This window comes from Diprion similis, chromosome 8 (genome assembly GCF_021155765.1).
Source record: "Diprion similis isolate iyDipSimi1 chromosome 8, iyDipSimi1.1, whole genome shotgun sequence".
In the NCBI taxonomy this organism is placed as follows: Eukaryota; Metazoa; Arthropoda; class Insecta; order Hymenoptera; family Diprionidae; genus Diprion; species Diprion similis.
In genome coordinates, this window is record NC_060112.1 from 11518542 (window position 1) to 11662720 (window position 144179).

The 144179-nt window shown below is 37.7% G+C and overlaps 10 protein-coding genes across 12 annotated transcripts; 4 read left to right on the top strand and 6 right to left on the bottom strand.

Annotated features, from left to right (window-relative positions):
* Window positions 1-30088: 30088 nt before the first annotated feature.
* LOC124409065 (vascular endothelial growth factor A-like) lies at window positions 30089-31978 on the bottom strand. Its single transcript, XM_046886458.1, is given in 5 exon segments — window positions 30089-30143; window positions 30293-30505; window positions 31101-31380; window positions 31773-31927; window positions 31929-31978. Coding segments are annotated over 4 exon segments (681 nt in total). The 3' UTR covers window positions 30089-30143; window positions 30293-30309.
* Window positions 31979-42847: 10869 nt separating this feature from the next.
* On the top strand, window positions 42848-55537 carry LOC124408889. Of its 2 annotated transcripts, XM_046886166.1 has the most exons (6): window positions 42848-43356; window positions 46540-46932; window positions 49480-49892; window positions 51699-53342; window positions 53962-54134; window positions 55120-55537. In XM_046886166.1, the coding sequence occupies exons 1-6, from the start codon at window positions 43207-43209 to the stop codon at window positions 55350-55352; spliced, it is 3006 nt and encodes a 1001-aa protein (XP_046742122.1). In that variant the 5' UTR covers window positions 42848-43206; the 3' UTR covers window positions 55353-55537. The 2 variants fall into 2 exon arrangements, with proteins under 2 accessions (XP_046742122.1, XP_046742123.1); XM_046886167.1 differs by lacking the exon at window positions 53962-54134 and having other exon boundaries at window positions 55120-55239.
* Window positions 55538-75367: 19830 nt separating this feature from the next.
* Window positions 75368-76301, bottom strand: LOC124409329 (CXXC motif containing zinc binding protein). Its single transcript, XM_046886881.1, has one exon. The coding sequence runs from the start codon at window positions 76010-76012 to the stop codon at window positions 75527-75529; it is 486 nt and encodes a 161-aa protein (XP_046742837.1). The 5' UTR covers window positions 76013-76301; the 3' UTR covers window positions 75368-75526.
* A 652-nt stretch (window positions 76302-76953) lies between these two features.
* LOC124408551 lies at window positions 76954-78847 on the top strand. Its single transcript, XM_046885549.1, has 2 exons — window positions 76954-77068; window positions 77463-78847. The coding sequence occupies exons 1-2, from the start codon at window positions 77029-77031 to the stop codon at window positions 77753-77755; spliced, it is 333 nt and encodes a 110-aa protein (XP_046741505.1). The 5' UTR covers window positions 76954-77028; the 3' UTR covers window positions 77756-78847.
* A 162-nt stretch (window positions 78848-79009) lies between these two features.
* On the bottom strand, window positions 79010-84740 carry LOC124408550 (vascular endothelial growth factor A-like). The gene is made up of 5 exons (XM_046885548.1): window positions 84633-84740; window positions 80370-80603; window positions 79839-80121; window positions 79199-79411; window positions 79010-79049 (listed from the first exon to the last, which is right to left on the bottom strand). The coding sequence occupies exons 2-5, from the start codon at window positions 80452-80454 to the stop codon at window positions 79037-79039; spliced, it is 594 nt and encodes a 197-aa protein (XP_046741504.1). The 5' UTR covers window positions 80455-80603; window positions 84633-84740; the 3' UTR covers window positions 79010-79036.
* On the top strand, window positions 81767-85283 carry LOC124408548 (dynein regulatory complex protein 9-like). Its single transcript, XM_046885545.1, has 7 exons — window positions 81767-81912; window positions 82000-82274; window positions 82346-82519; window positions 83072-83415; window positions 83489-83772; window positions 84652-84899; window positions 84969-85283. The coding sequence occupies exons 1-7, from the start codon at window positions 81897-81899 to the stop codon at window positions 85281-85283; spliced, it is 1656 nt and encodes a 551-aa protein (XP_046741501.1). The 5' UTR covers window positions 81767-81896.
* Window positions 85284-87058: 1775 nt separating this feature from the next.
* On the bottom strand, window positions 87059-90578 carry LOC124408549 (dnaJ homolog subfamily C member 3). The gene is made up of 6 exons (XM_046885547.1): window positions 90389-90578; window positions 90176-90286; window positions 89714-89913; window positions 88874-89199; window positions 88406-88749; window positions 87059-88318 (listed from the first exon to the last, which is right to left on the bottom strand). The coding sequence occupies exons 1-6, from the start codon at window positions 90435-90437 to the stop codon at window positions 87894-87896; spliced, it is 1455 nt and encodes a 484-aa protein (XP_046741503.1). The 5' UTR covers window positions 90438-90578; the 3' UTR covers window positions 87059-87893.
* Window positions 90579-92036: 1458 nt separating this feature from the next.
* LOC124409866 (ATP-dependent RNA helicase bel) lies at window positions 92037-102364 on the bottom strand. Its single transcript, XM_046887781.1, has 9 exons — window positions 102161-102364; window positions 100824-100905; window positions 99631-99982; window positions 99147-99381; window positions 98548-99026; window positions 97492-97796; window positions 97076-97375; window positions 96418-96693; window positions 92037-96183 (listed from the first exon to the last, which is right to left on the bottom strand). The coding sequence occupies exons 1-9, from the start codon at window positions 102203-102205 to the stop codon at window positions 96086-96088; spliced, it is 2172 nt and encodes a 723-aa protein (XP_046743737.1). The 5' UTR covers window positions 102206-102364; the 3' UTR covers window positions 92037-96085.
* A 1662-nt stretch (window positions 102365-104026) lies between these two features.
* LOC124408909 (60S ribosomal protein L8) lies at window positions 104027-107162 on the bottom strand. Its single transcript, XM_046886208.1, has 5 exons — window positions 107049-107162; window positions 106603-106750; window positions 105338-105479; window positions 104699-105012; window positions 104027-104295 (listed from the first exon to the last, which is right to left on the bottom strand). The coding sequence occupies exons 2-5, from the start codon at window positions 106738-106740 to the stop codon at window positions 104116-104118; spliced, it is 774 nt and encodes a 257-aa protein (XP_046742164.1). The 5' UTR covers window positions 106741-106750; window positions 107049-107162; the 3' UTR covers window positions 104027-104115.
* Window positions 107163-108130: 968 nt separating this feature from the next.
* Window positions 108131-116718, top strand: LOC124409360 (pyrethroid hydrolase Ces2a). 2 transcript variants are annotated; one of them, XM_046886936.1, is made up of 6 exons: window positions 108131-108682; window positions 111183-111468; window positions 111760-111945; window positions 112547-113314; window positions 115700-116003; window positions 116325-116718. In XM_046886936.1, the coding sequence occupies exons 1-6, from the start codon at window positions 108407-108409 to the stop codon at window positions 116716-116718; spliced, it is 2214 nt and encodes a 737-aa protein (XP_046742892.1). In that variant the 5' UTR covers window positions 108131-108406. The 2 variants fall into 2 exon arrangements, with proteins under 2 accessions (XP_046742892.1, XP_046742891.1); XM_046886935.1 differs by having other exon boundaries at window positions 108132-108682; window positions 115697-116003.
* Window positions 116719-144179: the final 27461 nt, after the last annotated feature.

Consider the following 144179-nt stretch of genomic DNA (forward strand, 5'->3'; position numbering starts at 1 on the left):
TAGGCAGCAATTCGAACTCGCCAATTTTACACCAGTTAGTCATCGAATTGAGGTCCGATGCCACAACACTGTTCCAAAACCGTGTATAATGGTTTATACTGTTCTGCACGGGTTTATTTTCGATCCAACTTATATTCGGAATCGGCCTGGATTGCAACACGTTGCACTAAATAACAACGCCACGAAATCTTAATTTGTGTAAAAATGATCCTCACTGTCTATACGCGATTAAATTTTGCGTGCTTGCAACACTGATACTCATTTTTCAAATTTTCTCCTCTCTTAATTTTTCCCCAGAGCTTTTTTCGCCTCCAGAAATGCATAGCACGAGGCCAGACATCGATGCATATACGATCAAAACCAGCTCGTCAATCTTTGAACGTGCATATGTATATATACCGTACGATCTTTGATCCAAACCGCGATGATCTGGTCTGGTTTCATTTATAGGGTATTTATAAAGTTGTAAATTTCTTATTTCTTGTTTCGTTACACGATGTTTTTCTCGAAACGCTTTTAGAACCGCGTGGCCATGTGTTCTATAATGTGCCTATTTTGATTTCATAATATATTCTAGAATGTGCAATATTACCATGTAATAACTCGATTAAAAATTCATCGATCCGAATAACTGTATTCCTCCGAAACTTACATTCAGCAGGAAAGATTGATTGGTCTCAGAAAAGTTTTCCCTTTTTTATTTACCACGATCAAAATGAATAAATATAGATTCTTGCACGATTGCTTGGCGATCATATCATTTTTCATTTCGTGCACATCGTGATCGCAGATAGTAATTTTTATAAAAACTAGAATGTAAACGATAATTTTCAGTTGGCAGTCAGAAAAATAGAGAAATATAATTTCATAAATTGGGAAAACGGAAGTTATTGAATGGATCTTTTTGATGCGAAGACACATAGTTTGATCGAAACACGGTTCATTTAATTCTAAGAAAGATATTTAGTTTATTTTTATAATGATAATGTTTCTTTCGTCATATTTAGTAGATTCGATAAATTTCTTCTCCATTGAGCTAGTCGGCTAAGGGAAGTGCGGTTTGCATCTGAACCAAATAAGGACTCTCGTCTGATTTCTCGGAAACTATATGTAGAACAAACGACAAGGGAAAAATAACCTCGAGATTACGCTTGACCGATTTTCATATCTGTGCGGTTTCAATCTGGCCTTTATGCGCACCCATTGAGTTTAAGATTCTAACTGATTATATAGTATAGAGTCAAGTTCTATGTAACATAGGTAGTAACCATACTAATTACTGTGCTAATTACTCATTTACGCCTGAGTAAATACGCATTCGCTTTCACCGATTTTTTTTTCATCTGTATGAGATTGCGCGGATTTAATCTAAATACCGCGTTTAAAATCGCTGCTTTAAAACAGATTTTTGAATTTGACAATGTGATCAGAAATTTTGTATCAAAAAAACTTTGCGTCTAAATTTTTCGGGCTTACATCGACTGCTGGATAAGCGACGAACCACAATATCTTCATTCACGTGGTAAGATTAAATATAGATTTCATCCTATATGTATATATACTGGATATATGCGTCAGAATCCTGCAGCGCGTTGGTTAAAATCAGCGGTTTAACGGCACGCGATATAATTTTAAATGACACTGTAAGATGCACACGGATTACTATCGAGCTTTCATCGTCGGTCGAAAATTCAAAGCAGGATGCTATTTATATGGATTAACTTACAACGAGATAAAAATCCGGACGTGAAGTTACGAACTGACCATATACATTCCCTAAGTATTTTAATTTTAAAAAGACAATATAGCTCTCGGTACGGAATGAAAATCAGTTTCGTAGCTGTAAACGGAAGATCTAATGCCCCTGAAATTTATGTAGATCAAGCTTGATCGAAGGCTGTAATCTTGGAATCCTGAAGAGTAAATAAAGAAACTTGGCTTTTATTATCAACGAAAAGCACGATTCTACTGATCTATATTCTTTTAATATTATAGACCTAAGAATAATTGAAAACATGAGTTTTGGATCAAGCTTGATCGATCGAGATTTCATATATAACATAAAATCTATCGAACGTTGTTGTTCTTTGTTTTTACAGCTATAATCTATCTGAATAATTACTCGTACCGCATTTCCTCCAATTTCAACAATACTTTTAACGCTTCAATCATTCCGACGATACCCTACATTCCACTAAAATTTCCAGGCAATTATTAAGAATGACATTTTTATCAATCCATGGATCTTGACCGAAATCTGGGCCTATTCCTATCGCAAATAATTTATCGACGTTTCGAACGCGAAACGTTTTTTCACCGCTGCTGATGCTCTGGTCCTTATCGGCTGATCTCATGGGTCCCATTATTTCATCTCCTCTTTCTTCCTTCCTTCGAAGATCCTTCGCCGATCCTGCCACCATTGAAGGCAGAGCAGACGTGGTTCTGGATTGCCATTAATTCGCTCTCGTGTTATATACATACCGGGACCATCTCTAGAAACTAAACAGGAACTGCGCATGCGCCAAATGATTCAATTTCATTGGTCAGCAAAATTGCCCCGCGGAGTAATTTTCGTCAGCTAACCAAGGCGACCAACGTACACGAAATGTGACAAGACTCTGAATATTTCGCGCGTAAAGTAGCGTATTGAGGTTATGTTGATATTTATTCCTACTTATCGTGAATTTTCTAAGAAAAGTGTCATTCAGCAATACCGTAGTTGATATTAGCAGATATTTAATCGACACAATAAAGGCGTCAATGGAGAAACAAATATCAAAAGCTACAGAAATTGGATCAGTTATTTATTGAAAGAAGAAAACTGAAATCAAATGTGGAACGTCATCAACGAGTGGGAGTCTAGACAAACTGAGGCAGGTAAGTAAAAATATTGTTTATTTCAAACAGATTCTTTATTTACATAAAATTAAGAATAAATGGATTGTTGAAACCCAGTAGAAGGTTGCTCCAGAGTAGATTTGTTACAGTGCAGTGCTCCGGAAGCCAGTAATCAGTGCCAATGAACATGAAATATCAAAATAAAATCAGTAACAAGGAATAAAAGAAATAGTGTATCTTGAAACACAAAGCTTAGGAGTACAAAAAGTAGCAATTCGTTTTTCTGTCGCAATTTATTGAAAATTAGTGGTATTCAAAACAATTAGAAGCGCTTGTCTGATGATAATATCTTTTAATATTTTCAGGTGGGAAACAAACATCATCGAAGCGAGACTAAAGTTGTCAGGCGTTGAAGCGTGTAAGTAAATTTCTGATACTATGATATTTGCATATTACAATATTTTCACATGTATTCAATGATAAAATTCGTTTGTTCTGACAGACTTGAAGTTTCAAGTTTGGATAATAGGATGAAAATCATACCTTACCTGATGGTCAAAACGTTTTGGTGGGTAGGACCCTAATTTCTCGATTGGTGCCACCGTTCCAACCATCGAACCTGGTTGTTCCGTTGTTCCATTAGACAACAGGTATCCGAAGGAATTTCTCCTGGTCATCGCCACCTTCTGAACATCAGTCGTGGCAAAATTGAAGAGCACGACACACTACAGATCATGGTGTTTGAATATTCCATCATTTTAGATCTATCGAGCCAATAGTAATAAGTTTGTTATTCAACAATTGCTGCTAACTAATTTTACAGAGCAATCATTCCGTGCACCATTGTAATCCAAGCAGTATTATTGGCCCGCATTATTTTTCAAATTTTATTTTCGGCAGTTTTGATATTTTATTTTTCACTCTCTTGGTATTCAATTCAGATGAATAGTGTTTCAAGTGTTAAATCAGATTCCAAGGATGAATTTTGATGTGTAAACTGAACCAATCTCAATCTAAAAATGTTGGATAACTTCAGTTGAAAATGTCTTTAAAGTCAATATTAATCGACAGTATCATCTGACTAGCTAGTTGCAGCTATCATCCGTGCTTGAGCCTCGTTCAACCCCAGCAAGGTCTAAGGAATGCATTCACTTACTAGTACACATTACAAATGATCACTTTGTCTACAATAGGACTTACTTGCTGGCTAACTTTTTTATGATGAATCTTTATCAGGGAGTCATCCGGTAACTTATTGAAAGCTTGAAACCAGATTCAATTTTATACTCTTACAATGGTCCTTCATTGAAACTGAGAGTTTGTGAATCTCCATTTATTACAATTAATTCTGCATCCCATGTTAACACTGTTCGAAACAAAAAATCTCATCCTAAGATTGGAAATGGAATCTGCAATGCAAAAGTTATCTAGTGGCACAAGTTAAAAACAAAGAACCTTATAACGGTTTCTGCGACAGAGGGATTCCTTCCGGATATTCATGTTACTGGATGATGTTCGGAGCACTATGAACAAGATATTGTATTGGATTTAGGTTTAAGTAAATATTTTCATGAACTTCAGTGAAAATTAGATATTCATTTGTTTCAAAGGAACAAGGGGTACAATGTTGAATCCGATAAGTCAATATTTTCATATGAATGTTCTGAACATTACTCTAAAACATGATTATCCTTAAAGTTAATTACTGAGGCACATTTTGAAAATGTTGATTTTTAACTTGTGTCACAGAATGTTTCTGAGTTTTACTCTTCGGATTAGATTTCTTTAGATTAGATTTGAAATTGAAAGAAACCGTAAGATCTACAACTTCCTTTTCCAACCAACAAAAGTGGCCGATGATCTCTGCATGTGTCACGAATTGAATGGGAAGAGAAGACATCAGCTAACAGCAGAGATGCTATTATTTTGGCTGTATTTTCTGTTGAAAGAAAAAAATTTCATTGTTATTCTTAATGTATGAAGTAATGAAAATGATTGAATAAATTGTCCCCACCTACCTGCTTCGTTTCTTCCAAGCACCCAACATTTGAACAGATTTCTTGTTTCAATCGAATAGGACGAATTTTCAAAGAGCATCAGCATTAAATTCCGACCGTTCTTTGAACAATCTATTTTCAATAACAAATGCTTCCCAAGTCTTCCCGAGTGACTATCTCAATGACTTGAGATTCTAACCTCAAAAATGCATGTGAACTACATCCCCGACAGAAACAGAGTTTGACAGCAGGGTCTCGGGGTGGCCAGACTGCACGGACGGCGGATTTAAATTCGCGCATGCGCAGTTCCTGTTTAGTTTCTAGAGATGGTCCCGGTATACCTATTAATGTAACGTAAATTTTATGCCGTAATGACCGGTGGAGTTTGACGATAAAACTTGCGGAATTATCACGCCGTTTCTATACCACATGAATCGATGTTCTTTAGCGATTTTAATGATAAACTTGAATAGATCCAGATTTAGACAATTTTCTTTAGACAACAAGCGTAAAAATTCAACTCTTGGTTACAACGATGTAATTTTTTTAATCTTATATCGCCAGTTTAAAATTTTATCGTTAGATAGATGATAATTTTTCTTCCTGTTTGTATTTTTTTTTTAACTTTTATGCCGAGGAATTTTGATTTGTATAAATTTTTATGGTACTCACGATTTTTTGAATGCATGTGGATGCATCAGACCAGAAATGAATGGATAAATTTACCACATAGAATTATATTCACGAAAATCGAACTCTGAAGCAAAATAAATATTCGTACCAATTCGTTCCAGACGATTTCCAGGCGGAAATAATATTAATTTACAATTTATGTGTGACATTTAAAGAATTGTAGAATAAATTACCTTGGATACTAAGTTCACGACGTGCATTCTACAAAAATTTGTAATAAGTAGAAGAAGAATGGATTCTTCTTTTTGAAATTTGTAAACCCGTTCCTTTGACGTCAATAACGAACGTTAAAGCAAAATTTGAAAAAAGTGTGAGAACGTTTTAAAGTTTGGAAAATTGTCGAGACTAAAAAAAAATGAACAATTTACATTCAAGCCATTTAAAGTTGCTTAAATTTTAGGCGAGATGTTCAATCACGGATTAAGTATAAAATTATTTCTTGAATCCGGAAAGTGACGTCAAAGCTAAAACGTTAATAATCGATTGGTCCTACAACTTGTTCTGCAAATGATTCGTCAACAAATTGAAAGAAAAAAATGTGAATTTGGCATCAATTAATTAGTTTGAAAATGATTTAAAATAAATTTTACAAAAATAACTGGCAACTGGTCCTAATTTAATATTCAACAAGAATCTGACGCGAATGTTTAATGGATCGGCTTTTCTTTCCCTTGTGAATTTACATCATGCATTGTCACGTTCTTTCGCAGGGGTGAAATTCTTTTGGTTATTTAATTTTTTTTTTTTTTTTTTTGTTTTATTCTTGCGAAATTCCCGTACGATTAATGGGAAGCTTTATATCCACCTGACGTTCGCGGGCATGAAATACATGAGGAAATTATTTACTTTATATTGTACATAGGTAAACGTATATCTTTCGCGAATTTACCCTATACAGGTAATAAAAATTCGGTGTGCGATAATAAATAACGGAGAAATTCGCTCTCCATTTCTTCCCTCGGGAGAATTAAAGCGAAAAAAAGAGAAGAGAGTGCCAACGATTAACCATTAACGCATTGTCGAAGTATGGAATAACTGGACCCACTAAGTTAAACATGAATCGACCGAATCACTCGAGGTGTTTCCCGGTTCCCGCAACTTTCAGACTCGTATTCCCGTCTTCCAGAAACCTGAGAAAACACAAAAGCAGCTCTTCCTTTCATCGCGCGACAACACGCGGAACGTGATCCTGACTCCCCTCGTACATACAAGAAAACGTGTCTCTCCTCCTGCAGGAACCCCCTATTTTTCACATCGGATTCCCGTGCCTTCGAGGGGACTCTGAGGAAACTCCAAGGAACGAGCTTGGAGTCTCGTGAATTATGGCGCTGATGACGTCATTCGACACGGACCACTCACAGCCGTATCCTAGAGAAATTTCTAGTGCTGGTTACTATACCTACCCTGCTTGAATATTTTCGTTTTTTACCGTGTTTGGAAAATTGCAACTCCTTCAAAAGTTATTTGGGGTCAAACATCAAGAAAGGACCTCAAATAACTTTTGAAGGAGTAGATTTATCGTAAAATGACAAGAGACCTTTTTTGTAGAACGTTCAATTTCATACAAAAACATGTTTATGAATTTTCTGTACGACGCGTCGTTATCTAGTTATAAAAATCGCAAGGAGCAAGAACCATTTTTGCCATGTTATTCTTATGGAAAGTAGAAAATCGCGATGAGGCACCTCTAACTATCAATATTAAAATCTGAAATTTTTATGCTATTTCTTTTTCGTCATCTTGAACAATATTTTCAGTATACCATTAAAAAAAAATAGTCCATTTTTTTTATACAGTCTAATATATATATCCTGACAAATATAGACACTGATAATTATTTCAATACAAAACAGTTACTTGTAATACATTTTCTTGTAATTTCGACTATATTCAAACCGTTGTTCTAACGATACACATTTTAACGATAGTCTTTATTAAATTTATTAGAAGATTATCGTATTTATCGTATTGTTATATATTCGTGAGCTACGAGAGTCTTTTTGAAAATATAAAAATGGAAAATACAGGTATTATTAAGAAAAAGTTTGAATATCGATGCTTCGTTTTAAATCACTTATAAGAATCGTTGAAATTGTTGTGGATTCGTTCCATTTTCACTTTACGATGTCTCATTTTACTGGGAAAGCTTTCGTCTAAAATTTTTCTGGAATACATTTTTTTTTATCCTGTTGGTATATCTCAATATTCAATTCTGACAATATATTAAATGGGTAAGTGAGAGAAAAAAAATTCCATTTAGGTCACTTATTGTAGAAAATATTCTTCCGCAAAAAAAATGAACCATCCTATAGAGTGAAATCAAAAAAATAAGTGCTAAAAATGATCAAAAATATTATTTTTCTTCACAATCAGTTTTGCATTTTGCTTCGAAAACTGTTATTTTATACCTAGAAACGCGTAAAGAATAAAATATTTCTATTTTGAGTCCCTTATTTAAAATCAATGTTGCATTCAATATCACAAGCAGTAAAATTTTGTCGCATATAGTTACGAAAAAATTCTGTTTAAATAGATATCGTTATACTAACTGCACAATCAGAAATTTCTCTCGCTGCAGTAAAACAAAAACAAATATAATTATCACCGATAATATATTTGTTTTTGTTTTTATATGATAATATATATGATATTCCGTACTTGAATTCACTTTGTCCGATGCATGTAGATTATAGAACGACATGTTTGCATGTCTGTGTCACATGTTTCGTGTTATGCAAAAATGTTATCGGCATCATATTGCAGGATGTCGTGACGCTGCACTCCAGCATATCAACGCGTGGAAGCCGGTGAATATTTTATAAATATTTGCGGATTGATAAAACGTTTCACTTCATCATCGGCGAAATGAAAGTTGAAATGTTGGAGGAGAAACTGTCACAGGCTCTGGATCCCCTCGTTTTTATGCACGACTTATACGTGAAAATATGCGGATGCAAATTATGCCGCACAACGATTCGCCACTGCAATCAGCTGTCAGATGCTACAACGTTCAGTCGCCGAGATTGACACGCTGGAGCAGATTTAAAAGAGGAGTAAAAATCTTTATGAGCTGATTTAAACCGCGGCAGTTGAATATCGGAGAAAATGTTTTGCGTGCAATTTTTATCACTGCAGTTATAGATATGCACATTCGTTACGGCTGAGAAATTCACTCGATCTACTTTGTGTTGACGTCAAGACGATCTTTTCCTTCTTTCATCCATATTTATAACGCAACGTTAAACGCCGCTGGCGACTGGAATTCTCCTCATTCGATAAAAGTGAAAATTAAAGTAAACGAAGCTTGGTCTGAGGAATTTTTTTCAAAAACTTATTGACGATTTATTTTTTCACGTAATTGCATAAAGGTCAGAACTTTCCATTTTTATGATAAACATTATCAGACTTTGATTCGACTTTCTGCATACTCGAAACATCTTCAAAAAAATATTCGACTATTGTAAAATAAGATTCAAAGCTTTTTAACGTTTGAAACAATCGTCGAGTGATTCGTCAGTGTTTCAAAATATGCGAAAGTTGAAACAGGCAAACTGCACAGCCTTAAAAGGTGCTTTTTTTCTGATCGATTATTTTCCCCAGACGGTAATTGCATCGTAAGTTACGTCTTGGTTATCGCCTTTTCGTGGCCGTTCGACCGGTGCAGAAGTGCACGCTGACAATCCCCATTCGCGAGGAAAAGCATTTCCGGATCGTAAACGCCATTGAAAATCGTATTTCAGATAATTTTCCCGCTGGGTACACTCGGCGAAATACGCTTGCTATGAAATTCGCATTTTATGGATGAATGTAACTTTCATCGCTAAATCGAATCAAGGTTTCTCTACACATCTTTTATATCACGTGTTTTTTCATAGTCCTGCAGTGCATATACATGTATTGACCGATTATAACGAACATTGTTAGATTCTAAGTCAAGTAATTTTTGTTTTAAAAATTTGAAAACCAGAATCGGACGAAAATTTATACTCAAAAGTTAAAACTAACTACTTCCGCTTTAGAAATAATTAGTCTTAAAATATTATTCTTGAATTATGCAGACACGTTTCGAAGCGATTGAAATATTTCATACACAAATCTCGAACCTCTGATGCATGGAAAGGGATTATTCTCGACTCATAAGCTGTCTGAGCTTTAACCTAGGCACAGAGCGGCGCATTTTGAGTGACATCTAACAGATGGTTTCACAAATATTTCAACACCTCACCGCTTGATGTTTATCCGGATATATGAATCTTGGCATCTAAGAATAACGCCCGCTAGCCGCCGGCGGAACTATATAATACGACTATCAAATTCGCGATAATTTTTTACTTCCTGGTGAAAAGAGTAGCCGCCTACAACAAGAAATTTGTAGCTGCTTCAATTTTTTATCCGCCACTTCTAGGCGCCCCGGTCAAAAGTTTTTTTAAGTAATATTGGCCTTGCAGCGAACTGACACCAATTATCCGGTGCAGCATCTCTCTGAGCTTGCATCTGGGACAATTTCAAGCCCAACGTCAGTTTTCAAAGGTTAAGCCGGTCTGACCCCTTAAGAATGACGTTGACTTGTTTAATTCGGTGGACTTAAAATCCTGCCTCAATCCTATAAAGAGGTCAACATTGTTTAGACAGTCGAATAATTTACTGTCAAATATCGTGATGACACCTTAGTTCGGTGGAGAGTTTAAGACCGACTTTAAATAATGCATCGGTGAAATTGGTGGACAGAAAATTCATTGAAATCTTGATGCCTTTCATTTTCATTGTGCATTAGCGCCTCTCAGTCGACAGTAGAATGAAATATGAGGATTCAATTCACTTAAGTTTGGAAAGGATTCGTCAAAGTCTCTCTCGGCACCGATTCCCGAGAAAAGCCCCAAATTCTGGATCCAACTAGTCAAAGAACCCGAAACTTGAGATCCAAATTCCATCAATTTGCATCGCGCTAACTCCCTCTTCTTCAGAGATTCGAAAAGGAGAAACTTTAGCAAAGTTTACTAGATCGATATCTTACGGCTGTTGTGAGTTACGGTTTTCTGCAAGAGGCTGTTCGCCGTGTTCTCCCTAAGGAAGGGATCGTCTAGTCTGCAGGGTTGTGGAAAATCCTGGTGAATTGAATTGGATTTAGAGAGTTAAGTCCACCGATTTCGGGGATTCGCTTGTCGTCTCAAATATTTATAAAATTCTTCTATTCCTCCCCGCGCTCTTCGTTCTCTCTGGGCCCTACGTCCCACGCTTAAAAAATATGACCCGTTGCGCATAAACTCCACATCATGGCCATAACCGTTCATTTTACCCCAAAAACACTTCGCGCTGTGTCCAAGTAGCGAGACGAATCTCGGGACTCGCGGCTGGAGAAGCAAAAATACGCTTATTTTTCCTCTCTCCTCGTAAATTATACTGTGACTTGATGTTCACTCATAATTTGATAAAAACGCACACAATTTGATGTCGAATTCTCGTTCTCACATCATATGTTATGGAGAGTTTGCCTTGCCACGAATGATGGTTAAGAAAAAAGTTGTGAATTCGTCCTCATTCCTTGCATCGAAAATGAATCTTTTAATCTCTTCATTCTCATTCTACTTATCAAATTAACGTTACGTTTATCCACCCTAATAAATGACGGCTTAAAAACCCATGAAGACGTAACTTATTCCTCGAAAAAATGTTTAAATCGTTATCATCATTGCAAGAATTGATGGGACTGTGCAGAACCGTAATCTCGTCTGAATTGGGGAATTATTTTGCATCGATCGATGACTAGGCGTGTAGAGCAGATGACGGGGGTAGAAGTTTTGAACGGGCAATTAGTCAGGGAAGCAATTTAACCTTTGACCCGTCGCGTCTTTCCACCCGCGAATTACTCGATCCTTGCTGCTCGAATGTGTAATGAATGACGAGCCAGAGGGAAAGTTCTCATCAAGCCTTACACAAAGTCTGACTTTTTACGATCGCATGACTTACATTATCGTGTACAATGTGGACGTAGATAGACACTCGCCTTGTAGTACCGACACACTTGTTATCACGTCAGGCTGCAGCTGCTTCCAACTCTGCAACTTGGCTCGTTAGCGAGTGTTGGACGTGGGCGAGCTTTCATCAATCAACCGTAGGAATTACTTTAATGCCAAAACACCGTCCCTGTCCGAAAAGTTTTTGAGCTCCTTTTGTTCTGGTGCTGCTGCAGCTCCCGCGTTTTTCAGCTTAGCCCAATTCTCGTTTTTGGAATTTATGGTTTTTCGCTTTTTTTTCGTCTACTTCATCATGTCTACCTTCGCGTATTTTTTCTTTTCTCTTTTTCTGCTTCTTTCCCTCGTTAACGAGGGAAATAAAACGAATCATCGTCTGTTTCTCAATAAATTAGATAACAATAACGAGATCCTCTGCACTGTTTGAATATTGTTACTAAGAAATTTTTGTCTCGTTAAATTCACTATCGGAACATTTTCTTCTATCAAGGCTTGATGTATTCGAGCTGATTATCACGAGTCAAAAAAAAAAAAAAAAAATTGTTTTGAGTTTATATTTGAATGAATAAATTTTGATTCTATACATCGAATACTAAGCAAAATCTTAATTTATTACTTATAAAGTTTAATTTTGTCTTTTTACTTTTTATAAATATTTTTCCTTTTATTAGTTATGTGAAAAAAAGTCAAAATTTGACACCTAGAACCCAAACTCAAAGTTCGTGATGACGCTTTTATAGCCACTGAAATTTGTATCATGGAGGACGAAAGTTACTCATCTGCTCGTTTAATCAGTCATATTTTTTGTCCATCTCCTCGCGACTTTAATTGAACGTGACGGACATTGTCGTAACAAAATCCGGGACTGTCAGGACCATAAAATTATACAATTTACATAATAACAGAATTTTCTGTCCCGTTGAATCGATCCAGTTATATCCCGCAGCTTTCGCTTCATACTATCCACACCTGTCGATATGAATTTTCTTTATCAAAATTCCCTCATTAACATGTTGACACTTTTTACATATTCATATAAGGAAAAGAAATTCCGTTACTTTCACTCTTAAGAAAACCCTTAAGAAAATAATGCCTAAAATCAGAATGAAATATTTGGAGTAATTATGATTTCCGAATGATTCATATTTCATAAAAAGTTCAGGTCGTTAATTTTGTACATCGTTATTTAAAAAATTTTAAGGTGCCCACTTATTGCCCCAACCTCCCATATATTGACGAAATTTTTACGCAACACGATCTCAAATATTTTCATTAAGTTTTATACTCAAGTACAATATCGAATTACTCTGAATGAAGAAGTCGGGAAACGAGCTTCACATTATCTGTTACAGAATTTGGAAATTCAGAATATTCTCAACTGATTGAAAAATTAAGTGAATCAATAAGATTTTCATGATTGTCAGATTAATTCATTATATTTTATACAATCAATTTCAAGCACTTTCTGTTTCACACGGTAAAAATATTCATTTCTTTGAAGCTGGTGGAAATTTGCTACTGAAAGATTATCCGACCGGATTGAATGTAGAATCAGGCAAAAAAAAAATCAGATTGACTTTTTTTATACCCTGACTTTGCGCTCTGATTAATTGGGGTTCCGGGACTAATTAATAGCTTGGGTATACGAATTCAATCGATATTCAATTCAACCTGTAGGTCCTTTTCCTTTTGGTGGTTTCGGTTGTGTTTTTTATTTTTCATTAGTTTGTGGACAATATTAGGGGTGCGATTTTTTTCAATTTGGAGCTTTGAAAGTCGTAAAAATATTTTCTTCCCGTACCGGAGGAAGATTTAATCCGAGGAAACACGGAGACAGTAAAAAATATGGTTGAAACTGTATTCCGTCATACAATTAGCAGAGCTTCGTATATTTCACCGATATTTTAGTCTACAATGTAATAAATTTGGTGCAATAAATTTTTTTCTTTACGCTTCTCTCTTCTTATTTATTCGTATCAAAGGCATGAAATTGATTGTTTTTCACGTCAGTTTTTAAAAAGACTTAAAACCGTGAACAAATAAAAGATTGAATTTTTATTCCTGTAATCCGAGATCGCACCGATATAACCAAAAAATTATTCTAAATCACCGTCAACAATCATTGTCAGAATTACATTCAATAAAATTATTCACGTTGCGTGATTTAGTAAAAAGTAAAAAAAATATTCATAGGATTTTCAGTTTTCCACGTGTCTATTACAAGCCTCAAGCTAAAATATGTTGGAGAAACATTTTTAGTTTTAATTTTTTTTTTTTTTTCTCGAAACCATTTTCGTCCGTCGGTAAATTAATATATTTCTATCGTAATATATTATCCGTACAATAAATGTGAAACGAAACACAATCTTGATTTTTCTTTCATCCTTTTGAAAGTTCGGTGAAAATTCTTCCATAAAATTATTATAATAATAACCTCGACTCGTATAAAAAAAATCAACAACGGTGAGACGTTGACGGTTTTTAATATCGTCGAAAAATTTGATGGTTATTTAAATCCTTGGACATGCGGAGTCTATCGTTTGTCGGGAATAGACTGAATGATCCTGTATACCCACCCAGGTCTGCCTGGGGTTGAGCTGACGAGTTGCCATGACGACCATCGTTGCCCCGCCATCGACAGAGATGCTCAACCCCGGAGGACTTCGATCGAAAATCGTCGACAGGCTGAATTAGGCCAACACAAATTGCACTTTTCTTCGGTAAAAAAAAGATTCTCGGTTCTTCTCCAATGATATCCGAACCGTTTCAACAACGCCAAAAAATTTGTACACCGAAAAATTTGACGCCCGGCGAAAATGAAAATACTTATCCGATTCACCACTGCTTTTGCCACCGATTCGTCTATAGTTTCATAGAGGACAGATAGATAGATATATGTATAGATAGATTGATAAATATATAGACAGATAGATACACCCTGGCGGACAACAGCTTTTTTCATCGAGGATCACAATTTCTGATTAAAACGGGAGATTTTCGACCACGATCGTCGATTATTTTGTCTTATTTCTGTTTTTCAATTCCGTTAATTTTTTATATCTTTTTTTTTTACAATCTTCTTTTATTCACTCGCGATAATTATATTACGTCAGTCTGCGCGGCTGAAAAGCATCTGAAACGGACAGTTTTCATTGTGTTATAAATATTCAATCGGGCATGATCGACGAAAGGCAATTCCATTGGCTCGGTGTCGTTTTATTTGCTAAGTTATTCCGCCCGTACAGCCGGTGCTTTTAAACAATAATTACTCATTCCCCTTCGATTGATTGGCTTTCGATAATTAGTCATTAACCCCCCCCCCAAGTTTCAGCAAATACAGACAGTGCTGATGACAGTCTGTTCGACAGGCGAATTTGGCAGGAATTTAGAAATTTACGAAGCTTCGATTTCATGGGAGATTCATTTCTATTGCATACTAAAATTATCCGTTTTTTTTTTTTTCCTTAAATTTTAAATCAAAGCGATCTGCCCGATTCGTGTAATTCTTAATTTACGGCGGCTAATTTGTTTACCTGCTGCTTTGATGGAAAAAAAAATGGTCCTGATCGATTTTCATTTTACTTTTCAATTTTAGCTCTATCAATTTTTTTTTTCATACGATACATTTTTTCACTTCACTTTATGCTTCGTTATTATATCCATCCTCAACAAGCACGCATATCTGACTCAAGAAATTCGGTGTGAGGCAGGTTTCGATTTGAATTTATTTGCATTTTAATGAAGCTTCGCGTAGTTGATCATAGTCGCGAATTTACGGTGAACAGTCGCATTTCACTCGGATTATATATACGTCAAGCGCATATCACATGTATATTTGAATAGATATATACGAATAACAGCACTCAGGAATTGTGGCAACTTGCATGAAAGCTTCAACGACTACGATATTTATGTTTCAGATGAAACCGTCGGAGCAACGGCGATGGCTAATGTGATTGTGTTCGGGGCTTCGATATGCGTAAGTGCAGTTGATGTATTTCGCTAAATATATACAATGTAAATTCAACACGTCGTGATCCGTTTACCAAATTTATTGCCATTTTTATTGCCGCTTGTATTTCAGGATTATCGCACGCGGCGCGCTTTGAATCATTTTCGCTTTTATCTCGACGATGTTTTAAGCGACGCGATTTGACGTGTTGCGAAAAAATTGTGATGACACATTTACAAAAATTTATTTATTTATATTATCAGAGAAATGCACCACTAATTAATTCAACGATTACGCGAATTATATTCGAATCGAACAAATTCTTTTCATAATAGTCTTTTTCTTTTCACTTACTGAGTAACTAATGATCACCTTTTTAATAATTTACACTTTTTTTCACCGACTTACGTATTTTGTCTATTACATAGTCTATTGAATAAAAACCAAATTCATTCGTTTCAAACAATTCAAATAATTTTCAATACTCCTTGTAATTCCTTTGATCTGTAGAAAGAAAACCTCGGAAAAAAATTGAAATAAATTTGATTCAAATGAATCGTTCCATGTAATTATTATCAATGAAATTCACTCCATCGTTTGTTATACCTATATTCTCAATTTGTATTTTTATAAACGAAAAATAATGAAAAGTATTTTTCAGGGCAATGAAAAACTGTATAAATAAAAACAATTATCGTAATACATCCCGCGCAATAATCCTAAGAGGAAATATTTGTCCTGATATCCCGCAAGGGTATATAATCCATGTTATTCCTTGCGGATAATACTTAATTTATTTTACTGCCCCTTCGCGGTACTTCAGCGCCTTCAATATAATCCAGGGTGGAGATTCGACTTTATACGCCGATCGGACTTGCACCACTCAAGATGATTGACGCTGTTTATCACCCCCTGGCGAATGCCTTTCAACCTGTGCTTGCACGGGGAATATACCCACAAGTTTTTGGTTCCAATTGACGGGTGCAGAGCGAGAAATGAAAAAAAAATATGGGACATCTTTGAGGGGTTGATCGGCCAGAAATTCATACTTTTTTTTATCAATTTCATTGTGAATTAGTAGTGCGTTGAGTGTTTTTCCAACTTTTTCATTCGTAAGTTCAGAAGATTTCTTTGACAATACAAGAATAGAAAGTAATGGGATTCTTATCAAAAGCTTCAATATCGATATTTTTTTTCGAGGTGCTTCAAAATGTCTTAAAATCTGGTAGATTTGAATGAACTCACAATACGACGATTCATTTCAATCGAAATAAAACCTTTCTACGAAGTTACTGAAACAGATTTTCTCCTATCTATTCAGTCACATTTCGATATTGACGTTTATTGATTGATTACCATTGATTACATATCGATGCAACGTTTTGAAATTATACATCTAACGACGCCATCGTGATGAAAAGAAGTGTTCCAAAGCGAATTTGTAGAATATAGGCTTAGGTATGATTAAAATTATTTCACATTATGCAATTCGAAATATTTCAATTAGTAATTTGATAAATATATTCAACGTACGATTACGATCTCGTGTGACAAAATTACGAAATAGTGATTTGTCAATTATTGACGAATCAAGTTTTCGAAATCGGGGTAAAAAGTCATGAAAAATTCAGACTCCGATCGTTTGTCCACCAGCTAGTGCTAATCCGCAATTGGTTTTGCGGACATACATTCCGCGTGCTTCGTATCCCACGGTACATCCGTAATCAATCCCCGAAGCCAATCAGACACCGCGTATATCGATCCATATTTCAATTAAGTACCCTCGTTCAGTTACAGGTTTAATGCTCGGAGTGTCGACGACACGAATCCTATACCGCACTCGAAATCTCTGTGGTGAAGGATTCGATTTCGATTCACCGTACAGACAATTGATGTTTTGTTAAATTTTTCGTCGAGAATTTGAAATTTAGCTAAATTCTAGACAAAATTGCTAGAGTAGCCAAAGTGTATATGATACTAATCGATGCAGACTCTTTAGATGTGTCAATTAGTTGAACTGTAATCACAAAGTCGTTAGGTACATGCCTGGAAAACCATGAAAGCTTATGTCATTTTTAGTAACTAGATAATTCAAGGAATTTTAATTTATTTCGTCACTCGATGTCGTTGATCTAACAATAAGTTCGTACGAATCCTGAATCAAACCTTTAGTATGTATAACTCGAAAATTATTCACTAACTTCACCCACATTTGTACCGTCAGATTTGGTGCATATTTAACTTAGAGTTAGAATAATATCATTTTTTGTTGTTATTAATGTCGGTTATTTCCATAAAACTGCGTATAATACACATTTCGAACGTTCAAAGTTCGCATGTTCATTTTTTTTTCTTTCTTTGACCCTTGAATTCTTCATCAATTACGTACATACATCACCTGCATCATTGTGAAATTTTTTAGTCTCACTCTCTAACCTTTCCCCGCCCTTTATCGTCAAGCCACCCTTTCGTGTATATGCGAAATGTAATTTTCAATGCTTATGGTAGTTACACGATACGTAGCTTCAGTCGACGTCTAACTTCTAATCTGTAGCTAAGCTGTGGCTATGAGATGGAAGGATTAAACTTTAGTTTCCTGCTTAAACCCGACTCCTCGCCATATTTATCCAGGTGTTATATGTACGCAAGCATGTACGTGCATATATATATATATATATATATATTACACACACACACACACACAAATACACGGTATAAAAGTTGATATCCACTTTCCTTCAGAAAGTTCATAACTCCCGCCTTCTTTTGTTACAACTTTATCGATGTAGTCGAAGCAGGCTTATCGTGACATCACAGATTAATTCGGAATTACTTGATGATTTCAAACACGAATCGCACTAAGGATTTATTCGATCGAAACCGTTTCAATATCCGTAGAAACTGTATTCCATATTCAAAGAAATGCCTGTGCGAGGTAAAATATTTTTGTCATCGCGTGATTAATTTTTTTTACTCTTAATTGTACAAAGATATTTACGAACCGGGTTATTCAATGTCTATCCGGATAATTTGCTCGAATGAAACTGCAGAGCGCATCCTGAAGTAAAAATGAACCAAGTCAAGTGCTTTTGAGAAAATGTATCATAGTGTCTAATACTCATGGTCTTCGTAAAAGGAATTGGTTTCTAGATTTAGTCTAATACATGTCACTAACGAATTTGAAAATGTTTTTATGTTAAAATTGTCGCTAGTTTATATAATTTCAGCGCTTTTGGTTGAATCGGAAAAAACACTGGTTAATTGCAACGTGGCGGTGAGAGAAAGAGGAGAGTAATAAAAATTGAAAGTTTTCATACCTCCGTTCACCTTTGTTCTCGCAAAATACTTTCATCCGTCTCTGCATACGCAGACGACCCCTTGGGTCATTGTTTTTGCCCCGTTTCGAAACCACGCGAGTATATAAATGAAAATGACGTCATTCTCCAAGCCTCGTATCTGCTCTTGCTATTGAGACGATGCAAAAGGGTTGCGGTTGGACTACAGTGATCCCGCAATGTGTCTGCAAGGATAATACGCCGAAGTCTGAAAGATTATCGTTGGCAGTTGTGTCCGCGGAATGAAAGACCGAAGGGTGAAAACGTGCGGAGACTCGGAAGTCCGTAATATCAACTCACTTCCCGTCTATGGACCAGTTTATGCGGGATACCCTAACACGAACCTTCTCCAGACATGCGAATGGCGGTGAGGCTCTACTTCAACTACCCATTAATTTCACTCAAGCCTCTCGAGAGATTGTTTCGAGAACAGAGATTAGACCGACTTCTGCAACCCCTTCAGAAGTTAAAACCCTTTTCTGACCTAAAAACCTCCCCGCATTCTACTCGGATCCGTATCGCGTGACTCGGTTAACATGCTCCAATTGTAACTGCAGCGACTATACGAAGCTGCTTTGAGATACAATCAGACGAGCTGTCATGCTGACCTTACTTGCTCGGTACGCGGCGAAACTTCGCATCGTAATTTGACACTCGGATGGTTCACGCTTTGATACCGTAATCAGTGGAACCTACATCCAACTGGCATCATCCGCATCTCCAGTTTTTAGTCCTAATCCATTGACCCGCGTTAGGTTTCTCCACGGTCCATGGCGTGTGACAGGGCAAAGAGCAAGTTATTCATCTGAAAACGAAAATCATACGGATAACCAGTTCCAGCAGGTTTCGGAGCCGTTATACAGGATGTCCCAGCCTCAAGTGCGCAAATTGATGGGGGTTATAGAAGAGGTCGAACTGAGTGAATTAACTCGAAGAACATGTCGTATCCGAAGTTGCGTTTGCGAGATACGACCAGTCAAAAAAATTCGACTAAGCGCCGGCATGCAGGCAACCGAGCACACTAACCGCCGGCATTTAGGCAACCATCTACGCATCAGGCAGCGGTTAACGGTCTTGTTGATGCGCGCTTGACATCAACGCGGAACATAACGCGTTCAAATTCATGAGTTTCATACAAAAACACTCCTGACATTGAATTTTGCGTGTACTTGGTTGCCTACATACCGGCGCTTAGCGGGTCTTTTTTTAACGGTCGTATTTCGCGAACGCGACTTCGAAAAGATGTTCGATGCGGTTTTTTCTTTGATTTGAAGAAAAAATAATAGCATTCGATTACTCTTCGCTACTTTGCGATTTTCTCAATTATACTCGTACTTTGATTATCGATGAAGGACCTTTGGAAAGTAACGATGAATATACTTTTCTGAAACGCCAATTTATCTTGTTAGTGAATGGATGCTGAAGCGAAAACATTCGTCCGTTTCTTCAAAACCCAGATGATTGCCACCGACGATAAAACGATAATAAATGGCGTCGGGTAGAATGTAATTTTTTTCACGCAGGCACGATTAGGGAGCAAAGCTAGCCATACGTATAGTGAGGTTGTTTCCGAGCCACAAACTCTCTCAGGGATTAGTATGGGTAGTCACGTCACAACCGGCGAGAGAGGTTTTTTTTGGAATTGACGCTGGCACGGTAATTTCAAAAAAAGAACACATCCATCTTGTTCAATTCCGAATCTCAGGCTGTAATAATTATTCAATTATGAAAGATAGATGTATTAAAATGAGCATTTACTTAACTTATTTCAAAGAATAAATCCATAAAGCAGTAGGTAAAATAAGGAAAAAAATTTCCTTAACATATTCCTTTGGATAATATTTGATTTTCGCGAAGAAAAAAAATGAGACAGCTCATTAACGTTTAATGGACTATCCAAAATTTTATGCCATTGACATTAAGTAACGAATAATCCACGCACGCACCTCCATCCGTACAACATTCACACCAACAAGTTAAAATACGCCAGTTTTTGTAATCTTATGAATTTGTTGTTCACTTGTTTCTTTAGAAGATCTTTGATCGTGGAGGTGTTAAGGGGGGACTACAGTAAAATTTTGATAATATTGAGTTTTTGATTTTTGAAACGACTAAAAAAGATGTGATCAAAAATTCCTCCCAACAAAAATTCGATTACGTTAGTATGTGTCTTGAAAAAAAATTTCAATCTCCTGCGATGAAAGTGTATACGCAAGGAACTTTTGGCAGAAAATTTCCAGCTTACCGCTCCGATTTGTACTTTTCGTTGAATGATGTAATTCAAGCCAATTTCGAAGGGTGATTATAATTGCAAAGTGACGTTGTGAAGTAGAATCCTGATGGAAAAACCCTACCGACATTTTGGAAACGTGACATATAGCATCTCGCACTTGGAATACTTTCAATAACAATTCCGAGTCAATTTTTCAGTCGACGAGTTCTTATTTTCTCATCTATATACGAACAGTAGTACGTTGATCAAAGATGGTTGTTTTCTTCAAAGTTCGCAGACCGGAAACGTATCGGTAAAATTAACTGTGACGGTGTATCGATGATTGAAAACGCAGAATTTCCATTTCCCGTGTTTTCGCGTGGGTATAACATATTATTCGCAATGAAATAGCAAGGTCGAAGCAGCTTATAACAAACACTCGGCAACTGGCTGTCGGCAATCTTCGACTCTTTTTCCGAGGGGGATCTATTGTCTCGGTCCGCGGTCGTAATATCAGGAGAAGAATCCCTTATACCGACTCTTTTCGTCCCTCGCATGGCGAATCCATACTAAGAGTTCTCACAAATTTCTTTTATTTTCTACTTCATCCACAGCTTCTCCACTCATCTTTTCATCTCGCTCTCTCTCTCTCTCTCTCTCTCTCTCTCTCTCTCTCTCTCTCTCTCTCTCTCTCTCTCTCTCTCCCTCTCTCTTCCTCTCTGTCGTACCTGTAACTTCTATCTCTAGTTATTTCACGATTGCTGGGCTCTGACAGAGACACCCGTTGCGGATATTCAACGGGATGTCGCGGGAAGATGGGATTTGCCAACGTCATCCCATCCCCTCGACGTTTTTTGCCCGTCGAAATTCCTTCCTACAAATACTTTGCCCGCCTGTCTTTCGTACGATGGCTGTAGAAATATATATTCTAGTTAAGGGTCTTTGGACCGGAATTCCCCAAGGCTTGATCGTTTGTGTTTATTGAAAAAAAATTATTAATAGGGAAACTTGTGTTGAATGTTTGTGTCTGATAAATATTTTTGAGACAGTTTTACTCGTATTTGGAATTTTGTTTCTGTTTTAAAAAATAAAAAAAAAATGTAAAACACAAAAAATCAATATTTAGACGCATTTTGGAGATCATTTTTTCAAGGGGATGCAATACAATCACTTATTAATCTAATCACAGAAACTCAGAAAATGTTTTATCTCCATTTCAATCCGATAACGCCAAGACTAATTACGCAATTTTTAACGACTGAGTTCATTATACTCAGCGGAAACTAAGTACCGTTAATCAATTGAAAATCCATGATGCAAAAAATCAATTTTTAAAAGCTGCAAATTCAGCTTCTTGAACCTCACCGATAAAAGATAAAATAGTCGTTTATACAATATTCGTGGTGTGTGTAATATAAATTGTATGAGTAAACGAGATTAATTGTCTACTTACGTATCAATGAATGTATAATATCGTTTGATAAATGCCTTAATTAACTAGGATAAGTAGAGAATAATTTGCTTTTGCGAGGGTAAACTTTCCCTCGGTTTCTTTTTGTCTACGCAAGACGGCAAACAACACTGTACAAAGCTTGACAATTAAGGGAAGGTATAGAGTTGAAGGTTGAACTTTTGAATCATCCAACAAAAGTCTCCCTCTTCTATCTTGAAGCTTATACCAACCTGTTACAGAAATAACGACCGAAGAGGGGAAGAGAAGATGAAAAATTCAGGAAGCTCGAAAGTCGTCTTTTATTCTATCTTCGCGGTCGAATTTTATTACATATACAATATAAGTTGCCTTGGAGAATATTTTCTTCCCTTTGGAAGTTCTCAGAATACTTCACGATATATATTTAATCACTAATCTTCAAGCATCGCAAATCATTGAAATTGCTTTAGTTCACTTATGTAATCATTTTACTTGTCCAAAGTTCGTGCTTTTCAAACTTACATAACGATAGTTACTGCGACAGTGTTTTAATGACAGGTAAATAAACTGTATCCGTGAGTAATTAATGTTGTCGAAATAAAGGTAAATCAAAAAACACAAAAATTCTAGTTTCACGTTGAAGTAGAAAATAGCATGATGGGCACGTTTTCATTCAAAATTACACGTCCAATAAAAAAGTTGTGCCTTCTTCCGCATTTCAGATCCGTGGACTTGGATATTTGGAAATACTTTAGACTATACATATACTTTGAAATCAAGTACCGCCTGCATCCCCTAATCGCAGAGCCGCGTGCTCAATTGTTCCCTGTCTCTTTTTTCAAATGGCGGAAAGGGATGAAGCGACACACAACGCCGCGGCTAAATTCGCTCGGTTGAGCGAAATGAAAGAGAGGCAGCAGCAGTGACGTAACTCCTTGTCTTTGGAGAGGTGAACCACTCTCGTTTTCCCCTCGGGAATTCACCTTCACCCTTAAAACTGAGAGTATTTACCGTCACTGCAGTGCAGCGTCGGTTGCCTTTCTCGTACTAAATTGCACACTCCGTTTAAACGAACGGGACAATCCTTTTTCGCCTGCATAACATTTCTGGTTTTTCCAAGATGCGGCATGTATCGTATCCTGCGAATTTTTACGAGCGAAAACTAACTCCGAACACTTTACTGAGTCTTAAACCCTTCGATTATGAGCACCTGCCCTTCACTTTTGAATTCCAATCTGCGGAATTCTGCCGGAAGATTTTTAGTTACTAGGATTTAAAAAAGTATCGATTTAATGGGATCTATGCTAAACGAGTTCAGCAGGTTGTACTACTGAAAATTTATACGTTTTTTTGGTAAGTTTGTTACGAAATGGTCACACATTCAGTGCTTATCTAATTATTGCATTCGTAAGCTACGGCGATGCTCTGAAAATGCAAAAAAAGAGACCAAAATTATGAGGAAATACGTGTTAGTTGCAAATGGAAGGAAATTTAAGATCAGAACTCGACGAGATTTCGTATGAGTCAAATTGCAGTCTGGCGATATATTTAGTTGCCATTATAATCAAACCAAGACTTTCCAGAATCGTTAATACATCCTCTAAGCTACCAAGGATCGGATTTCTTGTCAGCTGAAATTCGTAGTTGCGATTTTTTTCATTCCGTGGTTTTTTTTTGGTTTTTTTTGAGACTTTCGGGAAGAATTTTGTCGTGAGGAAAATCGTAACCAAGCCAAATTTCAGTTTATAAACAATCCCTGCCACGGGATCTTAAAGGATTCGTTGACGCTTCTAAAAAGTCTTGGTTTCTGTATTTCAAACATTCCGTTCGCCTGGAAACGTGGCCACCGTTTTGCAAATCATTTTCTGCAGAGCTCCGCTTAATCGAACTTACAGGACAAAATTTTTGAGGTAATTCAAAAATCTTTCTTGTCTTCTAGAGCAGGGCAATCCGCAACCTTCAAATGCGTTATGCTTCACTCTGTCAGTCTAATTACAATAAAATAGTAGATAAAATGATCGTCCTCTACTGCTATTACTGCCTCTACGCGATTGTAGTTTACGATGTTGCCTCGGTGCTTTTTGAACGAAGGTTTTCATCTCAGAGTTATGGCAAAGGCAAAGAGCTTTTCCTTATTATTCAACCGTCAGATGCTTATTTGTATACAGTATGTTAGGCGTTTACAAAACGTCGGTTAAGCGCAGATCCGTCATGTTTACGAAACACCCTGTACGTGTGTACGGCAGAGAATGATCACGTAGTTCGACTGGTGCTTCAGACCTGGACGCGACCCAACCTCGACAAATCATAAAATATTCATGACGAATTCAGTGGAACGCTAGCAGCTCTTTACACATGAGTTGTTCTAACTGTCGTAAGGGATTCTAACAACCCCCGTAGCTTTCCTTGCTCTGGATGGTCTCTGCATCCGCGAAGGAAATGCGACGCCGTTGCTGATCGTTGCTTTTACGATATGTACATACATATACGCAAGTTGATCCTCAACGCCACGATTTCAGTTCATAAGCAAACTTGCCAGGCAATGTTAGATATCTTCAATCATACAAATTTTTGGTATTTTCATTCAGATCTATTGTACAATTCCGAAATGTAATTGTTATCTTTATTCGATTAAATTACAATTTTTTTTAATATCATCAATCGTTGCATAAAATTTCTATCTTCTTATACGTTCACATACATGCATAATTTGTATTTTATTTCCTTCTCATTACAAAATTCAAACGTAAATTGTAATATCTAATTTTTAATCGATAAATTACAATTTTTCAGTAAATTATAATCGGTTTATGCTTCATTTGCTAAGTTTGTAGAAATTAATCCTTTCTCATACCTTCTAGGAGTCTAGGACAATTATTAGCCAGGTTGATCTTGTGCAGCTGGATTCTCTCGTAGAGCGATTAAAGTAGACAGTTGGTCTTTGGTAGTCGTTAGTATAAGACCTCCAGTGGATTCAGCCATGATATTTCGAGAGTCCCATTCTAAAGGGGTTGATTTAATAGGGTTACATCCTGCGAACGCGAGGGTGAAGCTCGGGGAAATTCTCTACGGAGTTCGAAACTATCCTCGAGGTTTTGATGCGGCGTATCGGATCGCGTTCACGCGCTTTATAAAACGTGTATAATGCGTAAATATGCCGAGTGTTTGATTTACTCTTGTTGCTCGGTGACGTAGGAAACGAAATGGCAAAATGAACTCGTGCTACGGAATTCGCAAACGAACCTCTCGCACTTCAACGTTCAATTCAAATCTGAATACTCATTTGTGATTTGTAAATGATTTGAATGATCTGATGAATTTCATTCGATTCCTCATTCCAGTATGTATCGAGTCGACTCTTATGAACATACTTAACTATTGTAGCATTTTTTATCCATTTGATACCGAGTATTGCAAAGATATGCGAACTCGTTTTCTGATTTCAACGATAAAACCATCGGCGGAAAAAACCTTGAAAAATATAATACAACCGAAGCTAACCGAGCCAAGTCCAATTGAAAAAGTTCATTTCGGCTGTAAGAGAAACCATATTCGTCTGCTGTTTTTTTAACTCGAAAATCCAAATTTTTCGTCTTGCTCTGATAGCAAAAATAATGAAAGTAAACCAGTTCCTATCAGTTAATAAATCTCATGAGATATTTTTATTTTTTCCTGAATCACGGGTAATTTGTTTTGTTGAATGCCAATTCATCTCTTATATATCTGCTTAACACCGACGCGACACCGTTGTAATTGGAATCCCTGTTTTTTCGCTAAATTTCGGCAAGACCGACTTGTTTTAAAATGAAGAAACAACGTGATTTATGTTTGAAATTATCAATGCGCAGACACTGTTTCCCGTCTTTCTCGCAAATTTATCTAGCTGCTCATCTCGTTCATCCGTCAAACTAAAGAGATTGAAATGTGTCTAGAATTCGCGAGGTTAGTTTGGCGAATGCGTACAAAATTAGAAGGGACACAACTGGCTGCACCTACGAGTAAGAACATAAGACACAAGGATTAACCATTCAAATAGATGAGTGCAGAGCCGCGAGTTTAGTCTCGGGTTTTCGAAGGGTTGAAACTCCGGAGAGTGCGAAGGGTGGAGGGCGGGGGACGAAGACGCGTTTCGATCAGGATTCAGGATTCAGGATTAAGGGGCAGGCGGAGTCCTCAAGCTTTTGCTGCATCGTATAGTCCTGCAGCGATGTACAAACCCCGGATGGAATTTCCCTTTGCAGGGCAGACTTCCCGGCGCCAACAAATTATAACTTCTCACTTTCCCGGCGAAGCTATTAGTTTTGCTCACAGTTTGGCAAAGGGTACATAATTGAATGTTCCCTCTCTCCCTTTTTCCCCCCTCGCTTTCAACCCCGCTTTTTGGTTGGTGCAGCGAATCGACCTCGAAGCAACGCCGCGTTTCTCCGACACCGTCGCCATTACTCCAGGATGTTTATTTCCTGTGCAGTTCACAGCCGGAAACGCACCGCCAGTTAGGCGGACGGAATTATTTCCGGAAATTTTTTAATCACGCATCACTTGAAATTAGTTGATTCTTTGTCGAAATTATAGAGACTTGAAATTGGTATAACTTGCTGGAAATTTTTTTACCTTTCGAACACAAATAATTTATAGACCGAAAAGAAAACGGATGTACCCAGAAACTACTTTCGGTTCATCGGACGGGAAATATTAAAATGCACTTGAGGTCAATCGCTCGGAAAATAAGGCACAAACCGTTTCTGGAATAACGAATTTCCGAAAAATTTTAGCAACTTACGGTGAAATGTTTCAAAATTTACTAGGGGATAATATTGCTTCCTTGTTGGGAGGAACTTATGCGTGCTCTTATAGCTGTCTTGAATTTCGCTAATTTTTTTTTTTTTGGTGCAATCAACACGTTTTCGAAGTATTCGCATGATGATTTTTTTTTCGCACGTTTACTTATATCGATTTTTTTTTCATCGAGTTGAACGATTATTGCAGTGAAAAATTACAATTAATCTGTCAAGCTTTCGGAATGTTAGAATAACGTTAAAATTATTTTTAATCCGGAGTGTAAAAAAATATCAAGCTTGTATCCACTATAATTACTTTTGTTCACCATAATCCCTTGCATATCGCACCCACATTTATTCACTATAAATATATTATGTGGGTACATTTTTCCAATAATTTAAAATTGTAACGTACAATCGCACTTTTGTTGTTGTTGTTTTTTCCTCATCATTATTCTCTAGCCTTTTACATTCCGAGCGATTCCTCGGGAATTGAAGTAATCAAACGTGAAGTTGTATAATTCTTTTTTCATTTATCGTTGAACCTGCGGGATTATCGAGGGTTGAACGCGCAGTTCTGGATTATGCGATGACAATTCATTCGAAGCGTATAAAAGTACGAGTATTGTTTTTACTGATTCCGGTATAAATTATCTGTCGTGAAATTTCATTCCAGACACCAGCGTCAAAGCGCGGTTTATAGCAATTTTCGCTTTTAACCGAAACCCTTTGAAGTACAGTGATGGAGGAGATTGAAACTCCCTGGATGCACCGTTTTCGCGCAAATCACGAACAGCTATAATTAACAGTGGGTCCGTATAACGAGGGCAAACATTTTTCAAACCACTTTTGCAAACGAAAGAAAATCGCTCGAAATATTATCAATTCAAGGATGCAAAGTAACAAGGCGAAATAGTTCCCACAAAATTAACCCTGGAAGTGATGAGGGAACAATTCAGGGTTCTTCGAAGTCTGAGGCTTATGCCGACAAACCCACGACCACCCGTGTCTTGGAGAACGAAATTGAGCCAAGTATGTAGTTCTTGGAATGATGTTTCGATATCACTAGACAAAACGGCGAGGCTCGACTTCGCGACGTACACGTACTCGCTGAGAGATCCTGGGGGTTGGGGTTCTTCTCCAATTCATAGTGCTTGAAACAATTGGAGGAAAAAACTACTCCGACATGGTACCGATGTCAAGTGATGATCGGAACGAAAATTCAAATTTGTGAGAATTTCTCGAGGATTGTGAAAAAAGGTAGAATTCTTAGAAGGTTTCAATATTTTAAACTTAAAAATGATTCATTGAAGAAAATTTCAAAGCAATTAATTTGAACTTTCAGAGCTGCTGCTATTACCTAAATAGGTGAAACGATTCACCTGAAGGATGGTAAAAGCCAAATTGGTGAATTGGACATGGAATGCCCGATTTGTAGTTATACTTTGCAAAAGGGAATATGAAGGAAAAACCAATTTTTATCCTCTAATTACTAATACTGTTGTGTGACCACCGTCGTTATTCCAATGAATTGATATATTCATTCACTTCTATAAATAAAGTTTGCAGTTGAAGTTTTGCAGACAATTACTTCGTCTTCGAAAATCATTAAAGGAAACATGTCGGCTGTGAATAATAAATTTTTTCCCGTCATCAATACTTGTTCATTACTTGTTATTTACTCATAAAATGAGTAAGATTTTGTAAAAAAACATGGCGATTGATAGAATCTTGACTTCTGAGTAAAAAAATGTTTTTAAAATTGGATAACGGTATTCCGGAACAGTAAATATTGCTATTGATAAATCGGTACGAATTTCATGCTCTCTGACCGTGCACAGAAAAATGTTTCGACTAGGTGTACGTACGCGAGCTAGACTCGTTTGGAACGTTATTCATGCTCGACTACTTTTCATTTTTCTTTACCTTTAATTCTTTTTATTCAAAATAAAACTCAATTGGACCCATTGGAAGAGAATTTTTACTGAAACGCACTATATATTTCGGATAATCGTGAACTTATCCGTTAGTAATATCGTAGAATATCCGGCCGCAAAAAAAGCGTAAAAGGAAAAATATTCCGCAATCGAGATCTGAGTCGTCACGTTAGTCTTGCAACCACGGCTGCTTGAGGAAAAATTATCGACACGGCTTGAACCGCAAGATGGTAAACGTAAATATGGTTTCTCTAAGGGAATAGTTTGATAATCGCTAAGTTTATTCACCTAACATCAGCACGATTCACGCGTCTTTTTTACTTCCATTTCATTCGCAAAGTAATCATGTCTGTGACTGCATAAAAAAAGAACTTCAGAGTAGGAAGCAGCACACGTTCGAGTCCAAAAACGAAAAGTGCTCTGTTTTGTATTTTCCTATGAAAGTGAAATTTGTGAACCAGGCTTGTTTTACACAAAGTATCGCGTACATCGTGGGTGCAAAGCTTTCTTCACCTCGTGTGTTTGCAATTATTTTCGTCTTCGGTTTGCGCGCCGTGAAAAAAATCTACTTTGCATCCTTGATGAACAATCTATTATTTCAACCGTTCGCTTCTACGTCGAAGGTCTCTTCTTCATCGCTGTGAGATGTGGTTGATGCGACGAGCTGCTGATTACCTTTTGTGAAATTGAAATTATATTCCAACATCAGACTCAGAATGTTTTTCAGGGATCGGTATAGTTCCGTGCGACGATGTTGGTTTTTTTAATTCACATTATATTTATTCGATTAAACAGAAGTTTTGCATACAAGTTTTTCCTCGAGGATAATAAAACGAAATTTTTCACTTGTGAAAAACAACTTACAATACTGCTTAAGATGATTTTCATTGCGAAACCGAAAAGAATTCATCAAGCACAAGAGGCTCCTTGCAGAGATGTGAAGCCGCGTCGTAGATTCGCAGAGAGACTCCGAGTATGGGATTAGTTTTTTACACATCTGAAATCGAATGAATGTCCGTAATTATGTAGCATGGATCATAGAAATTGTTGACGTAGCGAATCTGAATTGAGACCATTAAAGTGCGGTCGCTCGATGATATCGCCGTAAGAATTCTCGGTACACAAATTTTGGATAATAATACTCACTCGCACTTCTCTTTGCTCTACTTCGATCCAGTCGAACAACTCATCCCCATATCTACACACATGCAAAGGCAATTCTTTTCATCCCACCGCATTCCTGGTTGGCTCATGCATTCGATTTTTTTCTCGTTTTCTTCCTTGCACATACATTTGCAAGTCTTCTTATCGTACATTTGTCGCATGTTGCAGTCCTTCTCCTCTTGTTTACACATACACCTGCAGATTGTTATTTTCCATAATAAAACAGTAATCACCAGCCGTGTCAGTAACAATTGTAATTCACGTACAAAATACATCCGACATTGAGAACTCGATACCGACCAAAAATTGCCGAACGGAATCGCGGTTTGTAGATAACATTACAATCTCGGTAGATAGGAAAAGTATGTCTACATCATCGGTACGATATTAATGGCTCGGTGGGATTTCGCGTTCTGAGCCCTCACGGCATAAGCCAATTTTGGGTGTAAATTCGCCCCATCAACTCCTAGACAATGCTAAATACCCTTGGAAAAAAAGTCGAGGGTACGTATTTACGCCCGAATTGGGGATTTTTTCACCAAAAATGTGATGAAAAGTGTTCCGCTGTTGCACAAGTCGCACAACGGGGAAAAGATTTTTTGGAAATATTGAGCAATTATATGAAACAACATGCGCACAAGCATTCCAAAATATTAATTCGAATCCCGGAATTTTTAGGCGGTGTCGAAGATTTTCTGCGTTTCTCAAATTTTTAAAATTCTCTACGACTCCGTATACATCGAAAGCGAACACTTGACACACGTTGAGGTTTATAGTGGTTTATTCTTACCTGCACTTGGTATGTTCTTCGACTTTCACAACAGCGCACATGCCGTTCTCTCCGTTGTTGTTGAACACAGAACCAACCTCAACATAAACATCAATCATCCGTTTACTTATTTGCTGGCTGGATGTGCCAGAGCGACAGATGCCACCGCATCGATCAACGTAAACCTGCGCTGGTTTGAACCAATAACCTGGCATGGGTTGCAGATCAACGTGCTGTTTGTAGGGTTTGGAGGTAGTGTTCACCTTGATGTCGCGTAATTTCTTACTATACATTCGACAATCTACAGACAAAAAAAATTAACCTCAGACCTCCAACCTAATATTCACAGTGGGTAAGCAATTCACATGTGTCAACTATTTTCGGTAATAAAATGACTCTGAACACGACCACCAGGTTGTGTAAGTTGTGAATCTCCACGCTCATATGATTCGTGGAGTTGCTTTACCCGAAGATCTTTTGTAGAATAATGACGTTAAGAATGTAATATTGTCTATGATAACATTGTCTGGAATCGTTTCGTCCGGGATGCTTTTGTGTGAAATAATTTTTTTTCAAATCATTCTGTGTACGATCGGTCTGGGTAGAACAATTTAGTGTATGACCGATTCATGTAAGAACAGTGCGTACCCGCCGTTTTCTCACTTTCATCGGGATTTGAATTGTGGAACTCACCAATCTTTTTATGCTTTTGGAACTGGAACCCGGTGTCTTGACTTTGGGCGATTGTCAACACTGAAACGAAAACGTAAAGACCAAAGGAACCGATCAAGTTCATGATTCGTGCTGAGTGATCCGTAGATAGAAATAATGAAAAAAGATCCCGCAAGACTGTGATTTGACTCGTACGAAAGCTGATCGAGCTCTGTGCTTGCTTCCATTTGCAGCGGACCGTTTTATAAGTAACGGTGGACTCGGGAAAAACCATTGAAACCGCTTATACCACTACTCAAGCAAGAAACACAAATGTGGTTTCCCGGAAGAGAGTTAGAAAATCGCCAAGTTTATTTTTATCGGCTTGTGTCTAAGCAGTGTGTTTCTTCTTTATCTTTCTGGGATGTGGTCAACGCATCCGTCTACGGATCACATTTTATAAGATTAAAATTTTATTCCAACATGAAACTCAGGATGTTTTGTAATTCTCAAATATCGTTTGGCATGAATTCTCGTCGTTTCCAAGTTCATCTGAGTCCCCAAAACAATAGAAGAAACAGACGTTTCGTCGTGGGACCAACCCTGAGCAATGTTCGGAATGAAAAAACAAATTACACATAATTTCTCGTGCATTCAATGAAAGGATGGAATTCACAAAAGATTTCAGATCTTCAAGTCGAAAACATTTGAACTAATAAAATTGGACTTAGTCTCGTATAGAAATGTCAGTTTTCATCGTCTTCGGAAGTTTCAGTAAATTTCAGGAATGATGCGAGAATGAAAACTTATCGATTTCCCATGGAATGCTTTACGCAGGTACAAATGTAGGTATAATAGGCTAGGAGAAAATAGTTGAATAAAAAACCACCATTCAATCTATAATTTGCTACACTAGATTTTCACCGCACCTGACCAATCCGGAAAAGTTGAGCCAAGTGCTTATCAGGTGCCCAATAATTAGCGATCCGAAAGCTTAAAAAAAGTATCCCGAAATTCCTTCGGGCACCTGACGTGATCAACACACCTCTCGATCATTAGCTTCGCTAATTCGTGGCTATTTTTTGCTGCACTCGGAAGCTTAGTACCGCGGAGAGGGAAGGGTTCATTTTCCCGAGAGGAAGAAAGGACTCTCGTAACGCTACGCGATTCAGCGAGACAATCACATTTGGACAATCACAAACGTAACGGAGAATTCCAGGGGAACTCGTGATTTCCAAGGATCTTCTGGAATTCACCGTTACGTTTGTGATTGTCCAAATGGCAGACGAACCGTTGGTTGCTGTTCACACATTGCTGCGATCGTTTATTATCTATCTAATGCTCGATATCTATCGAAAATCATAAGACCAGCAGAAATCCTCACAGGACTCTTTGATGTAGAAGAGGTCAATGCCGTAATCAAAAGTGATAGCGATGAAGATTAAATATGTAGCAATATAAATAGTAGGAGTTAATGCTTGATCGATGACATTTATGGAAATTCAAATTACACTCATTATACTAATAACATTTATTAATAAACTCAAATTAACAATAAAATCCTACTGATTACATTTGTTTGTTATGTCTCACTACTACTCCAGCCATGGTCACCCGATAATTTAACCCAAAGAATGATTTATCTATGGATTCTTATCGAAAAATATGAAATTTTTGTCGTTTTATTTTTTTTTCAATGTGTTGCAGGCCGAATTTTGAGACTTTTTTTTTTTAATTTGCTGGGAATTAATAGTAGAATCACGTCAATTTTCGTCATAATAGTAGCAAAATATATACACTACAAAATATATTTTTCAAAGGAAGATTCGATGATTAATAATAGGCTTTAGCATACAAAAAGTTGCAAATATTTTTCCCGTAAATGTTAACATGTTTCTGATTTTTCAGAATTTTTTCAGATTTTTCGGTCGCCTCTCAGTATTTGATAATTGCGAAAATCGGAAAAACACGTTTTTTCATCAGAAGAACCCCTCGGAATCGATGTAGAAAGCTGTAATTTTGCACAAATTTTTTTTTTTTTTGTAAAGAATTTGGGAAAAAATCTGTGCCACAAAATTCGGTGGGGGCAGATTCACCATTCTTATCCGGCTAGACCCTTTGAAGTAAACAAGTGCATGAAATGCGAACGAGTGTGAGAGATTCGTTAGGCACTCGAGGCTAAATAGAAAATTTCACAACCAAACTGCAAATTTTCGATGCAAAATGAAGAAGCGATATACTTGTACATATCTTTATGTGAAAAAAAACACGGATGTACCCAGAAACCACTTCAAATTTCATCAGACGAGAAATATCAAAATGCATTTGAGATCAATAGCTCAGAAAATGAGGCACAAGCCGTTTCTGGAATAACGAATTTCCGAAAAATTTTCGCAACTTACGGTGAAATGTTTCAAAATTTACTGGAGGATGATATTACTTCCTTGCTGGGAGGAAATTATGCGTGCTGTTATAGCTGTCTTGAATTTCGTTAATTTTTTTTTTTTTGGGTGAAATCAACACGTTTCCATAGTTTACGCATGATGATTTTTTTCATCACACGTTTACTTATATCGATTTTTTTTCGTCGAGTTGAACGATTATTTCAATGAAAAATTACAATTAATCTGTCAAGCTTTCGGAATGTAAGAATAACGTTAAAATTGTTTAAAATCCGGAGTGTAAAAAAATATCCGACTTGTACCCGCTATAATTACTTTTGTTCACCATAATCCTTTCCATATCCCACCCACATTTATTCACTATGAATATATTATGTGGGTACATTTTTTCGAATAATTTAAAACTCCAACGTACAATCGCACTTTTGTTGTTGCTGTTTTTTCCTCATCATTATTCTCTAGCCTTTTACATTCCGAGCGATTCCTCGGGAATTGAAGTAATCAAACGTGAAGTTGTATAATTCTTTTTTCATTTATCGTTGAACCTGCGGGATTATCGAGGGTTGAACGCGCAGTTCTGGATTATGCGATGACAATTCATTCGAAGCGTATAAAAGTACGAGTATTGTTTTTACTGATTCCGGTATAAATTATCTGTCGTGAAATTTCATTCCAGACGCCAGCGTCAAAGCGCGGTTTATAGCAATTTTCGCTTTTAACCGAAACCCTTTGAAGTACAGTGATGGAGGAGATTGAAACTCCCTGGATGCACCGTTTTCGCGCAAATCACGAACAGCTATAATTAACAGTGGGTCCGTATAACGAGGGCAAACATTTTTCAAACCACTTTTGCAAACGAAAGAAAATCGCTCGAAATATTATCAATTCAAGGATGCAAAGTAACAAGGCGAAATAGTTCCCACAAAATTAACCCTGGAAGTGATGAGGGAACAATTCAGGGTTCTTCGAAGTCTGAGGCTTATGCCGACAAACCCACGACCACCCGTGTCTTGGAGAACGAAATTGAGCCAAGTATGTAGTTCTTGGAATGATGTTTCGATATCACTAGACAAAACGGCGAGGCTCGACTTCGCGACGTACACGTACTCGCTGAGAGATCCTGGGGGTTGGGGTTCTTCCCCAATTCATAGTGCTTGAAACAATTGGAGGAAAAAACTACTCCGACATGGTACCGATGTCAAGTGATGATCGGAACGAAAATTCAAATTTGTGAGAATTTCTCGAGGATTGTGAAAAAAGGTAGAATTCTTAGAAGGTTTCAATATTTTAAACTTAAAAATGATTCATTGAAGAAAATTTCAAAGCAATTAATTTGAACTTTCAGAGCTGCTGCTATTACCTAAATAGGTGGAACGATTCACCTGAAGGATGGTAAAAGCCAAATTGGTGAATTGGACATGGAATGCCCGATTTGTAGTTATACTTTGCAAAAGGAAATATGAAGGAAAAACCAATTTTTATCCTCTAATTACTAATACTGTTGTGTGACCACCGTCGTTATTCCAATGAATTGATATATTCATTCACTTCTATAAATACAGTTTGCAGTTGAAGTTTTGCAGACAATTACTTCGTCTTCGAAAATCATTAAAGGAAACATGTCGGCTGTGAATAATAAATTTTTTTCCGTCATCAATACTTGTTCATTACTTGTTATTTACTCATAAAATGAGTAAGATTTTGTAAAAAAACATGGCGATTGATAGAATCTTGACTTCTGAGTAAAAAAATGTTTTTAAAATTGGATAACGGTATTCCGGAACAGTAAATATTGCTATTGATAAATCGGTACGTATTTCATGCTCTCTGACCGTGCACAGAAAAATGTTTCGACTAGGTGTACGTTATGAACGTTATTCATGCTCGACTACTTTTCATTTTTCTCTACCTTTAATTCTTTTTATTCAAAATAAAACTCAATTGGACCCATTGGAAGAGAATTTTTACTGAAACGCACTATATATTTCGGATAATCGTGAACTTCTCCGTTAGTAATATCGTAGAATATCCGGCCGCAAAAAAATCGCAAAACGAAAAATATTCCGCAATCGAAATCTGGGTCGTCACGTTAGTGACAAACAGTCTTGCAACCACGGCTGCTTGAGGAAAAATTATCGACACGGCTTGAACCGCAAGATGGTAAACGTAAATGTGGTTTCTCTAAGGGAATACTTTGATAATCGCTAAGTTTATTCACCTAACATCAGCACGATTCACGCCTCTTTTTTGCCTTCCCTTCATAGGTAAAGTAATCATTTCTGTGACAGCACAAAAAAAGAACTTCGGAGTAGGAAGCAGCACACGTTTGAGTCCAAGAACGAAAAGTGCTCTGTTTTGTATTTTCCTATGAAAGTGAAATTTGTGAACCAGGCTTGTTTCACACAAACTATCGCGTACATCGTGGGTGCAAAGCTTTCTTCACCTCGTGTATTTGCAATTATTTTCGTCTTCGGTTTGCGTACCGTAAAAAAAATCTACTTTGCATCCTTGATGAACAATCTATTATTTCAACCGTTCGCTTCTACGCCGAAGGTCTCTCCTTCATCGCTGTGAGATGTGGTTGATGCGACGAGCTGCTGATTGCCTTTCGTGAAATTGAAATTATATTCCAACATCAGATTCAGAATATATTTCAGGGATCGGTATAGTTCCGTGCGACGATGTTGGTTTTTTTAATTCACATTATATTTATTCGATTAAACAGAAGTTTTGCATACAAGTTTTTCCTCGAGGATAATAAAACGAAATTTTTCACTTGTGAAAAACAACTTACAATACTGCTTGAGATGATTTTCATTGCGAAACCGAAAAGAATTCATCAAGCACAAGAGGCTCCTTGCAGAGATGTGAAGCCACGTCGTAGATTCGCAGAGAGACTCCGAGTATGGGATTAGTTTTTTACACATCTGAAATCGAATGAATGTCCGTAATTATGTAGCATGGATCATAGAATTTGTTGACGTAGCGAATCTGAATTGAGACCATTAAAGTGCGGTCGCTCGATGATATCGCCGTAAGAATTCTCGGTACACAAATTTTGGATAATAATACTCACTCGCACTTCTCTGCTCTACTTCGATCCAGTCGAACAACTCATTCCCATATCTACACACATGCAAAGGCAATTCTTTTCATCCCACCGCATTCCTGGTTGGCTCATGCATTCGATTTTTTTCTCGTTTTCTTCCTTGCACATACATTTGCAAGTCTTCTTATCGTACATTTGTCGCATGTTGCAGTCCTTCTCCTCTTGTTTACACATACACCTGCAGATTGTTATTTTCCATAATAAAACAGTAATCACCAGCCGTGTCAGTAACAATTGTAATTCACGTACAAAATACATCCGACATTAGAACTCGATACCGACCAAAAATTGCCGAACGGAATCGCGGTTTGTAGATAACATTACAATCTCGGTAGATAGGAAAAGTATGTCTACATCATCGGTACGATATTAATGGCTCGGTGGGATTTCGCGTTCTGAGCCCTCACGGCATAAGCCAAATTTGGGTGTAAATTCGCACCATCAACTCCTAGACAATGCTAAATACCCTTGGAAAAAAAGTCGAGGGTACGTATTTACGCCCGAATTGGGGATTTTTTCACCAAAAATGTGATGAAAAGTGTTCCGCTGTTGCACAAGTCGCACAACGGGGAAAAGATTTTTTGGAAATATTGAGCAATTATATGAAACAACATGCGCACAAGCATTCCAAAATATTAATTTGAATCCCGGAATTTTTAGGCGGTGTCGAAGATTTTCTGCGTTTCTCAAATTTTTAAAATTCTCTACGACTCCGTGTACATCGAAAGCGAACACTTGACACACGTTAAGGTTTATAGTGGTTTATTCTTACCTGCACTTGGTATGTTCTTCGACTTTCACAACAGCGCACATGCGGTTCTCTTCGTTGTTGTTGAACACAGAACCAGCCTCAACATAAACATCAATCGTCCGTGTTTTTACTCCCACACAAGATGTGTTAGAGCGACAGATGCCACCGCATCGATTAACCCAAACCTTCGATGGTTTCAACCAATAACCTGGCATGGGTTGCAGATCAATGTGCCGTTTGTAGGGTTTGCAGACGGTGTTCCTCTTGGTTTCGCCTAATTCCGGACTATACTTTCTACAATCTACAGCCAAAAAAATTGAACCTCAGACCTCCAACCTAATATTCACAATGGGTAAGCAATTCACATGTGTCAACTATTTTCGGTAATAAAATGACTCTGAACACGACCACCAGGTTGTGTAAGTTGTGAATCTCCACGCTCATATGATTCGTGGAGTTGCTTTACCCGAAGATCTTTTGTAGAATAATGACGTTAAGAATGTAATATTGTCTATGATAACATCGTCTGGAATCGTTTCGTCCGGGATGGTTTTGTGTGAAATAATTTTTTTTCAAATCATTCTGTGTACGATCGGTCTGGGTAGAACAATTTAGCATATGAACGATTCGTGTAGGAACAGTACGCATCCGCCGTTTTCTCATTTTCATCGGGATTTGAATTGTGGAACTCACCAATCTTTTTATGCTTGTGGAACTGCAACCCGTTATCTCGACTTTGGGCGATTGTCAACACTGAAACAAAAACGCAAAGACCAAAGGAACCAATCAAGTTCATGATTCGTGCTGAGTGATCCGTAGATGGTAATAATGAAAAAATATCCCGCAAAACTGCGATTTGACTCGTACGAAAGCTTATCGAGCTCTGTGCTTGCTTCCATTTACAACGGACCGTTTTATAAGTAACGGTGGACTCGGGAAAAACCATTGAAACCGCTTATACCACTACTCAAGCAAGAAACACAAATGTGGTTTCCCGGAAGAGAGTTAGAAAATCGCCAAGTTTATTTTTATCGGCTTGTGTCTAAGCAGTGTGTTTCTTCTTTATCTTTCTGGGATGTGGTCAACGCATCCGTCTACGGATCACATTTTATAAGATTAAAATTTTATTCCAACATGAAACTCAGGATGTTTTGTGATTCTCAAATATCGTTTGGCATGAATTCTCGTCGTTTCCAAGTTCATCTGCGTCCCCAAAACAATAGAAGAAACAGACGTTTCGTCGTGGGACCAACCCTGAGCAATGTTCGGAATGAAAAAACAAATTACACATAATTTCTCGTGCATTCAATGAAAGGATGGAATTCACAAAAGATTGAAGATCTTCAAGTCGAAAACATTTGCACTAATAAAATTGGACTTGATCTCGTATAGAAATGTCAGTTTTCATCGTCTTCGGAAGTTTCAGTAAATTTCAGGAATGATGCGAGAATGAAAACTTATCGATTTCCCATGGAATGCTTTACGCAGGTACAAATGTAGGTATAATAGGCTAGGAGAAAATAGTTGAATAAAAAACCACCATTCAATCTATAATTTGCTACACTAGATTTTCACCGCACCTGACCAATCCGGAAAAGTTGAGCCAAGTGCTTATCAGGTCCCCAATAATTCGCGATCCGCAAGCTTAAGAAAAATGTTCCGAAATTTCTTCGGGCACCTGACGTGATCAACACACCTCTCGATCATTAGCTTCGCTAATTCGTAGCTATTTCTTGCTGCACTCGGTAGCTCAATATCGCGGAGAGGGAAGGGTTCATTTCCCGAGAGAAAGAAAGGGCTCCCGTAACACTACGCGATTTAACGAAACGGAAACAAAGAATACTAAATTCACTATTCGCGATGACTCAAAACTGACAGGTGAATCAAGGCGCTATTCGCCACAACGGAAATCCTCATAATTACGCGCTAATTGCGATACTCTGAACGCCGAAAAAAAACAACGAAAACTAATGAATATAAATTTTTTTGGAAACAATAACAGACTTCACGCGTTTTCGCGAAACTCGAACTACGGCCACCAAGCACGAACATCGGCAGACCATCACGAACTCCTTCGTATTTCGATATCTGGTGAAAATCAGCAACTTCAAAATAAATTTGCTTCTGTGAAGTAAAGACTGTCAACATCTACACTAGCTAATAGTCGTCTTTTCGTTTGACTTGGCCGATCCTCTGCTGACGATCCTCTGCTTGGCGTTACATCTACTCGAAAACGAAAGAAACGAAAAACCTGTAGTTTATTGTGCACCAAGGGAGCGAAAAGGTTGCTCCCGTGGCGCACACTATTTCTGTTTCATACATGCATGGAAACGCCAATTTCGCTACCATGTCGGCAAGTAGGGAATTTAGTCTATTCCCTATACAAACACTCGATACTCATTGAGTTTTGAAAATTCATTTATACTCACTTGCACCTCTGATGTTCTTCAACTTTCACGGCAGCGCACATTCTTCCTGGTTACATGCTACTTCTGTCGTCATCGTGATTTCGCATATTCACGTCTTTCTTTTTCTTGGCTTACAGGATAAGCCAGTGCGACAGATGCCATCGCATTGTTTCGCACGGAAACCTTTGATGAAATGAACCGATACCTTGTCATGGGTTTCGAAATCATTGAGTCGATCGTGGGGTTTGCATAGGTGCTGTTCTCACGGTTTGTCCTAAATCACGACTACACGAGCGACAACCTGGAGAGAGAAAAATTGAAACCTCAAGGGCATAAGCCTTCCCCCTGCCCCTATCATAGGATCATTTATTAATTAAACAGCTCTTTCTGATATTTCAAGTGAGATTGTAGTGGTAGTTATCGCTGATAATTTTCGCGCACACGGCGAGTTCCATAAAGCATTCAGAAGACGTTCAGAAAGCTTGGAAGAATTACTAACTCTGATGGCTTGTAATATTAATACTGTACACTTGAAATCGTGAACGAAATAGGATTTGTTAAAAAAAAAAAGAAAATGTCATTCGATTTGCGGTTCACTTTTTTCGAGGACCCATCGATTTTACACAAATGTCTCGTAACTGTTAATTTTACTACACAAAATCAACCGGCATCAAAATATTGTATAACACGAATTGTGAATCATCCGACACACAGTAGCCCTGTAAAAAAATATTCTGAATGGGTCAACAATTTACATGTATTAACTATTTCGCGGAAAAAATGCCATTACAATTCATGGAGCTCATTACAATTCATGGAGCTGCTTTATCCGCCTGTTGTAACATTTTCCCAGAAAGGGACCCACACGTACAGATTACTCATACTAAAAAAGTTTTTTTTTGTATTATAGATTCACTCTGAATAGGAAGATTTTGTGTAGAACAATTTTGTGAAACGTAATTTTCCTGTGATAATATTTTTAGTATCGTTTCGTCCGGAATGGTTTTGTGTAGAATAATTTTGTTTTAAATCATTCTGTGTAAGATCAGTTTGGGTAGAATAATTTTGTTTAAAACCGAATTGTGTAAGAACAGTGCATACTCGCTGTTTTCCAATTTTTATCGGGATCGAAATTGTAGAACTTACCAATCGTTTCATGCTAGTGGGACTGAGACTGGATTTCTCCACTTTGGATGATTGTCAGTACCAGAATAAAAATGCAAAAACCAAAAGAACCAATCAAGTTCATGATTTGTGCTGGGTGATCCGACTGCGCTTTGACTCTAACGTAAAATCGTCGAGCTCTGAGCTCGCTTCTATTTATACCGGACCGTTTCATTAACTAACTATCTCTCGCATTTTTAGACCGCTTTTACCACTATCTACTTGAGACATACAAATGTGGTCACCAAGAGAACAGTTTTATAATTGCGACGTTTGTCTGTATCCGCTATTTTCCAAGCAGTATATTTCTGCTTTGTCCTTCTCGGATGTGGTCAACGTATCCGTCTACTATACTTCATAAAATCAAAACTTCATTTCAATAAAACTCGAGCTGTCGTTGAATCGGAAGAAACTCAAATCGCAGCCGAGAACGATGTATTTCTTTTATGTCTAATTAAATAATTGTGGTTTTTTAAATTCTCAAATATCGTAAAACATTCATCTTTGCAAATTGAAAGTCTTACAAACTACCCAAATTTTTCGGAATTTCTCAAGAATTCAAAATAATGGCGGAATGTAAGTAACATTGAACATTTTTTAACGCAAAAGTATTTTCCATGTGTCTTGCGGAGATGCAGTGAATCCAAGTCGTGGATTTCGGAAACTCGTATGGGATTACACCATCAAACACATCTGTAGTTGAATGAATTTTCGTAAATGTGTAATACAAATTAGAGAAACTGATTGCGTTATTAATAAAGACATGCTCCGAGTTGAAACCATTCCAGTACAAACGGATCGGCAACATTAACCCAAGACTCAAGAAAACAGTCTTGTTTCAATCTTCAAACTAGAAACACGTATCGCTAAAAGCCTTTTTGTCCGATTTATTTTTTCCGTGCATTTAGTCCGTTCCTTTTCGCTCACGACGCCACATTTATTTTGTAACTTTCATTATCATCGGCTTGACACTCTGGGATTCTGATGTTCAATGGATTTTGTGCCCATTGACCGTGAACCGCGTCAGGTTGTAATCCGAATCGTTATAGCTGTTCATCTATCCCTCAATCCACCGCGCAAATTTTTATCATAAATTCACCCCGCAAGTTGCACCCCACGCTGAAATTTCCGTACCCTGCAGTTTTAATAAGTTTTCATCCCAAGGGAATTGTCGTCATGCCCTTTCTCCTGTTTTCCTCTCTACGGGTGTGCCTAACGAATTTTTCATCCCTTGTTGCAGATCCTGGGTTCTTCACGGTCAGGAAACTCTACAGGAACGGAAGTCAGCGCGCCGTTGACTCATTAAAGAGAAAAGAGCGAAACGAGGGAAGAACCTGGTGGGAAGTAATGGAGTTGCTTAGTATGACAATGCGAGTGGCTGCCTGACGGATAGCTGTGCCTACGAAGATCTCTAATTAACAAAACATGCATTGGTACGATTGAAGGGCTTGGAGAAATATCAGTGCCGATGACGTGAATGAAGAGAATTTGGTCGGTGAATCGTGGAATCGGATGTGCGCGTAAACAGGAAAATAAACTAAACAAGTCTACTTCTCAAGTGTTCGTATGTTAATCGATCGCTGTGTCTAAATATTTAATATACACACCCACTTTACCGGTTAAAATAAAAAAAACGAGCAAAATGTTCGGAACAAAGTTCCGTTCGTGGATGGAAGCTCACATAGTGCGACCGAGGAAGAAGAAGGATCGGAAAAAGGGAGAAAAGGGTTTCGACTCAAACTGCAATTCACCAAGCAGCCATAGTGGCAACAGATCCCCAGCTCTACATCAGGTGAATAAAATTTCATCACATGCATGACTCGCTTTACTGTCGCAAAAAACTGTTTTCTAATAACCTGCATCAGGACCAAACCAAAAAGGTTTCCGTCCCATCAACCAAATGTCAAGAAAGGGTTGTGATAAGATTGTGGCAAGTCTCTCCCTGCGCAAAATCAAAGGTTGTTTTTGCCACCATGAAAGGATCGTTGCTGTGCCTTATGTTTCTTGCTCAGCAATTTTTTTCCCTTGCAATCTTGGAGTATAATATAATATGGTGCAACGTTGGGTGGCAGCCATCCTTTGGTTATCTCGTTGCAAATGAGCTATTCATGATATTCGTACGGTTGAATGGAATCTTTTGATTGCCCCAGATCACAGGGATCGTTGGAACCAGCGAAGGATGTCTTTATGTACGGGACTGTGTCTGCGGGGGAGAGCTGAGTAGAGAATTTGTTGAAGGATTATCTTTCCGTTGCTTGCTCACGGTTTCAGGAACCTAACTTTGTACCCGCATTTCTGCGCCATTCGCCGACAGTCGGCAATTAAATTAGACCCACTGCTAACCCGCCATTTGCATTTCTCAAAATTATATGAAACGGCTGTATACGTACATCATCTTGCCCGTTTCCTCAACGTGACAAGATTTTACGCAAGAAATTACGAGAAGACACAGCAGCTCAAGCCGGTGTTCTCAAACTTATTCTCACGGGTTGTTGTTCAATGTTGTCAAAAGTATATCTACAAGCATAACAATTTCTCTCGCATGCCTGCTGCCACTTCTTTCGCATTATCGAAGCTTGCAAAATCTGGTAATGAAACAAAGAATAATAGAAAAGAATGCAAGGAAAAAGCACTGGAATCCTGCAGTAAATATCATTTCTCTTCGTTATGCATTCCAACGTGAATTATCTCCATAATTCCCATGCAATTACAGTACAAGTGAGACATACTTGGCTCTAATTAAACTTGGCCATCACCGCTATGACAAGGGGGATGTGTATTGTAGAATCGTATTCAACTATTTCCGTATTTGAAAATTTATACTGCAGTGGACACAGGAGAATAGAATTGATGCTTTTCAGTAACTGAAGATACCTGTAACTTTCAAATCGTGCACATCGCAAGTAAAATTCCGGTTTACACTTCTATGGCCATAATTTCATGTCAATTTAACGTTATCCAATGTCACTCTGACAACATATGATGCCAAATTTTTTAAATAACCACAATAATTGTTCTATAGTAGTTCATACAAGCCAATTTGAACACCACATCTTTTACAGTAACAGTTTTCAGTGGGGTGAAAAAATCTGGTCTCAAAATTGGAGTTGTCAATGAAGTGAAATAGAGTTTGATGTTCCATGCGCTAAGGTACATCATATGTTTATTCTCCAGTTCCGTATAAACTTTCTTCCATTCCAATTGAAATTAAAGTACAAAGTGCGAACACTGCAGAACATGATTTTCGCCATCACAAGACTACAAATGTAGAGCAAAGTTGTAGTTAGAAGATAATTGGGCATGACCCCAACCGGGATACGATTCCCAGAGGAATAGTGCTCTCGTTTGTTCTTCGGTAACTGCCAGCCGCAGTGAAGCCAAACTGAGTGCCATCTGGTTCCAGCCAGTAGCTAGCAGAAAACGGAACGTATCCGCAGCGTTGGTCTCGCGTGGCTCCGCCGCGATTTCGTAAGCTTCGTTAGTCTCTTGAAAACTCACCAGCCGAGTAGGTATAACAGGGTCCGGAATCAGTCCGGTAGACCGGCAATAAAGAGTTGGGGTTAAGGAGGGCAGGCAGTTATTTTCGCGCGTCGTTCCTCGGATTGTTTTACTGGACCAACTAATCCATCTCCAGTCGTGCCATAGGATGCTCTGTGTGTGATACTCGTCCAGAGGCTGTAAGCTGTTCCTCAAATTGTGTGCAGGGGCTAACTTGGGGGAAGTTGGAACGCGCATAGCATTCCTTAGGCAAGTCTCCCCTCGAAGAAGATCCCCCGCCATCGCCCCCATCACCCCCGCAACCACCTACCTTCGTCTCATACCCTTCATCTCTTCCTCGACGAGCCACCAACAGCCCGCTTAATTAGGGATCTCCTCCGCTTTGCCAACTTCAAGAGGTCCACACCGACGTCGACGAGGATGCGGAGAGCGGCTTACTTCGGTGATTTCATCCCCTGCATGTACAATATACACTATATATATATATACACCTATACACGTACCTACCTGCGCACGGAAGTCTCGACGTCTTTCAAGGGTCGACGGATACTGCACCCGTCATTAATGATGCAGCCGGCACAGTTTCCAACTTTAAAAGTACTTGTGAATGGAAGTGATCGCACGTTCCGTACGTCGTAGCGACGAAGGACTCATAGCGAGAAGAATTATTACTGCCATTTTTGTGTATGTGTCATATTTCATCTCGGATGTGCCTAATGCAAACTGATCTTCATCCCTTGCTTGACATCCCGAAGTGGAAGCTCAAGTATAATAGCTGTATCATTCGGTGCGTCGATGTTCCGGCTACTTTATAATAGCCATCGATGTATTGCCACTTTCCGAAGGTTTGGTCATTCTTGTAGTCGAGATGATTTCCAATTCCACCATGCAAAGAACGGAGTCCAAATAAACGTCACTAAGAGTGTGAATGTTCTCCAAACTTACGTTCATGAGTCTGATAAACGACCTGATCCAGTCAATCTTCTTCTGTTACTGTGCTACAACAATTTTCATCTACTTCACGTACAATGACTGCTACATTCAGTTTGTTCGCGTAAAGAAGCAATGGACCCATCGAAGGTTGCAAGGCACGCGCTTTTTATTCCTCCCCCATTGAACCTGTCCGCCTCTCTGTAATTATCGATGCTGTAGCTCTCGATTATTCGCAGCCGTCGTCTGGCTTGACAATTAAAAAGTCTGGAACTGCAGCGTTTTCCTCCCTCGCTTTTGCCGCAACTGCATCCAATACAGGCCGATCAGTCGGACCAGACTTTTACTCGACTACTTGAATATCTGGCACGAGCTGCACTTTTCGCGCTCTGTTTAGCTCACTTCTATCGCCAGATTTCAGCCCAGTTCCATACTCTTGTAGTTGAGGCACCGCCGAGTTACTTCACGAGAAGGTGCTTCGCTCTTTGAGGAACCTCCAGCCGCACCAATCGAACCCTTCTGACCTCCACTGCCCATCTTCTTCCAGGTTCATCCGGCAGAAGCGCCGTCGAAGAACCTCGATACGATTCATCTGCACGCCTCAGCGTACACGACGGTCACGACGTCGTCTGGGACGTCGGCTGGAACTGGGAGCGTCCATCTATCGTCGCCTGAGAGCGCCTATAGCACGGGTTACTCGACAGACGGGACTTCGCCCGGGGCTAGTTACCCCCCGGAATATTACATCAACATCAGGACGGGGACCCATTATTTCCAGAGTAGCAAGGGTGGCGACAAAAAGGTCGGTGAGGAACCTCCCGTCCCCCCGACCGACAGGGGAAACGACCAGAAATTGATCCGACTCACCAACGGAATGGAGTCCAATACCAGGGTCAACCCCAAGGAGTTTAGGGATGCCAGGACCAGCACCCCGAACAAGGTGAGTGACGTTTCTTAAATCAGATGCGAACAAATATTCCGAGGGTGGAAAGGATTTCGAGTTCATTGAATGCGTGTGCACGAGTATATGCTAGTTTATTTATCGATTTGACAGTTTTCGTTTAATGATAAATTTTTCTTTGTAATACTGTAATACTACAATTTTTTTCACAGCAAAAAACGTGATCATTTCACTGAAGCAAAAAATAAAAAACAATAATTCACCCTGGTTATGAATTTTTTGACAACTCGTATTTTTTTTTTTTTTCGTTTTGTCTTTCAATTTTTGAATGATCTATCATTTGATTCGAAGGTTATTTATTTTTCAGATTAAATATAAACTGTACGTTATTTGAAATTCGGATATCTTGTAGAAAAATATATATGAAGTCAAATTTGGTAATATCAGTTTTAATTACAATAGCAAAGTTTCTCTATAATAATTTTTCCATTCCTCTTAGCACAACCGACACTGTTGAGTATATTTGACGTTATTAAAATTGAAATCGCGTTTTAAACAGCATTCGAATTTCATTGCCTTGTTTCGATATTTGAAGGATATTTTGCATGTGAGGTCTAAGATCTTAATTTGGAAATTACCATTATTCAAACATAGAGGCATTGGAAAATAAATTAGAAATGCAAAGTTCACGTGAAATCGGTTCTCATTGGACGTTTAACAATGAGAATAAAATTGCCAGTAGAATTGTAAATGAGAAAGGATTTTCAAATGAATATATTACAATCGAATCAGAAATGAAATGTAAAATAATACATGAAAAAACGGTATGAACGTTCTGTCGAGCTTTCTTCGCAACTTCCTGCAACCCAGAAAGTGAGGAATACTTGATTTTTTTTTCTTTTCACGAGGACACATTACCGCTGGACGAATGAACGCTTTGCGATTTTTATGATAGATTGCACGTTATACTCGCATTATATACTGCAAGCTACGAAATTTGAGCCTCTCGAGTCGAACGATCACAGAGCCAGTAAGTTGACACGCGGTTCCACGAGGCTCAAGAGAGCAGAAATATAAAAGCTGGAGGGGCGAGAATCGGCTTTGAATATATCGCAAAGTCACCCTCTGCACTCGAGCAAACTACGCCACGCGAGCAATTTGTGCCACGTTAAAAAACGGGGACGAATACCTTGTGTACATGGGGCATTCCAAGTCAACTCGGTAGATGATTAATCACATTTCTTATTTTTACCAAGGATTTCTTTTGTGATAGTCTAACTCCCGAAGACCGTTCAGTGTTTTTTGTCTCTTATTTTCTTTTATTTTGGGTTAAAAAAATTGGATGAAGGTGTGCTCATCCCTGAAAAATTCACATTAGAGTTTTAAAATGAAAACTTATTTATCCATCATTTATTATTTTTATTTTTTTCTAAATCACAAACGAAAAAATAAAAAGTGTTGTGTTTAATTGTTTGCTGGTCATTGATGTGGAATATACCATATAAGCAGTACAGCGGGTGCGTTTGCAAATGAGGATAGTATTAAAATTTCGGGAGCCTGGGTATCTTTGTTGGAGTATAATGGAAGCAAAATATTCACGTACTTTTTTGAACACAGAAATCCACTCGAGGGGCAAGTTGGTATACGCTAGCTAAGGCGATTAATGACGCCAGTGAAGCTAATCGTGTGTTTCGCGGGACGAGATCAACTTCAAGAATTGTTTTCTCCTCTTCTTTTTACCACGAGGAAAACCACGAGGGTATATAAAAACACGAAGCGAAATGATGAAAATCGATCCGAGGCTTACATCGTTTAAAGCAGATATCTCATGGGAAACTTTTGGCCATGGTGTTTATTGTGCTTTACATCGAACTACGCATCTCTGTAACTCATGTCGACGATTATTGGTGTGATATGTTTTGCATATAGAACGGAGTGCAATGAAACATCTGTTTTGTCACGAATCTACGGTTGTATCCGATCGTTCGTCATTTTTCAATTTGCAAAAAACTAATTTCCATACTCCGCGAGGCGAAACAACTCGTTATACCTCTGACCGTTTACCTAGGTATTTGTTTTTATTTATCTTCTTCTTTTTGCCTCGCGGTATTCGATAATTGCTATTTTCCAATGAATAGCGTGAAATTGGCTTGTGGTTTTGTTTAAAATAAAATTCGCAATTCTTAAAACACCGCTCCAATTCGAAAGTTTACCGACCCATTCAGTAATTTGTTGGCTATAATTTACGCTGCGAAAATTCAATTTCGATAAACAGAATCCATCCATTGCCCTGCATTATCGTTTCCATTATTCCCCGATTTTTATAAACAAATATCATCCGCTTCGAGGATCCGAAGTATGAGCGGGCCTGAAACAATATGACGGAATCTAATTTGCGATACTATTATTATTATTATTTTTGGTATATCTATTTCATATGTATGTCAATAAATTGATGTTAAGTCTTTATTCAAGTAAAAATAAAAAAAATCGCTGATTGAACATATAACCAACGTGACCCGTTCCACTAAAATCTTGTCTCTTGGTGGCTAAATCAAATTCTTAACGTTCGTATCCAATTTCCAGAACCCCGAAAATAACGTCTCGCAAACGAACCACGCGGCGGTCCAGCGACAACAGCAGCCTGTCCAGCAGAAGCTCCCAGCTCACAGAAGGACCGAGTCCTGCTCTGTGGACGCATTGCGGATTTCGAATTTCCTCCCGGTTCCGACGTCCATGCCCCCGCCGCTGATCCCCTCGCCGCCGCTCCAGTCCCCCAGACAGCGTTCCCGCATCCGGACGAACCCGTGGCTCTCGGCCAATTCCTCAGGCTCGAGTACAACGGGGGTTAAATCCCGACTCACCATTGACGAATCGAGCAGTAGCTCGGGTCTGAAGCTGACGGAATCTTCGGGCAGCGCAAGCGACGTGAACGTGAACATCAACGTCGTGAGGAATTCCGAATTTCGACCTGGGAGTCTCAGCGCCGGTCGTAGTCCGTAAGTTCAGCTGCACTTGTCGCCTGAGAAGATCGATGGACTCACGGTGTGGATCGAAAATTTGAAAGAGAGGGAAAAAGTCCGTTAAACACACTTCCAGTCACGTTATTTACGCCGGTGATAGGGAACACGGATTAAACAACATCTCTGCTGTATCGTAGAAATGTGTCTGAGATGATTCGGTTGCCATAAACTAAGATAATAACAATTTGAGACGAAGGTTTTATAATTACGACCTTCGATATGATTGAACTCTGGTGTTTTTGATTGGATTCTAATGTTTCTAGACTCATTTTTTTCCCTCATTAGATCCTCACAAATCGTCTGAACAATTTTTGAAAAATTCTGCTTGCGATTATGAACATATTCTCTTGTACCGTGCTAACAAAAATATATTTTTATCCACTCCGGAGATAACTACTTATTAAAAAAATTTCGAATGATCTCTGCAGATCTTTGCGGTTAAAATAATGAGCCTATAAACATTGTAATCGCATAAAATACGCCAGAGTTCAGTAATTTTAAACGCTGTACTTATAACACCTTTTTTCAAATTGTCGATACCTTACGTTGTTCGCATTTAGTCAGATTCATTTCTATGAAACGGGCAAAAATATTGCTTCATTCGTGTTCACTGAATTATTTTTAGACTTTTTAAATACTTTTTTCTCTTCTCCTAACTTTTGGTACAGACTGTGGGTTGCATTCATCCTTAATTTTAATGCAAACGCTTGGGGTCCCAGAATCGATGCGCGAATTTACCTCTTTTTCAGCTCGCTCGCCCTTTTTTTACGCGTAGGCAGGGGAAGCTACGCTTAGACGTTTAATTCAACGGTGCTGAATCTCCTGCTCCATTGATTTTCAGTGAATACATTTCGGTCAGTTGTATTATTCATTGCGTTGGTACTGCGGGCATCAAGTCCTGAACTACGGGTAGAATGAAAGAAGAGGATTTTACCGCTTCCCCTAAATTTCATCGGGCAAAACGCTCCGTATATTTAGTATAATTTTCGTATATGACGCACGCAATACAAACTTTTGTCTAGGCTTTAACGCTTGTGATAAGATAAAAATGTCTTTCCTTGTTTTGTGAGACTTAAACCGGTTTGAGATTAAAATTCATGAAATAGAAATCCAATATAGTGGGTCCAATTTACCATTTTAATTATCTCTGGGCATACGAATGATTTTTTTCCCAAGAAAGAAAAAATGAATCACTGATGATCGCGGTTTTTCTGGGTAGTTTCGAAACTGGCTGAAAGATATTTCTGAGAATCTCTAACAAATTGAAAAATACAGTTACGGAAAAAAAGAGAAAATAATAAAGAACGATTCACTGAAGCGGTGTGGAAATGACAATTTCTTAACGAGGAAACTTTCTTCCACTTATTTCACGATTATTATAAACCACAGGATAACCTTTACGAGCAAACTTTGTATATTATATACAACATCCAAGAAAAAGTTGCGACAAGGCTTAAATATACTTTTCAGCCTTGAGACAGCAACTTTTGACTAAGAAGGAGAGTGAAAATTCTGCTGAAACTTTTAGGATGGTTTCTTTGGCTCAAAATACAGAGTTTCTGGTGTGTAGTTCCATCCATTGAGCTTTTCTTCGCCCCGGTTAAAATTCATTAAACTAACAGTTTGCATTGTTACGAACATTCCGAGATTGTATCAGCTTGGTCAAAAGCAAGGAACGAAAGGAAAATCCTGTCTGGTTATAAAAAGGGACTAAGCAAAATTCGTGGAGATGAATACGTCCAAAAAAAAAGAAGTCTATAAGAAATTCTCTTATTTTTCAAGGATCAATCAAAACTGGAGGATCTCACCGCGGATGGAGATTCGTTCCAAGGTTCCGATCCCGGTGGCACGCTGCAGCAGCAGCTCGTCGGGTTCGTCGTTGACGCGAAGCGTGCGTTCGTCGGAGGACGACATAACGCTCAACGAGATGATGGGTAAATACGACGAGAGTTACGTGTACGAGAAGGAGACGGATATCCTGTCGGACAGCGACCCGACGGACTGCGAGGACTACGTCGATTCATTGTCAGACATCGACACGGGCCAGGACGGCGGCGACGAGAACGAGCCCTTTGAGAACGACGACTTCGACTTCATCGACAACGGGTCGATCCTCGAGCTCGACAAGCTGGATTCGTACGCTGGCTTCCGGAACACAGGCCACTGCACGTACTTCACCTTCAGCAGCGAGCTCAGCCGGAAGGGAACGCGGCTGCGGGAGTCGTTCCTGCGACGAAGGACGAAGGATGAGAGCAGCTCGCACAGATCGAGCGTGAGAAGCGGATCGAGGCGGCAAAGCACGAGGGGAAGAAAGGCGGACGAGAAGCCGTCGGACAAGCGGAAGAAGCGGGTGTCGCAGCGTCGGAAGCAGAGCTTCGCCGAGAAGTGCGACGACGAGACGGCAAACCTGAACCGCGTCCTGGTAGAGCGGATGCTGTTGAAAAACTCCGGGTTCAATCAAGGCAGCCGCAGCGTCGGCGGGACGCCGATCTGCCTTCGGCGACGGAAGTGCGACGTGAACAAGAACCTCTCGCCCGTCAAGCTGATCCAGGACAGCGCTCTGGTGCGCTCGGTCATCGCCGAGAACGAGGTCGCCAAACGGCGGTCCAACTCCGTCAGCTACGTGAACGGAAACGCGGTGCGGAGCCGGCTCATCGGCGGTGCCTACATGGCCACCTTCGCCTCGGAGATCGCGCTGATGGAGGCGGACAAGGAAGCCGACCGGAAGTACAAGGAGCTGATACTCGAGGCGGAGAACATACTGGTCAACATGAAGAACAACTCGTCACCGGTGGTCATGCCTTCGCCCAGGAAAATTCACAACGGACTGGCCAACAAGCGCGTAGAACTCATCAAGAACACGGAGCTGAATATCGAGCTGGCGCTCTCGAAGAGCAGGAACTCGCAGCCCGAGCTCCAGAGCGGAAGCATCAGGGACTTGGAGCACACGAGCCCGAAGAGACAGTTCGCTCAGCCGTGTTCCCCCATACGCAAGTTCATGGAGCGGAATTCACCTGGCGGTATCATCGTCAAGGAGAATTTTTACAAGCAGGACGTGCAGGTCAAATGCCCGAGTTCACCGATGATGCCCAGGAGAACTCCGCAGAACTCACCTAGCCGGAGCCTCGTCCAAGCTAGCAGACTTCAGATCACCGAACGGGATATTAATCACGATGTCAAGAGCAGAGAGCTTCAGACCTTTATCCACAACGGTGTCAACTCCCCGAGGCAGCTCAAGGATAGAACCGTCGGATCTCCCTACCTCAATGCGCATCGGGATTCCCTGATTCAGAAGGAAAAACTACTCCTTGACAAAAAGGAAGTCAGGTCTTCGAGGGCCCTCAAAGACGAGGGACTGACATCAAGCTCGTCGGATTCCGACGATAGGTGCGACGTCAGGAAGAAACCACCCTTACCTACCTTCAGGTGAGGAGTCTCTTTTCGGTATTTATTTGACTATTGCTGTCTCATTTGATTTTTAGATTTTTCCACCGCTCGCCGTTTTTATCCATCTCAATTCTGTCTTACCATTTCAATGCGTACTTTGGTGTTCAGTTTCCTAAGATTGTGAGAACACAACACTTTTCTAAGAAGCCATTAATCATGCTGATAGTATGTGAAGAATTATTCAGATACTCAGAAGAACTCATTCGAATTCCTGAAATAATCAATATTCCCTATCAGCCGAAACAAACGGAAAACTAGAGAATCACTCTGTCGTTTCAGAATAAAATTAACACATTTCGTGTGAAATTGATGGCGTCATTCGTCCTCAATTTCATGAAATTATAAAAACTTTGCATGATCAGCTCGCGAAATTTAATTCTGAATTCTTGCACGTGTTGTAAAAAAAAAAAAAAAAGACAAAAGTGAAATGTAAATTAATCCGAATCGAAAGTAAAAAATCCAAAGGAAAAAAGGCATGAGGCATGAAACGCTCCAATTAACTATAAATTTCTACAATATTTGCTGTCAGTGTTATTAGAAAAGGAGTAAAAAATATGAGAGCGGACGTATATAATTTTTGCATGACGCCTTTCTACAGATCGATTGATATCGGACCGACGCGGGAGGGTTCTTCATATTGTCCCCAAAGTGAACCAGTTAAGCGAAAAGTATACGCAGGTAGCGTGACTTACGGGCGGATACAAAAGTCGCTGGGGGAGCACAATGTCGCTTTTAGAAACTCCGACGGTGACACGGCTACTGACGACACGGGTATGTACCCTACAAAAGATTCCTCCGCAGGGGCTTTTCCAGTTGATATAATACCTGAGCACAGTCCTCATATTTCTAACTTTAATTTGGTAATAATCCGATTTTATGCGATACACCTGGTGAAGAAAAGAGTGAAATAAATTTCAGAAAAGTAATATCTGGTGGAAAAAAAACGAAACGCAAATATGGAAAATGGTAGTTTTTTTATAGCTTGCTCCTGAAAAATGATTTGGAAAATTTTAATAACACACAGTGAATTTTCGTAAAACTGTACATACTTCTACGAAAGATTGTGTTGGCAGACAACTTTCTACAACAAAAATATAAAAATCTATTTTCTTTGTACGGGGTGAAAGGAAATTGGGAGTTAACTTACAAATATTGAGGAAATCTACAACTCGAAATGAAGTAAATTGTTTTTCATAACATTTTGCGGAAGAATATTAATATCTACAAATGATTCTCCGTAAGATTAAGTATATCTAAAGTAAACATGAAATACTATTCTTAAAACAACCACTAGATGTCGCATCCCTTTTGCAAAGAAAAGTTGATGAACACAAGTTGAATACCTAGCAGTACAGGTAGTTTATAACAGTTTACATTTGAAGAATCTTCTAATCTGATAACGGTGGAATTTGAAAATCTTCCAATTATTCTTCAACTCACAATTATTTCAAAGACGAGTCTCTTGCAAATAACAAACCCTTGTAACTTCTTTTAACCAGAAATTCGCAATAGTTCTCAATAATTATGTAGATTCTAATGATCGATGTACAGAAACTAATGTTGAGAAAAATTTTATTCTAAAACTACGATCGTGTTTTAAATCCCCTTAAAATCATAGAAATGTTCCAAAAAAATCATACAAATTTTGTTCACCAAAGGTAAAACGATGACTGTATAGAAAAAAAGTATACACTGTTCTCTGAATTCCTACCCTCTCTGAGCAAGACAAAATTTGACGTGAAATCGCACATTACAGATGACTCGAAACGATCGTTGAAAGAGAAAGTGGCCCAGCTCCGACAGGAGCGATTAGCAGCGGAGGCAAATATGAACTCCCAAGACACGCAGCTGTACCAGCATCAGTTATCTCAGCTGAGGAGACAGAAGTTGGTGCAAACCATCGAGGGTCTAAAACGAAGTTTGGAAGACCAGTCGGCAACACTGAAGCAAACTTGCCTTGAAGCTGTTCTCGACAATGACGTGAATTAGACGAATTCTCTCTGCGCATAGCATAACAAAAAGAAAAAGAATCTCGCTGCTTAGCAGCTGCGTGATTTTTTCGAAGCGTCATTTAATCGTAAGTAGTAAATTGAATAGCCGTACTGAAAGGAGAGCGCAAAAATGTGCGTCGAGAATTGCAATCGAAGCCAACATATCACCTCCAGTTCTTGTTATCGGCGAAGATGCCGCGCTACTATTTTCTGCGGTAAGTGTCGAATGGAGATCGTCACGTTTTTGGCAACAGATATCTCATTTCTTTATAATATACAAATTAAAAGTGAAAGTTTGTAACTTAATCAACGTGTACGTCTGAACGTTTCAAGCGACTTCGGATGAAAACCAACGTGCCTATTTGGTTACTTACTCCCTACTATGTACAGCTTTACTATTAAACATTATGGAACAAAATCAGCGATATTCTCCGATCATTGATGTTTGCAATGAAAGTTCCACCTCACCGCAGGATCCACTGAAACTATGAGGAAACGAACCGTTTCAAAAGCTCTTCCAACCCAAAGTGAAATCTAATGGGAGGGCAGAATTTATACTCATCCGTTGTAATCTACTCATAGATATTACGCGAATACACATTGATTGCTTATATTTTATATGTACAGTTTATTTCATAAGTTACAACTAAATATTTTTAATCAAGATCTTCCTTAAATTTCTCGTGTTTATTCTCGAGATACAGTTAAATTGGCCGTAGTTTCAATCGTTTCCTAATTCAACGTACTGCATTTTGACCACACCAATATGGGCCTATTCGATGATATTCCTTATTCAAACGACATGTTCTAGTGGGGGGAGGGGGGGTTCAAATCGGGAATACATGTGTAACAATGAAAAGGAAGGAAAATCCTGCATTGTTTGATACAAGGAGAAAGAAGGAAAAAAGTATTAAGCGAATACAGTATTGTGTAAGATTATGATCGGTCTAGATTTTTCATCTGTAATAAAACTATCAGCGATAGTGGAAACAGGCGTTTAAAATTAAGCTTAACAGCGTTGTAGTAGATTCGAAATTTCATACTTACAACTTTGATATCGTACATTTAATATTTAAGCAATTTATTTAAAGCATTATCGAACGGACCAATGCCGTTTTCACGTAGCTAGAACATAAATTCATTATTCGTTGTCATAGCCACAACAGTTTGAAAAATAATTCCGCTCAGACGAACGATGTTTTCCTTCAATTTACTCTCATGTGCTTGAGTTGATTTGTAAATGAACGAAAGTCAGCTGTGAAAGTTGCAAAATGTACGCACATGACAGCCTAGTAAGAAATACTATACATATACCTTCAGAAGTGCATGGTACGAAATCTTTAGAATCACATTTATAATTATCATAACATGTTCAAGATAATATTTAATATCCTCAAATAGATAAAGTATCTCCTTAATTTATACCAAAGATAGATGTGTAGACTTATGAAAATACCTTGTGTAGTAAAATTTAGCCAGTTAACAAGATAATTGATAATAATTATAATTATAACTGTCCCCCATATTAGTATCATAGATTATAATCTTGTGTGATTAGGATATTTCAGGTAATTATTACTAGGAATCTTTAGCGCAGATGTTATAGTTAGTAGTGGTTTATACATAACGTTGCGATGGGTAAATCCACTTAATTTTCGTCAATCTCAATGAGATGCAATGCAACTCTTTTATTTGTTTCTTCAATTATTGTTCATCAATATTGAAAATTGAATTATTTGGCATAATTTGCAACGATTTTCAATTCTCAATGTTTCACATCATCAATATATCTATAACACCGGGACTGTTTATTACTTCTGTTACTTCAAATGAACCTTTGATACGCCCTTGACAAGTAGTTGATTTGTCACGCTTTTTTTATCCACGTCGCATTGTTAACCAGTGTCAGGTGATGAACTTTGTCAACTTTTAGCTTCAAATCAACCGATCAGGTTTCCCAGATGCAACAATATGCTTTTACTGAAAGATCTTAGGGCAATGATTGATACCATAAACTACATACCTAATAACACGAAATATGAATGGAGAATACAAAAATGAAAAACTTTGAAACAACGTGAAATCAAAACGATATCACGTACATAAATGTAACGTAAAATCTGACTGTGAGCCAAGTTGTACTAATCGTTATTAATCGCATGTAGTAATAAAACCGAAATGATAAATCAGGCTTGTCATGAAAAATATACCATGTAATAAACGTACTATTGGAGATATGATACATACGTATATTATATATGCGTATCTGACTTAATTTATTGTTATAGTTACGCATTATCGATTAGTTTGATTGATATTCTAACACTAGATATTTCTGGCTTTAAACTACTTAACATGTAACTATTAATATACATTCAGCCATAGTGATATTTTTGTGAGAATAGACTGATATAGAGTTATCGATTTGTTGTTGAATTATAATCGGTTATCAGTTTTTTTGGATGTGATTTATTTTAAGGTGACGCCTGCGACTGAGAGAGAAAGGAATAACATAAAATATGATTACGATATATTTATTCATGTTAGATATTAGAAATCATAGGAGTAACGTGTCCAGAGAACATTAGTAAACAGTAGTGAACTAGGTACATATTAGCGAGTTGAAGATAAGTTAGAAAAGAAACCTGTACCTTCAAAGTTTTAGACAATGATTTTCTCTTTTTTCTTCTTGCTTCTTGTTCCATAAAATGTGAGTGATTAGTTCACCGCTTAAAAATGAGTTCTTTTTACAATTGTAGGTCACCTCGCTTGAACACCACACGTTGATATTATTTACCCATTTACAAAGTACTTGACGTAACATTCCAAGCTGTCCAATTTTGTAGAGACAGAAAAACAAATACTGCGTAAAATTCTACCAAAGGTAATAATGATACAATGATGCCGATGACTATCGTGAAGATTACCATTATTGTCATTATTATCATAATTATTATTATTGTTGTTGTTATCATCAACACTGCTATTATTATCAAACATTACTTTTTCATTATTATCGAAACCTCGCCTCTGGCCGAGTCATACTGCTGCATTGCGACCATGAAAGAACGAATTGTTGGGACAAAATCGATGGAAAAGAGAAAGAAAAAAAAAACAAGAATGGAAATTAAGATTAATGAAAATATTGTTGAAAACAATACAGAGTATATAAGGACCTCTTTACACGTATAAGTGAACAGTTTTTTTGTATATGATTATTATAAATAAATTATATTATGTCGTTGGATATAATTTGGACTTATATCATTGATTTTCTACCTCTGTTCTGACGAATTCTCTATCCTTCTATCTTTGTTTGTCTTCAGCGGTGGGTTACGTCACATTCAGCCGAAGATAGCAGATCGAATCAACGGCTGTTTCACGACATGCCAGAAAGCAGAAGAAGCAATTGATTTTATAAAAGAACTAGATGTGAATAATGCCATTTCTTTTTGGGTTTGTTGATGACATTTGACATCGAGCAACCGTGTAATTGCTACTTGCAATAATTCTTGGAGATTAGGTCAAATTTTCTTGTCCAACTGAAATTTAAACGGGTTATTCGAAATCATTTCGAACAATCGAAACGGAATCTTGGATAAACAATATCTCTAATTATCACCAATGATAAAAGCAGTGATAATCACAGATGAAGACAATAGTAACACGTCGCAAAAGGACAGGACAAAACGTTCGAAACCTCTCGTCGACAAACGCAGAAATCTTCGTCTTCTTGCTGATCAGTTTTCCCAACTTAGTAACTAGTTTTATACGAGAGCTAAGGCACGTGGAAACCCTTAGGGGCAAAACCTGGCCTGGGATTGCCTCGACTCATGGTTTGGAAGATTCCAAGAGTCAGTTCAACGGTTTACAAATTTCTATAGTTATTACTTGGGTATAGCTACGTGTATTAGTCGATACAGGACCAAACATTCAGTGCGAGTGAGTCAATCCCACGATCAGTAAAAGATTCACACAAATTGAGCTCAGATCGATTCCACGGTCATCCCACTTTGAAGATGTAGGGTCTTTACGCCAAATTTGCCAGCTTATCAATAGAATTATCAAAGTATTGTGTTTGTTTGCAAAACTTGAATATGAGAGACATTTTTTTTCTTGGCTATTGCTCACGATCTATCCAAAAATGTATTCAAAGTTTGGAAAGATCTGAGTTTTTCACACAAAAAAAAAGTGATGAACCTAATTTATTGGAGTTCTACAAAAAAAGGAGTATCGGTATCCATGCCGCATTGGCGCGAATGCCAATTGACCGTGAACCGCCTGAGATTGTAATCCGAATAGTTATATCTGCTCAAGTTTTCGTCGAACCACCATGCAGATTTTCCTCATGAATTCACTCCGCAAGTTGCATCCCACGCTAAAATTTCCGTATTCTGCAGGTTTACCACAGTAAGGGTGAGCCTTACTCTTTCGATCATTTTCAACGGCGGGAATTTTTCATCTCCGAATCGATTTGTATGACCATCTCTAGAGTAATTCAACCCCCAGGAACTCAGAAAACACATCAAAAAGAGCGTAGGACCAGCAGCAGAGAAATGACGATGAAAATCATGAGTTTCTCGGCTGTAACTTTTCAGCTATCGCTCGCAGCGTATTGGGACTGCGCTTAATCGATTCCTCTCGTAAAATTACGTCGGAATGGTGCCTCAAAGAATTGATTGCAGCACTTTTGAGAATCGTCGAAATTTTCGCCAAAAATCCAAAGGGGTTAGCCTTACTTTTTCGCTCATTTTCCGAGCCGGAAATTTTTCGTCTCCGAATCGATTTGTATGACCATCTCTAGGGTTATTCGACCCCGAGGAACTCAGAAAACACATCAAAAAGAGCGTAGAACCAGCAGCAGAGATATGACGATGAAAATCATGAGTTTTTCGGCTGTAACTTTTCAGCTATCGCTCGCAGCGTATTGGGACTGCGCTTAATCGATTCCTCTCGCAAAATTACGTCAGAATAGTGCCTTAACGAATTGATTGCGGCACTTTTCAGAATCGTCGAAATTTTCGCCAAAAATCCAAAGGGGTTAGCCTTACTTTTTCGCTCATTTTCGGAGCCAGAAATTTTACGTCTCCGAATCGATTTGTATGACCATCTCTAGAGTAATTCGACCCCCAGGAACTCAGAAAACACATCAAAAAGAGCGTAGGACCAGCAGCAGAGAAATGACGATGAAAATCATGAGTTTTTCGGCTGTAACTTTTCAGCTATCGCACGCAGCGTATTGGGACTGCGCTTAATCGATTCCTCTCGCAAAATTACGTCGGAATAGTGCCTCAACGAATTGATTGCAGCACTATTCAGAATCGTCGAAATTTTCGCCAAAAATCCAAAGGGGTTCGCCTTACTTTTTCGCTCATTTTGGGAGCCGGAAATTTTTCGTCTCCGAATCGATTTGTATGACCATCTCTAGGGTAATTCGACCCCCAGGAACTCAGAAAGCACATCAAAAAGAGCGTAGGACCAGCAGCAGAGAAATGACGATGAAAATCATGAGTTTTTCGGCTGTAACTTTTCAGCTATCGCCTGCAGCGTATTGGGACTGCGCTTAATCGATTCCTCTCGCAAAATCACGTCGGAATAGTGTCTCATCAAATTGATTGCAGCACTTTTCAGAATCGTCGAAATTTTCGCCAAAAATCCAGAGGGGTTAGCCTTACTTTTTCGCTCATTTTCGGAGCCGAAAATTTTTCGTCTCCGAATCGATTTGTATGACCATCTCTAGAGTAATTCGACCCCCAGGAACTCAGAAAACACATCAAAAAGAGCGTAGGACCAGCAGCAGAGAAATGACGATGAAAATCATGAGTTTTTCGGCTGTAACTTTTCAGCTATCGCTCGCAGCGTATTGGGACTGCGCTTAATCGATTTCTCTCGCAAAATTACGTCGGAATAGTGCCTTAACGAATTGATTGCAGCACTTTTCAGAATCGTCGAAATTTTCGCCAAAAATCCAAAGGGGTTAGCCTTACTTTTTCGCTCATTTTCGGAGCCGGAAATTTTACGTCTCCGAATCGATTTGTTTGACCATCTCTAGAGTAATTCGACCCCCAGGAACTCAGAAAACACATCAAAAAGAGCGTAGGACCAGCAGCAGAGAAATGACGATGAAAATCATGAGTTTTTCGGCTGTAACTTTTCAGCTATCGCTCGCAGCGTATTGGGACTGCGCTTAATCGATTCCTCTCGCAAAATTACGTCGGAATAGTGCCTTAACGAATTGATTGCAGCACTTTTCAGAATCGTCGAAATTTTCGCCAAAAATCCAAAGGGGTTAGCCTTACTTTTTCGCTCATTTTCGGAGCCGGAAATTTTACGTCTCCGAATCGATTTGTTTGACCATCTGTAGAGTAATTCGACCCCCAGGAACTCAGAAAACACATCAAAAAGAGCGTAGGACCAGCAGCAGAGAAATGACGATGAAAATCATGAGTTTTTCGGCTGTAACTTTTCAGCTATCGCCTGCAGCGTATTGGGACTGCGCTTAATCGATTCCTCTCGCAAAATTACGTCGGAATAGTGGCTTAACGAATTAATTGCAGCACTTTTCAGAATCGTCGAAATTTTCGCCGATAATCCAAAGGGGTTAGCCTTACTTTTTCGCTCATTTTCGGAGCCGGAAATTTTACGTCTCCGAATCGATTTGTATGACCATCTCTAGAGTAATTCGACCCCCAGGAACTCAGAAAACACATCAAAAAGAGCGTAGGACCAGCAGCAGAGAAATGACGATGAAAATCATGAGTTTTTCGGCTGTAACTTTTCAGCTATCGCCTGCAGCGTATTGGGACTGCGCTTAATCAATTCCTCTCGCAAAATCACGTCGGAATAGTGTCTCATCGAATTGATTGCAGCACTTTTCAGAATCGTCGAAATTTTCGCCAAAAATCCAAAGGGGTTAGCCTTACTTTTTCGCTCATTTTCGGAGCCGAAAATTTTTCGTCTCCGAATCGATTTGTATGACCATCTCTAGAGTAATTCGACCCCCAGGAACTCAGAAAACACATCAAAAAAAGCGTAGGACCAGCAGCAGAGAAATGACGATGAAAATCGTGAGTTTTTCGGCTGTAACTTTTCAGCTATCGCTCGCGGCGTATTGGGACTGCGCTTAATCGATTCCTCTCGCAAAATGACGTCGGAATAGTGCCTTAACGAATTGATTGCAGCACTTTTCAGAATCGTCGATATTTTCGCCAAAAATCCAAAGGGGTTAGCCTTACTTTTTCGCTCATTATCGGAGCCGGAAATTTTTCGTCTCCGAATCGATTTGTATGACCATCTCTAGAGTAATTCGACCCCCAGGAACTCAGAAAACACATCAAAAAGAGCGTAGGACCAGCAGCAGAGAAATGACGATGAAAATCATGAGTTTTTCGGCTGTAACTTTTCAGCTATCGCTCGCAGCGTATTGGGACTGCGCTTAATCGATTCCTCTCGCAAAATTACGTCGGAATAGTGCCTTAACGAATTAATTGCAGCACTTTTCAGAATCGTCGAAATTTTCGCCAAAAATCCAAAGGGGTTAGCCTTACTTTTTCGCTCATTTTCGGAGCCGGAAATTTTACGTCACCGAATCGATTTGTTTGACCATCTCTAGAGTAATTCGACCCCCAGGAACTCAGAAAACACATCAAAAAGAGCGTAGGACCAGCAGCAGAGAAATGACGATGGAAATCATGAGTTTTTCGGCTGTAACTTTTCAGCTATCGCCTGCAGCGTATTGGGACTGCGCTTAATCAATTCCTCTCGCAAAATCACGTCGGAATAGTGTCTCATCGAATTGATTGCAGCACTTTTCAGAATCGTCGAAATTTTCGCCGAAAATCCAAAGGGGTTAGCCTTACTTTTTCGCTCATTTTCGGAGCCGGAAATTTTACGTCTCCGAATCGATTTGCATGACCATCTCTAGAGTAATTCGACCCCCAGGAACTCAGAAAACACATCAAAAAGAGCGTAGGACCAGCAGCAGAGAAATGACGATGAAAATCATGAGTTTTTCGGCTGTAACTTTTCAGCTATCGCTCGCAGCGTATTGGGACTGCGCTTAATCGATTCCTCTCGCAAAATTACGTCGGAATAGTGCCTTAACGGATTAATTGCAGCACTTTTCAGAATCGTCGAAATTTTCGCCAAAAATCCAAAGGGGTTAGCCTTACTTTTTCGCTCATTATCGGAGCCGGAAATTTTACGTCTCCGAATCGATTTGTATGACCATCTCTAGAGTAATTCGACCCCCAGGAACTCAGAAAACACATCAAAAAGAGCGTAGGACCAGCAGCAGAGAAATGACGATGAAAATCATGAGTTTTTCGGCTGTAACTTTTCAGCTATCGCTCGCGGCGTATTGGGACTGCGCCTAATCGATTCCTCTCGCAAAATGACGTCGGAATAGTGCCTTAACGAATTGATTGCAGCACTTTTCAGAATCGTCGAAATTTTTGCCAAAAATCCAAAGGGGTTAGCCTTACTTTTTCGCTCATTTTCGGAGCCGAAAATTTTTCGTCTCCGAATCGATTTGTATGACCATCTCTAGAGTAATTCGACCCCCAGGAACTCAGAAAACACATCAAAAAGAGCGTAGGACCAGCAGCAGAGAAATGACGATGAAAATCATGAGTTTTTCGGCTGTAACTTTTCAGCTATCGCTCGCAGCGTATTGGGACTGCGCTTAATCGATTCCTCTCGCAAAATCACGTCGGAATAGTGTCTCATCAAATTGATTGCAGCACTTTTCAGAATCGTCGAAATTTTCGCCAAAAATCCAGAGGGGTTAGCCTTACTTTTTCGCTCATTTTCGGAGCCGAAAATTTTTCGTCTCTGAATCGATTTGTATGACCATCTCTAGAGTAATTCGACCCCCAGGAACTCAGAAAACACATCAAAAAGAGCGTAGGACCAGCAGCAGAGAAATGACGATGAAAATCATGAGTTTTTCGGCTGTAACTTTTCAGCTATCGCTCGCAGCGTATTGGGACTGCGCTTAATCGATTTCTCTCGCAAAATCACGTCGGAATAGTGCCTTAACGAATTGATTGCAGCACTTTTCAGAATCGTCGAAATTTTCGCCAAAAATCCAAAGGGGTTAGCCTTACTTTTTCGCTCATTTTCGGAGCCGGAAATTTTACGTCTCCGAATCGATTTGTTTGACCATCTCTAGAGTAATTCGACCCCCAGGAACTCAGAAAACACATCAAAAAGAGCGTAGGACCAGCAGCAGAGAAATGACGATGAAAATCATGAGTTTTTCGGCTGTAACTTTTCAGCTATCGCTCGCGGCGTATTGGGACTGCGCCTAATCGATTCCTCTCGCAAAATGACGTCGGAATAGTGCCTTAACGAATTGATTGCAGCACTTTTCAGAATCGTCGAAATTTTTGCCAAAAATCCAAAGGGGTTAGCCTTACTTTTTCGCTCATTTTCGGAGCCGAAAATTTTTCGTCTCCGAATCGATTTGTATGACCATCTCTAGAGTAATTCGACCCCCAGGAACTCAGAAAACACATCAAAAAGAGCGTAGGACCAGCAGCAGAGAAATGACGATGAAAATCATGAGTTTTTCGGCTGTAACTTTTCAGCTATCGCTCGCAGCGTATTGGGACTGCGCTTAATCGATTCCTCTCGCAAAATGACGTCGGAATAGTGCCTTAACGAATTAATTGCAGCACTTTTCAGAATCGTCGAAATTTTCGCCAAAAATCCAAAGGGGTTAGCCTTACTTTTTCGCTCATTTTCGGAGCCGAAAATTTTTCGTCTCCGAATCGGTTTGTATGACCATCTCTAGAGTAATTCGACCCCCAGGAACTCAGAAAACACATCAAAAAGAGCGTAGGACCAGCAGCAGAGAAATGACGATGAAAATCATGAGTTTTTCGGCTGTAACTTTTCAGCTATCGCTCGCAGCGTATTGGGACTGCGCTTAATCGATTCCTCTCGCAAAATTACGTCGGAATAGTGCCTTAACGAATTGATTGCAGCACTTTCCAGAATCGTCGATATTTTCGCCAAAAATCCAAAGGGGTTAGCCTTACTTTTTCGCTCATTTTCGGAGCCGGAAATTTTACGTCTCCGAATCGATTGATTTGACCATCTCTAGAGTAATTCGACCCCCAGGAACTCAGAAAACACGTCAAAAAGAGCGTAGGACCAGCAGCAGAGAAATGACGATGAAAATCATGAGTTTTTCGGCTGTAACTTTTCAGCTATCGCTCGCAGCGTATTGGGACTGCGCTTAATCGATTCCTCTCGCAAAATTACGTCGGAATAGTGCCTTAACGAATTAATTGCAGCACTTTTCAGAATCGTCGACATTTTCGCCAAAAATCCAAAGGGGTTAGCCTTACTTTTTCGCTCATTTTCGGAGCCGGAAATATTACGTCTCCGAATCGATTTGTATGACCATCTCTAGAGTAATTCGACCCCCAGGAACTCAGAAAACACATCAAAAAGAGCGTAGGACCACCAGCAGAGAAATGACGATGAAAATCATGAGTTTTTCGGCTGTAACTTTTCAGCTATCGCTCGCGGCGTATTGGGACTGCGCTTAATCGATTCCTCTCGCAAAATGACGTCGGAATAGTGCCTTAACGAATTGATTGCAGCACTTTTCAGAATCGTCGAAATTTTCGCCAAAAATCCAAAGGGGTTAGCCTTACTTTTTCGCTCATTTTCGGAGCCGAAAATTTTTCGTCTCCGAATCGATTTGTATGACCATCTCTAGAGTAATTCGACCCCCAGGAACTCAGAAAACACATCAAAAAGAGCGTAGGACCAGCAGCAGAGAAATGACGATGAAAATCATGAGTTTTTCGGCTGTAACTTTTCAGCTATCGCTCGCAGCGTATTGGGACTGCGCTTAATCGATTCCTCTCGCAAAATTACGTCGGAATAGTGCCTTAACGAATTAATTGCAGCACTTTTCAGAATCGTCGAAATTTTCGCCAAAAATCCAAAGGGGTTAGCCTTACTTTTTCGCTCATTTTCGGAGCCGAAAATTTTTCGTCTCCGAATCGATTTGTATGACCATCTCTAGAGTAATTCGACCCCCAGGAACTCAGAAAACACATCAAAAAGAGCGTAGGACCAGCAGCAGAGAAATGACGATGGAAATCATGAGTTTTTCGGCTGTAACTTTTCAGCTATCGCTCGCAGCGTATTGGGACTGCGCTTAATCGATTCCTCTGGCAAAATTACGTCGGAATAGTGCCTTAACGAATTGATTGCAGCACTTTTCAGAATCGTCGAAATTTTCGCCAAAAATCCAAAGGGGTTAGCCTTACTTTTTCGCTCATTTTCGGAGCCGGAAATTTTACGTCTCCGAATCGATTTGTTTGACCATCTCTAGAGTAATTCGACCCCCAGGAACTCAGAAAACACGTCAAAAAGAGCGTAGGACCAGCAGCAGAGAAATGACGATGAAAATCATGAGTTTTTCGGCTGTAACTTTTCAGCTATCGCTCGCAGCGTATTGGGACTGCGCTTAATCGATTCCTCTCGCAAAATTACGTCGGAATAGTGCCTTAACGAATTGATTGCAGCACTTTTCAGAATCGTCGAAATTTTCGCCAGAAATCCAAAGGGGTTAGCCTTACTTTTTCGCTCATTTTCGGAGCCGGAAATTTTACGTCTCCGAATCGATTTGTTTGACCATCTCTAGAGTAATTCGACCCCCGGGAACTCAGAAAACACATCAAAAAGGGCGTAGGACCAGCAGCACTGGAATGACGATAAAAATCATGAGTTTTTCGGCTGTAACTTTTCAGCTATCGCTCGCAGCGTATTGAGACTGCGCTTAATCGATTCCTCTCGCGAAATGACGTCGGAATGGTGCCTTAACGAATTGATTGCAGCACTTTTCAGAATCGTCGAAATTTTCGCCAAAAATCCAAAGGGGTTAGCCTTACTTTTTCGCTCGTTTTCGGAGCCGGAAATTTTACGTCTCCGAATCGATTTGTTTGACCATCTCTAAAGTAATTCGACCCCCAGGAACTCAGAAAACACATCAAAAAGAGCGTAGGACCAGCAGCAGAGAAATGACGATGAAAATCATGAGTTTTTCGGCTGTAACTTTTCAGCTATCGCCTGCAGCGTATTGGGACTGCGCTTAATCAATTCCTCTCGCAAAATCACGTCGGAATAGTGTCCCATCGAATTGATTGCAGCACTTTTCAGAATCGTCGAAATTTTCGCCAAAAATCCAAAGGGGTTAGCCTTACTTTTTCGCTCATTTTCGGAGCCGAAAATTTTTCGTCTTCGAATCGATTTGTATGACCATCTCTAGAGTAATTCGACCCCCAGGAACTCAGAAAACACATCAAAAAGAGCGTAGGACCAGCAGCAGAGAAATGACGATGAAAATCATGAGTTTTTCGGCTGTAACTTTTCAGCTATCGCTCGCAGCGTATTGGGACTGCGCTTAATCGATTCCTCTCGCAAAATCACGTCGGAATAGTGTCTCATCAAATTGATTGCAGCACTTTTCAGAATCGTCGAAATTTTCGCCAAAAATCCAGAGGGGTTAGCCTTACTTTTTCGCTCATTTTCGGAGCCGAAAATTTTTCGTCTCTGAATCGATTTGTATGACCATCTCTAGAGTAATTCGACCCCCAGGAACTCAGAAAACACATCAAAAAGAGCGTAGGACCAGCAGCAGAGAAATGACGATGAAAATCATGAGTTTTTCGGCTGTAACTTTTCAGCTATCGCTCGCAGCGTATTGGGACTGCGCTTAATCGATTTCTCTCGCAAAATCACGTCGGAATAGTGCCTTAACGAATTGATTGCAGCACTTTTCAGAATCGTCGAAATTTTCGCCAAAAATCCAAAGGGGTTAGCCTTACTTTTTCGCTCATTTTCGGAGCCGGAAATTTTACGTCTCCGAATCGATTTGTTTGACCATCTCTAGAGTAATTCGACCCCCAGGAACTCAGAAAACACATCAAAAAGAGCGTAGGACCAGCAGCAGAGAAATGACGATGAAAATCATGAGTTTTTCGGCTGTAACTTTTCAGCTATCGCTCGCGGCGTATTGGGACTGCGCCTAATCGATTCCTCTCGCAAAATGACGTCGGAATAGTGCCTTAACGAATTGATTGCAGCACTTTTCAGAATCGTCGAAATTTTTGCCAAAAATCCAAAGGGGTTAGCCTTACTTTTTCGCTCATTTTCGGAGCCGAAAATTTTTCGTCTCCGAATCGATTTGTATGACCATCTCTAGAGTAATTCGACCCCCAGGAACTCAGAAAACACATCAAAAAGAGCGTAGGACCAGCAGCAGAGAAATGACGATGAAAATCATGAGTTTTTCGGCTGTAACTTTTCAGCTATCGCTCGCAGCGTATTGGGACTGCGCTTAATCGATTCCTCTCGCAAAATGACGTCGGAATAGTGCCTTAACGAATTAATTGCAGCACTTTTCAGAATCGTCGAAATTTTCGCCAAAAATCCAAAGGGGTTAGCCTTACTTTTTCGCTCATTTTCGGAGCCGAAAATTTTTCGTCTCCGAATCGGTTTGTATGACCATCTCTAGAGTAATTCGACCCCCAGGAACTCAGAAAACACATCAAAAAGAGCGTAGGACCAGCAGCAGAGAAATGACGATGAAAATCATGAGTTTTTCGGCTGTAACTTTTCAGCTATCGCTCGCAGCGTATTGGGACTGCGCTTAATCGATTCCTCTCGCAAAATTACGTCGGAATAGTGCCTTAACGAATTGATTGCAGCACTTTCCAGAATCGTCGATATTTTCGCCAAAAATCCAAAGGGGTTAGCCTTACTTTTTCGCTCATTTTCGGAGCCGGAAATTTTACGTCTCCGAATCGATTGATTTGACCATCTCTAGAGTAATTCGACCCCCAGGAACTCAGAAAACACGTCAAAAAGAGCGTAGGACCAGCAGCAGAGAAATGACGATGAAAATCATGAGTTTTTCGGCTGTAACTTTTCAGCTATCGCTCGCAGCGTATTGGGACTGCGCTTAATCGATTCCTCTCGCAAAATTACGTCGGAATAGTGCCTTAACGAATTAATTGCAGCACTTTTCAGAATCGTCGACATTTTCGCCAAAAATCCAAAGGGGTTAGCCTTACTTTTTCGCTCATTTTCGGAGCCGGAAATATTACGTCTCCGAATCGATTTGTATGACCATCTCTAGAGTAATTCGACCCCCAGGAACTCAGAAAACACATCAAAAAGAGCGTAGGACCACCAGCAGAGAAATGACGATGAAAATCATGAGTTTTTCGGCTGTAACTTTTCAGCTATCGCTCGCGGCGTATTGGGACTGCGCTTAATCGATTCCTCTCGCAAAATGACGTCGGAATAGTGCCTTAACGAATTGATTGCAGCACTTTTCAGAATCGTCGAAATTTTCGCCAAAAATCCAAAGGGGTTAGCCTTACTTTTTCGCTCATTTTCGGAGCCGAAAATTTTTCGTCTCCGAATCGATTTGTATGACCATCTCTAGAGTAATTCGACCCCCAGGAACTCAGAAAACACATCAAAAAGAGCGTAGGACCAGCAGCAGAGAAATGACGATGAAAATCATGAGTTTTTCGGCTGTAACTTTTCAGCTATCGCTCGCAGCGTATTGGGACTGCGCTTAATCGATTCCTCTCGCAAAATTACGTCGGAATAGTGCCTTAACGAATTAATTGCAGCACTTTTCAGAATCGTCGAAATTTTCGCCAAAAATCCAAAGGGGTTAGCCTTACTTTTTCGCTCATTTTCGGAGCCGAAAATTTTTCGTCTCCGAATCGATTTGTATGACCATCTCTAGAGTAATTCGACCCCCAGGAACTCAGAAAACACATCAAAAAGAGCGTAGGACCAGCAGCAGAGAAATGACGATGGAAATCATGAGTTTTTCGGCTGTAACTTTTCAGCTATCGCTCGCAGCGTATTGGGACTGCGCTTAATCGATTCCTCTGGCAAAATTACGTCGGAATAGTGCCTTAACGAATTGATTGCAGCACTTTTCAGAATCGTCGAAATTTTCGCCAAAAATCCAAAGGGGTTAGCCTTACTTTTTCGCTCATTTTCGGAGCCGGAAATTTTACGTCTCCGAATCGATTTGTTTGACCATCTCTAGAGTAATTCGACCCCCAGGAACTCAGAAAACACGTCAAAAAGAGCGTAGGACCAGCAGCAGAGAAATGACGATGAAAATCATGAGTTTTTCGGCTGTAACTTTTCAGCTATCGCTCGCAGCGTATTGGGACTGCGCTTAATCGATTCCTCTCGCAAAATTACGTCGGAATAGTGCCTTAACGAATTGATTGCAGCACTTTTCAGAATCGTCGAAATTTTCGCCAGAAATCCAAAGGGGTTAGCCTTACTTTTTCGCTCATTTTCGGAGCCGGAAATTTTACGTCTCCGAATCGATTTGTTTGACCATCTCTAGAGTAATTCGACCCCCGGGAACTCAGAAAACACATCAAAAAGGGCGTAGGACCAGCAGCACTGGAATGACGATAAAAATCATGAGTTTTTCGGCTGTAACTTTTCAGCTATCGCTCGCAGCGTATTGAGACTGCGCTTAATCGATTCCTCTCGCGAAATGACGTCGGAATGGTGCCTTAACGAATTGATTGCAGCACTTTTCAGAATCGTCGAAATTTTCGCCAAAAATCCAAAGGGGTTAGCCTTACTTTTTCGCTCGTTTTCGGAGCCGGAAATTTTACGTCTCCGAATCGATTTGTTTGACCATCTCTAAAGTAATTCGACCCCCAGGAACTCAGAAAACACATCAAAAAGAGCGTAGGACCAGCAGCAGAGAAATGACGATGAAAATCATGAGTTTTTCGGCTGTAACTTTTCAGCTATCGCCTGCAGCGTATTGGGACTGCGCTTAATCAATTCCTCTCGCAAAATCACGTCGGAATAGTGTCCCATCGAATTGATTGCAGCACTTTTCAGAATCGTCGAAATTTTCGCCAAAAATCCAAAGGGGTTAGCCTTACTTTTTCGCTCATTTTCGGAGCCGAAAATTTTTCGTCTTCGAATCGATTTGTATGACCATCTCTAGAGTAATTCGACCCCCAGGAACTCAGAAAACACATCAAAAAGAGCGTAGGACCAGCAGCAGAGAAATGACGATGAAAATCATGAGTTTTTCGGCTGTAACTTTTCAGCTATCGCTCGCAGCGTATTGGGACTGCGCTTAATCGATTCCTCTGGCAAAATTACGTCGGAATAGTGCCTTAACGAATTGATTGCAGCACTTTTCAGAATCGTCGAAATTTTCGCCAAAAATCCAAAGGGGTTAGCCTTACTTTTTCGCTCATTTTCGGAGCCGGAAATTTTTCGTCTCCGAATCGATTTGTATGACCATCTCTAGGGTAATTCGACCCCCAGAAACTCAGAAAACACATCAAAAAGAGCGTAGGACCAGCAGCAGAGAAATGACGATGAAAATCATGAGTTTTTCGGCTGTAACTTTTCAGCTATCGCTCGCAGCGTATTGGGACTGCGCTTAATCAATTCCTCTCGCAAAATCACGTCGGAATAGTGTCCCATCGAATTGATTGCAGCACTTTTCAGAATCGTCGAAATTTTCGCCAAAAATCCAAAGGGGTTAGCCTTACTTTTTCGCTCATTTTCGGAGCCGAAAATTTTTCGTCTTCGAATCGATTTGTATGACCATCTCTAGAGTAATTCGACCCCCAGGAACTCAGAAAACACATCAAAAAGAGCGTAGGACCAGCAGCAGAGAAATGACGATGAAAATCATGAGTTTTTCGGCTGTAACTTTTCAGCTATCGCTCGCAGCGTATTGGGACTGCGCTTAATCGATTCCTCTCGCAAAATTACGTCGGAATAGTGCCTTAACGAATTGATTGCAGCACTTTTCAGAATCGTCGAAATTTTTGCCAAAAATCCAAAGGGGTTAGCCTTACTTTTTCGCTCATTTTCGGAGCCGGAAATTTTTCGTCTCCGAATCGATTTGTATGACCATCTCTAGGGTAATTCGACCCCCAGAAACTCAGAAAACACATCAAAAAGAGCGTAGGACCAGCAGCAGAGAAATGACGATGAAAATCATGAGTTTTTCGGCTGTAACTTTCCAGCTATCGCTCGCAGCGTATTGGGACTGCGCTGAATCGATTCCTCTCGCAAAACTACGTCGGAATAGTGCCTCAACGAATTGATTGCAGCACTTTTCAGAATCGTCGAAATTTTTGCCAAAAATCCAAAGGGGTTAGCCTTACTTTTTCGCTCATTTTCGGAGCCGAAAATTTTTCGTCTCCGAATCGATTTGTATGACCATCTCTAGAGTAATTCGACCCCCAGGAACTCAGAAAACACATCAAAAAGAGCGTAGGACCAGCAGCAGAGAAATGACGATGAAAATCATGAGTTTTTTGGCTGTAACTTTTCAGCTATCGCTCGCAGCGTATTGAGACTGCGCTTAATCGATTCCTCTCGCAAAATGACGTCGGAATAGTGCCTTAACGAATTGATTGCAGCACTTTTCAGAACCGTCGAAATTTTCGCCAAAAATCCAAAGGGGTTAGCCTCACTTTTTCGCTCATTTTCGGAGCCGGAAATTTTACGTCTCCGAATCGATTTGTATGACCATCTCTAGAGTAATTTGACCCCCAGGAACTCAGAAAACACCTCAAACAGAGCGTAGAACCAACAGCAGAGAAATGGCAAAGGAAAGATTATTGGCACAGATATTACGAAAGTGTATCTCGTTTTTTGGCTGTAACACTTTATTTATCGCACGCAGCGTGTTTGGACTGCGTTCAGTCGATTCATTTCTTAAAAATACTCCGGAGTAGTGCATGGAAGAATTGTTGCCGAATTTCTCTTAATTGCTGAAACATTTACCATAAATCCAAAGGGAGTAGCCTTACTTATTCTTCGGGTGACAAATGTTTTGTCTCCGAATCGATTTGTACGACGCTTTCCAGACTAGCTGGAATTTTAGGATCGCAGATAACACCCTCAAAAGAGCATTGGAATGACAGCAGAGAAATGTCAACGGAAAGACCAGTAGCACAGAAAGTTCGATATGGATATTTTTTATTTTGTCTGTTACTTTTGAATCGCGTCTCGCAGCGTATTCGGACTGCGCCCAATCGGTCCGCTCATCCTCAGCATTCCACAAATCCCTGAAATTATCGTCAAAAATTCTAATGGTCCAGCCCCACCTTCTTTCGAGTAAAAACTCTTAGTTCCAGAATGAACCTTCTGACCTTCCTATGACGAATCGGACCCAGAACAACACTGAACAGACATGAAATTCGCAACGAATCGACCTTTGCGGAAATATGAAGAAAATACACCAAAAGTTGTTTCTTCCTTTTTATCAATTCGGGTTACATGTCACAATACAATGTTATACATAACGTATGCTGCAGAGGTGCAATGCACCTGTGCGCAGGATGAAACCTAACATGTACTGACGAACTTTCTTAATTACTATGTCATATACTATTTCTTATATACTGCTTAAGATAAAACCTACTGTACTCCTTAATTCTACGATCATAGTCAGCTACGTTATATTATGTTCGATAATTCTTAATATTTTTTTATGTATCTTGTTATTGTTCAGCAACTCTATCACGCATTATACGCGGACATCTGAACACTTGTCCTTGGATTAGTTCAGTTTAGTTTAGTTTAGTTTAGTTTAGTTTAGTTTAGTTTAGTTTAGTTTAGTTTAGTTTAGTTTAGTTTAGTTTAGTTTAGTTTATTGTTACATCATTCTGTATACATATGTTCTGTGATTTATTTTTTTGGGTAGGCGTGTTTGTGTAATTGTTCGTGTATGTATGTATCTTATTCTGGCTTCTCTATTTGTTACCGATTCGTTATGCTTCCGATGTAGTTTATCCTCTCCACATGAGCATTTACATGCTTGCGTGTGGCGAAGGTGGTGTGAGTGGTCCTTGTTTTCTCATTCTTCCATTGGTCTGATGAAACAGTTGCGTATACTTAGGAAATTTAGGACTACATTTTTTGTCATGCCTCACCCGCCTTCCGAAATCACTGAAGATCATTCCGGAAAAAATTATGGTAGCTGACTGTTTCGAGATTTTTTTAAATTTAATATTCTATTAGTTTGAGTCGAGGTTTGAGGAATATTCAGAGTGCAGGTTTCGGATATTTCTCAGATTTTCCGCATAATTTTGCAAACAAATACATGTTTCCGACAAATCGCTGGTAATAAGTAGCGTCGATAAATTTTCTTGAAGTCGACTTTTAAGCACTAGTGCTCTCAAAAATTACGAAATAGTCAGATTGTTGACGGAGGTAGCGCAGAAATTCTCTTTAATTATTCATTTTCATATTTATTCAAGCACCTGCGTAATTTTTCTTATTTAAAACTTCCGAATCTTGTGGAAACTTTAAAAATAAGTTCAGCCTTCTACATATCTTCGGCGTGCTTTTATCAAAGAAAAAAGTATTTTAGAATTTTTTGGATTCCTAAAAACTTGATACATTGAATGTTTTCAATTGATAATTCTAAAACTGCCCAACAATTCGAAAATATTCTTCATTGAAACATTCTTGAAACATTGTAACTAAAAATGAAGTGGTTCAAACTTTTTCCAAAATATTTGCAACTCAAAGTTGACTTTGTAAAAAACTTTGAAAAAATGAATTGAGCATCTTAGAGATGCTACTGTCGCCTATAATAGGTTTGATATATTCAGGAAAATATAAACGATACACATTCATATATTCGATTGACATTTATTTTTCCGTCCTATAATTTCGGCGTACATATTTCTTGAGCGAGATTTTCTCAACCTTTGAATTTTACAATGACGACGGTATGTTACCAACAACGTTTTGCACGCGTTGGTTGTTGGTTATGAAGAACTTCTTTTACCGGCGTCGTCAGTTCCTTGGTTGATATTACCTAAAACTGCTAATACCCCCAAAACTAACCCCGGGTTGTAAATCTTGAATGTTTATATCTATATCCCCAAATCGGTCGAATGTTGAAGAAAGAAGGAATACATTCCGATGAAAATTCAAATTTGTCGCCCAACATTTATTTATTCTCGACCTGTGCTTTTTACGGTAAACAGATCCAACAAATTATCAGCTTCATACATCTGAGAAATCGTTACATCAAATTTCAAGAGCGTCTCGTATTCACAGAATTACGCAAAGTTTTCTATCGGTAAAGAGGGGATCCTTTCACTTGATCTTCTCGAACCTGTGCTCGATTTCGTATACACCGACGGGATTCGCAATTTTCTCACAATAATCGGCCCATTCACCCTCGCTGAGGTCAACATCTGTAAATTCCTTGCCTCCGTCGATAGCTTTGGCCACCCATCCCTGACGAGCTGAAAATTCGGCGGGCTCAATACCGCGGCAGTCAAAAACGGCGAGTGTCTTGAACTTTCCCTGATCCTCGGCGGTGTAAGACTGCGTTGAGCCTTCGATAATCGTCATGGTATTCTCCCTGGAGCACAATTTACATTTGCTGACGAAATGATTCACGCCGCTTCCTCGCTTCGACGGCGTCGATTCCGACTCCGATACGTAGTTCCATTTTTCCGATACTTCGCCGCAATTGCCGCACGTAAATTTCAAATAATAACGAAAATCATCACCCGACGTTTTCAATTCCTCCAAATTCTCTAGCGTCGCTTTAATTTGCAGTGCCACCTTTACCATGTTTCAATAATAATTACTGAAATTTATCTACGTATTTTCTTTCAATTCCACTTCTATTTATAGGTTCAGTCTCTGCTCAGGTTAGGTTTTCTCTTGTTTACTCACACTTGTTTCCGTACAAGTTAAGTTGCTGTAAAGCAACAATTTTCCGAATGCTTCCTTGGATATGAATAATCCATAAAAATTACACAATTTATCGCCGATGAAAATTATACACTTACAACTCGAGCAGTAGCAGTAATTTAACGTTAACACTTATGGTTCAATTGTTTACGATATGACCATCTGCGTAGTCGTCATCCGTGGTGTATTCATTCGTATATAAAACAGCATAATACGCCATTGGGATCCAACAGATGGCAGCACTCTAGGGATCGGTGGAAAACACACCAGCTCGTTTGAAAGTCCCAAAACATTCGACACTTTAATACTCATATCTTTAGAAGTAGTTATAAGATCATTTTCGGAAACGCTCCACAGTTTTGGAACCTTTTTTTGACTTTATTAACAAGCAATTGTTTGAATATATATCGATTCTGGAATAGTGCGATACAGCGCACACCAGTGATATGCAAATGCATCTAGGGTGTAAATTCTTATTGCATAAATTGGAGAATTCATTTCTCAGTTACGCAATAAACGCTCGCAATCATTATAGTAATAGAAAATACAAAATATCGAATCAAATTCTATTACATACATTCTCTTACAGACAAGGAAAGATGCGTACATACTTGTAATGGGAATATATGCGTTTGGTACTGTCTACATTACTTCGGTACCAATGAGAGATTGGTTTGTGCATTTAGTAGACGAAAATGAATTAGTAATAAATTTAAATCTTCACTCGTCGTTATCCATCGAGAAATTGAGTACATTAATCCACCCTTTCTGTTTACATGGATAGGCATTTGACTCGGAACTCACCCAGTGTGCGCGCAAGCGCGACCTTTGATCAATCAATAAGATTTTTTCACACTGTAGCCGACGAATTTCTCTCAGTGCAGTAAACTACGATGAATTCCGATTCTCACACCTGTTTGCCCGAGGCTGCTGGTGAGTGATGATGACTCAGTGATCAGTGATTAGAAAATTGTAGAATAAGTGGATCAGATGAATCATAATTGTATAAGTTTGCGCAAACAGATTTTGAATGCAGTATAGGAAATCCGTGTGTATGCTTGCTCAGATGCGATAGACATTTGATACTTTTTCTACCGTTGCAAATATTTTTTTAATAAATTTAAACTCATAAATTTCAAATATTTTCTGTAAACTTTCAAGTTAAAGCCATAATTTTCTCATGAATAATGCTATCCATACACACAGAGTAAAATGAATATTGATTGGCTTGGTTAACTGTATAACATCATTAAAGTGTTCTCAACGCATTTAGTATAATTTTCACACAGCGTCGTTGAATCGGTGAGGTGAAGATTAACTTTTTCAGTTATAGGCGATCTTCCCAGAGATGAGGGAAGTGACAACATTGCCGAATCTGTCGACGAGCTGCGAGCTAAGCTAAGCAGGATGAAGCGTCTCATGGAGGCTCGCAAAGGAACGACTCTTGGTGATCTCAGTGCGCGAAAAAAGAAGGAAACATCCGACATAATAGACGGGAACTTTTTGTCCTGGATTTTCGGCTCCGCACTCGCAGTTATACTGAGCGTTAGCTTCTACGCGTTTTACAACCTCTACAACGCAGTACTGAAGAAGTTTCCTCCACGCCACTCGGAGCTGTAGATATTTTGCGCTAAAATTTGAACCTACGTCTTGGTGAAGGAGTCTTTAAAATCGTTTCAATTGTCATTCGATTCTTAGAATAATCAAGGAAGGGATAATTTCTTGCTAGGCATAGAAATAATTTTTGCCCAATAGAAAACTGATTTATATTCACTAGAATCGGGTCGCTTTGTCTTTATCAAGTTGTCGCTGGTTAAGGGACCCCAATTTCAGGGAAGAATTAGATATACTTAAGTGCACAGCAATATTTATGGATATAGTGATATATCATTCTGATCCTGATTTTTATTTAGTCTCAACTTACGCGAATTTTTTCAGTCCAGTTTATTCTTTCGCGCGTTTTACTGTAATGTAAATTACGTCGAATCGTACACAAATAATCGTATAATAACAGTCTTGAACGTATTACGTAAATAAATGGCAAAGGAAATTATACGTTTGCAAAATACCGCTTTAGATGATCTTTGGGCATCAAAGAGTGTCCTCAAACAATTGATTAGCTCATGCTACAGAATTTTTTAAACTTTGAAATCGTTTTCTACAAAATGATTGATTTCGAAATGTCAAAATTATTGATATTAACCTTTTAATATTCTACATTTTCTTTCAGTAGAGGTAACAGTTATATTTCAGGGGTAAAATTTACGCACATATTATACTTGTAAATGAATATTTTGCCATATTCAAGGAGGGAATTCATTATGCCCACATTCCTAGTTGTTGAATAAGAAACGAATGTATACAAATTCCTAGTCAATATTTAATTATACTAATTGAGATTGAAGTCTTTACATTCTGCTCAAAAATAAATTATTTGTTACGATACTTCGCTACGATTATGACAAGAAATCTAAGATCGCATGTAGTCGAAATCACATCGGGACGTGCCGATGAAAAATTCACTAAGTGAAAGAACGATCGTTTTGTGCCAAACTATTTGTGACTGAGTTTTGATATTATAACTGCCGTGTAGTTATGGATAAATAACATACCATAAGTGTTTTAACCTTTAATTACTTCTACTGTTGCCATGTTAGTGCAATCATTATTCTAATGAGTTTTTATATTTATTTATAACCACAAATATTTATTAAAAGTTTCACAACCAAGTTGTCCATCGAAAATAATAAAATGAAACCTTTTACTCGTAGAATATAGATGACCATAAAGCTTAAGATTATAGTAGTTAAAATACTGCAGAAAGATGGAATGAGGAGGAAAAGGTCTCTTGTCAAGATGTAAAGTCTAGCCGTATCACTGGGAAACTTGTACCCGATAACATCATTGAACACATCTGTAATTACATAAATGTCCATAAATATATTACGTAAATCAAAGAAATTGGATGTTCAACAAGTGATAAGGGCTTCGAATTGAACCCATGATGGTGTAAGCCTCCCGAAATTTTCGGCCTACCTATAACTTTGGAATGATAATACTCACTTGCACTGTTTTTTGTCCCAGTACTGGCCCTTCGTACAGGGGATTTCCAGTTCGGTGCAATTGCAGGAACAGTCGTTTTCGTTCCATATCTTTCCCACTTGATATTCGCAATCCTCCTTTTGCTGACTTCCATTCTTGCAATCACAGCGGCACCTGTCCACATTGTAATCTTGCCGATCGTTGCAATCCTCCGCCTTCCGTTGACATGTACATCTGTATCACATAGTAAATGCAGTGGTTTAGTTAACGTCATAATCTTGGTAAATAAGTAGAGTCAGTCTGCATAATTTGCACGAATAATGACTTGATAATATTTTACGGACAGAGTGACAACTTTCTTCATAATTTGATGAGTCTTTTTCAGAAGGGCACATCACGCTGTTGGATATTTATAATTAGCAGGTATCAATCTCATGCTTACTCACAATGCTGACTAATGTTTTAGGTATTCAACCTACCACTTATACAGTTATAATGTAGTTTTTGCTCCGTTATTTTCCATTTTTACTCATTCGTAATTGTATTTCTTGAAAACAGAATCTCTCCTCAATAATCTCGTGAAAAGTTTAAATTTTCCCGATTTCTGACAATTCTGAATGCATAGTATAATTATGAAATTGGGAAATTGATTAATTCTCACCTGCACTTTTCATGTTCCTCAACTTTTACAACACCGCACATCATTATCGGCTGGCCATATATTTGGTTTAAACGTTTCACTTGAACACGAACGTCAACCAGCCTTTTCGATACTGGTACACATGATAAGCCGGCGAGGCAGTGCCCGTCGCATCGCTTAATCGAAACGATTGGCGGTATGAATCGAAACCCTGGCATAGGTTTCAGATTAACGTGTCGTTCGTAGGGTCTGCAGATGCTGTTCATAATGGTATGCTTCATGCCACGACTACCTTCGCGGCAATCTGCCGAAAAATGAATTAAAACCTTAGCATTCAAAATATTGCAGACTAATCCGAAAATTTTGAACAGATTTTGAAAGATTTAAAAACTCCGATATTATAAATAACACGGCTTGTATGAAACACAAAATCAGACGAAATACAATTTCATTGAAAAAAAACATTTTAGTAAATTCACGACTCGCCATCATGTGTTTCTCGAGTGCGGTAGTTGTATATAGTTTTATTATAATTTGAACTGTATGACTTACTAATCTCGTTGTGAACATGATAATCACTTTGGGCGATTGCCAACACTGCAACGAAAATGCACAGTTTGAACGAAACAAACTTCATGATTTCCGCAGTGATCTGGTAGATCAGACGTGTTAAAAAATGTTTTGCAGGACTGCGATTAGACTAGTACAAAATCTTGTCAAGCTCTGAGATGCCTTCCGTCTGCACCTGCACCGTCTGCACCGAACAGTTTTATAATTACGAATATCCTAACAGGAAACTCCAGAGTGTCACAACAATAAATGATGTAAGGTTGTCAAGACAGCAGTTCGATAATCGCGAGGCTGGGTTCTATCTCCTCATTTCTCGGCAGAACATTTCTTGTACATGCCTGTAGGATGTGGTTAATGTATTCCAAGAACAGTAGAACGTCGATTATCCGAACGACCGCTTAAGGGGGGATTTTCTTTTTTTTTCGCTAAATTTATCGCTTTTTCTAATTTTCTGGCGAAGAAAATTTGACACATGGATTCATTTATCTTTTAACTATTTACAAAAAAATTAAAAATCATTTCCTACCAAAAATACGCCTCCCACCCCCTTCGACGCGCATGCAATGATCCCCAATTGACAGTGTGCGTGATTTGAGTCTCCCCGTTGATCCTGCAAAAAAAAAAACCAAATTCGAAGGCAATCTGTTGAATAGTTTTTTAGATATCGTGCACACCAGTTGCAAAAAGCTGTTTCGAGAAAAACACGTTTAAACGGTATTTTTGGGAGGAAATGATTATTAATTTTTTTGGGGAATAAATAAAAGATAAATAAATCCAAATGTCAAATTTCGCATTGATCCATTGTATAGTTTCTTCGCCAGAAAATTAGAAAAAAGCGATAAATTTAGCGAAAAAAGAAGAAAATCCTCCCTTAACTGAACTGGCTGTGAATCCCGCGTCCCGCTCTTAGAGAATATTCAGTTACAGTGTGATTTAATATTCATTATTCAATTTCATAGATCAGTGTATTTGTAAATCGTAGTTTGCATTATTTCGTTTCAATCAGAGTACGTGAATAACTTTATCAATCCAGTTGAAAAGGAAATAACCGTTGCGATACAAATCTCGCTGCCCTGCAATCGTTTCAAAATTCAAGAAAGAACGTCGACAATGTATTACTTGTACATTATGAAACCACGATGACAGAAGGTTTATCATATAATACGAGCAAAAGTTTATTGAGAAAAGATAGCTTCGTCACAATTCTTACATCATTGCAGTGTACAGTGCCAATGTGATGAGCGAGCGACAGGAAGCTAAACCACGTGAATCATCCATAACAAAACACGCGTTGTCCGCCTTATAGAAATAAATCTTTTTCATTATAAATTAACAATTCGAGCGAATTTTTCTCATATATATATATATACCAGCCTACCACACATTGCAACATCTTACGATGGAATGGGACGACATTAAGGACAAAATCTCGGTCCCGATATACGTGGCAATCACACTGGCGATGTTCCTGTTCGATAAATACGGCAAATTATAAACCCTAATGACAGGATGAACACGGTAGCCAAAATATACGTATACTATCATCGCTGCGATGTCTCACATCTTCTAAGTGCATAGCTGACAACAGCAATTAATTTCTCTGAAACACCGCAGACCACAAAGTCTTCCGATGAGGAGAACGAGCCCGAGGCGTCAACGGAGCAAAGAAATTCGTACACCCAGCAAAGGCACAGCTCGAGCAATGCCCTGGCAAAAATATCGGCCGTTACAGTCGATCAGCGACGGGCTTCGGCAGTCGGACAAGCGACAATTTCTTCGGTACCAAAACACGAGCAACTGGCCGAAGACACGCGGACGAAATCCACCCACATGGTGGTGACGAACGTCATGAGGATTTCCGGCAGCGAATTGGAACCCAACCTGCAGGTTTAATTGAGAAAATGAAAAATGACGGGTGGAAAACTGGTTTCATTTTATTCTGTCTTCCCTCTTGGTAGAATTACGAGGAAACGCAAAGTGGGCAGATGGAAAAAGCTTACAAAAAAGAAACTAACGAACAGAAACGGGTAATGGTTCAAGAAGTCCCGAAGGATGAACAAGACACAACTGACGATCGTGTCGCCAAGAATAAACCACGGATACAACCGTTTATGGGCAAGGCGGTACCGGACGTAAGCATCCTGCTTCAGCTTTCCTTCTCTTACCTGGAAAAGTACTGGTTTTAATTCCGAATTTTCAAAGCTGAAGCGAGAGGTTAATCACTCGTAAAATCTAGTGTACACTTTTCCGTAAATCTTGTGTAATCTTTGAAATCTTTTGAAATCATTTAAAAAATATTTTGCAATCCCTGAAATATTCCTGTGAAAAACTCCTTTGACATTCCCTAAGGTCTCTTGTAGTTGTTACGTACAAGGAGAAGCCGTTGATAGGACAGATCGATTTCAACAAAACTTTCCGTAGGTATTCTTGATCCAAAATAAAGACACTCGTTTTCGGCATTTCACTAAGTGAGCATTTGTTGGCGAGAAAAAACGAGCACATACGCCTTGTTTTAGATGGTTTTTGAATGCAACCTATTTTTCTAAGAATAGCCATATATTCAGAAATAATCGTGCTTTTTAATGTTACGCAGTGTTACAAGAAAACAGAAATTTTAATATACATTTAAAAAATACGAGGTAATTGAAGAAATATTATCTATGAATTTCTTGTTCAATAATAAGGCTTCGGATATCGAAAGCACGACCCCAGTCAGCCGGTGGCCGATTGGCAATAAAGGTTCCGCGAGCGGTGCGAACGTGAGGAGTTTGACGATGGATCATCAACCGGCGATAACATTATCCAGCCTAGAAGCGGCCTGTTTTTCGAGCGTTTTACAGGAATGTCTCGATTTCCTGAACATCCTGCGCTACGTGATTCCAGCTGAGGTTGACGAACGTTGGGACGAACGTTACAAGACTATTGCAGAACTTTACGGCGTGCCGGATGAGCCGAAAATGATATTTCGCGAAGACATGGGGCTTCTGCCACTGATACCCAGTGTTGCGGAAAAGATTCAGCGCGACAGGTTCGTCGAAATGAGGATTTCGTAGCTTTATGCTCGGGCCGTATGATGATTGGAAAATGTTTTACGGCGTTAGGACTTACGCGTACGAAATACTGAGGAGGACGACCAGTAACATCAGGGACAATAAAACATTCGAATCTCTGGAACTGGTTATCGACGACATTGTCAAAACGCAAGAAGGGGAACGAGAATTGCAGATAAACTGGGAGCTTTGGACGGAGCAGGCTAAACAACTGCAAGATCTCGTAGACTACGATAAACTAGAATTTGAAGATTCGCGGAAGCAACGAACCGAGATGGTTCAGAAGGTGAACGCCGACGTGGACAACTCGATATTTTTCAACGGATCTCAACTTGGTACCTGAAGATGATTAATTGTTGAATTAGGGTAATTTCACCAGTGGATTACCATTTGGACACACTTACTGTGGTGTCCGTATGATCGGTCATTTGCCTGTGTTTTCATCCTATGTTTTGACTCAGGTTTTGTCCATAAACTCGAATGGAAATATGAAACAGTCTGTGAAAATACTGAAGATCCATTGACTTTGAAATCAAATGAATTCCGATAAAGTTCATCGACTTTGATCTCCATCGATTTCTACCTTATCACGGGATGTTCGTTCATTTCCAATATGCCAAAAAATTTTCATTGAATTCCAATAGTACCCATGATTTTTAACGATTTCCGAACATTCTTGTGAAGTTTTATTGATTTTTGGATTGGATAGAATCACAGGAAATCATATAAAATTACAAGAAACAGCCTGAAATCCTAGGAAGTCAATGGCGATCACTTAGTAAACTGAAAATCAACGAACGCACACGATTAGATAAAAACCAATAGAATCATAATTAATTAAAACCATTCAGCGTTCACATCTCGACTTACAACGATTACCATGATTTCTAACGCTATCATGTGATTTCGAGTGATTGGCAATGATTGACAATGATTTAAGTTGTCACAAGTGATTCCCTGTGACTTCAGAGAATATTTTTCAGTCACATAGTTCCTTTGATTGACAATTTGATTTCCAACTGTTATATTTCGATATCCATGAAAAAACAGCTCCTGAAATAGTGTTTATTTTGGTAAAATAACAAAACAGTAAAACACTCCTACGTAACTCATTGTCAGCATGATGTCCATTTCGATTTCGAACTCTACTATTATTGTTAAAAAATATCGTCAACGGATATAAAAAAAAACGTACCATACATGACACATCGCAGGATACGTGGAGAGATGGGAAGACGCTCAACTTGAAAAGCAGGAATTGAAGCTGGCGCAAAAAGAAGAGCAACTGCTAAACCTCAAGGCAAACTGTGAAAAATTGGAAAAGGCTGATCAGATAGTATCCGGTGAAGTGCGAACTTATCTCGAGGCAAACACTCGAGAAATGGAAGATGAGATTATATCTTGGACAAGCCAATACATCGAGGAGCTTGAAAGACGAGAACAGGAAATGACCGAACTAAAGGTAAGGAGATATTACCGAGTTGGCTCGGTGCAGATACTTGAACAAAATTTAATTTGTGTATCGCTCTAGGATCACATTGAAGGTCAATTAGTTGAACTAGAGGAACTGAGCTTGTTGAGAGATGCGAGGCAGGTTTTCATCGATGAAGTACTAGCGGAAAAGGAGCGTGTCAAAAAGGAGGAGGAATACTGGCGCGAAATTCATCGAGTTGCCACCCTCATTCAGGCACAGTGGAGGGGGTACATGGTTCGAAAACAAATCGGCCCCTTCAAAGGGCTCCGAGCACGGTTGAAGAAGCGCAAAGGCAAGGGTAGCAAAGCCCAGAAGAAGGCTGGAAAAGGACGTAAAAAGCCTGGAACTTCACCCTCGAAAAAGAAAAAATAACCATGAAGCAAACTTCAGAGTTCTTCGAGTTAATATTGCATCTCATTATGTAACGCATTATATCGAGATAAATAAAATTAACATTATTTCCACAGTCATTTTTCAATTGGAATACCCGAGTAATGTTCGACTATTTTATTGCGCGAGGATTCCAGACTATATACATACGTATACTAATTTTCGAGAATTTTTTTCTTTTTTTCAAACACAGTATTTCAAACTACTTTGCAGAATTTGAATTTAGTCAGTAATTTGTTTATTTTTACAACAATGTGATATGTTTTACCCTTTTGTTTTATTTCCAAATATCACAGAAGTTAGTACTGAAAGATGGGATCCCAATTATCTGAAATAATACTGTAAAAAAGATAAATAAAAATTTTCTCCGTACTAATATAAATTATTCAAATATATTTTTAAACAAACTTATCAGTGACACAGTATGTACAAGAAAAATTCTGATACTCACGCAAACATAACGCGCACACACACACACACGCATTCGTATATATGCCAACTTCTCTGGATATGAGACTACACATAATAGCCCGGCGTCTAAAGTATCCGCATAATTTGATGCACAGATTACAAATATGTACAATTATGCATGTATACATACACCCACGACTTTCGATGAAAAAGTAAGGGGCACCTATTCCGTAGCTTCTGTTTTGAATTACGACGAGTAGGGATGATACTCACTATCCAAAGACTCAGGATAGCACTCTACACGAATTACATCATTTGTCTTGTATGCATATAATAATATACGTGTTGAGACTTCTAAGGGTAGAAAAAAAACATTTACAAAAAAAAATTAATTATTCACGCTATAACAGTGTCTTTTGGACCCTCGAAGTCTGTTCACTTCACACATCTTTTCGAGTTTTTTTGTCATATTCAAAAGAACATCGCAACAATCACTTGCCTGTACGAAGATTAGAAACTTATTAACGGATTCACGTGAGTATCCGCGATAGCTGTTTGGCAACTGACAATGAGAAAAATCTGTGTCTAATATGTGAACAAGATCGAAACATTGATTTCTCTCGAAATACGAGGAATTAATTGTATGTAACGTGTGCATGTAGAAAATTCATCAACTTTTTCACGCCCAGTTGCAGAATCGCAAACTGTTTCTAATCCCACTAGCAATTAATGCGATACAAATATGAAATACATTTCGGCCAGCTTGATCCCTTTTCTGACACTAATTGCCTGTTACGAATCAAAAAAGGGAAGAGTAGTGGATACCAGAACGAAATAAGAAAATGTGCCTTCAATACAAAACTATAGGTCCATTATCCGTCAGACCTCGACATGTGTGTTCGTAAATCACATAAACATAAAGTTACATATTATTTTACGAATAAATAAATGCGGGTCAAAGAAAATGTGAACGCGATCAATAAAGAGGACTCTAGGATATTACCAATTATGTGGCACAATGTTGTTAGCAAATGTGATGTTGCTGTACCGTACAAGGCGTACATTTTTCAACCTAAATTAATCAAAATTATTAAATTCACGGTCAAAGAGCAATGTATTAAGGAAGTGAAAGTGATTGATATGATTTCTCATAGATGCAATATAGTTTGATACAGTAAAATCTGTTATTGCGTTTTTCCGAAAAATATTCTAGTTCTGTTTCCCAAACAAAGATATTCAAACATTCGGTCATATTATTGTTAGAATTTGTCTAATTTTATTTTCATAACACGAAAGTCAAGTAACGGTACGACAGATCAGTCCAAAAAACAATTTGATAAATTTACCTCAATACCTTATAACCTATTTTAGTACGAAAATTTATGTATTTTGTATGACCAGATTTAAAGTTTTGATCACAATAAACGTATGAGCATTAATAATGCTTTGAAGATAAGATAAGAGTAGTCACGAATAAATTAAAGCAATTTCTATTAGATTTTGTAAATGCAGTGTCAGTGAAACATTCGTTGTATACAACGATTACAAAAAAAAAAAAAAAAACTAAGCGACACACACGGTTGCCCAGGACTTTGCACCCCTTGATTACTAGACATTTTTTACTGTAAAATAAATAAGCGAAAGTCGAGTTCAGCTTAAATGAGATGTAACCACCTCGGGAAGTAACAAAGATAACCTTAAGCATTCCGAATCCCAATTTACAGTGCTTTGGTGATAATTGAGATATGAAAAAATGAAACTATGGATTACTACGAGCAGTCTGAACGCATGAATTTGAATGTGTATACTAAATCAAAAATTTAAAACGTACCTAAAGCGTTTGCTAAAGCTTTCTAATATAAACCTTTTAAATGTTTATCTCTTGTTCCACTTAAACAAGATAATAATCAGCAATTTGAAAAATTTGTATAAATTATAAACTGTCCTACTGCGATTTCTTTGGTATCCAGTACTCTCCGATGGTTCGGTCAAGCATTTTGATGTAAGATCACCTCTGCGACTTAAATTCACTCACACCCATTAGATAACCGACAGGAAAAGACAGGTGGAGTTCTGCAGTGCGTTTAGTTATACATATTGTTGTAATAGCAAATGCGCGACGCGTTTTCGTATATCGTCGTCATTAAAAATTCAATAGAACTACTGAGTTTCTTGATTTTGCTAAGGGAAGTGGAACTTGAATTGGAAGGGTGAGCCGTGAGGGCGTGCGAAGTGGGAAAATTCGTGGAAAGGATTGAATCCTTGTTGTCGTCCAGATTCAGGATCCAGCGGATCCTCGCCCTGATCAAATTTAGCGCGTTTTTCAGGATCAGTCAATACTTCTTTAGCTGCAGCGATATCAATGAACTTTTTCTCTGCACGCTTCTTCTCTTCTCCTTCTTGGAAGTTGTCAGGGTGCCATTTTTGAGCCGCCTTTCTATACGCTTTGACGATTTCCTTTTTGGAGGCGGTTCTTGGAACTGAAAGGATTTTGTAGTAGTCTCTGGACTCTGATTGCTTTTGCAATCTCTGCGCTCTCTGAACACCATCCTTAGCTCTTTGCAAATTTGGGTCTATTTCTAGCGCATCTTTGAAATCCCTGATCGCTGTTTGAAATAAATGAAAATATGTTTTACTTGCATTCAATACGAAAAAAAAAATCCAGAGTAGGAAATTTATTCATTGTAACATACCATCGTCATATTGTTCAGCAGCAATGTAGGCTTCTGCCCTGTCACAGAATAAGCCTGGGTCTCGTTGGATCTCGAGAGCATCGTGACAACTTTCTATAGCTTTAGCAGGATCATTGTTCCCAAGATGACACCGGCAGAGCAACTGCGCAGCTAGAAAACGCACATTTTGTACGTGCGGTTCATTTTTGAGAACACGCTTACTCCCTTCAATGCAAGTTTCATAATCCTTAGCCTCTTCAGATGTCTCTGCATCGTTTATAAACTTTGCAATCTTCTTCACTTTCTTGTAATGCGGAAAGCACTGTTTGTGTTCCGGATCCAACTTTAAGCACTCCCGAATCTCCCTAACACACGAAATTGATAAAAATTATTTATAAACAATCAAACGAGCGAACTTAGAAACAAATAAAGAAATGAACCATATTAATTTCAAGTATTGAAAAACTGCTGGTCAAGAAAGACACTCACTTGAGAGACTCATCGACTTGGCCCAGGCGATACAATAGTGAAGAGAGCTTGAAGTATCCTTGAGTATTGTCAGCCAGAAGTTTTGTTGTCGATCGTATATCAGAGACAGCGCTCATATAATCTCCTAATGCTGCGTGGCTCTCAGCTCTCAGTTCCCGAAGGTGCGATGCCCAAGGGCAAATTTCTATTATTCGATTTATCAACTGAATAACTGCTGGATAATCACCACTTTGTGATAACGCTTCAGCCAGTTGAATGTCCTCCCTCACTGGAGATAATTTGTATAACCCATTCAATGCATCTTCGTTCGACGGATCAAATGCCAGCTAAACAAACATAAAAATCAATTATTCAAATCTTTGCCATTCTATGTTATCTGTATTCACAGAAATCGTAGAAATGAAACGATGAAAAACACTATTTTGAGGATACATATCTAATCTAATCTGATTGGTCGATTATGGTGAGGAAAGTGAAACAGATCGATTCTATACTTTAATACCATATGTGTTCATGTTAGATGAAGTAATATGTATGTACACTGTGGTAGCCTGATCATTACAATATACATGTTTAAACTGAAGTAAGCGCAGAGCTTGACACCGTAATGTGGGATAAGAGCTACAAGAAGAATGGTTTCCAACAGAGTTACAAAGACTTATATCCAGTTTGCATTAGGTCTTTCGATCCAAGAAAAACTTAGTAGGAATACGAAACATTCAAAATAAATTTAGTAAGAATTAGACGTTTAGACACAGAAAAAACACAGCTCATTACCCGAAAAACTTTTATAGCTTCGGTTATGAGGAAATGGAGTTATTGCGATCCAGTAACACTTACCACATTATGAAAGTCGATTTCAGCTGCATCTAGTTCGGCCTGTTTCAATAAAACATTACCGCGCTGTAATCTAGCGGCATGAAAATCAGGCTTCAATTCCAAAACTTTGTCCAAATCAAATAAAGCGAACTTTGCTTTACCGAGGGCTAAGTACACCGTACCTCTTTTGTAATACGTAAGGTAGTTATTCGGATCACCCTCTGTGTAGATAATGAAAATTGAAGAGTTATCACTTATGTTTGTAATATGAGTGGTTGACTGAATCAACTGCGACGTACGACAAATAAATCAACAGTTTTTGGAAAAGTACAGAAACATGAGAAAGAGCTGCCAGTCTCGGAAGCGCTATAAATTGTAATTTGTAAAAACGAAAAACGAGAATTTTTACATAAACAAGAATAGAATCACTTGACCAAGGTCAAAGTTAAATCGCATAATTATTCATGTACAAGATTGACTTACCCACTGCGGCATGATAATGGGACAAGGCATCTTGCAGTTGACCTCTGGCTAAAAATTCCCTCCCTAGTTCTAAATGCCTGTCAATTTCAGCCTGAGAAACGCTCAGAGCAGCTGTAAGAGTGAAACGTGTTCAGATTGTTTGAATGCTCAGCTGAGAGAGGTGTAGATAATGGGAAGAGAAATAGTCTCGTGAAAAAGGTTAGAGTAACTCACCATCTAAGGACAGTTCTAATACAACCAGTAGCAGCCAATATTGGAACATGACTGGAAGAATAGACGTTTGGAGAGGTTGTTGTCCGTTCGTTTATGCTTCAAACTTAACGACGGTGTACACAAACGTTGACTCGCCTCCCCGATATCGCCAAACTGACTAGCCGTACCGCCATTGCGATCGTGGTCTATCCTCATTGGTCCAACTCATTGAACTTCATGATCGAGGAACACACGTGACTGCCTCCGCAAATTAGGCGGCGTGTCACGACGGCGACTCTATTTCACCCTTTTTCGTGAGCATACGCTACGCCTATGGGATCCGCGTAATCTCCTATAAATATTATATCTGAAATTTTAAATTCTTCAGTCAACGAATTGGCTAGATTCAAAAATTATTCGACTTATCACGATCATGTAGAATAGCTTCAGAATTACAGCCGTGAAATAATAGTCGCATAGGCGTAAGACCCTCGATTACTTGAACATAGCAATAAGTGAAAATTCTTGTTCTCATCTTCTTTTGCAGAATGCAAAAAAATATCGTATAATAATCAGCTATTTAGATTGGATATTACCCAATGGGTTTCATCAGTCAACGCCCCATGAAACATCTTGCACAATATTTTTATTGGCATTGCGATTGAATTCACCACGGAATATACTTTGCAACAAATTTGATAGACTTCAATATACTTTGTAATTTACTAGAAGATACGTAGGACAAAATATATAATTGAATAAATCATATCATATAAAAATTTTAGTACTCCAAAATTTGTAGGAGTTACGCCTAGTTTATTGGTAATACTGATTATATACATCGCAATATTTGAATTTAAAACCGAACAGCTCGTTTAATTGAGTTGCAAGTTTTCCAGCCTTTCAAATCTAGAATATTATAGTATCGTATGTCTTGTAAAGTTCGATGCCGTGAAAATATTTGGTCTTGAAAATCTTAAATAACTTGGAAACTGAATTTGTGAAAACGAGTTCCAACAAATTATAGAAACTTACGAATAAATGACGAGGGAAACCGACCTCAAATGTCCACATTAAATATCCTGTGTTTTGTACCTAACATTTCTCTTCAAAAAAATATTCAATTTGAATAATGATTATTAGGGATAACATTGATACTGTAATTCAACACTAAAAACATATAATTCCCTGAAATGTAATTATTGTTATAAAGATCTACTTTATTGTGAAACTGACTGAAATAAATACACCTGAAGCTGCATCATTCTTGTTGCTTTTTTCTTTAATCTTTATTGTATCATTTGCTTTTAGTTATTCTCCTGTCACTCCTCACATCGGTAATAACTCACATAATACTACAAACAAACAAATAACGTTTGATCCGATAATCATTGAACGTATGCAGAACAATACATTCACATTAAATCAGATTGTTCCTTTGCAAATTTAATTAATCGTCGGCTTCCCGCACCCATTTATTAATTACCCTAAACGGGATTGGTTGCTCGTGTAAAATGCAAAGGAAAACCACGAGTTTTTTTATGCTGTACTTCAGGTATTTCATACGTTTGAGACATAATGTACGTAATTTTTTTTCATTGTTTTCTATTTATTGATTGGAATACCTGCACAAGGTACAAGTGATTGGATTGATATTTTTTTTTTTTTTTGTTACTTTAATTTTTCTAGATTTCTTTTAATAATTCAACTAAGATAGCATATTAAACCTGTGATCACTAGTAAATCTCTGACCGAATGGTACATTCGCCAATGCGATATATCTATATCATTTTTCCTTTTACTATGAAAATTGTGTAATAACTATTTATTATTAGTAAAAATTGAAATAGATTGTGTATTACTTGGGCATGCACGTCGTCCGGTATGAAAAATTCTGTAAGCAGATGACAAATCTTACTGCTACTTGTCACCTCGTTATTAAGCATCGAAAGAAGTATATGCATAACGGATCAATTTTTTCCCCTTCTATTGAAAAAACCAAAAATCATATGTACCGATTATACCCATTATCACGACTTTTTTAATGAAAATCTATGCTGATTTTTCAATCAGATTAAACGTTCTTACATTAGACATTTTTGCCATCCCGCCTTGTACAAATTTTTTTTTCCTTTTGTTCCTTTTGTTTTTCCTTTACTTTATCATAAATTAATGTGTTACATTATGAATGGTTTAATTTTATCTTTGCTTTTTACGTAACATTTAATGACAGTCGGCGGAGTTTCAACTATACTATGGGCGCTGACCAATACACGGATATTTGTTACAGCGCTACATGAACATGTTTGAAAAACTCTGTAGTCGGTTACTGGAATGCCATTAAACGGAACGTGTAAAAATGATAGGACAGAATGTAGTATGCAATGTTATGACATGTTTATATTATATTATTATATATTATAAGTTTGTAATTATGTATTCTCTTAGAAATGATTGCAGTCACAGTCAACATCCTCCTTTCTATATATATATGTTTGTGTGCATGTTTGCGATAATTAATATCCATAGCCCTTCTTTTCCTACAGCAACGCAGTTTTGCAACTATTGTAAGTGCAACCATGTTTTCTCTGATTATAATCATTCGATTGTTTACATATATATACATATACGTGTGTGTATATATACTGTTTTGCAAGGCTGCTAGTCCGATAATCTCCAGAGGACTAAACACAACGTAAAAAGGTGCGCTTCAGAAAATACAAGAGATAGAAAAGAACACACAAAGCAACGAATTACAAAACAAAAAGAGAAAATAAATACTAAGTAGATTAATAAATAGGTCCGTTTAATTAATTATTATTTTTCTTCTATTTCATCACCTAAAATATGCTAAGAGAAATCTAAATCATAGTATCATACTTTGTCAATTTATACAAACTTAATAACAAATTGATTGCAGCTGTTCAATTAAATGATTTTTTCGTTTCTGCTAGTCAACTCGTGCCATATGAACTCTCAATTTGAACTGTATTTAGGGTCGGTGATTCTACATTACTCACGTTCGCATATACAGCAGAAATCTTTCATAGCAATCATAATTGATTTCTGTCACCACTGAATAGATTTAAATTTCTAGTGTGAAAAATGGTGAAAGGCTAAAATTTGAAAAATTAATTCAGTGAAGTATTACTGCCGTGTAAGTAAGACTGGTGTAAATACTGAAATGAAATTAATTTTGTTCTATAACTTTTGTATTTTCAAATTCTAAAGTCTAGACTGCAGGTAATTTGTAGTATATGAAGTTAAAATTTGTACTACGCAAAGAACCAGACGTAACAGGTTCCTTTACTCAAATTTCGAACCCTAATTTCTCATCACTTCTGCGGCAGGGCCTTGAGCGAATAATTGATAATTGATTATTTACGCTTAGTAAAATTTGTTCATATCCGATACCATTGAAAGTTAACAATACGTGATTTTGTATAATTTATTTCCTTTTCAAACACTATTTGAAAGTCTACTTGAAATAATCGTCATTCCTCCGAGAGGCATTCATTCTTCTGCACACATTGGTCCATGTCCATGGTCATACGCACGGCACTGCCATACTTCTCACGCACTCGATTGCACTATCTATATAACATGTACGACAAGCTTACGAATCCTGTCAGTTGTCATGCGAATCGAATTTGTACTCTTCTTTTGTTTCTAGTTTTACGTGTCACACAGATTTAATAGGTATTAAGAGTCTGACGGACGCAGAAGAGATATTTGAACAACGTTCTATAAAGCCCTACCAACATCGTTATCAATGATATTAACATATTATCAACGCGCGTTTATTCACTATTTATACACTTTTTTCTGTTTAAGTAGAAACAATGCCCTAAAATAGTTTTAGGACCGCAAGAGCGTTCAGCCCTCCCCGATCGGACAACAGCCAAATTCATGTTGTTTATTATTTGTAACGACTCAATATTCTTTCCATAGCTCAAAACAGTGAGCTGGTATTCTCTGACATTCAATCATCAATAAATTTAATTAATTCATTATTGGTATATTTCCTTAATCGTGCATTTATCAATTTGCGTAGAAATTGAATGTCCCCAAGATCGTTCAATATCACAGTCGTTCTTTTTTTCCTTAATCATTTTGTTATATTTTAACGTAATGTATTTATGCATATTAATTAATATGTTTATTTATATATATATATATTCATGTTTGTGTGTATATATATATAGCGTAGTATACTGATCGATAGTTATAAAATATTAGAATATGTATGCACGATGTTGCCTCATAGTCCATAGACCATACATTATCTTCCTTCAAATATCTGGGCCTTCCTATTGGCAAATGCGCAGCACTTGGTTTTTTTTTTTTAATTACCCCCTGTAACTGCAACCGTATTATTAAATATTTTTGAAAGTTCATTTCTTAATCCTTCCGCGCGTATTCTGACGTAGCCATTTTTCTTTTCTTTCATAATGACAAATTATCCACTCGTGTGTACAGCTAAGAACTTACACAGGACGTCATTGTGACATTTAGAAATAGTGTTCCAAACATCTTAATTGCCACAGAGTCTCTGAACACATTGAAATTTCTTGTAATATAACTTATTTAATGTAAAAATTACTAATATTACTATTTATAAACGGAAAAAATATTACTTAAATTCGTTTAATAATTGTTCATTATGTAAAAATTTGCACAATGGCACCACCGGGGATGATAATGATGATACCAGCGCCTTTAAATATTACAAAATTTATATACACGTATATCTACCTATATATTGTGGCATGAACACAACAAAAGATTAATTTCTAAAGATATTTCAAGACGTTATCCAGCTCCTTTAAATTCTTTCAAGTAACGATTTACTAATGGCTCTTAGAATAGCGCGTTGTCATTTAGTTTACACTGTTGCTACATGTGAGTCGTGTGTAGCGTTATAATTTTGTTTTATTTTCTGGGGACGGCAAAACAAAAAAATACCATTCGTCGTTTAATGATATAATAAATTCAAAGAAAATTGTTATAGAAATTACTTAATTTTTAGCGATGGTATACGCGATTTGAAAAATGTGTCAAAATATTAGTTTATGCTTTATTATATTCAAGCAACGAAACTTGGAAATAGACATCGCGTGTCGTTCCATTTTACGATTTTAATAGCACATTTTTCAAACCACGCTCTGAATTTAATTTACTCTAAACCTTAACGAGCCCCATAAGCCCTGACAGGAGTTCTAAAAATTTTCGCTAAGGTTGAACCTACATCGTTATTTGGAATAGTAATAACGATTCATTAATGATTATTTTCTACTTGTGTCTATCGACGATGTTTTTTTCACCGCAGAGAGATGTCTGTAAATAATTAAACTAAGGAGCAAATTTTAACTATCCATATTTTCTCATATTTTTTTCCAGCGATTAGGTAATTTTTAATGACTTCTCGAGGTATATTTAGTTTGTTCATATTTTTTTTATATCTCAGTATTTTTTTCTGCTTTTGTATCGTTTTTTTTTTCTTCTTTTTTCAAATATACATCTCGTAATTTAGCGGTGTTTCATCGTGTATATTGTATATGTGTATGTGTAAATGTCTGTATCCATGTATTGAGATTAGGGTTCGGAGTGAAGTGCACGGGAAGTGAGTAAGCGAGTGATTGTGTGTGTTCGTTACACGTAACCCAATTTTAGTGTTATATTTGTATTATTAAATTGTGGTGGATAATCGTCTTCCATCTACTTGCCGCCCCACCAGTCTGTGCCACCGCCACCATTGTTCGATGAAGTATTGTAGGATGAGTTGTTGTAACTGCCTCCGTATCCTCCGTAACCCCCTATTGCAAACGAACATTCAATGGCTATAGAAATTGTGATGTATGAAGCTGGCTTCCTAATAAATTATAATCTGCAGTTTAATCGAAGTTAAGATTGAAAACTGAATTCAACAATGATGAAACACTCTTCAAAATTGGTGTATTTAATACGACGAGTCTAAGTAGGACCCCAAGACTTTAGCGACAGAACGAATAAAATTGACACAATGCCATATTATTAAAAACATCACTAACCGCCATAACTTCCAGGTCTTCCGGCTCCGTTGTTTCGTGCAGATCCTGCACCAGGCTGCTGACGGTAATCTCTCGCCCCGAAAGCACTGGCGAAACGACCACCGCTGCTCTTAGTGCTACCTGGTCTTCGTGCACCACCACCACCGCCAGAGTGTCGCACCTCCATTGACATATTCTCTAACCACGGGGGTAACTCCTGGTTAGCCTCTATCAGAAGCTGCACTAGTTCTCGTACTAAATTATGGTTTTTACTATTGAAGAATGAAGTGGCTACTCCTGTAAAATAAACGGATAAAAGTTTAATTAGACGGAATCGTTCATGTTAGCCTAAGCTAGTGAATCTTAATATTTTGAGCAGTTTACTAGCAGTTAATAGATTTTGGATCTTAAGAAATCTCATGGAACACAACGATTCCGGTATTTTATAACAGTCAAAACTTGCTTTGTTCGCCGACCTGACTTCAAATTATAATCGATTCTACTATTTTATTTTGAAATTTAACGCTTTGTTTGACTGAGTAAAAATTGCTGCAATTGTTTGACTAGAGTAAAAAATGCATGAGAACTTGTATCGAACCGTTTCCAGAGTTTGAGAAGCACTAAAAACCAGTTTAACCAGGAAAATAGTGACAAGTACTGACATATGTGACAAACGTACCTAGATTCCCCATACGTCCGGTACGCCCAATACGATGTACATACTCTTCGACATCACCGGGCAAGTCGAAATTGATTACGTGTTTAACGTGAGGAATATCAAGACCTCGTGCAGCGACAGCTGTCGCAACGAGAATAGGTGCTGATCCCGCGCGGAAACGGCGCAATGCATCTTCACGCTCACGCTGAGTTCTATCACCGTGGATACTAGTCACGGGATAACCTGCTTGGTGCAAGTATTCCTCCAATGTGTCAGCTCCTTTTTTTGTTTCAACGAAAACCAGTGTGAGTGATTCCGCACCTGTAGAAAATGTTTACTCAAATAAGTATAATAGAAAGAACATTGTTCTGCGTAGTGTCTCAGTTTTATCTCGGAATACGTGAATATGCTTGAGCGAAAAATTTGAAACGACTTACTAGGCTGAGTGAGGTTGTTGGCTTGGAGTAGATCAAGAAGATAAGATCGTTTTTCATGTTCGTCAACCCAAACTATCTTCTGGGTGATATTTTCAGACGTAGAACCAACCCTACCGACTGCCAAGAAAATATAATTGTCCAGAAAGTCGCGAGCTAGCATCTGAATCTCTTTGGGAAAAGTGGCAGAGAACATAAGGGTCTGTCGTTCCCCAGTTGGAGGCATGGTGTCTTGTTCTACTATGCGACGAATCTGCGGCTCGAAACCCATGTCAAGCATTCGATCCGCTTCGTCTAATACCAGATACCTAAAATACACAAGAATCAAAACAGTTATCATTTTTTTGTCTACATACAAATGTAATCTCAGATACTATTTCCATAAGAGGAATAAACAAGTTTCAATTCAGGACAACAATTTTATCTCACTTCTGCTTAAATTTTATAGTAAGGCTTGGTAAGCTTGATATTTAAATTTCCCTGACTTTCCCGGATGTTGGTTGAAAGTTTAATAGTTTGACGAATCTTAAAATGATTACTGGCATGATGACAGAATTCACTGTGTTCATTCAATTTCTGCAAAAGGCATTACTATATGCATTATTTTCTCAAAAATTACTCTAGACTCTGGTACTTTGATCAAATTATTCGAAATCGTACTATAATCAGGATTGTAGGAATGGACTTTGCGGATGTACTTTTAACGCGTCTACTCCATTCTGTCCGTTTCCAATTTTTGTTCCAATCTTATAATACAGAGGTGTTGTTATGATCCTTTCTGTATACTTTTCATATGTATGTTCAACTTAAGCGTTCCAAATTTTCGGTAAAATGAAATTCAAACTGCACCAAATGACGTACGTATTTCGAATTTGAGTAAAATATTGTTTTTCGTGATCAAGAAACCTATCTTTTTATATAAGTTACGCCTGAATGTTAAATACCAAATTAGTGTATTAAGTTGTAGCACGAAACCTTCAAACCTTAAAAAAAAATAAGAATCCAAATCATATGCAGTAATATACGTGAATTGGACTACAGAATGCTAATTGAACTAACCGGCAATTGTGCAGACCAATTTTCCCGCGATTAAGCATGTCGACGAGACGACCAGGAGTGGCGACAAGAAGGTGGCAACCGCGATCAAGCTCACGTAACTGATCGCTAACATTGGCACCACCGTAAACAACAGCAGGACGCATCCTTGATCTGTAAGCAAACTTGCGCGCTTCGTCGTATATCTGGGTAGCCAGTTCTCTGGTGGGAGCCAAAACTAAACCCAGAGGGTATTGCTTGCGCCTTCCAAAGTTTGCGCCGGCAGCATTGGGTGGGGGAGGTCGGGGACCGCATTCATAGATCTGATTTAATATCGGCACTAAGAATGCCGCAGTTTTACCAGATCCGGTCTGCGCGCAGGCCATGACGTCGCGACGCCCGATGATGATCGGAATCGCATACTTTTGGACCGGCGTCGGCTTATCGTAACCAGCAAGAGTGATGCTGTTCTTTACAATTGCTGTCAGCTGTACTTCATCGAACTGTAAATAACAAATTAATACAACATGTGTCAACATTTTCTATCATCTTTTAATTTATTCAATCAATTCGATTTTTTTATGTTCAAACTAGATTGAAAATGCTGGAGTTATTTTACGTACGCATGTGATGTGTGGAGGTATGTTATCGCCGGTGGCCTCAACGGGAATATCCTCATATTTGCTGAAATTGATTCCAGTATTTCCTGTTCCAAACAATTCCAGCTCCAGCTTCTCATCCCTCGTTGTCGGGATTGTCCAGTCAACTTCATTTCGTCCTCTTCCGCCATCCCTGCCACCCTCGCGTCCACCGCCACCCTCGCTATCTTTCCATCTTCCACCTCCATTGCCACTTGATCTATGATTTCACAAAATCAAGATTACTTCCGTTCGAATGTGATTGTGAAATTTACTGTAAAGATTTCTTTGAAAATTTGATCACCACTTTTTAGTTATTAAATTGTTATTATTTTTTTCCAACTCCTTGACTGGAAACGTCTTCCGGTATACTTGGATAGTATTTTTCTTTAGGGCCAACTGAATTATAATTACAAACGTATGTCATACATGTGATGAAATTTCTCAAATTAACATGACAAAAGTGTACCTGTTATCATTTCTGGACTCTTGCCAGCGGTCATTTCGAGGTTGCTGTTCCTGCCAGCGGTCATTGCCGCCACCTGAACCACCATCTCGGTTGTCATTGCTCGGGTAGCGCTGATCACGCCCTCCCCCGTTCTCTTGATTGCCACCGCGACGATTGCGACCTCCAAAGTTACCAAAGTCAATATCACGGCCACCCCCGCGAGAATCTCTGTAGCCAGAGCCGCCGTCACGGCCTCCGCCGCCTCCACCTCCTCTACCACGTTCTCGATCTCTATCACCTCCTCTGTCTCTGTCGCTAGGTTGCCTCGAGTTGCTTGGTGGTGAATTGGAATCACCGCCTAATGGCGCAGGACCTGAACAATTTTTTCGTAAATATAAGTATTGAAATAAAGTATATTTTTGTAAGAAGTAAGGTACCGAAATTAAAATTGCGCGTTGAAATTTTTTTTGTTTTGTACATGGATTATGAGAAATTTGAATTATAAGAAGATAAATAAATGAAAATAGGTGTTGAAAAAAAAGCTCCAACTTAAAAATAATTTCGCAATGTGTTTTGACCAAATATGTGAAATCTATAAAGTAGGTTGCAAAAGTATAATCTTCACCACTAGTAAAGACTTTCAAAATTCATCAAGATTATATTGTCTCAGTGCTTTGACTACCGAGTAAAATTGCAAACTGTGATAATACAGTTCAGTAAAATTGACGTATCAGTATCAAAATTTTAAAATGCTAGCACAATTTTACTGACCTGCTGCGTTTATTCACAAATGCTTAAATTAGAAGAATGATGGCAACGAGAAGACATTCTAGTCCGAACTATCATCACCTCATTTACTTTGCCTACTGCAATCATTGCTCTGATACAAACTAACTGCCGAATGACCTTATTTTTTCCCCTTCAACATTAATTATGCAATCTCATATGAACTGAGTTAGATTAGTGAATATGAAAATAAAAAATTCGCAACACAATGTTGTTACCAGAGACTTGTGACGAGATTTAACCAAATTATGAAAGATAGCCAAAGATTCCTGTTTCAAACTTGGGAAAATTTTCACAAATTTGAACCTTAAATGTTTCCAGAATATTGCCTGAAATACTTTGATGAATTCTGTGATAATCGTGTACCTTGAAAATTTATATTTGCAACTTGATTTGAACAAGTAGATTAACTCAACAAGTCTACTGACCTCCGGGCTTATTGCGGAGATGAGGTGGTACGTAGCGACCCCCACTTGGCTGGCGGGAGTTCTGCAAGTCCAGACCAGCAAACTGAAAAGTCAGTTAAAATTAATGCACTGGAAAATTAAAATAGTCATGAAATGTCTTCGCAGTTTCGAAAATGTTCTAATTTTGTGTAAGAGTGAAAAAGGAATGAAGATTATGTTAGCTAGCAACATGTACCAATAATAAATCATGTAATCGCATTATGTAATTACTTTTTCATCGGTTAACAACCAAATCTATATATAAATAGGCAGAGTGCGAAAAAAGTGTGCAATTTGGAAAAAAAATTCCCTGATACTTACGTATTGTTCAAGAAACCAGCACTGGATGTTGGGCTACAAGTGCCGAGACGCAAACTATATTCAATGTGATTTGAAAGAAAAAAATACAAAGTTCCTCAAGAGTTTTTGCTTTTGTATATCTAGCTTATAGTTTTTTATCAATGAGTCATACGCATGACAGGGAATTTCTCTTTTCCTTTCTCAATTTATGCTCCTGCTGTGAAAGCGCAAATTTGGTTCTCCGAGAACTAATCGCTGACACATTTGGTACATCCCCAAATTTAAACATGTGCATATGTGTGTGTGTGTTTCCACGTTTTACACATGCAGACGATGAAGGCTTGATATGATTCATTAGAAAAGTACAGTTTGCAGATCCAATCAGAAGTTGTATGTTAATTACACACGATAAGAGATCTTTACGCAGAAATGACGGCGGCTAAGCGAGTCGTGAGTATATAGAAGGTTTTCAACAAAATCATGAACAATCTTCCAGTATACGAAAATCGGCAAGATTTCCTGATTATTCTAGATCGCGATCATTACCCATGTATAACGGATTTTCCGTAGGAAGAGAATGTGCGACAAGAGAAAAATTAATATCAACGGAGCAAGGTGAAATGTGTTTTATTAAACCGCCCAATGATATTCCCGTCACGATGTAGAGCCAGACGAAGTCTAGACCACGTATTGCTGTGTATTCGACATGTCTCGTCAACGAAACGAGGTAAGCTACCTATGCCGTTCTAGGAATCGTTGGCCGCCATTATCCCAAGAGGATGTCATGTAATTTTTGCAGAAAATTAGAAATCCGTTAATTGGGCTTTCTACTGGGCACCCGTGACGGAAAAGCTCGCGAAATTCGGCCGGACGATAAGCAGACTCGATATCGGGAAAAAGAGCGAAGAGAAGAGTGGCAAAAATTCGGCATGGCACAAGACTCGATGTGCATGGCATCGAGTGGAGAGGAACCGCGATGAATAGAATGTGACAAATAATTTATGGGATTGTTTGATTACCTGCTGCTCTAGACCTGATCCATTCTGGTTGGCTGCATTACTCATATTACTCCGTCTCGATACGTAGGTTTCGTGGCTCTCGCGTAGAAACTCGGCTCAATCTATCTCAAAAAACAATTTTTCTCGCACAAAAGATACTCCAGCCAAGTTACACTGGCCGCCTGCCCTGACACAAAGGCCTGACTCCGCTTGACGTCGACGCAAAAAAAAATGGCTGCGGCGATACTCAAAATGGCCGACACAGCGCTTCCGCTTGCCAATATGACGCTAGGAATGAGGCTATTCACTTAACTCAACCGGGTTTCGCATGAATACTGACGCGATTTCGGCCGCGGGCGTCAGTCAATGCTCCCTTTCTTCCCGACGGTATTAAGCAACGGTATTTTCTTCCGGATACTTCTCGTTAGTTCCTAGTAGCTGGCAATAATCCATTCTGATTGGCCCGAACGCGCCGTTGCCCAGTAGCGCCACCTCGATTCTAGAACGCCGGTTCTACGATATCAATTTGTCCGAAAATATCATCTCTATGTCGAGAACAGGGTCCCGAGCATAGTTCTGAGCACTGAAATATAATATTATAATATTATTATATTTCAGTGTGCCGGATAGGCCGGATAGATGTATGTACTCGATTGTCGATTAGCAAATCTCGAAACGAGTTCGAAACTCGCGGCTCATTTCCAACACGGCCGAAATGTCTGCAGCACCACGATTTTTTATTATTTTGAACTAAAATTTAATTGAGGCATTCTTGAAGCAGTTTCTCATTTTGTGTTAGAAAATAAAAATATTCATTTTATACTTTCGAGTTTACGAATTTTTTAAAAATATACCCCTTTTCCGAGTGACCAGGGTGACGAGACGCCTTATCACATTTTATAACAGTAATTTTCGATGGAAAGATTTTGAGATTCTCCCCAATGCTTTTACTGCGAAATATTCGAAAATATTTTCCAATATTTTTGAATACTGCATCAACAGTTAAACCTATTTCGCGATACATTTTCAGAGTTTACAAAGGTGAAGAACTAGAATATGTTGTTCACCAGTTAAATTAGAAAAAATATTTTGTGTGAGCAACCGAAATCTAGAATCAAGTATTCACTAAAACCACAAAATATTTCACACTGAGATTCAAGCAATAGATGATGAAGTAACATTACTTGAGCTTTATTGAATAACAATGCAAAGTCATATTCATAATCCTGAAATAGTAGATAACGATTAGATTGTCATTTCGGCATTGAAATATGTTTTTTTTATAATATTTCAAAGTTAATTTGTTTCTTGATATCCAGGATCAGTTCACATCTTGCACCATGAGTTCCTGCATTAGTCATTGTTCAAAGACGCATGAACGAAAAAACTTGACTTTTAAATTAGATGCGATATTTTTTTCTCACAATTATTCCGTCTCTGAGTTTCGTTGATTTAAATCTTTGCTACAATGATTGTGATTCTTTTATTATTAAAAACTGGATGTTATTTAACCCCTTGCTTAATTTTTTTATAATCTTTATTACGTACACACCGCTAGCAATGCTACAACTCAACACTGAATACAACGAACCAGAATCAACGGATTTTCAAGAAATTTTTCTCACAATTTTGAACATAATTTTTGGATCGAGAGCATGTCCGTTCCTAGACCAATCGAGAATTCATTCTCAAATCTTTTTTCGATATTGCAGAACATGGGATGTTATATCTACGTTCCCTTTTTTTCTCTATTGGACACATAAAAGTTATAGCCTTACTATCAGTTTACCTAATTGCTAGTAAGCGTCATTTTTACACGACGATCGAGTTTGTTAATTCTTCTTAAACACGTTGGAAATTAAATGAGATTTTTCAAGTAGGGAAGAATTACGTAAATTATGTACGATTTTTATTTTTAGTTTTTTTTTTTTCATTTTATTGTATAATTTACACCTTGCAGGAAATTAGCGTTTAATCTAATCGTCCTTCTTGGTGTCGGTCTTTCCTCCTCTGATCCTACCGGTACGACGAGCAGCAATCAGACCGACCTTACGTCCGGCGCTGGTTCCTCGCTTAACGGTAGACGCCTTACCAATATGCTGGTGATTACCACCACCGTGAGGATGCTCAACAGGGTTCATAGCCACACCACGAACCTAAATGTGAAATAAATAGGGTTAGCCAACTGAAATTTGACGTTCGACTTGCATTTGAACAACACGATTATACCCTCAGTTAGTATTTGTCCACACAGTATTGTGATTCAGGTTTCAAATGTCATACCATCATCGAGTAATTATAAATATATAGTCTACATTTCTGTCATAATTGATAAGGTCTATAGAGAATTTTAGTAGTTGTCGATCATTAATTCTTTGGTTGAAGCAAATTTCGTTGGTACGTTTATCTATCATATAAAGATGAGTAAACGTCACGATCGACGGATTTTCTTTATGAAAAGAAAAAAAAAAACTTTCCGACTAAATTGCTCATACAATGCGTCAATCGCCAGGACAAACTAAAGTTTAATAGTTGGTAATATCATTTCGTTCAATTCACCTTAGGCCAGCAGTTTCTCTTAGCCTTGTACTTATGGTAGGCACGTCCAGCCTTCAAAATTGGTTTGTCAATACGACCACCACCGGCAACAATGCCGACCATGGCTCTGTTGTTGGAAGGCATAACTTTCTTAGCTCCGGAGGGTAGCTTTACTCTGGTTTTCTTGGTGTCGGGATTGTGAGCAATAACAGTGGCGTAATTGCCGGATGCACGTGCCAATCGACCTCGATCACCGGTCTTCTCCTCCAAGTTGCAGACAATTGTACCTTCAGGCATTGTTCCAACAGGCATAACGTTGCCGATCTGGAGGTTAGCTGTTAACATTTTTAAACAATACTTAAAACCATTTGCCTGATATGAGTTGTTTATAGATCCTTGTTGTGATACTTCAGAAAGAGCCTCTAGATGTTATTCCTCAAGAATCTTAGGCAGTAGGTATTCTAGAATTCATCATGTCAGTTATCAATTGTACACTATGAAAATCCACATTAAAGCAGAATCAAAATTGGTCTTTGAAGGTATTTCCGAAGTTGTTGAATTTTAAACACAAAGGAACATTCTTACAGCTTTGTTTGTCAAAAACTATGAGAGAACACACTTTTCGGTACCGATATTTTAGGACAAAATCAAACGATTTACCCTTCTTTCCACAGTAAAGGAACTGGCCAGTGTACATGCCCTCGGGAGCGATGAAAAGTTCTTTGCGTGTTTTGAATTTGTATGGATCACGGAAATGCACTACGGCCAATGGAGCACCACGGCCAGGGTCGTGGATAATGTCCTGAGGATAAAAATGCAAAATTTATGAATAATAAATTGGGGTTTCAAAACGTTAACCTAACGATTGAATCTAGTTAGCTTCAGAAAGAGCCTCTAGTATGTTACACTTCATAACCTTTCAGTTGTAGGATTACTAGAAATCATCATATACTTACAATACTTACAGAAATATTCATATAAAATATTACTAGTTTGATGTAACCAAAATAAAAAATGCAGAGAATTTCAAGATATTTTTATCTAACAGTTTCATTCAAATATACATCGAAAGCAACGAAAACCTTGACTTGTAACTTTTCCTCAAAAGTTGAAGTTTTCCTAATTGTATAAACCCCACTGGGCATGCAGGGTTTATTGTTTTTGTGGATACTTCAGACCGTGATAGCAAAAACATAGGTAAGCATTTAGGTACAATCAAGTCGCTAAATAATCAATTCCGTCTAATTGTAGGATATTAATTAAAATTGACGTAGTTACGAAGCTAAACCTAGCAGCCATAGTTAACAGCCAAATGTATCAAATTTTTTGGAAACTTAAAAATGCAGATCAGTTTTATTCTCATAATTTTATAAAGTATTGAAGGATCAAGGCACTTCATAAAATTTTGATTTTTGGACTTCGCTCCTTTATTCGTGTGAACATTGGAACCTTTGATCGCTAAATCTGGCTGCTAGCTCAAGCCTCTAGACGCAGTTTTGAAATATATCTCAGTTTACAATATTTTCGAAACTTTTAAAGCCACAAGAATTATTCAAATTTGCTCTGTGTGGTAGTCTGATTATTGCCTATAACTCTTAAAAATTCTTAGGGTTGGTTATACAGCAAAAAGAGAAGTGAATCTCAGGTGCGCAACTATGCAAGGCGGTGAAATGAGAACATGAATGCTACCGAGTGAATTTCTCAAAACAAATGACTCATTACTTAGCAATTCAGCGGCTAAACTTGAAATTTTCAGCATTCCCAGCTTTCCATATTTTCTGACCACGTTGTGTCGATGTGAGATATAAACAGAAGTATAACCTCAAAGCGATTACGTCCGTTCGACACGCCCGGAAAGTAATAGCAACTGGTGTTTTATGCAATCGAATTTCGACGTATTTCAGAAGAAATGGATAGGTTCTTACCTTAACGACACCCTTGATGTATCCATGACGTTCCGAGAAGTCAAGCGAGCGAAGTTTTGGTGCTCCCTTTCTCCTTTTGGTGTGGGAGCGGAAGACTGATCCAGCTCCCTTACGCTGAGCACGAATTACACGACCCATGGCTCGAAATCTGGGAACAAAACAATGATAAATATAAGATTATAAGTATCGTGGAGCAATTTGTGGCCTAGCATTGGTTTGATCGGCACGTCAAACCTCGCGAGGCATGACAATATCCCTCAAACGACGACACTCTAACCTAAAAACAACGAGTCACCAAAGATAATGTATTTATTTGATGAAATATTGATTCTAATAGATGCATCGGTCTACGAATACCATTCAATTGATATTTAAAACTTTAGATGGATGTTATTTAGAGTAGATATTTTGAGATTTCACGAGCAACAACGACGGAGGAAACGTACCAACGGAGCCAGTCGCAAACAGAGGAAGTTGAGGGCGAAAATCGAATTCGACCTATCGAAAGACCGAGTCGATGTTGCTATTCGATCGCGTATTCGATGTCAGTCAGAGTAGCATCGAAAAATTGAAAATGGAATTGAAATAGCTATTATCGTTACTATTACGGAACCTGAGAAAATTCGTTTTCATCTCCACATTCTGTTTATTTTCAAAAGAATATGTTTAAGCGATAATAGTCAACGGTAAGTGGCAATTGTGATGCAATATGTGCTCAACTACGGTTTTTTTCAGGTCAAATAGCATCTTTACAAAAATTTTAATGACCATTCACTCATTCAATACTGATTAGGTACTTCGATATCTTGCAATATATTCAGAGTATCAGATAACTTGCATCGTGAAATTAGAAATGTATTTGAAAACACGTTTAGCGTACGAATACGGGCTACAATATCGACCGGTTGCGCCGCATTTACTGCAACTGTACACACAGTTGTGTGAGCATTTAAGCAGCAGACCCAGATCTAGGCAGAATTCGAGTCCTAAGTACAGGTGTGATGAACATACAACCTTATCGTGATAATAAATGTACCCGTAAGAAAGTTCCTTAACACCCACAGACACTTCAATTATTAGAATAAAGCGGGAAATCAACATTCGATTAGCTCTTGGCACCAGAAAAGAAATCGATGAAAAACAACGTTCCAAAAAGTTAATTTCCTAGTCATTATGCAGTATCGTAAAGAATAAGAAGTGATAAATAAATGTTCGAGTGTGTAGTTGCTTCTGTTTGCAGATCTTTATTACCCGATTTTTTACTTTCTTGCATTGTGTCTGAAACTTACAGCTGCTCACATCAACCTCTATCAGCATTTGTATTTGAGCCTGTGCTTTATTGCCTTGGTATTCTTTGAATACTTGGAATGGAATTGAATACCAATTAAATGCTGTTTTCTGTGATAAGTTTTTTTCAGGAAAACAAACCGAAGACTGTTTCATTCGACTATACAAACTTGTCAATAAATTCTGTTGCTTTTTGTAATCACACTACATACATGAACACACGTATACACTAAACCGAGAGCAATGTGAAATCTATTCGATAAAAATAAAACGACCGCGATTGGACCAAAGTGGGGGTAGACGATGAAGTCCTTTTATCAGAGGCAGTTGCGAGATTCGAGGACTCATTTTGAAATAAGACTAAACTGTTACGACTATGCTTGAAAGGTGACTGTCATTATTCGTCAAAGTTTTTCAGTTTTTTAGCATTGCAAAAAATTTAGTGACCAAAATTTTTATATCGGATTAATCAACGCCATATCGGTGAAACTAATCAAACTTGTATCACTGACACACGATGCACGAACATCAGTACCGCGTTATTCTCTTGACTGTAATCATTGTGATAGCCGGGTCCGTGGCAGGTGATCGCCTGTCTCCTTCATTAAAGAGGCAGAAACGAATTGTTGGAGGGATCGAAGCTGCTCAGCCACCAGAAGATGATCCCGTCGTATTTGTCAGCAAAAACGGACGAGATGCCCGGATTTACGGAACCCGGGACAAAGACAAGGGCTTCTACGTATTTCGGGGAATCAGATTCGGGGAACCCCCAGTTCGTCGGCATCGATTTCAAGTATGCGGTTGCATCGAACGATGAGTACCTAAGTCAATTAGTTGACGGATCACCGCATTATGTAACACAAACCGCAATTAGTATATACTAGATTCTCAAGATTCAAATCATTCTTGGTCTCCATGATGAGCTTATGATAAATTCAAACCCAAATAGCACCATTTTCTAATAGAGGGAAGGATGAATGATCATTATTATTCAAGATTGAAAATGCATAATGTCATACAAAAGTAATATAATTGGATGAATGCTGAATTCAATTATTAACACATTTAGCAGAATGGTAAGGTCAAAGAACTGTTGTCTCATATGGCATAATATCCTCTAACGATACTGGACAAAAATTTTCGTTAATTATACTATAATGCATAAACATGTCGGCCTTCGATGAATTTAATCTATCAAAACAACGAGCGAAATAGTGTGAACTTTGCTCTAACATCTATAATGACATTTGACTAAGCCATAAGAGATTGGTTTTAGAATTATACAGTTTATACAACTTTCAAAGAATCTGCTCGCATAACCATTAATTTCGTTATAGGTGCCGAGTCATGTATATGTATAGTATATTACACCGATAATCCTACAAGGGACGTTTCAATTCGAGTTAATGTGGGCCTCGGGATAGTCGAACGTTTAACGACCATCGTAAAATGCAATGTTCTTCACTTGGACTGTTTATATCGCTCCACATCCGGTCGACACACCCCCGCGATTACATACTAGCGTAGATAAATTTTATATCATTACTGTTTTCGTGGTCTGCATGAAATGCCTCGTATCAAATGCCTGTTTTTGCCAACTTAAATGTTGTCCCATAAAATGGCTGCATCATTTTAGACCTATCATTGTCTACAATGAAACAAAACACAGAATAGAGCATGCATGTAATGGAATAATTTTCTATATTAAATCAAGCCGGAATAATCAAAACATATACTTGATTCATTTTTATAATTCTATATCATAAAAAAAACATTTTTCTTAGAATTCCTCAAGTCAACGACATAAAAATTGGTGGCTTCGAACAGTGATACATTTTCAACGAAATTTAAAATCTCAAACAATTCACAATCACAACTAAAAATCATGACTTTCGAATTTTCTTATACGTTACCACAACGCAGGATTGAAGTGGTCCGAGAATTTTAGATGCACGACTTGAAGTTTGTTATTTTAAAGTATAATGACCAATATTCACTTTCACAAGCATGAGAAAGTCAAATGAGTACAAAAAACATTCTCTTTATGTTGAACGTCAATTGCGAATAGTATTTATAATTTATACGTAAGTGCAATAGCTCTGGAATACATTAAATATTATGTACATCCTCTTGGTCACTTTTCGTTTCATTGTCAGTTACGACTTACTGTTCGTATTCTAAAATTATCCTCGCCCTATTTCAAATCAAAATCAGGCTATCTCTGCAGCCAGTTGTCAATTTTCGTTACGTGTATAATTGTCTAAGACCCTCGCAAATGGAGATAATATAATTCAAGGCCACCCAAAGGTAACCAATACTTCATCAATTTAGCTACTAATCGTAAGCAGCGTTACGAACAATGCAAGAAGAGCGCATTCTGCGTTGCCTATTGTTAGGCGCTGTTACCGAGCGGAATGAAAACTGGCCGATAATAGAAATCCAGAAATGTGGATCTCCGCTCCACATTCAAACCTACACAAATTTAACAATAATCGAGTATCAATGAACAGAGTACTTATCTAACTTCCGTCTCTCCTGTCTTAGTACATTGCAATCTAATCTGATATTTATACCTCACGAGGGTGACGAATAATGAAGACCGAACTTAAATATATCGCGGAGACTTGCAAAGAAAATTTAGTTTAAAGAGGGAATAACGTAAAATTGCGTTATTATGGTAGTTCTCAAATATGAAATTCGTACAACAGAGAGACAATAAAATCAACGGAGAAGCTAACGATAAGATAGAATTTAACCGGCGCTGGGAAAATTCGACTTCATTTTTCAACGCTGATTGTAGACGTGCCTGTTACTTTCTTATTTGGAAGCTTGCAAGTTGGGTGGTCGTAGGCAAAAGAGCGGGATATATGCGATTAACCTCCGGAGTACACATAATTTAATTTTTCGGTCACTGAGTAGACTCTGGGTCTACGAGACGATGCACTTTTTTCACGGTCTACCATTTTAGAACTACTCGTGCCATTGACTTGAAAAATGCTTAGATATTCCTCAAATATTGTAAAATTAATCACCGCAATTCGTATGCCTGTTCAGAAATATTAAAACATCGATAAAACTCCTGCAATATATATGTGTATTTTGTTTTATGAAAAAGGGAATTTCGAGAAAAAAAATTTATTTTAAATATCTTCCATATTTTGGGTAAAAATGTAAACAAATTCGGGTCTAATAGCGGTGAAATTGAAACTTGAGGACAGACACATACCCTGTGTCTTCTCTCAGCATTAATTATTTTCCATCTTTCAACATTGCCGGGAATTGCGTGCTTACAGAGACCGAGAGGAGTGAATTTGGAGGGTGACTTAAACGCGACGAAATGGGGAGCGCCCTGCCCCCAGCCCGATTCGTCAAAAGAGGGTGGCGTAATCGGATCGGAGGACTGTTTGTTTTTGAATGTTTTCACTCCCGCCTTGCCAGACGAGGGGGACGGTTACCCTGTGCTGGTATGGATTCACGGAGGGGGCTTCAGACGCGGTGCCGCCTGCCAATACGAGATGAGAAACTTAATCAAGAAGAAAATGGTCGTTGTCTCTATACAGTATCGATTGGGTTCCCTAGGCAAGCTGTCTCACCATTCTAGACTTGAGATATTTTTTTTTATTTTTGTCTTACGCGACGACCAGGGCGTCGATTTTTCATTTTTAGACATCCTGCGTCTTTCAGCCATTCAGAATTAGTCCTTGAACAATCGAAAAGCTTGGAAATTATAGGCTTACGGTTAATATGTCAGTTGCATAATTCAAGTAAAAATAGAACATCGACACCGATAAATTATAAAAAAAGATATTTCTATCTATAAGATTGGGTAATTTATATTCTAAGATTAGCCACATATACCTATTCGCACAGGATTCTTGAGCACCGGAAGCAAGGATCTACCCGGGAACAACGGCATGTTTGATATGATTTTGGCTGTCAACTGGATCAAAGATTACATCGAATTCTTTGGCGGTGATCCACGGAAAATCGTCGCTTTTGGACAAGGAACCGGAGCTAGCGCTGCTATGATGCTATCGCTATCCAAACTGACGCAAAGTAAGATCGGAAGTAATTTACGAATTGTGTCGACAAATTTACATAGTTACCACAGCAGTTTGCTGTGTCTTGAGAAACTCATGGAAATATCAGTTGAAATTGATTTTATACGACGACTCGAATTTCTTGTAATGCAGAAATTTGAGACGTTATACCATAAGGAGTACCTCAAAACAGATACTGGTAGAGGGGGAAGAGAGGGGAAATAAAATTGATGAATTGATAACAATTTGCGCACGGCCTAGGCGATTTGCAGTGATTTCCGGAATGGATAGAATTACTATAAGGAAGAAATTTTATTTCAAGTTACTTACAACGATTCCCGATGATTCCAGTCATCTCGAGTGATTCCTCGTCATTTCAAAGAACAGTCAGTTCCTGTCACTTACAATTTCACTTCCAACTGTTCAATCCGTGACAACCTTGAGCGAATGGTCTCTGAAAATCACGACTTTATTCCGGCACCGATTCTTCGATGTTAAAACAAATTCAAACATATCGATGAACTGATATTATAAAATATATCCCAATCCGCAGATTAAATTCGCTGTTTATAAAATGTTCGATCGTAATATCGATCCCCGATTGAACTCGTTTCCAGGCTATTTCAGCGGACTAATCGCGATGTCTGGTTCCGCATTATCTCATTTCGCCATCGACAAAGATCCAACGACAAGCGCGAAGGCTATCGCCGAGGCGAACGATTGCCCTGTCGAGGATGTCTCGGAGATGACGCGTTGCCTGCAGGAACTTCCGCTGGAAAAATTGATAGGCACCGATTCGTCCCTGGAAAGCGTTCGCGCATCGGTTCAAGGCTTCGTCGCCGGTTTGGCGGGGGTTTTGGGTCCGGGGCCCGTGGTAGAGGGCCAAGACGACCAGCGATCGCTGCCTAACTTCCTGACTAGGCCGCCCGAAGGCTCCTTGGATCTTGGGGAATTCCCGGAAATTCCACTTCTCATAGGCGTCGTGAAGGACGAAACTGGCGGCGCTGTTTCCGGTCGTTTCCGTGATGAAATCCAGACAAAGGTGGACACGGTTCCGAATTTCGTGGACAAGAATCTGGTCGAATCTCTTCAGGGAACGATACCGAGTTTCAAAAATGCTGGAAAGGAATGGCAATTCGTTCCCGAGGCCTTCTCCAAGTACCTGAATATCCCTGACGGTACTCAGGACGAAGGGAACATCTTCGCCAAGGTGGCCAAGGCTACCGGAGACGCGCTTTTCAACGCGCCAGCTTTCCTCGCTGCTGAACAATGGTCGAAAAAGGGTAAAGCTTTTTTGTACAGCTTCGATCATACCAACGGGAAGAATTTCGGCAAGGGATTTTTGCAAGGATTGCCGTTGGCTGAGGCGAAGGAAAATGACGGAGGTAATTGCGGGGCAGAAGTCCTGAGATTGACATTATTTTTAATTACATGCGTGACGAACTGCAGTTGAAAAATAGATTCAGAAAATTATCGAAACAGATAAATTGAAGAACAGCTGAGGTTTGAGATCAATAATTGAATTACGTTTTCTGATATAATGTTTATTAGAAAATCATTTCCTTAGAACAGAAAAAAATATGAAAACCGTGAATTATGATCGATATCGTTCAGCGAATAATAATTATAAACTGCGACAGCTCATATCGTGGTGGAAATTCTGTTAATGTCAGATTCGTAGAGTTCGTCCAATCACAGTGAATCATAGCTCACTTGGTTCGCGATAAAAGAATTCTTCACGATTCATCTGCCGTGGATTTTTGATTGAACGTACATATTTTTGAACAATGCATAAGTGATTAATTTATCATATGCGACTTTTACTGATTTTACTTAAATTGTTTACTCGGTCAAATGATGAAAAACTAAATGAAAAATTGAGTTTAGACGATTTGTGGATAATTCAATGACTCACAAAATGAAATTTAAGATTTGTTAAAGCTGGGTACGTGGTGTAGTTTTTCCATTAGAAAAAAGACAGAAGAATATGATATCTAAAATAAATGAAAAGTTAATAATAACGATTTTTTCATGTGAATCTCGGATTCATGTGGACTAATAATAAAAACGAAATTGTTCTGTTCCTGAGTTTCCAAAATTGTATCGTTTGTCCAATTTCGATGAATTCTCAGGCCAAAATGTTGTTTTTTAATAGATTTCTTACGATACATATTGCCTGGAGTTGATTTAAAATAAGGTTAATACGTTTTCTTCCTCATTAAAAAATAATGACTCTTTTAATTTGAACATATGATGATTTTTCATACAACTTTATTGTTAATGAATGTGGAGGCAATTCGAAAAAAACCATCTAGAAAAGATTCGATTTAAAATCCATTTACAAATAAAATGAATTACAAATCACTAAAATGGGACAAAGATTATCCGTTTCTGGCATAGAAATTTTTTACATTTTTTTTTTTTCAAACGATACGCTCAGGTAATTACTGCAAAATTATACTCAATTCGGGTTTCTCGGTTAAAAATCGTACGTTTTAAGCTTTTTTTCATGTTCTAAGGACACGTTATTTTATTCGATTATTCCTTTCTTTAGGCTTTGGATCTAACACATTACACATTTGTGCATTTTTGGATAATGTTTGAAAGAATTTTCGATTGTAGATTTTCGTATGAAATTTTTCAAACACACGCTAAAATGCAATGGTTCAATTTTTCATTCCTTAATCATCCCGATTGTAAAAAGTTCGCGTAATTCGTGTAACTTTTCTGCACCCGCTTCGTACCTGGGAGCGAGTGTAATTACGTCCGATAAAATGACTCGCGATATATACGAGTTCCAGGATCCCAAATAATTACCAAGCAATTATACGTGTACATATACACGTATAATATGTACAGGTATACATATATATGTATATACGTACTTCCTGTGTGCGCACAGCGAATAGCGTGTTAGAATATGTTATGTACCATAACGACTGCAGTAAAGAACCAAGGAGGACCGGTTGCAAAAACAATCCCATCCTACTCAGTTTGCTTTTTCCTTCTGAAAATTACACGCCGGTACAACACGTGTAACATATAGGTATAAACATAAATAAATTGTGTTCATCTTCATCTTATACACACTTCGAAAATTTATGTAATAGAAATTTCCCTCCGTTGTTTCGCATAATTAAAACGCATACGAAGTTGTTTGAATATATTTAACCGGATGAACTTGACTTCAGCGTTTCACTGCTGAAGAACGGTAGAAAAATATGTTGTGATAATTATTAGTTAAACGGTGCTTCGACACTGTAACAGTATGAATTACAAGTTGGTATTATAATGTTTTGGAAACAATGGTGAAACGCGTTATGATCGCGGGTGTATTTATTCCGAAAGCGAATAATCCACGAGCGTGTATAGGTATGCAAATGTATTCATCGATGATAACGCGGCGCTAAATCAAACCATCTTTTTATTCCGCAAAGGCATAATTCACCGTGACAAATCACTTTATGCAGTGCGCAATTCTCTCAAACTATAAATTTTCAGGATAACAAAAAATCGGATGATCATTGTACATCTGTGATTTGCAAAATGAGGGAATCACTAATTACGCGATACTTCGATACAAGCCTTCATTATAATTCTCCACAGTATTCTGCGTTCGAGGATTCATTTTTTACTCACAAGTTGATAGGCAGACTTTTTAACTTGTAAATCAATCAACATGTGATGACACCAAGGTTTTTTGCTTTTTTTTTTATCTCAACCAATACATGAAAACAACAATAATCGAAACTCCATCATTACTGCAGGAGTTTCCAACCACGGTGACGATTTGGGATACATTTTTGGGAGGAATTCTATTATTGGCGAACGACTCACTGACGACGATATAAACGCAGAACCTGTCGACCCCGAGGATGCGGAAGTCACGGATGTCTTCACGGAAATGATAGCGAACTTTGCGCGAAGCGGAGAATTGTCGGTACCATCCGCGAAGCCGGAATTCCCTGGCGGAAATTTGACAAAAATTCCGTCTTTCACCGGCGGCAAGGATCCAGCAAAGACCAACCCATTTATCAGCGTCACATCGAAGCCCAGACTCATGGAAAATTTCAGGTAGCAAAAAAATTTTTTAAAATTGCAAACGATGAGAATGTATTCGTATATAGCATTCCTAGCAATAATCTCCACATTTTTATAACCTTAATTTGCAAATTGGAAAAAATTTACATTCAAAAGTTCAGTAAAAATTGTAAATTTTCCATTTCTTTCTCCGCAGAGTTTTAATTAACAGAAAGTTCGGTAAGAAAAATATGTCTCCAGTATTTTTCTATTAACGAAAGGCATTTTCACACAAATTCCAAGAGTGATGTCAATTCAAAGTATTTGTCAATTGACGGGGAAAAACGATTACACCTGATATATCCATGCTTACAGATACTGCGAAATAGGACTGTGGACTGGATCGGTCGAAAGGATCCAATCTCCAGCTTGCGGACTGTTCAAATCGAGCGTCGAGAGGGTGGAGAAGTTGGGCCAAAAGGCTCTGGAGGCAGTGAAGCAAATTGGTGAGGAAACGATCGGAGTCGGTCGAAAGGTTGCCGAAGACGTTGTAAGACCGGAAAAGATTACCTCAGACGTTGAAGATACGGTGAAGAAAATAGTGGAGCGCCCTGCGGTGATCGGGGGTGCGATTCGAGGTCTAATCCCCGGCTCTGGGGTAATCGAGTCGCCCTCTTCGCAGTCAGAAAGAGTCCAAAATCGTCCTCGTCCACCGTCCCAGCGAAATATGGGTAGTCTGATACCTCGGCGAGGATTTCTGCTCGGTTGACGACCAAAAATTCTTTGTTTTCACATACACAGAGAGAAATTTCTAGTTCTTGTTACTGCACAGTACTTATAATTACTTCTAATCTAGTTCTGGGTATCTACTGAAATAGTTAACTTAACGGACAGATTTAACGTTACTATCACCAGAAAAGTTAGTATTAACAGTAATAATATCTAAATAGTTATCAGTAACAAGTTTTTTTTTTTTTTTTTGCAAATTCAAATATTTTATACAAATTTTCTAACAATTGAAACAACTAAAATTTCCCTCAGTGCTGCATTTAAGTGATACTTTAATCCTTTTTCGATCGTTCGAGTGATTATCGGTGACATTGAGAGTTGAAGACACTAAATAGTTAGCAGTTGATATTAAACGTTCTTATAATTCAAGTATTTCACCAAAATCTTCTAGTAACTACGACGAGTGAAACTTTTCTCAGTGCAGGATTCGAATAATACCTTAATACTTTCTTAATGGTTCAGACGAATATCGTTTATTATTATTATTATTATTATTATTATTATTATTGCTACTACCATTATCGTCATTATCACCGCAGCCACGTTTTGCTGCCCATAGAAACTTTTTTCTCCCCGTATCAGAAGCAATTATTGACCTATAATCATGTTTTAGACGTGTGTTATATCTAGTGCTAATTCATAATACCTGGAGGCAAGTCACGAGAAAAAGATATCGTTTAGACGAATGAAAATTAACTACATACGCACGGGATGGAAATAGATTATTTATGTAATCATGTTTTCGTAAGATAGTTAATCCATTCGCGTTAGACAAATAAATTGAGATACATAACGATCATTCCACTCCGCTTCCTTAAGTTCTCGAATCCCACCTTCTTGTTTTAACTTTAATACTCTACTTCAATAATAGATATCTGAATTTGACTGAATAAAGTTGGTCAGGGTTACGTTCATAGATTCGAATCGCAAGCGGCATTTGTAATTTAGTAAGCTAACAAATTAATCGATCGCTAATCCCACTGCTTTTAAAAATGGAATTGAAAAATTCGTTTCAGATACTTACTGACTTAAGCTAAACGCTATCAGCGAATTGGTTTCTTACGTACTCGTCAAATCCTACGAAGTTTTTTACGACAATCCCTAAAACAGATTTTGCCATGTATTATAATCATTCGGGATGTCTGAATGATATGTAAAATATTATTCATAAAAATTTGTTTGGTAAACACAAAATGCAAGAAAACAAAGTTCATTTGTCTTCTTTTTTGCTGCAGATCATAGATTTAACGTTCGAGTTTTTTCTACCTGTAGGATATGATATTGCGTAAGGTATATGCGGTACATAAAGCAACTAGACATTAATGCACAATATAAACAGCGATGATTCAATTTTTAAATAAATTCAAATTAACCTCAAGAGAAACAAGAATAAAGTTAATTTCGTTCCTCCTGAATTAAGCAGTATCTTAATGATAACCGAGCAGGCTAGCTCGTGAACCGGATGCTGGTATCGATAAGAAAAAACCTTCCTACCCAGTATCACGTTACTATTGTTATTATATTCCCTGTCCCTCCGCCCAGACGATCCTACACTTGTGCATTATTTACACAGATGTATCTCAACCTTCGTAGGTCAAAGTATCTTACATTTTCAGCTATAACGTACCACGCATTATAACGTGAAATACAGGGACACTCACTGGTTTATATTCGCCTCGAATCGAACAACTTTCAAACCGGTCGAACGATTTTAAAAATGAAACGACAAATTGAGCCACCAATTTTTCATGTAATATAAAAACTTTGATCAATGTTAATTTTGGGGCTATGATTTCTTCAAAGAAATACGCTTCTACGCACAATTAAAATCATATAATTCTACTTTTTACAAGTTGTTTTGATCGATCTCAAACAACAAATTCATCATTATGTTGCCACAATTTCAGAAAGAAAATGCATTCTAGGGCACGACGGACTCCCTCCAAATAATGATAAAAAAAATTGTGTATTTTTTTTAAGTGACTGCATTTTTTAATTCTACTCGTATTGCATGAATCATTGATTATCGATCAATATTTACGACCAAAAAAATTTATACTACGAAGCAAATGGCCTTTGTCTAAGATATGATTTTTTTAAATGTTAAAAATATTTTATGAAATAGATTTTGGCCAATTTGTACGGATCTTATCAACGAAAGAAACGGATCAGAAATACCCGGTTTTATTACATTGAAGATTCTAAATATAAAACCTTTTCCGAAGTTGTTGATTTCTTAGCTTGTCTGATTGAGACTGACTCAGATTCCTATCACATTATTAGGAATCTTGTTAACTCATTCGTGTTCACTATCATTAGTGCAAATGACGTGACTGAATATTTGCCTAACTTATGTTTCAGACCGTCCTAACAATTCATCCGTAATTCGACTTGCCATATTATCAGGGGCGATAAGTTTCTAAGAATAATTCGTAGGTGTAATAAGCGAGTTATAATTGTACGGAAGAATGCTCGGCGTACAGTTACATTACATGTATAATTCGCTTCAACGACTGTCTTGAATCGACGTTGCAGGCACTGCCGCGATATTACGTAATAGCATTATAGTTGATAGATGAAGTTGACGTACAAAACAAGAAGAAGAAAAAGGAAAAAAGGTAACTGAAAACTGGTATAATTCATTGTCAGGTCTGTATAATTACACCGGCGGTAAAATTGTGACGTCAGAGACTGCGCAGTGCAGTCTACCTACTCGATGCGATGTGCCTGCAGTCTCATAATCAAACCGTGTGAAAAATCGAGTTTATCAAACTCCAGGCAGATGGCGCAACCGGCGAGTGGGTCAGAGATTTTCAAACAAGTAGCTCGAGGCGCAGGCTCAACTCGACTAACCTAAAACTATGCGACGCAGACCTGCTGCCCATGCAGAATATTTATTATACGTCTTCACATCGACGCCACGCAATACGATTGACCCCGATACCAAATGGAATTATGTAATTTGCATCGCATTCGGACAAAAAAGTCCCACTTCATTCATCGCTTTAACACATATATCTACATATAGAAATCGCATTATCCTCGAGCCTCAAATCAAAAACGGCGGACAGTGAACTTCTTTCAATCTCGCTCTGATTAGTTTCTACTGTGAAGTCGCGTTATAACTGATACGTAAGGTCAGATTCTGTTAGCCAACGAAAATGACGCGCTCCGACATCTGGCGGCAGAAAATTTGACGCTCTCTGACCGGCCCGTATTTAAATATAAATAGTATTCGTTGATCTATTTTTCACGATATATACGTTCGATTTAACTAGACTAGAGCCTCACAGGCTGCACAAGGTTTTCTGCATCTTAATATTCGTGTAATTAAGTTACAACGGTCCGCTGGTTGTCTGATTCTCACCGCCATATTGCCTGGAGCGGAGGGTGGAGCAAAGTGGGCCCCTTAAGAAAATAATGCCTAAAATCCGAATAAAATGTTTGGTGTAATTATGATTTTCGAATAATTCATATTGTTGATGTAGTTAATTTTATCCCTTGTTATTTAAAAAATTTCAAGGGGCCCACTTTGTTCCACCCTCCCCTATTGTCAGTCCCAAATTTGAAATAATACTCATTGACCCGTGGAGCAGAATACGGAAAATTGACGGTCTATTACGAAGAAAAGAAACTTGTTCATAAACGTAGTCTGAACAGTTAATTACGTCTTATGACCGACTTTCACGAACATCGAAATGCGAATTAGCACCTTTGATCGACTTGTCTATTATCTAATCTCTCGCCGAGTATCGCCAAAGCTGCATGATTACACTTTGCGTTTCCATTTCTATCGACAATTATCGTGAGCAATAATAGGAATGACTTGTGTATAATAATTTTAGACCGATTAGTTACATCAGCGTCGCGACGATAATCCGATATCAGCGAAGAACTCGATCCAGACTTTAAATTTGAAAATTCCCAAGATCAAAGCTCACGTGGAATTGTTGCACAGTCGACTGTATTTACCGTACAACTCCAGTAATGTTTTTGCGACGAGGATACATACGTAGGTATGTGTGTATAGACAAAGTTCTGCACGATCCGCAGGTGGAGCGAAACAAAAAAATAACACAGCGGGTAATTCGAAATTGTTCATTGCAGAGGGACAGTGTAATTGTTAATGGCATTCCTTCCTTTGTCGTCGCTGGATAGGCACGTAATAACATTTAGACGATGTACCGGCGCGGTTTAATACGTGTATTTATAGAATTGTTGTTGTTTTCACCGCATGCAACGATTATTATCCTCTTATTTTTTATCGTCCTTCTCTGTCGGATCGTTATACTACAAATATAGCTGCAATTACCATACGGAGTAACTCCAGGATAAAAAATGGGTCACCAAATCGATACGGGTTATAGAAAATTTCAAGTTACAATTTTTGATACTGACATATTATATCATTTTTTACAGTTATTTTAAAATTCCCATAGAATATAACACGATGATATGTTTCTCTTCCACGGACAACTGCATTGACAAATTGAGAAACTGTGTGAATAAATATTTCAGGCTTCATCTATATTAGTGATCAATGAATTATCTAATGAACAATTAATTGTGTTAAGGAGGTTATTGAATCGACATTCGATACCCTTTTGGTAATTTGATAATGAAATAATCGAATAATGAGCTAATTTTGTGAATTTGTATACTCGTGAAATCAACCGAATATATTAGGTTGTCGACCATTAGAAAGTGATTGGAAATGTTCATTAGTCGATCCGTAATTAATTTAAGTAATTATTTCTTGCGTCGTTGTAGCTTACGAAGATGCGGAATCGACAAATCTCCGATGTGTGACCATCTTGTAATAAAATATGGGAAAAAGTATCGATTCTGGACTCACGAACTTCTCAAGTAACATTTCGGTGATATTAGTGTTGAAAAAGAATTCATAATTTACTGTAACGTGTTATAATTAGCTAGTGATAGTCTTATCGAGAATTTGCAAACCAATTGAAACGAATGGAATTGAATTCTAGACATGAGCGGACGAAAGGCTGTAAAATTAAAATGAATTACGGTTCGCACAGGGTATTCCGAAACGATGAAAAAGTTCATGGCAAGTCAAGGCTTAGAAGCGAGTCTCCAGTGCAAAGCAACGTTATGTAATCATTTCGCAGAAGTGAAACAGAGCGTATTTAATAAAATACCTCCCGACAGTGAAACGAAAAACCGCAACAATAATTTATCATTATAAGCAGATGCTTACATTGGCACGTAGAAAGAAAATTATGATATATTAGCAGTATATATGTATATAAATTTCTTTCTACATATACTTCCAATTTAGATTCATGTCCGTCGGTATATATATTATATATATAACGTAATGTGGTTTTTAAATATCACTGTGAATTCTCTTCATTTGTGTAATTTCTGACCCAAAGATTTGACAATTTTTTACTTTTGTTTAGACATATTGCTCGTGGTCATTTAGAATTGCTATTAAAATTGGCAAAGCATAATTTGAAGAGTGGTCGAGAAAACGTGCATAAATCTAATACAATTGATTGAAATTATTTTTTCACCACGCTGCCATAATTCATGTTTTACTGACAGGTAAAATTTTCGAAAAAAAAAACGGTAAGTGAATCTGTGACCAAGTTTGCAGTAGGTGATCGTAAAAGCGTAATAAAGAATAATGAAAGAACAAGGTTTAATCAAAAAATTTATCCAACTTGAATCAAGTTATCATCTTGCTTTGAAAAACTAAGGGAGTTGCTAAGGGGAATCAAATTTATTTAGAATGTATTATTCTATTATTATTACAATTAAAAAATCTGTTTTTCAGCGACAATTTCCTGCATTTTGATTTTTCACACGTTTAACGATTCAGCTATAATTTCGGTGGATATACAAAATTAACCAAAAATGATGTCACGACCTTCTTGTTTGCAAAAATAAATTACTTCCAGAATTGATTCGACATGTTTTGGTTTAGTGTTAATAACTGAATTCAAGAATTTCTACGAAAACAGGTTTACAGCTATTTAAGGCGATGCCGTACCCATCTTCTTGACCAACCGATGTTGCAAGTTTTTCTTTACAGTTCTAAAAGTACTCATTATAAGTTTTTCATATCGCAATGGACCGTTTACAACGAGTAAAACAATCTCGTGTCAATGGAAATTCAATATCATTTGCATACGGTTCGCTTCGATTTTTAGAGTGGGATCTGGACAATGAATCTTTGCATAATTTAAAAACGAATAAACGATTTTCATACTTATCAACTTTTTGCTAATGAATTTCTGCAGTCTCTATAAAATTACGGTTACATCACACCTTGATCTTCAATCGTTATACTTGAATTGTTAATCAATTTTATTTGTGAATTTTTTTACTTCAAGTACCATTTTGTGGTTTACTGTATTGGATTAGAGTAAATTTATCTCCGAGACTTATTCGAATTTCTCTCAAGTTTTAAATCCCCCAAAAGTCAGAATTAATAGTTCAATCTTAACTGTGGCATTACAGTTATCAGGAGGAAAGCAACTGGGTAAAAGTCAACGACCAAATTTCTTAGGTGAAGCTGCATAAAAAATTATTCTCTCGCGTAAAATCACGTGATGCATTTACGAGCCTAATAAAAGTTTAAGATGCCACGCTTTTCTCTCTTGTCTTTATTTCATGGGTTCCATATGGCACATAAAGTTGCGTGAACGAGGGCGTCGTATCAAAGCTACGATTCGGTGGTCAAATAGCGTATAAAAAAGAAAGATAGCGATAAAAAAATTGAAAGAAAAAGAACATAGCCTCACAAAATTATCATAAAAGTCACCTTCAAGATTCTCATCTCCATAAAATAAAATGAACTTCAACCAGTCGTAGCTTTGGAACAATCTTTATGAGAGCAAAGTTGCATTCGACTTTTTTCTACCTTATTCGATTATCCGTTGGTGATCATTTTAATATTTTTCTTTCGATTGAAGTAAAGTCCGTTGTTCCCTGAATTAATAGTTTCTAGCACGTCGTAGCTTTGGAATGATAATTACTCCGCAAGCAAAGTTCAATTTAACGTTTTTCTCTCCCATTTTAATGACTCAGTTATAGTCTCTTTTACATTTTTTGCAGATTAAAAAAAAATTGTATTTTTTTTTATAAACTAATAGCTATCAGCAATTATATTCTATTGAAAAATCTTACTTTCTGACACGATTATCCTTGGTATCAAGATTAAGAAAAAAAACATTGATAATAAATTTCTCAACGGCAGATATTCGACTATTTGTGAGAAAGAAAATTTGCCAATATTATATCTGTACGACGTATGTATTACTTTGTTATTACAAGGATCGTTCAAAAGAATAAATTATATACCTTGCTACAGTTCATTTTCGAAAATTGCATGCAGTAATCTTGAAAGTCAATGCAAAAAACTAGTCTTTGCGTTTTCGGGGAAGCTGATGACTTGCTGTCTGGATGTTTTTACGATAGTTCCCAGACTCTGCGGGCCCCCGAAATTCAGGTTTCCAAGTCCCAGAAATGACAATCCGTAGCACGCCCGCGCCCGAAGAATCGACAGAGTATTTAGTACCCGACTTGTTCCACGGGGCCCTTGCAAGGCCCTCGGAGTACGCAGGCGTCATGCGCGCATTGGGACCGAGGGCCCACCTACGCCAGCTCTTTCTCTTATTCAGTATCCCCACCCGAGCAGCCGGTGTCCAGTTATGTTGCCGCGGCGAGTTGGGTCTGCTGGAATTGTTGTGCTGCCGGTCGTCTTTCGTCGGGCGTATCTCTAATAAGTTGTTGAAACCGTTGGAGCTGCGCGTTTCGCGCGAGTTTAGTGGCGTCGATTTCGTCCCTCCGTGTTCCCAGAAATCAATTTCAAATTGTTGTTGTTAACAAACAACCAAGCTGTGACCCGTTCATCGAGCGCCCCCCTCTCCCGGCGGGCGAGAAGCGCCAGGAAAACAACCTGGGCCCAACGCCTAGATGGTCAGGCCCAACTTCGTCTGCGTCACAACTCCACAGGATTACGCATATACACGTATCGATCAGGTAAAGTGCCAATAGCCTGTGTTTTCGTGTGTACGGTCACCGTTTCCCGAGAGGTGCATCGTCGAGCACGTGCAAATCCACATCCCCCCTCTTACCCACGGGTCAGAACTCGCTGAAACGGCCCTCAAAATGGGCCCGATCTCGGCTTTGGTATGCAGCGGCTCGTTCTTCGCCGCGAGAGACGGAGACACCCGATCGGCCGGCGGTCAGCCGAAGCGGAAGAGCCGAGCCGAGGGGCCCCACCTGCCATATTGAATCGCCGAACCCCGGACATCCCGAGTTTTCTTTTAACGGGCCCAATGAAACTTTCGACTTTACCGGCTTTTCGTCCCACCGTTTGCAGGGTTTGCATTTTTGCGCGAGATTTATGATCCTTAGCACGTTTTTCATTCCTGAGTTTAGAGAACCGCTGTCTGCCGAGTCTGACGAATTTTTGGACACCGTGTACATACCGTGTTACACGGATTGTGTTTAGATACGTGATATTATATACACAGTGTGCGCCAAGGTTTGGAAGTGCAGTCACAGTAATTTCATTTGGAAAATCTTAAGAGGTTATGTTTTTCCACGTAATGGTCCTAGACTGCATATTTTGCTGTAGAGTTGGCTGTCAGAATTTCGATGATGATAGCGGGCTTGGGTCATATATTCCTTTGGCATTCTATTGTATAAAAAAAATTTCGTACGATACAGTTGTTAAAAAATCTTGGAAAAAATTGTTCATATTGTTACAAGGACGGTTGTGGAATGTGGTGCAAGTTTTAATTTTTCACTCAGAACTATTGTAGTTTTCGGTGTGGGAAAATTTCTCGTTTGTTATTTAAGGTTATTAATTTTTGAGTAACTTGAGAAAACACGTGTTCGAATCGTTCAAATGTAAAATAATCCGGAGGGAAAAAATAAATCTTCAATTCTTGAGAACTCTGAAAAAACTTAGGGATTTCATGTCTCATTGTCAGTTTTGCACGGCCAAATATGCGATTGATTGTATAATATTTTTAACTCAGTTTCACCTACGCGCTGACCAAACAGGGATCACGTGTTTGCATTGGTCTCTTTTAGACTAGATTAAAGCCCACGCGATTTTAAATTATTCTGAATCGTTGTGGTGAAAACACGAGTCGTTTTCCATTTTGAATATTTATAAATAACGTGAATAATAGCATAGATAACAGGATACATGATTGTAATAAGGAAAATTTCTTCACACAGTTTTTATCGAAAAGAGAGAGATATTTATATATAATAACAAGACAATTTTGTCGACAAGTCTGCTTACTTTATCACGTTTATAAACTCATATCGTTCGTCAAGAATGACTTGAGGATAAATTTGTTGAACGTAATAACGACTGCGTTTTATTGTTAGTTGATTTGAATCTTTTTTTTCATAAAAACATAACTGTAATCAATCAATTGTGAGAAATTACGTGAACGATGTCTGCTGAAAAGAGATGCAAATTTTGTAATATTACGAACGCTTCGCTATGATGTCTATTTTCGCATCCGTGACTCATTTTTTGTCAACTTTGCTGCAAAAATGTAATTCAATTAATCAACACATCACTCATCTGGAGAAAAACAAGCACAAAAATGCGTAATACGATGTATTACTTGTTTACAAGAACTTAACAGGTTCAACTCAAGTTATATATATATATATTTATTACTACTATTAGTACTATATAATACACATATATGTATACACGATGAAGGGACGATAAAATATTAAGAGTATTTTGATCGTTGTTTTAGCTTGTTACTTTTGACAATCAGCCAGATTATTGGCAAACGTGTTTAAGTATAGAACATCAAAGAATACACCGCGATCGTGAAAAGTAGTTATTGTAGAAAAACTTATAATTAATTTTTCATAGAATATATACATATGTTTATATGCGTATACGTGTATAATCTACCTGAAATGATGTAACGATTCTGTGACGCATTTGAATAACAATGAGAATATATTGCATAAGGTTTGCGTTGGTAAAAGAAGAAGATCTCGGCTCTGATGATACAGGTACATTTGTTTTCTTTTTTTCTCGTTTTTATGAATATGAAAGACGGAGACACACCTTTTTACTTCGTGTTTCAAATAATATTTTATTGTTTTCGACAACTATATAACATTTAAGGCCAAATTCAGTCGGGTTCAAGGCTTGTATTCGTTGTTCATGTTATACCGATGAAAATCATACGCTTCGACTATCCTTTGTGAGAATTTATAAACAATTATTCGAAACAATACGACAGATTCTTCAAATCGTATTCTAATTTTCCTTATTCCATATTTGTCAAATTTGTTTCTTGTTACATTATTATATTTTTTATATCATCTATTCTCTTATTTTAGTATAGTTCAGAGTAATTCTACAGCTTCCCGTTTTATTTTTTTAAATTTCCGACGCTTCAAGCTGCAACGTATCAATAATATAAATATTATCTATCAATCACGGAGTTTAACTTGACCGATTTAATTTGTCGTTAACCATCCGCGTTAAGAAGATCGATTATTTCACTTCGCTGCGTAGTTAGTTGATTTCTGTTCATTGATCGATGCTATGACGGATCGAAATGCCTCATTATACTCGTATAATAAACAATACTCGCATTTTACCCCGTGGCAATTGTAACGAGATAGATTTTTGTTGTCTGTTGGAAGTATTGTACACAATTTCAAAAACACAGAAATAATTTCTAGATATCTGGTTATTTTTCACGGAAAATTTTCACCTTTCACGTATACAACGCTTGTACAGTTAGACATACATTACCGCATGTTTTGACACCCTCGTGCAACGAAACGGTGACACGACTCTGACCATCAAGGAGCCATCGTCTAGGTATCCAGATAATAATTCACAGACACAGAAAAATTGAAGCAATACGCAACGACGGAGGTTCAGAATATCTTATCGATTTAATTCGAATAAATGCTCAGTTTCTACGCTTATCATTTAAATTGCATTTGAATCACCCGCCATTTCACGAATTTCCGGTTATTTGTGACTCCACACAAGTGCATTGGATACTCCAAGATGCATATTTATTTTAAACAGTATTGCAACTACACAATTTTTAATTCCCAAATTCCCTCTGTATAACGATTGATTATTATTATATGAGTTTAAAAATAAATTCACATCAATTAATACCATTGGTATTGAATTTTTTCTAAACTTTGAGAGAGAAGTGAGAAACATTTCACAGGTATGTATCAGGTTATGGGGAAGGACTTTCTTCAACTGCGTCACAACGTGTTCGTGAAGTGTTTTGTTTGTTTACTTTTTTACTTTCCAAAACCAGCTTTCTGAATTGCATAAAATTGACCGTGACTCGTTCAACCTTATGCCTATGACGGAAATTCAATGACTCGTAAAATTGTTAAATATTTTAATGCGCCTGAGAGTAGCTACAAAATATATCTTCATGCACATATAAGTCACATGTTATACACATAGAATTGCGTTAATCGATTCATATAATTAAACTATTGACGCGCCTTGATCAATCCTCTTTCAATTATGGCACATATTTAGGTTTTCGATCTGCAGATTCTCTGAGGCGTAAAAACCGAATTTAGAATTACTGCAACAATTGATGCTACCGTTAGTTTCCAAAGAATAGTTTCTGAGACTCTCTGCTGAGAAAATATACTTGCAGTCATAATTACACATTCAGTTATCCGTCAGCTGCTTAATACGGCAGCGAAATCAGCTCGCAGAAGAAAAATTGTGAAAACTGATGCTGCGACATATATTTATATATATATACCTATATACAGTATTTACCTATTCTAACACGTGAGGTGAAAAATTAGTTTCAACACTCACGTGTGTCTACAGCTGCAAAATATTATAAGCATTATAGAATACTGAATACGGTCGGAATGCTAGCGCGAGGATTTTCAAAGACATTCTTATACTTCCGATGGATTTTTTTCTCCCTTTTCTAAAAAATATTTAAATCGGAAAATTTTTCCTGAACTCAAATTATGGACTTGGAAATTCTGAATTTGTACGATCAATGCTTTGCATCATTTCTTCGTAACACATTATTTGAATTTCACTCAAAAACAAACCCGGTGCAGAAAATTATTTACGGATTCTCATGTTCACGAGTGAGTGCAATGTATTATGTATATTTTCGTGGTTAATTGAACTCGGTGTTCGAATTGAAAAATAATTAGACTCGACATGAAAAAACATACAGAGACACACACACACGGACGAGAAGCAGAAATAATGTCGGTTATCTCAGGACTCGAGATATTAGGTCACGCGAATAAATTCGCGTAACTTATCTCTGTACTTGTTATTTATTAATTTATCACCGCGTATATAGAAAGAAGAGTACCAAATAGAAGATAATAAATGATAACAACCAATGACAATGTAGAGGTGCAGTATTTAACGATTTTGGAGGTAGAATTCAGAGACAATCGAGAGCGATAAAAAAAAATTATTTTTAGATCGGAACCATGCAATTCCATGACGCAATTCTGAAGACACGGTAATGTCAATTTTGGATGACACATGCGATGGATTTCGCCTTTCCATTCTCAAATGGCTCTTCCATTAAGCCCCGGGGCTTATCTTTTGTTTAAAAACTCTCAAATCTGTCAATTTTATCAGCCGTGAATATAGAAATAACTTTACGATATAGATAGCGTGAAATGTGTTAATTAGATATGCGATTGTAAAAAAATAATTATGAAACATCGTTCATAGATTTGCTACCAATGGATATTTAAGGGATCGCAACATTTTGATGGAGTTTCAAAAATTCGTAGAAACTGTAGTACAAATTGTACGTATAAACACTTCTTCGTATAGCGTTTGAAAACGAAAAAGCAAAACGGTATTTTAAATATATCGTGCGTTTTAAATTACCCGCAAATTGATCATTCTTTTTTCACTTCGCTTTTGATCCACCCTCGTTCTTAATTCCTCCCTTCGAACAGCACTAGTAGCGGATTTACACATTTGCCGTTATTAGGCTATTCAAATTTTGCCACCCCTACCGACCTCTACTAATCGATACCCTAGTTCACAATCATATTAATTACAATTAATTACAATTTGTGCACAATCGTCCTAATTACACCACTTTTTTCCTGCAATTAGTATGATTGGGAACTAACAATAATGGATCGGTGTGTCAGTTGTAGATTATTCCTAGATTATTTTTAAAACCCAACGATTCAGTTGAGATTGCACAAGAAATAGTTTTTGGGTATATTTCTGAGGTAATAAAAGCTCAATAATGAACTACACGGAGAAAAACAATCGCGAATAAGTAATAGTGCGATTATTAAACATTATTGTTTCAAATAGTAAAATTGTGTTTTCAATATTTAATTAAAAATATTTATCATACAAGTGCTAAAATATAAAATTTGTGTGTAGAAAAGAAATATTTGAACGTAGAACATTACTGTTTCAAAGAATGAGGTTCGATTCTACAGAATATGTTCTACAGACTCTTTTTTACATGAATATTTTTCTATAAAATATTTTTCTGCCGGAAGGAACTTAAAAATTCGCATCCAAAATTATCCTGCATAATTTATTCTACATGAGAATTGTTCTACAGAATATTTTTCTACAGGACATATTTTCATACAATATGTTTCTGCAAAGAAATTTTTCCACAGAATATTTTTCTAAACAATTTGTTTCTAAAGATTGTGTTTCTCACAACACACATCCAGAGCAATCATCGTGTTTCTGCGAGTAAAAGATGACCTGAAAGAAGCCGAAAAAAGACACGGAGAATGCGATCAAAATTGGGTTCCAGGAAACGTTGCCCAAGTGTCTTTACTCTTCTTATCGATATTCGTAAATGAATGATCAAATTAACGCTTAATACATGTAACCGGAAATAAAGAAAAAACAAACGAAACTACGAGAACTACCCTTTCTTAATTACAAGAGAAATTGGCTGTCTCTAAAAGTATAACGCTAGAACAGAATGTAACGTATTGGAACTTTCTCGCACGCGTCTGAACTGTGCAGCGGCTGGAACGAAAATGCCCGAAGCTCTCCGGAGGAAGCAGCGAGATGCGCGCGCAACTTCGCGGGAAACTCCCTGACTTGAGGCGCGGGATTCAAACACGTCGAATCATTAAAAGCATACATTTAGTCGCCAATTTTATAGATTTTCATTTAATTTAATTTAATTTAATTTAATCTAATCTAATTCAATTTCAATTATTTAGTTTGAATTTATATGTATGTTGAATGTGTATTGTGTCGAACAGGTACTGCGTTGGATGTGTGAAACTAGGAAATTATTCTGTAGAAAAATCTTCTGTAGGAAATTATTCTGTAGAACAATTCTCATGCAGGATAATTTCTCATACAAATTTCAAGTTCCTTCCTGTAGAAAAATATTATGTAGAAACGTGTCTGTAGAACATATTCTGTAAAACTGATTTATACCCTTTTCCGTTTCAAATAGTAAAAATTACTAAGTGATTGTAGTATTTTATCAATCAGGAACCTTAGGTTCTGTGTTACTATTTGAAATAGTAAATATTGACATTCATTTTTTCCTGTATAATATTAAGGCGGGTGAAGGTATGCCTCGATACTACGTACAAAATTTATCGAAGTGGTTGATTATATTATATGTTAAATTATTTGTGTAGACCTAATAACATTTAGGTATATAAATATGAATCTTTTTAATTTCTGTAAGGAATAAAAAAAAATTTTGGCCCGAAATTTTCCGCCCCTAAAATCTGCTTCCTTAGGCTCCAGCCTACTCAGCCTGCTGATAAATCCGCCACTGATTACAACACCAACCCTTATTCAGTCGCAACGAATATCTTCTGGCCACTCTGGTTATAAATATAGAATATATTACGTCACGCTTCCTCCTCAGTTTGTGACCGGATTGCAAAAAAACAATTCTCTCAAATCAAAAGAACAGTTTAAAAAAATACAATAAAAAAAAAGCTTTTCGTGTAGTGGAAAATTAAACGAATCTATCACGTTTTCAATATTTTAAATTGATTTGAAGTGAAAAATCAGCATTCAAATTCTAACTAAAGATTTTAGTAATTCTTTTCTTTTCTCGAATTTCAAGGAGAATAATCCTACCTTACGGATACGTAAATTTGATAAATTCTCAATATTTGACCATCTGGTAATCAACTTAACAAAGAGGTATTGAAACTCGATTACCCAATCTTCCTATAAAGAACAATCTGCACGCGAATAACAAACGTCGTTATCTTAAACATATCTATATGTATACCCACCTGTGATGTAAATATCTAAGGAACACTGGAGAATTGGGCGAAGTTACGTAAAACTAAAGACAACGTCTGGGATTCTATTTATCTGTGAATCGTCTCAGCCGATCTTATTCGAAGCATGAACATTGCATAACTTGTAAATTACTTTGGTTTACGAGTATGCCTGAATTTGGCGTTGGTAATATACATTTGTCAGAAGCATTAATAACTGATTTAGAAATTTTTGTCCCAACCGAAATTAAAGTGGGTAGGCAAAACTGTAATTCCTCATTAATTTTTCAACCAATGAATAATTTTTTTTAGTAATCTGGATGTTTTACAATTCAAAAATGAAGAATAGAAATAACTAAAAAAAATTTATTTACAATTTAGAATATTCTTTCGAATCTCAATAAAAATTGCAAGATAGTTTTTGTACTAGGAACGATACATTAAACCCTGGGAATTCAAAAAACATATCAAACTTACTAAAAAAAATTAATAATTGGTTAGAACATTAATAAGAAATTAATGTTTTGCCTGTTCACTTTGATTTTGGTTAGGATATTTTTTATTTTCGCTACAGAAATTATGTGATTTTTTATTTATATATTTATTATATATTTATATATATAATAAAAAAAAGCGCGACTTTTTTCCGTCACACTATAAATCATAGCGGTAATAGGGATGAGCGGTTGCCGTTTATTATCAATATGTACTCTCTGTAACATATACAATGTACATAAATATTTAATGTATGTAAACAATACGGATTATATATAAGAACCAATTGCGGCTTTCGGTTTCATACACTTTGGCTTTTACTGTGCTCCTTTATTTATTGCTCAGTAGATAAGTATATACGCATGTACACATATATCATGATAAAGATTAGTTTGTTGAAATTCTCTTTCATTATCGTCTGAGAAAAAGAAAGAGAAATAAATATGTAGCGTAAAGTAAAATGCAATTTTAAAAATGAAGGCAAGAAAAGAAAGATCTTCTTCGCTACGTCATGTCAAGCTTTAACCACGCAGATGTAGCGAGGATCGGTTCTGAGGTAAACACATAAATTATATGTTTATATGCAAGTTATCTAATTAGCTGCAGTAATTCGTCATCTGAAAAGCCTTGCGCTGTAACTGGAATGTTTAATGAAAGAAAAAGAAAAAAAACCACACAAAAGAAATAACAAGCGGTAGAGAACAAAAATGGACGTGAATTAATTACACTTTGCGTATAGTATAAATATTGTATACCTGTTTCTTATGTTACGTTTACGTCATATCTAAAATTCCAATGATCTTGCGCGTTTTGGAGCGTTATTGAAATTTTTTACACCGTCGCCTTAGCCTCGGTCAACAATTTGATATGTTATTTCAACTTTGTCAACGCTGTCTGACAAAAAGGTTTTGTAGCCAAGTTCAAGATACTATATTATGAGAAATACACAGTGGAATATAAAACTTGAAAATGTATTATTTGGTACTTAGATTATGTAACACACAATTTGTTTTCGAAAATGAAAACTAAGAATGATTTCTTAAATTTTTTTATCAAATAACAAATTCATAATACATGCCTTTTAAATCGATTACGAATTAGAAATTCAAATCTTTTATAAAGATTCTCAAAAAATTCCAAAGGATTTTTAAACCGATCCACAAAGACATTAAAAAATATAACTTTAATTCTAATTTGAATCGATCTATGTTTTTATTGTCTAGTTACCAAAATCACGTGACAATTCTTTGTGAACTACTAAATTCGTTAAAATTGAACATAAATTCACATCAAGTGCTAATTTTTTGCATAATAAATTTTTCAGCTAAAAATTCACTATCACGATTAGTTATTGCAACTGACAGATAGAAACGTAATTTTAGAATTATCTTCCGGAGTGTTCAATACGCAGCAATTAGCAATATGTAATCGTTTCGAAGCATCGGTTAAAGAATTTCTGAACGAATGTCTAGTAATGAAAAATAATGACTGCGGAAAAAAACATCGAATAAAAATGAGAAATACGATTAAGCATTTTGCATACGTACAGATGTTTAAAATGAGGCAATTTCAAATATTAGCCAGCAGTCTCATCAGCACGTGATAAACAGACGGTAACGTAAGAAGTTTTCTTAATTTCAGTTCAATTGACAATTTCAGCGAACAGAGTATTTAAATATAACCATGATGCAATGTTTTTACCTCTATTATAAAGCAATATTTATTATATTGTGCGCAATAATTTTCACCTATATCATCATTCGCATCGCTTTTAATATAAATCATGATGGTAAATCCGCATGAATTGTTTTTTTCCTAGATTTTTATTTCTCTTCGTTCTCAGATTTTCATCAGGAGAACATAACAATCGATATTTCTGTATCTATTACGACTGATTAAGGATGTTAGGGGTCTTATAGTCAGGTGAAAAATGAGTTGAATGAAAAACTTAATAAACAAAAAGTTTATCAGGGCAACTAAAACCGATGGAGTTAAATTTGATTTTAATTGTAAACATTTGGTTATTTACAATGTCAGAGAAATTACATTTTCCCATTATTTTTGTACCGAAAAATTGGTATACCTATTTCATCTGAGTCTAATGAAAAGTGGCTCATTTTATTTGTAAATGAATTCCGTAAACAAATTATCTGCGATAAAAATTCTTTCTTGGATTCATAAGTTGACGAAAAGAAGTGCGATATATGCAGTCGAATTAATCTACAGACGTTAAACTTATTATTCAATAATTAATACCTTATTGTTAATCACTCTTTGTGGGGAATCAATTTACCAACTAAATCAGCTATTAGCCTCATTAGGCAAGCAATGTGAATTTTTCGTTGAAAAGTAGTAAAATAATAAAATTTTTAAGACGCAGTTAAAATAACAAGGTGTTTATCGTTTAATTTCAGTATTTTAACATTTTCTCCTCCGTCGTGGTAATTTTAACAGTTAAATGAAAGAAGATTAGCTTCAACGGCACGGTTTTAAGCTCTGTTTAAACCCCGCACATGATTAAAGTTGCCACAGGATCTGATTCAAAGGTTTCACAGCGAGAAAAAAATATTGTTGGAAAAATATTCTGCAGTATTATTTGCACCCAATTATTCGAACGAATAGTAAATAATTCCTCAGCCTCATTAACTAAGAAAAAAAAAATACTATAACGAAAAACGAAAAAATTTGAACAAGCTTTGCTTTCTTATACCCCTTATTTTTACACTCATGGTGAAAACTTTCTGGGCATGTTTTATTTTTTGCACAGCTACGTAGAACGCAAGTGCGAATGTGAAATCGATGGTGTATGAATTGAAACGTGAAAGACACGAGGTATATGTACTTTGCGGATAAAGAGACATCCTTGATTACACGCTGCGTGTGCAGGCTGTAGTCGAATGGTTGTGCAACCGGACGTTCGAATCGCGTGAGCCGCAAGTGCTTCGTGAATCCTAACGTTACGATAAATTGGCGAATTTTCTCATATTTTCACTTCATTTCTTTTTTTTTTTTTTTTCTTTATTGTATTTCCTCCTCTCTCAACTGAAACATATTTAATTTTAGTACGTCTTAAATGTTTCCTCGAATAAATCTCATAACAATATGAATTCTGTAATATTACATAAATAATTAAGACGTTTCAATTTCAATTTATGTAAATACATGCTTCCCGAAAAATATACTAAAACATTGTTCAAACAGTCTGACAACTTCCAAAAAATTCTCAAAACTTTGATTTTTCACTTAGAACATTTCTAGCCCAGTTTCATTATGAAGTTGATAAAAAAAAGTTGAATGTGCCAACAAAAAAAAATTAGAGTTAACAATTAGAAATTTTGTGAATTTCTCGGGAATTTTCAGATCGTTCAAACAATTTTTCAGTTGACCAAAGAAAATGGAAAAAACCGGCTCATCATGGGCTCAGCCTTGAAATATTTGGAGTAGAAAATACAGTCTCGGAAAATTTTTTAAGAGCTTTTAAAAGAGTCCTTTTCGAAATCACTTCAAAAATTTATAGACGATTCAGCAGTTGAATAAAAAAAAATTTTAAATTCGGGTTACTGTTTTAGAGTTGGAAAAATTTGGAAAAAATTTGGAAAAAAATCAGAAATCGTAAGGGTCAGATGTTCGCCGGGTTCACATAGAATTTCCCATGTATTAAGTATTTTGTAAAGGATGCGAATTGTCGGATCGGTCGATTTAAGCTCCATTGGAGCTTCCGTTCATTCAGAAAAATTATACCCACGTCGTTTTTATATACCGATAGATATATTACGTGCAGTTTCCGTTTTAACCGATTAAATCTCGGTGCTTAGGGGAGCCGAACCACGCGTGGCGTCGCAAAACTTTCAATTAGCGATGATAGAATATGTATACATGGGGCATTCCGTGCCAACTCCACCGACATCCGATCTTCACCTTGTTAGATTTTCATCGTGATTTTAAAATCGAGACTCGATATTTTTTTCGGCCTTTCAATCACGAACGATTTTCATTATGTAGGTATAAGTTGGTAAATATTGACTGTTGTTTCAATAACTGCGCGCATAATCGAATCATCAAAGTTGAAGTTTGTTTTCAATTGAATTCTCGCAATACGTACAAGAGGCTCTCAAGTTATTTGACAAAAATTTTTACTTTGAAAACAAAGTGCTTGAAGCCGGTCAGTTAAGTGTTTATTTTGTGTTTTCTATTTTTCAACGCATATTTAATTTCAAAAATATTTCTTTCGATACAGCTACATTCCAATATACTGGTTAAAAACTATTGCATGATATTTGTTCAGTTTTTTTCTTTCAATTATTCTACCATTCAATTTTTAGAATAGTACATATATTCATTCAACGATAAATGAAATTAAGGCAATACAATCAGTTCGAATTATAGAACACCAAAATTTTCAAAATGTTCGTACCAATCGTGTCTATATAATTCAATAGACAAGCAACGGATCGTGAAAGAAATTTGTATAATCAATGCTGTCCAAGTCTGCAGGGAAAATCGAGTAAAAACGGGCCTGAAAGTTACTCGACTTGTCATGGAAAATCCTGCCATCGCGTCGCATCTTGCCTCAAACAGTCGTACAGAAATCTTTTTTCCTATTCTCGTCTCGTTCCCGGCGCTCGATAAAAATTTCATCCTCTTATTAATTCTCTAATCAGTTTAGAATATCTTTGTATTAACACGAGTAAAATAATGCCGCCGTATGTGCAGATATCATACCTATAATTACCCGCAACAAAATCGAGGACAGTTTTATTATTACATGTGAAAGGAAAAATTTGTACCCATCGCTAATTGGATCTCATTATGCCTAAGAGACTTGCGGCACACAGCGAGTCGCACAAATATTTACAATAAAAATATTCCACCGGTTTACCAGTTAGACATATGCGTACATAAAATATACAAAAGAAAAGGGAAAAAAATTTTCAATATTCTAACACGAGCGAAGATTTTCATAACTAGGAAACCATTTGAAATTCTTGAAAAGCACAATCATCGGTCACAAAATTGCAAAGTTTACAAGGCTTGCACCGTTTTTTTTTTTTTGTCAATTTAAACTGCAGTACTTGAGTTTTGTTTAACCGCTAAACAGAAAGTACGTCCTGTTGTAATTAACAGAATTGTAAATAAATAATTGACGCGAGTTCCATTTTCTTCGATAAGAAAAGAAAACTTTTCCTGTTGCATCGTTGATCGGGCTTAACACTAATTAACCTATTATCGGTGCACTCCAATGTATAACGTGGGAATAAAAATCTAGACGAATATTTGTCGAATTTAGCATATGCGATATGTCGTAGCCACATAATCAGGTGATAATTATTGATCTTTAGGTGTATAAGTTTTTTGTAAATAAGTGTATTATTATGATTATTATTATTATTATTATTATAAAATGGTAAACAAGGGCGGGAAAAAATAACTTTGTCCGCGTGTATGTATGACGTTACGTACATATAATACAGACACACAGCTGACACAGCTATATAAGAACGCGGAACAGATTGATGTGTCAATTTAAACAATTTAGCTTGCTTTTAGTTCGCTTTGACACACGACTATATTTACGTGAGTTATCACAGCACTCGACGCGTGTGGTCGTGCCTATAATGCAGCAAAAAGACTTTTACGGGTGTGCGAGACACAGTGAATAAGATAAATGTATAGCAAAAATTAAATCGTCGATGGCAAATTTAGGTACAGTAAAAATTTCTCGGCAAGATAATACTTGGGCAGCTTTGAAAAAAAAAACAAAAAAAAAAAAAACAAAAAAAAAACAAAAAAAAAAAAAGAGTAAAAACATAGAAAGGAAAACAATTCTTCAAGGCAGTGATAATTATTCTTAAATTGCGACGAATGAGATCATCCAAAAATCTTGTTTAGTATATTTCGTTTTTTTTTTTTTTTTATTTTTTAATTCAACTCTGACGTATAGACAATGCAATTACGAGAATTATAATCAAAAGAGCTTAAAAGCTTAGCTTAGCTTAGCTTAGACACCTTTCTGTCTGTTTCACAACCAATTATGGTGGATTTGGTATATTGCAAGAGTTTTTTTCGTCTTGTTTGCAGCAATGATAATAATAAAAAAGCGCGTTGTGCAGACGATACAACGGATTCATTTTCAGTCTGGCACTTGAACTTTTTCAACGATAGTGTTTCTTCATGCAAATGTGATACCTTTCTCGTATAATGAATAAACGTAGGTATAACGTATGTATAAGCGAACAGCCGCTGACTAATTGCCTCACAGTCGAGTTTTTGCCATATATTATTAGGTATACATATTATATTCCCGGTCATATTTGTTCGGGACTAAAATATAGTAATAGGTGAACGTAATTGTTTCTTTACCAAGATATAAGGTTGCTAGAATGTTGTTTTGACGGATATCAAAAAGGTGACTAATCAGACGGTGTCTGCATTAAAAGTATAAAAAGATGCAATTACGGCGGGTAAACGACCGGCGGTGATTATAATTGTTTACCAAATCGTAACAACAGTTTTATCATCGTTCCAGCATTAAGTACCATTTAAATTTGAATCAGTAAAAATTCAACGATTCCCATTTACAAGTATATACCGCTGGAAAAAATTGATGTACGTGCATCTGTCTGAGGATCAGTGAGAAATTAGTAAAAATTCGCTGAAACAGGAATCAGTGAATATTCACTGATTCAAATTCAGAGATTACCGCCGACTTTTTTTTACTTCTCGAATGTCAAGTTGTATTAATAAAAAACTAATACCGACTATGCAGTGCAGCATGAAGAGCAAAATATTTATTGATCGAAAATAGTATGCGGATCGAATAACAAATTATAATTCTTTCGATAAACGATTGTTCAACAGTTGCGGTAAAAATGATAAAACAATCACGCTGTTGTTTATCTCGAACACTTGAAATCCCGTCGTCGCTGCAAAATCCGTTGCGGAATTTCGCAAGATCGCAACTCTACGTTATAAAGGTACTGCAGGTTATTCCGTAATTCGTTTTTAACTAATTTGCTTACATACATTTCGCTATTCATTCGCTTGGACAATTACTTAAAGCTACTTCGTATTATGGCCGCTAATTTTCGTTCCGAAAGCAATAAACGAACATTAACGTGATTTCGAATTCCACGTGTCGTTTTGATTCGAGAATATAAAAATACAAAAAGAATCAGCGTAGTCGCTGAATATTATTATTGTTGTTTTTTTTTTTAATATTATGATCACTTATAACCGATACTTCGATGGCTATTGATAAATGAATTTACGATACAGTCTTGCTGTTCTTTTCTTCTAGCTCTTCTGCTTTTTAATTCTTCTTCTCCAATGACTGCACGGCTTACGAATCGTTATATTTGCCGACCATTCTATACCGGTTTTGAAGAGACTTCAAGAAGAGTCGTTGCATTAGTGTAAAAATATAACATATTATGCCAACTATATGTATGAGACATTCCAGGCTATCTTGACCTGACCCTTGCTAATTTGAATTGTCTTTTATTCTCACGATATATTTAACGAAAATATGAAGTCAGTTCGTCGTGAGTCAGTTTTAATAAAATTTGCGCAGTAAATTCTTTATGAAATTAAGGAAAATCTGAGCATGAAACAAAACGACACGACATTTGATTCAATAAGTCTAAAGCTAGGGTCAGTCAAAGAAGAAAAATATTCAATGTGGGGAATTTTTGATCAGTGTTCAGATTTCGATAAAATAATTTCTTCCTGATCTTTTTCCCCCCCTTTTGTTTTCTGTTTAATTCGTGTCTCATCGTTTAATTTTTTTTTTTCAAATTCATGATCAAGTCTAAACGGTCTGGGCTAACCTGTACATGTAAAACCTGAGTGAAAATATTGAATATTGTCATAGTTCAATTCGAGGTAAACTTATTTTCAAAATCTTATTAACGAACAAGCATGTATAAATAACACAAACAAAGTGCGCGGTATAAAATTCCAGGATTTATTTATCATATAGGTACGCTTCACACAGTTCAAACGGTGGTGAATCCTTCGAGAACAGGATATTCTTATTATAAAAGAAAAAGAAAAAGAAATGAAATCAAAAAAAGGAAAGACAGTAAAATGTAAAAACACGCGAAAAACATTATTAAAATTCTCCAACTCATTTTGTACCCGGAAATATTATTTTTCGGTCCCATTAAAAAATTCAAATATTTATACAAACACGCACAGTAGAGAAACGACTAGAAATTTCTCTCAGTATGATGCGAATCGTCTGTAGAAATAACGCTGATACGTGTGTAAATTATGCACGGAGATGCAAGCGAGTCAAGTTCAGCCGAAGATACCATCAGTCAAATATACTCTGGAAGATCGTACGGAGAACGCCGTTTCGCATCTGACACGTCGATTTGTGAAATCAGTGTCTGTGTGAGGATTACTTAACAATAAGTGTGCAATGGTTAAAAGGTGCGTTGACTCCTGGGAAACACCTGCCCTTTTACAGCTTTCAACTATCGCTTCACTCTTTTATACATATATATATTTTTTTTTTTGAGTCCCGTGTGACAAAATGTTAGTTTTTGATGTTTTAAGAGTCCACTCCGAAGGACAGCTCAAAAAAAAAATTTAAGAGGTCGCTCAAAATTTTTTAAAATGTCAAAAATATATATATATATATGTATACTTACAAGCAGTTTTGGACGTTTTACATTTTTGAAAGGCATTTGACGATCTTGTAAAAAGAATCCTGACAACAGATCTTGACAGATTGGAATCGTTCTTTTGTTACTGTTTATTGGACAATATCGAATTTCGCAACGTATACCGAACGCGCGAAAACAAAAATTAAGAATATGGTATGAGGACAGGTATTCTATGCTTGAGACTTATGCTGAAATGTGATACACATATTAATTATTATTATACGTTAAAATTATCCGGCGTGAAAGGATCCAAAAGTCCTCGTAAATACGTCGCGTAAAAATGTGGGTGCAAAATTTTATTATATTAATTCTACAGTTTTTACAAAAGATAAATTCTGTTGGAATTTTTTTTACCGAGTTTCGAAGCGCATAATTAAGCCGAGTCAAGCTTTGACGATGATAATTCTGTGATAGAGCACAGTTTCTGACAAGTGAAGTACGACCGTCGCTCAAATACGTGAGATTTTGCAGATTCAATTACTTATTGTCAAGGCATGCATGTCGACCAAGTGCCAACTCCATCGATGTTCTTCTCCACAATGAGAAACGCTGAGCAAAAAAGTTCTTCGTCATTCCACCTGTTTCTTTCATTCTTATTTGCCGAAGAACGTATAAGCGAGACGCGGCACAAAGCAATTTAACGTAGGTATACTGTATGCGGATTTTTTCTCTTCGTCAATATACTGCATAAGATACGATATAAGATTCAAGAAACCTTGAAAATTTACTCCCCATATTCTGCAGAGTGTCCTCATTTGAATAAAATAGGAATCGCGTTTACACGCGGCAATTATTTTATTATTAAAACTAGATCATTATGCCTTGTTGATAATCAATGCTGGTTGGTATATAAACCTGATGATATGTACTAAAGTTTCCTTGAACTTCATATAAAACGTTTAACGTCTAAATAAAATGGTTATTTCACTGTACCGAGAGAACTCGAGTATAACGATTTGTACAGTTTTTTTAATTTCATACTTCGGAGAGCTTCCGGAGAAAAATTTCTCAGTTAATAGATCGTACATTTTTACTGCAGGAAGCTAGAAGAAAGGTCCGCGTAATTTCTTCCAGTATAATAACATCGTCGCTTTACGAGATGCGTAATAATTCTCAAAAATCTGTGAAAGCTTAGTATATATGGTATTTGTGAAAGTGTTCGAGTGGCATGTTGCCTGGAAGTTGACTTTCATTTCTGATCCAGCGACTAAAGAATCGTATCACGTATACACCGACTTACAGTCATCACTTACAGTACAATACAGTAATACTGCGGAAAAAGTCACACGAGTCCGAAACTTCATGGTTCGACGAATGATTTTCGAGCATTATAAAACGCCGAGAATTCAATTTGAAAAACTTTTCGAAAACCGAAAACAATTTCTTCGCGACGCGACAGTAGCAAGTGTTTCTGTTGTTAATAGAATGAACGATCAAGTGTCTCTGAGTACCGAATACCGAGTCAGCCCTGCACACACGAGTGTCTAAAAATAGTGTACCATCAATGGTACCCTGGAGTTTAACGCGACGTGTGGTAGGGTGTAATTCGACGACTTGGTTGATTGATAATTGCACATTCCATGGATTCTGCGGTTCCTAAAAGGAAAAGATTCGGTTTCAGGCTCCGTCCAGTAATCCAGATCGCCACTTCCTAATTGGTAGCGACCATTTCCTGCACCATGGTTCGTCCATCCAGCACTGTGAAAGCGTCAGGAGCTGACCAGCGAGACCTTGTCAATTTCCAGGGTCAATTTCATCAGGAGGGGTCGCTCGGTCACTTAGCCTGTACGGCTTGACGAGAGACTCGCTCTCTCTCTCTCTCTCTCTCTCTCTCTCTCTCTCTCTCTCCCTCGCTATTTTAAAACACGTGTCTTAAATCGCCTCGATTATCCTTCTCTCTTAAACGACTCGCCTTTTACGGTTGTTCGGACATACGGAGCAATGACAAAGATAAGAAGCTGAATTTTTTATATTTTGTTAATCGCTGATAAATACGTGTAAAATAATTTTTTTTTTTTTTTTTTTTCCTGAGAAAGATTTGAACGTGTAGTTTTTGCGTAATTGATTGTTAAAAATTGGATGTTTAACATGTCGTGAATAGGAAATCCAGTGAACAACGCTTAGTTTTTATACAATTTAACCGCAACTACTAAAGATAAAAATATAAAAAAATGTCATTTATATTAATCAATTTTTGTACGTTACGCAAAAGTGATATGAAAAAAAAAAAAAAAAAACGTATTCTGACTTGTAATTTGGTAAATATTTTAATCTAAATTATTGAAAATTTGACGAAAGTATTAACCAGTAATACTCAAAAATTAATGACATATCTTACTTTTATTTTGTAAATTTACAAATGAAATTCTATTAAACCCTGGCAAGAAATGTGCACAGTTATTTTAATGATGATCGAGACAGCTGAGATCATTGCAAAAAACTTGGGATGAAAAACATGACAAAAAGTCGCTAAAGTCGTGGAAATCGATTTAGGTCTTGGGTCAACGCAGAATAATTTCAATTCGTTAATATTGGAGAGATTTATCCATCTTATCACTTACTTTTCTTCATCTCTAGTTGAACCAGTGATTTTCCTTAATTTCCAATAATTTCTCAGTATTCAGTCAGTGATTCTCAGCAATTTTTATGATTTTCTTTAACCTCTGTCCGCGAGCCGGAAGTAATCGGAAATCAATGAAAACTGTTCGATACGTAGACTGGAAATCAATGTTACTGAATTCGAATCACTCATTTGATTTCCAAGTGCAATTCCTAACAACGACTGTGGAATTTCTAGCTACGGCACATTTCTCGCCTCTTCCGGTTGTAATCCGGTAAAAATTCTGCAACGCTATTGATCAGTTGAATATTCAAACCGCGCGCGGGAATCGCGACAGCGGCCAACTTCGCACCGACGCCGGTTTCTGTGCAGTTTCACCGGAAGTTTTCTCATTTTGCAGCCTGCGCGTTACAACGTAAACCACGATGACGGATTCGTGCGTGTAAT

Coding starts and splice junctions, on each gene's coding strand:
- LOC124408889 (XM_046886166.1), top strand. CDS start 43,207: ATGTTCGGAACAAAGTTCCGTTCGTGGATGGAAGCTCACATAGTGCGA. Junction 43,357..46,539: donor GATCCCCAGCTCTACATCAG/GTGAATAAAATT, acceptor ATCTTCTTCCAG/GTTCATCCGGCAGAAGCGCC. Junction 46,933..49,479: donor GGACCAGCACCCCGAACAAG/GTGAGTGACGTT, acceptor TCCAATTTCCAG/AACCCCGAAAATAACGTCTC.
- LOC124409329 (XM_046886881.1), bottom strand. CDS start 76,012: ATGGTAAAGGTGGCACTGCAAATTAAAGCGACGCTAGAGAATTTGGAG.
- LOC124408551 (XM_046885549.1), top strand. CDS start 77,029: ATGAATTCCGATTCTCACACCTGTTTGCCCGAGGCTGCTG. Junction 77,069..77,462: donor CTGTTTGCCCGAGGCTGCTG/GTGAGTGATGAT, acceptor TAACTTTTTCAG/TTATAGGCGATCTTCCCAGA.
- LOC124408550 (XM_046885548.1), bottom strand. CDS start 80,454: ATGAAGTTTGTTTCGTTCAAACTGTGCATTTTCGTTGCAGTGTTGGCA. Junction 80,122..80,369: donor TCATGTTCACAACGAGATTA/GTAAGTCATACA, acceptor ATTTTTCGGCAG/ATTGCCGCGAAGGTAGTCGT. Junction 79,412..79,838: donor GAGGAACATGAAAAGTGCAG/GTGAGAATTAAT, acceptor TATGTGATACAG/ATGTACATGTCAACGGAAGG.
- LOC124408548 (XM_046885545.1), top strand. Junction 82,275..82,345: donor AATTGGAACCCAACCTGCAG/GTTTAATTGAGA, acceptor CCCTCTTGGTAG/AATTACGAGGAAACGCAAAG. Junction 83,773..84,651: donor TTTCAACGGATCTCAACTTG/GTACCTGAAGAT, acceptor GACACATCGCAG/GATACGTGGAGAGATGGGAA.
- LOC124408549 (XM_046885547.1), bottom strand. CDS start 90,437: ATGTTCCAATATTGGCTGCTACTGGTTGTATTAGAACTGTCCTTAGAT. Junction 90,287..90,388: donor ATTAGAACTGTCCTTAGATG/GTGAGTTACTCT, acceptor TCACTCTTACAG/CTGCTCTGAGCGTTTCTCAG. Junction 88,319..88,405: donor TGCTGAACAATATGACGATG/GTATGTTACAAT, acceptor TATTTCAAACAG/CGATCAGGGATTTCAAAGAT.
- LOC124409866 (XM_046887781.1), bottom strand. CDS start 102,205: ATGAGTAATGCAGCCAACCAGAATGGATCAGGTCTAGAGCAGCAG. Junction 99,983..100,823: donor TCTCCGCAATAAGCCCGGAG/GTCAGTAGACTT, acceptor AAAATTGTTCAG/GTCCTGCGCCATTAGGCGGT. Junction 99,027..99,146: donor TACCTCCACACATCACATGC/GTACGTAAAATA, acceptor TGTTATTTACAG/TTCGATGAAGTACAGCTGAC.
- LOC124408909 (XM_046886208.1), bottom strand. CDS start 106,740: ATGGGTCGTGTAATTCGTGCTCAGCGTAAGGGAGCTGGATCAGTCTTC. Junction 105,013..105,337: donor CCTTTACTGTGGAAAGAAGG/GTAAATCGTTTG, acceptor AAATGTTAACAG/CTAACCTCCAGATCGGCAAC. Junction 104,296..104,698: donor AGAGAAACTGCTGGCCTAAG/GTGAATTGAACG, acceptor TTTCACATTTAG/GTTCGTGGTGTGGCTATGAA.
- LOC124409360 (XM_046886935.1), top strand. CDS start 108,407: ATGCACGAACATCAGTACCGCGTTATTCTCTTGACTGTAATCATTGTG. Junction 111,469..111,759: donor GTATCGATTGGGTTCCCTAG/GCAAGCTGTCTC, acceptor CTATTCGCACAG/GATTCTTGAGCACCGGAAGC. Junction 113,315..115,696: donor GGCGAAGGAAAATGACGGAG/GTAATTGCGGGG, acceptor TCATTACTGCAG/GAGTTTCCAACCACGGTGAC.